General features: G+C 44.0%; 1 protein-coding gene across 4 annotated transcripts; it reads left to right on the plus strand.

Moving 5' to 3' along the window:
* The first annotated feature begins 33,029 nt into the window (after positions 1-33,029).
* On the plus strand, positions 33,030-109,934 carry MIER2 (MIER family member 2). 4 transcript variants are annotated; one of them, XM_030218671.1, is made up of 14 exons: positions 33,030-33,217; positions 33,808-34,220; positions 38,629-38,711; positions 40,204-40,361; positions 41,019-41,144; positions 42,196-42,322; positions 47,337-47,446; positions 59,441-59,537; positions 60,127-60,299; positions 60,654-60,735; positions 64,156-64,250; positions 93,064-93,191; positions 100,703-100,836; positions 109,030-109,934. In XM_030218671.1, the coding sequence occupies exons 4-14, from the start codon at positions 40,212-40,214 to the stop codon at positions 109,491-109,493; spliced, it is 1,686 nt and encodes a 561-aa protein (XP_030074531.1). In that variant the 5' UTR covers positions 33,030-33,217; positions 33,808-34,220; positions 38,629-38,711; positions 40,204-40,211; the 3' UTR covers positions 109,494-109,934. The 4 variants fall into 4 exon arrangements, with proteins under 4 accessions (XP_030074531.1, XP_030074535.1, XP_030074534.1 ...); XM_030218675.1 differs by having other exon boundaries at positions 93,064-93,125; XM_030218674.1 differs by having other exon boundaries at positions 60,148-60,299.
* The last annotated feature ends 2,342 nt before the right edge of the window (positions 109,935-112,276 follow it).

Below are 112,276 nucleotides of genomic sequence, written 5' to 3' on the forward strand. Positions count from 1 at the left end.
CACCTCCTCTGGGCCCTGGCTCCAGAAGGGTCCAGTACCCTCTTTAGTGTGCATCCTTCTTAAAGGGAATCCACTGCTATGGGCCCTTCCTGGTCCCTTTGTTCCTGCCTTTGTTGGAGCTTCCTCTATTGGCCCCTTTACAGCATTTTACAATGGTGTCCCCATTGGAGCAGATCATGGCATTTTACAGGCTTTTCACCAAGAAAGCTTCCCCTGGTGGCCTCTTCCGGTCATTACCCTGATGTCCCCCTTTTGGAGCTCCCTCTAGTGACCAGTTCCTGGCAGGACATGTCCTATACTTATCACAGAATGTATCAAGGGCCCAATTGACAGCTAAATCTTTCTTTCCAATTACTGCATATTTTTTCTCTCTCGGTAACAGTTTCCGGCTAATGTATGCCATCGGGTGGTCTTCTCCGTCCACTTCCTGTGCCAATATGGCCCTATCCAACCTCTCATGCATCAATCAGTACAAGGAATGGTCGGTTGAAGTGCAGGCTGACCAGCAACGGATCTGAGCAAATACCTCAGTGTTTGCAAGGCAACATCTAGCTCTTCAGTCCAACTTTGGCACCAGCATAATGGGAGATGACCAATTGGTGGTCAAGTTATCAATGAATCCCAATTCCAGCATCTCAGTGACCTCCTTCACCATGGTTTGCTGCCAGACTTCTGAGATTCAATACCACTCCCGGCTCGTTGATAATATCATGATTTGCAAGATGGATCCAGCCTGACACTCTGCAAAACACATCTTGATTCTGGCATACCAACTGCTCTGGGTCAGCCTTCTGTGAGACAGAAAGTTGGTTGCCAAATAGAACTTGCAAGGGCCTGTACTCTGGCCCAAAGTTGTCCTGGACTGAGGCAGCAGTCATAGGGACCCACTTCTTTTGCAAACTGATGTGGAAAATTTTCACCTTGTGCCTCTTGTCCAGTTGGGCCACCTTGTAGTTAACCGGTCCTTTCCTCTCCACAATTTCATAGGGTCTGTGCCACCTGTCCCTGGCTGAAAGGTTTGTTGTACTGCCTTCTGGTTGTAGGCCTGGGCTTGACCCGCTTGAGCCTTTTCCAAGCAGAGCTTGGCTGCTTCAGTGGCTTTTTTCAGCCTCTGCTGCATGGTGAGCACATATTCGGCCAAGTTCCTTCCCGAGTTGGGTTCCTCTTCCCAAGCTTCCCAAACCATATCCAGGATTCCCCTACGTCTCCTCCCATATAACAGTTCAAATGGAGATAATCCTGTCAAACTCTGGGGCACTTCCCAGATTGCAAACAGTACAAACAGGAGTAGAGAATTCCAGTTTTTCCTGTCTTCAGCCACAAACCTCTTCAGCATCTGTTTTAGTGTCTTATTAAAGCATTCCGCTAGATCATCTGTCTGTGGATGATAAATGGATGTCCGCAAGGTCTTCACTTTTAACAGGGCACACACTTGCTTCATGATTCTGGACATAAAGTTGGTGCCTTGGTCAATCAGTATTTCAGCAGGGATCCCTATCTGGGAGAAGACTTCCCACAGAGCAATAGCCACCTTGGTAATTTTCATAGTATGCAGGGCAATAGCCTCTGGATAGTGAGTGGCGTGGTCCAAAATATCTAAAATATACTTGTTACCACAGGTGGTTCATTCCAGTGGTCCCACTACTACTACTACTACTACTACTACTACTACTATTTAGCATTTCTATAGCGCTACAAGGCATACGCAGCGCTGCACAAACATAGAAGAAAGAAAGTCCCTGCTCAAAGAGCTTACAATCTAATAGACAAAAAAATAAATAAAGTAAGCAAATCAAATCAATGTGAACGGGAAGGAAGAGAGGAGGGTAGGTGGAGGCGAGTGGTTACAAGTGGTTACGAGTCAAAAGCAATGTTAAAGAGGTGGGCTTTCAGTCTAGATTTAAAGGTGGCCAAGGATGGGGCAAGACGTAGGGGCTCAGGAAGTTTATTCCAGGCGTAGGGTGCAGCGAGACAGAAGGCGCGAAGTCTGGAGTTGGCAGTAGTGGAGAAGGGAACAGATAAGAAGGATTTATCCATGGAGCGGAGTGCACGGGAAGGGGTGTAGGGAAGGACGAGTGTGGAGAGATACTGGGGAGCAGCAGAGTGAGTACATTTATAGGTTAGTAGAAGAAGTTTGAACAGGATGCAAAAACGGATAGGGAGCCAGTGAAGGGCCTTGAGGAGAGGAGTAGTATGAGTAAAGCGACCCTGGCGGAAGACGAGACGGGCAGCAGAGTTTTGAACTGACTGGAGAGGGGAGAGGTGACTAAGTGGGAGGCCAGCAAGAAGCAGATTGCAGTAGTCTAAACGAGAGGTGACAAGGGTGTGGATGAGGGTTTTGGTAGAGTGCTCGGAAAGAAAGGGCCGGATTTTACGGATGTTGTAAAGAAAGAAACGACAGGTCTTGGCAATCTGCTGGATATGAGCAGAGAAGGAGAGAGAAGAGTCAAAGATGACCCCAAGGTTTCGAGCTGAGGAGACAGGGAGAATAAGAGAGCCATCAACAGAAATAGAAAATGGGGGGAGCGGGGAGGTGGGTTTGGGGGGGAAAATGAGAAGCTCGGTTTTGGTCATATTTAATTTCAGGTGGCGTTGAGACATCCAGACAGCAATGTCAGACAAGCACGCTGAAACTTTGGTTTGGATGCAAGGTGAGATATCAGGGGTAGAAAGGTAGATTTGGGAGTCATCAGCATAGAGATGGTAGGAAAAGCCATGGGATGAGATTAATGAACCAAGGGAAGAAGTGTAGATAGAAAAGAGGAGGGGACCAAGAACAGAACCCTGAGGTACGCCGACAAGCAGAGGGATAGAAGTAGAAGAGGATCCACCAGAGTGAACACTGAAGGTGCGGAGGGAGAGGTAGGAAGAGAACCAGGAAAGGACAGAGCCCTGGAATCCAAGTGAGGACAGGGTATCGAGAAGTATGCTGTGATCGACAGTGTCAAAAGCAGCGGAAAGATCAAGAAGAATGAGGATAGAATATTGACCTCTGGATTTAGCCAGTAATAGGTCATTGGAGACTTTAGTAAGTGTAGTTTCGGTTGAGTGGAGAGGGCGAAAACCAGATTGTAGTGGGTCAAGAATAGCATGTGAGGAGAGAAAATCAAGGCAGCGGCGGTGAACAGCACGCTCAAGTAATTTGGAGAGAAAAGGAAGGAGGGAGATGGGTCGGTAATTAAAGGGACAAGTAGGGTCGAGTGAAGGCTTCTTAAGGAGAGGTGTGACCACAGCATGTTTAAAGGCAGCAGGGACAGTCGCAGTGGAAAGTGAGAGGTTGAGAATGTGACAGATAAAAGGAATAAGAGCAGGAGAGATGGCATTAAGAAGGTGGGTGGGAATGGGATCAGAGGAACAGGTGGTACATTTTGAGGAAGAAAGGAGAAGTGTAGTTTCCTCAATAGTAACTTCAGGAAAGTCCATTGCCACTCTTTCAAATGGGGTACTGACAATGGGCATGGGCTCAAGAAGGGCAGGTGGAACCCTCGCAGCACTAAGTTGTCAGGTTGGGCAGGACTAACAAAAGAGCTCAACTTGCTTGAATACACCTGGCCAGAAAAACCAGGCCAAGATCCATTCTCGGGTCTTCTCCTTCCCCAGGTGACTTCCTAACAGGTGACTGTGGGCTAACTGCATGGCCTGTCTATGGTAGGGTTGAGGAACTACCTCCTCTCCCTCCAGGGTTCCCTTGGCCACCTCATACAAGTCACCCTTTATTATGAAATATGGAGTGCTACCTTACAAGAGTCCTGGTTGCCTTTGGGATTCCCATCTACTGAAACTACCCTAGCAGACTGTTCTAAGGGACTCATCCTCTGACTGTGCTACGTCACTACTCCATGTGGGTAGGCTGTCTAAAGGGTCTGGGATGTCCAGACCAGTGTCTTCCCCTGGCTCCAGATCTACATTCACAGCAGCTCCTAGATTCTGAGAGCAACTCAATTTCTCTAACCACCGCTAGCAGTGGGGTTTAGGCATTTTGGGGTTTTCAGTATACAAGACAGGATCCTCCATCAGGAAGATCTCAGGGAAAGACTTCTTCTCCTTCTTTGGGCCAGCGATCAGTTGGGCCCAGATGGTGCTGAAATTTGGGAAATCCCAGTGCAAAACTACTGGGTAAGGAAGCCAAGGCAAGACTGCTACTTCCAGCTCAACTTGCCCTACAGGTGTTTTAAAGGATACTTGAGCTGTCAGGTACTGCCTGTGGTCACCATGTACACATGCCAGGGTCATAGTCCACTTGTAATTCAATTGCAGACAATTGAGTATCTCTTTACGAACAAGGGTCTTGACACTGCCGGAGTCCACTAGTGCCTGGCCTGGGTGTCCTTCCAACTCAACTTGTAATACACAATTTCTGCTTTCTGAATGGAAAGCTTCCACAAAATTACAGGCATATGTGGCTGCCATATTCACATCCATCCCCTAAAAAAATTATATCCCACAATAACCACACGATAAATAATAAATATCAAATTATTAATTTATAATTTGTGAAGGGGTACACAAAGAGTTCAGTATGCGTTGTTCATACTTCTGGCATATGCCCTTGGATCCCTTGTTGTGGGATATAATTTTTTTAGGGCTTCCATTGCTCTGACCCCTTCCTTGAAGACCCTGGGTTGGTGGTTTCTGATCCCTCTGGTCGCCTGGTCCAGCCTTTTGTCTTTTCCTCCCAGGACTTCCAGCCCACTTCTTTTCTTTGTAGATTTCTGACTTTGGTTATGCTTGGTAGAGGGCTTCGGCCACTTTTAAAGGCAAAGGGAATGGGACTTGATATACCGCCTTTCTGTAGTTTTTGCAACTACATTCAAAGTAGTTTACATCATAGGCACCGATACTGTAGTGCTCAAGCACTCCCAATAATTTGGGACAGTGACATAAAGTGCCTGTGTTTAGGCACTATTAGCGGCCTTCCCACTCCCTGCACCGCTGTCCTGCTCCCTGCCCTGCACCACTGTCCTTCAATTTTCTGGGCCACTGGCAGCGTCAGTGAGGTAAACACACTGCCTTTGGCAGCCCTGAAGCTTTCCCTCTGCTACAATTTCCTGTCCCGCATAGGTGGGACACTGCAACAGAGGGACAGCTTCCAGGGCCACCGAAGGCAGTTTGCTTACCTCACTGACGCTGCGGGCAACCCAGAAAATTGAAGAAGGGCAGCAGTACAGGGAGTCAGAACAGGTGACGTTAAAAAGCTGAAGCCAATTAGGTAAGTCTGCTTTTTCCATCTACTCCGAGCAGCTGTCGGTCATCCCTGTTCACGCAAAACAAAGCAAGCAAACCTATGAGCCACTCTATCCACGTTGTTCTTTATTGTTGGTAACATGTTTATTTGAACTCGCTCGTTTTTTCAAACATGCCGACTTTGCATCATACGGATGTACACAGGAGAAGTATTGAGTAATTAATTCTAAATTGTAAATCATTGTGTCATTTGGAGGGGCTGGTTATAGGGACTCTCTGTATTCGTGCAGAAATGTTTTCACCTAGTAAAGAGCCACCAAAACAGATATCATGTTATGAGAAGCAGGTGCTTAAAAATCAGACACTATTTATAACTACAATTTTAAAAAAATACGAATTAGATTGAGACCTGGGAGCATTTAACATCTTTTTTTCCTATGCCTACATCAAAAGAAAAATATGGCATGTGGGAACTTGCTCCTTTTTGTTTTGTGGAATGCAGTGGTTATTATAAAAATGCACTTGCCTTTTTTATTTCTGCTATTTCACAAAGAGGTATTGAATAATGAGGTAGGGGCTTCCTTCATGCAGAAGTTCTGTCCAGAGGCAGTCTAAATGTGCCAACACTGTTCAGTACACTGTTAGCCACCAAGTTCATACAAAGTTAATTATGTTCAGTGGAAAATAAATCTGTTGGCTCAGGCTGCCTGCTATGTGAATATTCCATTATTACTGCTACTAGTATTACATACATAAGTACATAAGTACATAAGTACATAAGTAGTGCCATACTGGGAAAGACCAAAGGTCCATCTAGCCCAGCATCCTGTCACCGACAGTGGCCAATCCAGGTCAAGGGCACCTGGCACGCTCCCCAAACGTAAAAACATTCCAGACAAGTTATACCTAAAAATGCGGAATTTTTCCAAGTCCATTTAATAGCGGTCTATGGACTTGTCCTTTAGGAATCTATCTAACCCCTTTTTAAACTCCGTCAAGCTAACCGCCCGTACCACGTTCTCCGGCAACGAATTCCAGAGTCTAATTACACGTTGGGTGAAGAAAAATTTTCTCCGATTCGTTTTAAATTTACCACACTGTAGCTTCAACTCATGCCCTCTAGTCCTAGTATTTTTGGATAGCGTGAACAGTCGCTTCACATCCACCCGATCCATTCCACTCATTATTTTATACACTTCTATCATATCTCCCCTCAGCCGTCTCCTCTCCAAGCTGAAAAGCCCTAGCCTTCTCAGCCTCTCTTCATAGGAAAGTCGTCCCATCCCCACTATCATTTTCGTCGCCCTTCGCTGTACCTTTTCCAATTCTACTATATCTTTTTTGAGATACGGAGACCAGTACTGAACACAATACTCCAGGTGCGGTCGCACCATGGAGCGATACAACGGCATTATAACATCCGCACACCTGGACTCCATACCCTTCCTAATAACCTAATAAGGCATTTACTTAAACTTTGTTTTAATTCATTTATCCAGTCCTTATATGCGTATGGTTTTGCTTTTTAAACCCAAAGGTGAATCCTAAGGGTGGTTGAACAATTACATATAAACTGTGCTTATTCTGAATTAATTAATTGGAATATGCCAGTTTTTGGAAATGCACATCTCTGATGCTTTCCTTTTAATTGACTTCTTGAGGTTTCTAGTTCAGTTCTGGTGCCTTTATATTGATCTCTGGTCCCTTGTGATATATTTGTTGTGTCCTGTGTTTTTCATGTATGACCACCGTGTGGTATTCCGCATAGAGATCTTGTTTGTTTTGCTTTGTTTAGGCAGTGTATTGGTGTTTTAGGACTCAATGTAATATTTGCACTGCTGCCTTTTCACACATGAGATTGTAGCTCTTCATTGTCCTGGCAGTTAGTGCTATTATGGTATGGTAATGTTCTGAGTGTGTCTTTGCCCAGGTTGGTGTATACTGTTAAAGATGCCTTAACAAGGTGTGGTTTGGATTTTAAACATGCAGAGGACAGTGCTTTGATGGTGTAGTAATGTTTCAGGAATAAGGAATGGTGTGCAAGCTAAAGTTTGGGAAATGGAGCCTTGTGTTATCTGTGAATGCAATCTAGAACTATTTCATTTTTGATGGTGGCAGGTGAAGGGAGAATCATTTTGAAAATCTGGTTCCTACAGTTTATATTCAGATACTTATTTGTACCTGGGGCAATGGAGGGTTAAGTGACTTGCCCACAAGGAGCTGCAGTGGGAATCAAACCCAGTTCACCATGATCAAAGTCTGCTGCACCAATCACTAGGCTACTTCTCCACTCTCTGGGGTCAATTTAGGGTGCCACCTGTTTCACAGGCGGAGGTAACCCTTCAAGTAACTGCTCCAGAAGGATGACTCTTGCAATCTCCTGGCCCAAGGTGCCTTCTGGTTGCAGCCATCAACAGGCCACCTCCTTGAATTGGTAGAAGAAACTCTGAGGATTTTCTTTAACTTGCAGGAACCCCTTCCAGAAATGCTGCTGGTAGCCCTCTTGGGTGCAGCCTGCCTTCTCCAAAACGGTGACTTTTACTTCCATATAGGTGGCCATCCCAACTGAATTGACCAGTGGCGTACCAAGGGAGGGCTGTGGGAGTGGTCTACCCCAGGTGTAATTAAAAAGGGGGAGGGTGCTCTGCTCCCACTTCTCCCGACCCATCCTTCTATTCAGGCCGCTGGCGCCGCTGTTGTCTCTCCTCCGCAGTCCCCAGTCTCCACCTGCCCATCCTCAGCAGCCTCGCCAGCCCCCGTCTCGTTTCTGCCGCCTAGCACCCTGCATGTTTAAAATCTAATCTTTGAATCGGCAGAGCATCTGTGAAAGAAGCAGATCACCTCAGGCCTTCGCTCACTGTGTCTCGCCCTCCTCTGATGTAACTTCCTATTTCTGCAAGGGCAGGATAGAGTGAGGGAAGGCCTGAGGTGATCTGCTTCTTTCATAGACATGAGACGCTGCATGCTGGTGCTACATTGCAGATTCAAAGATTTTAAAAATGCAGGGGGCTGGAGGCAGAAATGAGAAGGGGCGGTCGAGGGAGCTGAAGGTAGGCAGGTGGGGACTGGGGGATGGGGCTCGAACTAACAACTAAATAGGGGTTAGGTCTGGAACAGGGGCTGAAAAAGGGGGCTCAGATGGGAGAAGGGGGCTGGAGCTGGAACTGGGGTCTGAGGAGGGGGCAGGAGGGAGAATTGGGACTGGGGCTGAAAAGGGGAGAAGATGGGAGAATGGGGCTAGGGCTGAAAAGGGGGGCTGTAATGCAAGGCAGGTGGATGAAGGAGACTAGAACTGGGGGCTGAAAAGGAGGGTAGGTGGGATTGGAACTGGGGGCTGAAAAGGTACAGGGGCTGAAACTGTGGGGACTGGGGGCTGATAAGGGGGCAGGGAGAAAGGGGCTGGGGCTGAAACTAGGAGCTGAAACTGGGGACTGGTGGGATAGTGGGACTGGAACTAGGGGTAGGTGAGATAATGGGGCTGGAACTGGGGGCTGAAAAGAGGGGGCAGAGAGAGAGATCCTGGATGGAAGGGAAAGAGAGGGACGGCAGACCCTGGATGTATGGAAGAGGGACGGCAAATGGTGGATGGAAGAGGCAGACAGAGAGGGTAAACCCTGGATGGAAGGGAGAGAAAGGGCAGATAGTGGATGGAAAGGATAGAGAGGGAGGGCAGACGGGGCAGATGGTGGATGGAAGGGGCAGAGATTGAAGGCAGACACTAGATGGAAGGGAGAGAGAGGACAGATAGTGGTTGGAAGGGGCAGAAGGAGAGAAAGGGCAGATGGTGGATGGAAGGGAGGGAGAGGATAAAGTAGTATTATAGCTGTGTTAATAAATATTTATAAATAGAAAATGGAAATAAGATAGTCTTTTTATTGGACTACTTTTAATACATTTTGACTAACTTTCGGAGAACAAAACCCCTTTCCTCAGGTCAGAATACTGTAACAGCAGTATACTGAGAAAGTTGGTTTTGGCCTCTGAAAGCTAAATGATATTATATTATTTTCGAAGAAAAAAGAAGAGGTTCACACTTTCCACAAAATCACCAAGGAGAACGAATGCAGAGTGGAAGAAAATCCAATCCAAGAAACCAGTCAAAACTCACAAAATGAAAACTCCAAGCAGACTTTATTAGGACCCTACACGGTCCGTGTTTTGGCTAAAGAGCCTTTATCAGGGGTCAATATGCTGATGTTCTGTTGAGCATATGATACTACTGGAGCACTGAAAATAACACAAAGTCAAACTCAGAGACAAAAAAGGTCACTAGCGATCACTGCGAACAAATACAACTGCTCTATAGCCGAAACACGGACCGTGTAGGGTCCTAAATTAATAAAGTCTACTTGGAGTTTTCATTTTGTGAGTTTTGACTGGTTTCTTGGATTGGATTTTCGTCCACTCTGCCTTCATTCTCCATTATATTATTTTCTAAATTTGTTTTATTTCTAAGTGTTAATTTGTAAAGTGGTGATTGGTATTTGTTAGTTTTTTCAAATTTACATCTGCTATCTTTATATTTTCCACAGTACTAGGGGAAATTTTCTGATTCTGTGGTATTGCCTTGTATGCAGAATCTGGCTTCTTGGGGGTTCAGTTTAATTTTTGTCTAAATAGAAAGTTTGTAGTTACTTATTCTATAGTGTTTTAGGGTGTATCTGTGTCTGTGAAAAAGACATGGCTTTCTGTTGGCATTGACTGTGCAGCATCACAATCTGTACTATTCTGGTTAGTTTATTTTTTTTAATTTTTTTGTTACATTTGTACCCCACACTTTCCCACTCATGGCAGGCTCAATGTGGCTTACATGGGGCAATGGAGGGTTAAGTGACTTGCCCAGAGTCACAAGGAGCTGCCTGTGCCGGGAATCAAACTCAGTTCCTCAGGACCAAAGTCCACCACCCTAACCACTAGGCCACTCCTCCACTTTAGTTTTACAATAGGTGAATTGACGTTCTAGTGCTCACTGCAGTGTTTAAGATGCTTCCTTTTCCTAGGTACACCCTTGTGTGACTCGTAGAAATTACTGCTTGTGGTATGGTAGAATTCCTCTATAGGTCCTGAGTGTTTTGTATTCTCGGTATGCCTAGTACTGGATTTTAGAGGGGGTGTTAAAAAATGACCAGCCTCAGGTGTCAAATACCCTAGGTACGCCACTGGAATTGACATCTTGGAATGCTATTTGGCTGCTACCGGTCAGTAAATTCCCAAGATAAGCTATACATGACACTTCTAGCCAGCCAGCAAGGAGGGCGGTTCTTTCAAAATTGGTCAGGAAATAGTCTGGGTCATCCTCCAGTACCATCTTTGGGAGACTGCAAGGCTTGTGTCACCTGGGTCAGGGAGCTCTGTGGGGCTTCCAGAGATCTTTGGGATGCTTGCTGGTACTCCCATTGTCAATGTACTACTTGTTGCAGCTGCTGCTGGTCCTCCACTAAGGCCTGGAGCCTTTTCATAGTTTTGCTGTAATGTTAGCGGCCAGAACTGTGCAGTACACAGGTATACAAAACAAAACCGGCCTGCCCGGCACTAGCTATACTGTACTTCCCCCCTTAACTTGGGCAGGGATAACCCCTTTTGCCCAATGTTCCAGCGTAGTATTGTTAATAGGTCCAGAGCCCTGGAGGTCAAGAATCCAGCTTCCTCAGGCAGGATAAGCTCCAAATCCCACCACTACCACAACATGTGAAACTGTGAGTGAGGGTTGAGGGTGGGCCTTCAAAATAACAGACAAGGTAGTAAAATAAGGCAATTTATTCACTTAGCCTTGAAGCCTGTTACTTCACAGTCAGGTAAAGTCTCTTTAATTCTATGAAAAGTCTCAACATGGGTCTGTGGCTGACAGGGCCTAAACCACAGTCTGTGATATGTGACTGCCATGCCCCAAACATAGTCTGTAAGTTTCCAGGTCTGGCTCCAGCCAGACCTCAGAACAAGGCTTCCAAGTCTTCAAATCAAAAGGTTGGCTTACCTCAGACTGGTCACAGTAGCTAAATGTATGTCATAAAGGCATATGCTGGGGAAGTAGCTAAATGTATGTCATAAAGGTGAATGCTGGGGCTTCAGTTCTTCCTTCCTTTGGCCTCCTTAACCCCACTCCGGCCCTGCCTTTTATATTTCCTCGGTCCTGTCCTTTCAGCTCCACCCTTCCTGCTTCACTTTCTTTCTGGGCAGGACTGGTGGTTTAGGGTGGTTCAGACTACCTGAGGGATCCTTCTTAAAGATGAGTGGCAGTGTTCTGTATAACCCCTCACAAGGGTTTATGGAAGTGCTATCTCCTCTGTTTAAAGTGGTCTACAGTGCTTCCTTCTTTCCCCATGTCCCCTCCATTTCAGTCACTTTTATATTGTTTTTGGCATAAAGTGCTGTGAAGATAATTAATTGCACCCTTTTTTATGCAAATCAAGCTCTTGGCTCACAGTTAGAATCAGAGAAAACAAAGAACAGCAAGTTCTGAAGTAGCTCAGCCTCTGTGTAAGGGCCTCTTCACCTTTCCAATGTACTCCTACTCACTCAAAGATGTTTAAAAATCAATTCCAGCTGAGAAATCCTTGAAATCCTAGACCATTGAATGATGAAGGTTATCCTATTACATATGCCCACTGCAATAATTATTTCTCCCGGTATAATTCTCCATTGGAAATGAAATCCCACTCATGCTTCCTCTCATCAGACTGCTAAAACTAGATGTTTGGCACTTCATGGCAGAGTTCAGATAAGTTCTCCATCATCCTCAAAACAAACTTTGCAAAACCATTCTGTGACAGCCAAAATTTTCTTCTGACCAAGGTTATCAATAGAAATCAAACAAAATAAAACATGGAAAATAAAATAAAATGATACCTTTTTTATTGGACATAACTTAATACATTTCTTGATTAGCTTTCGAAGGTTGCCCTTCTTCCTCAGATCGGAAATAAGCAAATGTGGTAGCAGATAGTATATATGAGAGAAACATCAAAGCATTACTTTGACAGTCTGACAGAGTGGGAGGGTGGGGGTATGCATGGGGACATCAAAGCATTTCATTGATATTCTAACAGAATGGGTGTTGGTAGGTGAGAGGAGGGTAATAAACAGAGAAATAAACAGAGAAATGCAGCTTTATGTTTTATAATGAGTTAGAAAACCCAGATCCTTTTTAAGTCCTGTTTGTTGGGTGTCAAAATATTCAATCATTCTTATTTCAAAGGTCTTACGTTCCTGTATTGTTTTAAAATTACCTTTCAGTATTCTTACTGTGAAATCACTGGTGCAGTGTTCTGGTCTCGTGAAGTTTTGGCCCACAGGGGTGGGGGCCTGACTGTCACCGGGTATTTTCATGTGATGTCTGTGCAGATTGAATCTTGTCTTAAGCATCTGGCCTGTTTCTCCAATATAGCATCCTTCATTACATTTTTTACACTGAATGATATATACCACATTGGAAGCTGAGCATGTAAAATAGTCCTTTATGTTGAATATTTTTCCTTTGTGAATGACTGTGGGGTCTTGTGAAATGTTTTGGCATAGTTGCAGCTGGCTGTGTTACACGGAAACGTGCCCTTTTCTTTTTTCCATCTGTGTTGGAAGTTTACTTCTGATCAGCTTGTGTTTTAAATTTGGTGGCTGTCGGAAGGCCAGCACTGGTGGGGATGGGAATATCTCTTCTGACCAAGCAATAGAGCTTAATAGGACACAAAATTATGAAAACAATATCTGGGGAGGGGGTAATTTTATTCAGATTTTTCCTTGCGTAAATCTAGCTGTACACATGGAAAACGTCTTTTATAACATTCATGGCCTGTGTGTGTGTGTCTGTGTATGTGCTTGTGCGTCTGTGTGTGTGCTTCTACGTTTGTATGTGTATGCTTCTGCATGTGCTTGTGTGTGTGTGTGCATGTGTATGATTGTGCATTTGTGTGTGTATGTGTGTTTGCATGCGTGCCGACAAGACTGGATATACTTATATGCACATAGGCATTCCCTGGGCTTAGTTGGTGTGGTGCCGAGGTGGAGTTGTGATGTAGCATGCATGAAAATACATGAAGAGTGCACAAACATTTACATCATTAGCTGTAAATGTGTGTCGGCATTTGTGCGCTATTGGGCTTTTCCTGGAAGTCTATTTTATAAAGGCGCATAGGTGTTCTGTTATAAAATCAGGCCCATAAATATAAAGACCCTGGTGTCTATTCACTACTAGGTACTTGGAAGCACTAGAACAAGGTTTCCTGCACAGTCTGGTGATCCGATCCTAAAAGTCCCTCTTCTCTGTGCTACAGTTCACTTCAGCCATTCTCTTAGGCCAGTGAGCAGAATATACTTCCAGCAGCCAGAGAAAGCTGATCGTAGAAAAAATGTGATCTGTAAATTGAGCAGACCTCAAATGAAACAACTAAATCAAAATATGAACATGCAAACTTCACCTTTGATTAAAGAATCTGTCACTTCAGCAGCAGTGATTAATACAAATAAGTAATGGGGAGCTCTATCTGCCTTGCAAATTAAAAGCCCGCCTCTGTCTCCATCAGTTATTGGGATTAGGCAAAGTGGGAAGGCAGAATGCAGAATCCTAAACACAAGGAGAAAATTACAAGGCGTAACTGTGTCCCTCATTAGCATATGGACTCATCACTCTAGCTGGGAGAAATCCGGTCCGTTTTAATTACCTGGGTCAGCTTTGGCAGTGAGAACATCAGTGGAAGACATCAGAGGCGGGTGGAAGTGAGGACATGAGAGTAAGAGGTAAGATGTCCTTTCCTTGTTTTGAATCAGTCTCTGAATATTAAATCAATTTCATTAGCAAGCCTCAGCTCCTGGACTCAATGAGTAATTTGGAGGCAGGAAGTATGAGTAAAGTTTGGGAAGAAAGAAATTGCCTAATTAAGGATTTTCTAAGCACAGCCAAGGTCATTGTGAAGGCAAGAGAAAACATTCACTACAGTGGCCTGAAGCAAATGTGGTAGTGGAGGGAAAGGGGATTTCTAACACTAGCCTATGAATTCGCTGCCCAATTTAGTCTCTATACTAACGATCACATACCTTCTAGCTTTTACTTTCTCTGAAATGCTAGCCCATCAATTTGGAAGTTATTTTAGAAGCATTTCCATGTATAAATAGCAGCATGTACACGTGTAAATCACATACGTGTGTATATGGAGGTTTCAGAAAGCTGCATTTTACACCTGGAGATCCACATCTCATAGGAATTTCAAGGTGTTGAAGTGGAGGCACGGTTGGTGATGTTCAGGCTGGCCAAAAATCTACATGTGTATTCCCCCTTGTACAAACAGAATACACAAATATGGGGAAACATTTCACTATCAGAACATAAGAATAGCCATACTGGGTCAGACCAGTGGTCCATCTAGCCCAGTATCCTGCTTCCAACAGTGGACAATCTAGGTCACAAGTACCTGGCAGAAACCCAAATAGTAGCAACATTTTATGCTACCAATCCCAAGGCAAGCAGTGGCTTCCCCCATGTTTATCTCAATAGCAAACTATGAACTTTTCCTCCAGGAACTTGTCCAAATCTTTTTTTAAACCCAGCATATCCTCCAGCAACGAGTTCTGTGCTTAACTATTCTTTGAGTGAAAAAAAATATTTCCTCCTATTTGTTTTTTTTTTCTTTTTTACATTTTTATAACCATTTAAATTTTTACAAGCGATGAAACACCTTCCTGTAAATACAGAGAAAGTAATATATTGGAATTATTTCAGTCAGGTAATTCTATTCTCTTCCTTAGACCACTAAATGGGGAAAGTGAAACAAGATAAGAAGATCAATTAAACAGTAAACAGAAAAAAAACCAAAACGTGGTATTAACCTGATTATCCCCAGATATTACTCGTCTAATTCATTATTCCACATTGATCATCTGGTTGGCTTCTTCAAGGCCAATACGGTGTATAGTCAAATCATTTCATTGAAAATATATTTATTGTCCAATATTAGTTAGAAATAATACATCTGATTATATTCTTTCTCTTTTAAAAACCAGAAGTTATTTAACAATACATATACTTAAGTCTCTAATTCAAATCCCACTGATTAAAGTAATCCCAGTTTTCACAGGCTTCACTCCTTTTAAAGTAATGATTTGAGGAAATATTTCTGAGGAAAACTTTAGGAGTCATACCCGGAACTCTGGGAAAAACAATAATCTCGATATTAATCATCTATAATAATATTCATTTTATTATTCAAAGTTTCTGGTCTATTGTCATTTTCAAAATCATAACCACTTCTTGCTCGGGTAGAATCATTTGTTATATCAATTTTTTACTCTTAAAGGGTTCAGTTGAATTGTCCATGTAACTCTCTAATAAAATTATATCTGAAACAAAATTATTTACTGCCACCGTTAGTTCCCGAAGCGCCTTCCAGATGTTATTCAATGTAACCTCCACGGGAGCCAAATACTCCAAGTTGATTTCTCTTAGGGAAATGGGACTTGATATACCGCCTTTCTGAGGTTTTTGCAACTACATTCAAAGCGGTTTACATATATTCAGGTACTTATTTTGTACCATGGGCAATGGAGGATTAAGTGACTTGCCCAGAGTAACAAGGAGCTTAGGAGTGGTTCCACCGATTCGGGTTCTGCTGTAAACGTCCTCTGTTTCAGCATATGCTTCTGACTCACTCCTCCACTCCTTTGGACATGGTGGTTGAATAATTTGGGAGCGATGGGAGTTGTTTTTTCCAGGTCCAAGAGCGTCAATGCTCCTTCGCCAGCACTAATCAAAGGACTCGCCAACCCTTTCATCTGTGGGCAGTTCATCACGCAGCGGTCCTGCACTTGCTGCTCAGGGGACAAAGCGTTGGCTATCGGCGGCTGACCGCCGGTTGTCCCCTTCCTCTCAGTTAAGGTAACTGCAATTGCAGAGAGGAAATTTACGTAAAGAAGACGAAACTTTAGAGGGCAGCTGGGCCATTGGGCATACAAACTTCAAGTCGCCATCTTACCACTCTCCCAGTTTGGGACACTCTTTGTCTGGTTTCTCCTCAGAGGTCTGTCTGATATGGGTAACCCTTCAGCATAGCCCTCTGAGTCATTGAAACACAGAAGCCCCTCCACCACTTCAAGGTGGTGTCCCTTCGGAGGGGTCCTCCTATTTGTTTTAAAAGTACTTCCATGTAATTTCATTGAGTGTCCCCTGGTCTTTGTATTTTTTGAAAGAGTGAAAAATCGATTCACTTTTACCCGTTCTACAACACTGAAGAAGTGGATTCCAAGAATATGGTTTAATGCTCCCAAGATAAGTACTTCTTATTCAATTAGAAGTTATCATATATTTGAAAAATTTCCAAAGTGAATATTCTGTATCTCTAAAAGTTTTTTGGTCATTTTTGCTAAAAGATTGAAAATAGGTGGAGTTTTTTTAATGACTAATGATTGGGGAGAGCCATCCACAGATATGAAGGTTTGCCTTACAAGTGGGTGTGTATCTCATTGTTTCTGAAGTCTCTTTTCTCCACTTTTTGATATTTTTGATGGTATTGCCTTGTATGACCCTTCTTGAGATACAGAATAAAATAGTAGAGGTTTATTTGTGAATTGTGGTAATTGAAATCACCCAATATTATACTGTTCCCCAATTTGCCAGCTTTCCTAATTTCTGCAAACATTTCTGCATGTCTGTTTATTTCGTCTTGGCAGACAGTAATATGGCCCTACCATATATTCCCTCCCTTCACACATGGAATTTCTATCTACATGGATTCCATTCCAGGGGCGTAGCCAGACATCCAATTTTGGGTGGGCCTGGGCCCAAGATGGGTGGGCAGAAGAACTCTGCCCTATCCCACAAGTGCTTTGGTCTCTCCCTCTCTCGCCTTTATACCATATGATCTCTCAGACATCCCCCTAACCTTTTAAATAGCAGACTTTCACTGGCAGCGAGCAGCAACTAATACACACTGCTCATGTTGGCCCCTCAGCCTTCCCTCTGATGCAACTTCCTGTTTCCGCATAGGTGGGAATACATCAGAAGGAAGGCTGTGGGGCCAACATGAGCAGTGCGAAGATCTGCTATTTACAAGGTATGCAGGAGGGATAGTTGGGAGTTTTCGGCTGGTGGGGCTTAGGGATCCCTGCCAGCCATGTTGGAATGTAATTGTATTTTACATGCATTGCCTGTCACCTATTATTTCTCTGTGATTACTCTGTGACCTCTGATGTAAATTACTTAGAGAGGTCACACAGCTATGCAACTTCCTGTGGGGGGTAGACACAGCAGACGCAGCACATGCAGCACATGGAGCACATGGAGCTCATGATCTCTCCTAACCTGAGAGGATCTATGGTGGTGTGAGCATCCATTACCATCTAAGCACATGGAAGGAGCTGATAAGACAAATGTATAGTAATATGTATATATAAGCCTGTCTGATTATAATCTAACTGCAAACTGTGAGTAAACAGATGTTTTGTTACTTCAACTTTAAAGTGACTCAGCAGTGAATTATTCAGGGGTGAATGAGAGAGAGATGAAGAAAGAAATTAACATTTCTAAAGCTGAAGCTGTGTGTACTAAAATCTGCTAATTATTTACTACAAATAATCCAACAAAAGGGTTATGGGCCCAGGGCTCAGGAATTGAAAAAGAAGAGAAATATTACCAGGCAGAAAAAAAGGCCACATTTTTCTCTTAAGTTTTAAAGGAAAGATTCAGTCTGTCTCTCTCTCCCCCCACACAGCAGACAGAAGGCTAAGAAAATGGCTGAGGGAAGAAATTCACCATTGTTCTATTCTCTCAAGGTGCCTAGATTAACTGAGTTTAATTATCAGCAATGGGAACTAAGATTTATATGTCTCCTTCGAGCAAAAGGATTAAATATATGCTTAGACCAAGACAGAACAGCTGAAAATATGGCTGAATGGGACAATGCAAACTATTATGTGAAGTGCATGCTTTTGGAAGCTCTCTCAGAGAAACAAGCCATATTAGTGGAGGGAAAAGATACACCAAAGGACATTTTATATAAACTGAGAACTATGTATGCAACTACATATGCAAAGCAGCAACCAATTTGGTTGGCAGAGTTGAATGAAACCAAATTAAGGGATAAAAGTAAATGTAATGATCACATTATGCATCTTATGTCTTCATTTCAAAAGCTAGAACTTTCTGGAATTCCCATGTGTGATGCATTGAAAAGAGCATTTCTTTTTACCTCACTATCAAAGAAGTTTGATGTTTTTAGGTCTGTAAATGAGGCCATTGAAGGGCAATCTTTTGAACAGGCAACATCAAAACTAAGGCAGGAATGCATAATAAATGATTCTGAGGAGATGTGTTCTCAAAGCAAGTCAGAAAGAAATGAAACAAATTTCTTGGCAAAGAACAGAGGAAGGCGGAGCTATGGGAAAACTCCACCCAAGGGCAAGCTGATTTGCTACTCATGTGGAAAGGAGGGACATGTATCTAAATGGTGTAAGGAAACACAAAACACTCCCTCTAGCTCACCTAAGCCAATGGAACTAAAGAATTTTCAAACCAGGAAATGTATGAAGGACAAAGATAAACACAAGGGCTTTCTAATGGCAGAAAAATCTTTGACTATGGTAAATAATAATTCAAATGAAAGTACTTGGATTTTGGATTCGGGGAGCACATGCCATTTAACCAATTGTAAGAATTTCTTTCAGGAAATGTGTCCAGAGGAAGGTATTCTTAAAACTGAAAACGCAGGGACTGCTAAGATCCAAGCAAAAGGCATTGGATTCTTAAAATGCAAAGTGTCTAATGAAGTTAAAGAAATTCCTGTAAGTGATGTCTTGTATATTCCCCAAGCAGTTTGTAATATGCTTAGTGTATCTACATTAGATAAGAAGGGATTTGTGATTCATTTTGAAAACAGTAAGTGCACAATCTCTAAAAATGATGAAGTGTATGCTGAAGCTTTTATGCATAATGATGTTTATAAACTGAGCATTTCAGGTGAAGCCTCACATATGGCGCAAGTAAGGAAGAATGCTGGTAAAATGGAGAAATGCATAGACTGTGTTACTCAAAAAGGTGTGAGACCCTCATTTCCTGCATACACAGGAAATAGGAGTAATAAAGTGCTGGACTTAATACACAGTGACTTTTGTGGACCGTTTAATATCCCATCATTGGGAAATAACAGATTTGTGCTAATATTCTTGGATGATTTCTCTAGATATTGTGTGGCCTATTTGCTGAAAGAAAAAAGTCAAGTCACAGACATGCTGAAGAAATACGTAGCCATGGTGAGCAATAAATTTGAAAGAAAACCAAAGGTTCTTCAGACCGACAATGGTGGTGAGTTCACTTCACAAAGCATGCGCACATTTCTAGAACAAGAAGGCATTCAGCATATCACAACAGTAGCTTATACACCAGAGCAAAATTCTGTTGCAGAGAGAAAATTTAGGTCACTTGTGGAAATGACCAGATGTATGCTGTCAGATAGCAATCTCCCTAAAAGACTATGGGGGGAAGCCATTCTCACAGCAGTGTACCTACAAAACAGAATGCCAACTAAGGGCGCTGAGCGCACACCACATGAGACATGGCATGGTAGGAAGCCAAACCTGTCACACATAAGAACATTTGGAAGTACAGCATATGCTCATGTACCAAAACAAAGAAGGCATAAGCTGGATTCCACAACAGAAAGGGGCATTTTAGTTGGCTATGCTCCAGGACACAAAGGATATAGAATTTTGAATCTGAAAACTGGCATTGTTGGCATAAGACATGTTACATATTTTGATGAAAACAAAAGGGTTGATAAAGGCTGGATTATCCCAGATGAGCCTTATCATCCAGAATATGAAACTAGAACCATAATAGACATGCCAGTGTATATAAATGCCATACCAAGGCAGATGTCTGAAAGCAACTCACCTGTATCTAACGAGGAACAGGCAGAGGAAACAGACACAGAAAGGATCATTGAAGAAGACAGTACAGTTGGAGAAGGGGAATCAATTGGAGAAGTACTCTCAGATTTAGAGGATGCGGAAAGGTCAGACCAACCTGTTGTCAGACGCTCATCCAGGGAAAACAAAGGTGTTCCACCCCCAAGACTGTCTTACCTAACAAAGTCAGCAGAAGCTCAAGAGCCCTTAACATGGGATGAGATTGAGAAAATGCCAGCAGAAGAAGCTGCTGAATGGCGTAAAGCTGCACAAGAAGAAATTGATGCATTGGATAAAAATAATACTTGGATTCTTACAAAACTACCTCCTGGCAAGAAAGCTATAGGATGCAAATGGGTATTCAAGTTAAAAAGGAATGCACAAGGAAAAGTGGAAAGGTATAAAGCCAGATTAGTGGCAAAGGGATATCTTCAAAAATATGGAGAAGATTTTGATGAAGTGTTTGCACCTGTAGTGAAACACACGACAATCAGAACACTTCTGAGCATTGCAGTCTCAAAAGGCATGCAAGTCAAACACATTGATGTGAAAACAGCGTTTCTTCATGGAGATATAACTGAAGACTTGTACATGGAACAACCAACAGGTTTCATAAATACAAAACAAAGACAGCTAGTGTGTAAATTAAACAAAGGTCTTTATGGATTAAAGCAAAGTGCAAAATGTTGGAATGACAAATTGCATGAAATATTGACAAATTTAGGATTTAAGCAAGGTGAAGCAGATAAATGTTTGTACACTAGGTGCACAAATGGACAATATGCATACATTTTAGCTTTTGTTGATGATCTGCTCATTGCAAGCAAAAGTGAGCAAGAGTACAAGGACATTGTAAAGTGTTTAAACCTCAATGTTGAGATAAAAGAACTGGGTAATGTGTCATACTATCTTGGTATAGAAATTGAGAAACAAAATGATGGTTCTTATCTTCTAAGCCAGAAGCAGAAAATAAATGAGCTTATTGAAAGTTTAGGTATGCAAGATGCCCAAGTTGTAAGCACTCCCATGATCACTGATTTTCTGAAGGATGAAACAGTAAGAGAACCTTTACCAGATAACATCCAATATAGATCAGCCATAGGTAAGCTTTTATATCTAGCTACCACATACAGGGCTGATATAGCAAATGCAGTAGGAATTTTGAGCAGAAGGGTCAGCTCACCTACCAAATCAGATTGGACTGCAGTTAAAAGGATGGTAAGGTATTTAAAGGGTACCATTGATTGTAAATTAAAGATTTCAGCCAATAGTAATCCAAAACTAATATGTTACTGTGATTCAGATTGGGCAGGGGATCATTCTGATTATAAATCCACAAGTGGATATGTGTTTATGTATGGAAATGTACAAATTTCATGGGCCAGTCATAAACAAAGTATTGTGAGTTTGTCTTCTACAGAAGCTGAATATGTGGCCGTATCGGAAGCGTGCAGAGAACTGATGTGGATTGAAAAACTTTTGCTGGATTTCGGAATAGCTGAAAAGAGACCAATCCAGATAATGGAAGATAATCAGAGCTGCATCCGACTGTCACAGAATGACAAGGTTCAGTCACGCACCAAGCACATCGCAACGAAATACCACAACGTGCGAGAGTTGGCAAAAGAAGGGGTCATCAGTCTACACTATTGTCACACCAGTGAGATGACAGCTGACATCATGACCAAACCGTTACCCAGAGAACATTTTGTGAATCTGCGTATAAAGCTTGGACTTTGTATGAATAAATAATTGCATGACAGTTATGCATGAGAAGGGGTTTGTTGGAATGTAATTGTATTTTACATGCATTGCCTGTCACCTATTATTTCTCTGTGATTACTCTGTGACCTCTGATGTAAATTACTTAGAGAGGTCACACAGCTATGCAACTTCCTGTGGGGGGTAGACACAGCAGACGCAGCACATGCAGCACATGGAGCACATGGAGCTCATGATCTCTCCTAACCTGAGAGGATCTATGGTGGTGTGAGCATCCATTACCATCTAAGCACATGGAAGGAGCTGATAAGACAAATGTATAGTAATATGTATATATAAGCCTGTCTGATTATAATCTAACTGCAAACTGTGAGTAAACAGATGTTTTGTTACTTCAACTTTAAAGTGACTCAGCAGTGAATTATTCAGGGGTGAATGAGAGAGAGATGAAGAAAGAAATTAACATTTCTAAAGCTGAAGCTGTGTGTACTAAAATCTGCTAATTATTTACTACAAATAATCCAACAAGCCACATCATAGGTGTGCTGCTACTGGGTAGGTCTAAGCCCAAAGTCCCACCCAGGCCCACCCTTGGCTACGCCACTGTTCCATTCTGCTGTCTGTTTCATGTAGAATGTTTATTTTGTTTGACTCAATTTCCTATTTAACATATAGCACACCTCCCCTCCGATTTGATCCACCCCGCACATAGTAACATAGTAAATGATAGCAGATAAAGACCAGCATGGCTCATCCAGTCTATCCAGAAAGGTGGCGAAGGTTGAACCTGCAACTCGGTGTGGGTTACCTCCCCCATCATTCTTTGTCTTTAGGGTTGCAACTTGTAACTGAGGCCCAGTGCAATCTACCTCCTTTCACACTTTAAAGGAAAAAATAGGCTGTTATTTAAGTTTTACTGTGAATGGAAATGCTCAACACATTTATTTCATCTTCATGCCATATAGGGAACAATTGACTAGAGTAACAACGATGTTGAACAATTTGTAGTGGAAATTTTATTGCTTGAAAGTTATCATTTTGGTCTACTTTCCCATTATTTTTGAGCAATCATTTGTTATGGTGTGGGAGGTCACAAAGGCATCTCAGTCCTGCCAGAGCGGATTTAGTTTTGCCTCAGATTTTGTGTCAGATTTTTTGAAAAGACTGTCCATTTTACAGCGTGATAATGCAGCTGGTGGGAGGTTTCTGTTACGTGGGATGATTTTTTGATCACTTCTAAAAGATTGATCAGAGCAGATCTACATGCTGAACTCCGTTGCTCAGGTCAGGACAGCCAGCAAAAGATGAAAATACTAGAACATATAAGTGAATCATAAAAGCTTTCAAATGATAGTAAGAAGAGAAAGGCAGTGGGGGAGAGATAGATGGTGGAGTGATCAGAAGATGACAGGTAGTAGAATTTTAGCACCTAATATGTTTGAAACCTCAGATCCTTGTTAAGTTCTTTCTTGTTAGTTTCAAAGTATCTTATTATATAAACTGCAAAAGTTTTACATTGCTTCATTATTTTAAAGTTCCTTTTTAATATCCCTGATCTTAAGGTCACTGATGCAGTTCTCTGGTTTGGAGAAATGTTCCCCACAACAGGATCCACTTTGGTTTGTCTTGCGGGCAGAGCATCCAAATGGGTTGGTTCTGTGCATATCCTGCCAGATTCTATAAATGGCACCTAGTTAGGTGCCTCATTATAGAACAGAATTTACATGTGTAACATAATTAGTTAACTAACACTAAATTGGTACTTAATTTAGTACCAATAATTGATATTTAGCAAGCACTAATTGGCACTAATTAGCAGTTAAGCAGGTAACTGACCTACGCCCCTATTCTGTAAACCAAGCACCTTACTTCTCTCATGCGCAATTGCAAAAGGGGCATTAACATGGGAGGTGCATGGGTGGCATGGACTTTTTAGTATTCCACTCACAACTGTTTGCAGCTAATGTGATTCCTGAAGCAGGTGTTCCAGGCCGAAACATGGATCCGTGTTGAGTCCTTGACTGAACTGATGCCTAATAAAGATGATTTTCTCTGGTTTCCTCTTCTTGTGATTTTTTTGGGAAGGTCCATTGAACTACCCTGCTTTGGCTGACTTTCTTGCTTGACTTTCGTAGGGTTGGTTTTCTTCTTCCTTTTATGAGGGGCATGGGTTTGTCAGGGGTATTCTATTCCTGAGCACTCTTTATAGAATAATTGCATTTATGCACCAGCATTTACGCCTACCATAGCAATGACGTAAGTGGTAACACCTAGAGTTTGGTGTGTATCTGTGGACATGCTAATATTCTTTAACAGATTTGGTGTGCAATTCTGCATTTATAGAATATTAGCTTGATGTCTGACTTAACTTTGGTTAAAAGGGTTGAATTTTGTCTGCTTTGAAGTTAAGAAGATTGTATTTTGTTGATTGTGAAAGCAGAATACTTCTAAGACTTTTCAGTCAGTTTCTTTGTGAAATTTGCCTTTGGGACTGATTTTTTAACATTTTTGTAAAATAAATTAAAATAAATTTGGGTTTCTGCCAGGTACTTGTGACCTGGCTTTGCCACTGTTTGGAAAACAGGATACTGGGCTAGATGGACCATTGGTCTGTGTCACGTCTGTGGCCGTGACCCTTCTCAGACTCACCCTATTTCTGGTGGTCAGCTTCTGAGCTGGCTTCTGTCTGTTCTTTCTGAGTTAGTTCTGTCTCTGTCTCTGTGTGCTGGCTGCATTGGATTGTCTGTGTGCTGTTTCCCGTTCCAGACTTCAGCCCAGTCCAGTCCGGATCTTCCGACCGACTTGCTTGGCTTGTTTGAGCCAGCACAGCACCCGTAGCTGCCTCGTGATTGCTGCAGCTCTCAGCTGCTGCTGGGCTTATTAGCCATTTGGAACCTCTCTGCTTTGCCTTTGCATCGCCTAAGGCCCTGGTATGTTGGGGGTGCTGGTGCACTTCTGCATAGTCCAGTTTATAGTCTGTAATTCTTGCCTGATTCTAGTTTAGTCTTTGTGTAGCTTTGTGTTCTGTATTGCTTGTTTACTGTCTTGTTTGTTTTCCAGTCTTGTTTCTTGTTTGTATGTCTTTGTCTAGTTCTTGGTTGCCTGTGTTTTCTGTTCAGTGGCTGCCTGGCAGCTTTTAGTCCTGTCCCTTATCTGTGTTTGTTCCCTGTTTCAGTGGCTGCTTGCAGCTTTCAGTTCAGTTCTTGTCTGTCTGAGAGTCCTAGTCTAGTATTCTGCCTAGCCTCCCTGTGTGTATCCTGCTGGTATCCTGTTCCGGCCCTGTCCGGCAAGTCCTGCCGGCCACCTGCACCCAGGGGCTCAACTCCTGGGGAAGGGTGGCTAAGTGCAGGTGAAGACTAGTTCTGTCTTATCCCTGTGTGGGGTGGTTTTGCCTGCCACTGCCACTCCTCAGCAGTGGCCCAAGGGCTCACGATCCTAGTTCCTGCTTGGAAAACGTGACAGTCTGACCCAGTATGGCTACTCTTACGTTCTTGTGAAAGCAGAATACATCTAAGACTTTTCAGTCAGTTTCTTTGTGAAATTTGCCTTTGGGACTGATTTTTTAACATTTTTGTAAAATAAATTAAAATAAATTTGGGTTTCTGCCAGGTACTTGTGACCTGGCTTTGCCACTGTTTGGAAAACAGGATACTGGGCTAGATGGACCATTGGTCTGTGTCACGTCTGTGGCCGTGACCCCTCTCAGACTCACCCTATTTCTGGTGGTCAGCTTCTGAGCTGGCTTCTGTCTGTTCTTTCTGAGTTAGTTCTGTCTCTGTCTCTGTGTGCTGGCTGCATTGGATTGTCTGTGTGCTGTTTCCCGTTCCAGACTTCAGCCCAGTCCAGTCCGGATCTTCCGACCGACTTGCTTGGCTTGTTTGAGCCAGCACAGCACCCGTAGCTGCCTCGTGATTGCTGCAGCTCTCAGCTGCTGCTGGGCTTATTAGCCATTTGGAACCTCTCTGCTTTGCCTTTGCATCGCCTAAGGCCCTGGTATGTTGGGGGTGCTGGTGCACTTCTGCATAGTCCAGTTTATAGTCTGTAATTCTTGCCTGATTCTAGTTTAGTCTTTGTGTAGCTTTGTGTTCTGTATTGCTTATTTACTGTCTTGTTTGTTTTCCAGTCTTGTTTCTTGTTTGTATGTCTTTGTCTAGTTCTTGGTTGCCTGTGTTTCTTGTTCAGTGGCTGCCTGGCAGCTTTTAGTCCTGTCCCTTATCTGTGTTTGTTCCCTGTTTCAGTGGCTGCTTGCAGCTTTCAGTTCAGTTCTTGTCTGTCTGAGAGTCCTAGTCTAGTATTCTGCCTAGCCTCCCTGTGTGTTCTAGTCCCTGTGTGTATCCTGCTGGTATCCTGTTCTGGCCCTGTCCGGCAAGTCCTGCCGGCCACCTGCACCCAGGGGCTCAACTCCTGGGGAAGGGTGGCTAAGTGCAGGTGAAGACTAGCCGTCCCTGTCAGAGTTCTGTCTTATCCCTGTGTGGGGTGGTTTTGCCTGCCACTGCCGCTCCTCGGCAGTGGCCCAAGGGCTCACGATCCTAGTTCCTGCTTGGAAAACGTGACAGTCTGACCCAGTATGGCTACTCTTACGTTCTTGTGAAAGCAGAATACATCTAAGACTTTTCAGTCAGTTTCTTTGTGAAATTTGCATTTGGGACTGAGTTTTTAACATTTTTGTAAAATAAATTAAAATAAATTTGGGTTTCTGTCAGGTACTTGCGACCTGGCTTGGCCACTGTTTGGAAAACAGGATTACTGGGCTAGATGGACCATTGGTCTGACCCAGTATGGCTACTCTTATGTACTATATTCTTGAGAGATCTTTTTGTTTTTGAGAATGTCCAACTTTAGGTGCCATTTATAGAATTTTCCCCATCATGCATTGCAGTTTCTGATGTATGTGTGAACTGATTCTTATCTCTAACATTTGGTCTGTCTCCCCCTTCACAGCATCCTTCTTCACTTTTTCTCCATTGAATACTATATACTACATTAGAGGAAGAGCTTGACTTAAGACTCAGACATCCACGCGTGGCTTGTACCATGAGTGTAATACCCCAGCATACAAGAAGCAAATTGCATGCAAATTTTATGAGCAGCAAACCTGCAGCAAACGTGTTGTGGGTGTGGGGGGGGGAGGTATGCCAGATGAATGCTCACAAGGTTTTGTGGTAAGCATAGTTTCTTGTGCGCGTGTCCAAACCAAAAACAAAAGTGTCAGCATAATCCACGCCTGTTTTTCTGTGCCTAAATATAAGCCTTGCACAAATTGTTTCCACTTGAAATTTTCAAGAGGCTCATATTTAGGTGCAGAAGAACAACAGGTGCCCATGTGTGTTTTCATTTTCAGTTTTGTTCGGACAAGTGCACGTTCACTTACAATCTGCTTTTAAAACTTGTATGTGTTTCCTTCTGCTTAAATAACAAGACACAACCAGCAATTTAACGTGAAAGATAGACAAGAAATCCTATCTGCAAAACCTTCTACGCTACCTGGACCCTCACAGAAAAATTCTTGCATTGTGCACACATTAAAAAAGGGCAGCATACTCGCTGCATACCTAAATTACCTCATCAGAAAAACATTTTTAATTGTAAACAATTCTTTTTATTAAAGAATGAATACAATCACATACATCGTATTGGTAAAACAATACAGAATTATGAAACATAACATTCTCAAACCAGTTCCAAAGTCCCCCACCCCTCCTCCTCCAATGCAAGCAAGAACAAGTTATCTCTAAACAGTTGTAAGAACGTGACTATGCCAAGTGTAGAGCATCTGGACTCTCCCCACTAGAGAAGAAAAGTAGTGTTGGAGACAAAAAAAAAAGAAAAATTCTGACTGAAAAAGGGGGACCCCTCTCAATCTACCCCTCCCCACCATCCTCTCAACCTGCATTTCCCACATCCCAGCATCACCCTCATTACTGAGAGCCAAAAAATACAAGGAACAGAAACTGAGACCCATATATAGATCAGGAAATTCTGCATGCGGTTAAGATAATCCCAAGACTGCACTCTCATCAGCATACATTTTAATACCATTTGTGGCTGTTTCTTCCATGAGTGGCTCAATCTGTCCTCTTTTTTCTGGACCCATATGGTAACTTTCCCTGTAAAATTAATAAATTGTTTTGTTTTCATCAGTAAAACAGCTGCATGGCTGTGGTTTGTCAAGGCTCTGGGCCAGGGGTGTGCTGGTAAATTTTTAACACCGGACTCTCGCTCCGGGCATAGCCAGCCCTGCAATTTGGAGGGGGGGGGACAGGAGTGGACTGGCGGGGGAAACGCATGCCTCTCTCTCCCCTCCCTCCCTCCCTCGTGCGGACATGCTAGGCAAGCCTTTGCTTGCAGGGATGCTGAGCCCCACCAGCCAATAAATGGACTGCCACCACTCCCAGCTGTTTCTTTCTGGCTCTGATCAGCATGCTGGGACATCTCTCACATGCAGAAGTCCCAGCCTGCTTCTCAGAGCTGGAAACAAGAAGCGGGGAGCAGCAGAAGTCTATTTACTTGGCTGGCAGGGCTCAGCATCCCAGCCAGCAAAGTAAAAGAGAATTCAGGAAGGAGGCCCGAGCCAACATTTTGGGAGGCAGTTGTTAAAGTAGCCATGGGGGGGGGGGGGGGGGGGGGGAGGGGGGTCTACTTTAACAATAGGCTCCCAAAATTCTTAAAAACTTAACAGCTCTTGCAAGCCTGTGAGAGCCCTCTCCAGCACACCACTGTTCTGGGCCCACCCTAGCCACACTGTTATACGTACACTTCCCTGTAAAGTGCCAGCAGGGCACTGAAGTACTGTATTGTTCTGTAATGAAACACATAACCTACACAGTACATACATACAGGTGGCATTCACAGACCTGCCAAGTCTCCCGCTTTTGCGGGTCTTTTCCCACCGAGAAATCGGGATCTCCCACTGAGTGGCCTCCCATCCAGCAACAGCAGGAAGTGCCTTCCTAAAGCACCATCTCCTGCTACTGCTGATCCCATGCCAGCAGGAGATGCCGCTGGATGGGGAGACCACTCCTGAAGCCACTGTCCGTGAATCAGCTGAGCTGGGGGTGGAGAAATGAGCAGAGTTGTGGGTGGAGCAATGGGCAGACTGGGGTGGAGCTAGGGGTGGGACTGGGTCCTAAATCTGCTGAGTGGATCGGCCCCCATGTCAGTTCTGTATTCACACGTCAGTGAGACAAGGGCAGCATCCCAGTTTCAGGCATAACTTACAGAATTCTAGAAGTTACATGTGCCCCTGCCACATATACGTGTCCACAATTACACCATGCACTAATACAAGCTTACACTAGTATTCTATAACTGAACATGAGCGCCCAAGTTTGGTTATCAAATACGCTCTTATAGCGTGGCTTTGAGGTACCTAAATGGAGGAGCCGAGTTGTAGATTCATCATCCTCCCAAGTAGTCCATACTTTGTGAATCTATAACTGTGAAGAAACCTAACTTGATAAAAGAATAAGAAAGAAAACATCACATATTTATTTATTTGGATTTATTAACCTCCTTTAAGAAGAAATTCACCAAAGGCGGTGCACAGTAGGTACAGTTTAACATCAAACTTACAATTTTGTTAACAGCATAACAATAGTAAAATGTACAAGTATAAACCTAAATACAATAAATGCAGCAAACTGAAACCTAATAGGACTACATTGAAACAGGATCAAAAATATACACATTTAACATAGCCGTCTCTAGCTATGGGGGATAGTCCTTGAGACAGCACGTGTGGGCGAAACATGCATGTCAGACATAATGCCTCCCCGTCTGACAACTCTTGAGATGAGTATGCAATAAGTATTTAAATGTCTATTGATTAAGTTAGAAATTATTATAAAACTAGTAAAAAAGGCCCATTTCTGCCTGAAATGAAACGGGCGCTAGTGGGCACGGGACTCCCTTCCCCTCCCCTTACGCTACTATCCCTGGTGGTGTAGAGGTACCTGTTCGCTCGGGGCAGGAAAGAAAGAGCCCCCTGTTTCCTGCCCGTAGCGCTGCTGATAGCTGCCCTGCTGCATCCTGTCCGAGTCCGGCTCTCAGCGTTTCAAAATGGCCGCCGAGAGTTGAAGTCTTGCGAGGCTGCTTCAACTCTCGGTAGCCATTCTGAAACACCGAAAGCCAGTCTCACACAGGATGCAGCAGGGCAGCTAGCAGCAGCGCTCCGGGCAGGAAAGCGGGGGCTCTTTCTTTCCTGCCCCGAGCGAACAGGTACCTCTACACCACCAGGGATAGTAGCATAAGGGGAGGGGAGGTGACAGGGGGGAGGGAAGGTGATGGGGGGAAGAGGGGGCGACCGGGGGCGGGGCGGTAGCGTGAATGGGGCGGGGCGATGGCACGAAAGGGGCGGGGTGATGGGCACATCCTCAGCGGCTTGCTTTTGTTAGGCTGTGTGCAGCGATTCGTTGGAAGGGGAGGAGTAGGGAAACACGCTCCGCATGTTTCCCTACTCCTCCCCGTTCGTTCATTTGCGTTGTTGTGTACTTGTTCCACCCTCGACGTCATCACGTGTGACGCGAGGGCGGGGCATGGAGACATGGTGAGTGTTCTGGCTTCACCACCATGAACTTACGAACCGGTGTCTGAGTGGCTGCAGTGACGTCAGTGTCTTCAGAACGTTGAGGGTGCGTTTTATTATAGTAGACTGTTCATCGGGTGTATCATTGAGGTGTGTGCCGATTATATTTCTAGCAAATCAGATTAGCAATTGGCACTGCTGAGGTCACCAGAGATTTCATAACCTACATGCAAGACTCATCATTAGCAATATTATTCTGCTTGATTTGTCCTTACCATTTTCAGGGCACAGACCATAGAGGTCTGCCCAGCACTCTCCTTATTCTAAAATTTCTGAAGTTAACGTCTAAGCCCCTGAAAAGCTACACTCCAGCCCATCCAAATCTATTCAGCCACGATCAATATGTGAGTTCAGTATATTCTGGGCTCAGGAAGAACTGCAGGAGAGCCCCTTCGTGGCCAGGAAGCAGACAATTTGAACAGTAGTGTAGCCAGGTTGAGAGCACAGGGGAAGCAGAGAGCAGACTGCCGACAGCGCAAGTATTTTAAACATGGCAGATCATGTGAAAACTAAGCGCCGGCGCCACTGGAAGTCTGTTTGGGGGAGTGGCTGCTCCCTTGGCGAACCACCAAGCTAAGCCTCTGAATTAGAATCTTACATCCTTCTTGGAATCTTCCTTGGATATAATTACTCAGAGAACTACTATGGTAGTGACTTTTGCTCAGATGCCAGACCAGAATGCAGTTCTGAAACTTTCCTTTAGAATCTGGATACACGATTTTTGGGTTTGAAAGAGCGCATATTTCCTGATCTTTCAAGAGAGACACAGATACAACGCAAAGCTTTTCTGGCCTTTCAGCCTAGGGTACAAGCTTTGGGAGCCAACTTTATGCTTAGGTTTCCTAGTTTGTGTTTTATAATTTATGAAGGTAAAACAATGTCAAGTTTTTGACCCAAAACAGCTGAATGAATTTCTTGTTGCTAAAGAAAGTTGAATGTTATAATCCTGTATGCACACTACTTGGGGGCAGGCTTGGGATGGTCTTTGGGGGTTTGCGTCTGCCAGATTGATATTGTTTCTCTTGAATGTTAATTTCTGATTCCTTAGACCTCTATTTCTCCTAATTTTTTTGGAGGGAAATTTATTGGATTATTTCTTTTCATTTTGACTTGGAATGTTTCTATACTTCTTGATTACCACAGAATGTCAGAGATACATAATTTGAAACTGAATAATGAGAAACAGTTTTTTAAAAACCTTGCAATATTCAAATCTGATTCCCTGCAACTAAACACTTTAACACCAGATATAACCACTGTGAGCAAAAAAGCTGCCTGGGTGAAGAAGAGCTTCAACCTTAAGTTGCCAGCTTGGACTCCCTTCTCTTTGAAGTCAGCAAGAGACAAACTTAAAGGTGGCCTCTTCCTATAATACAAACATAGGATACTATCTTGGTCACTTGGAAAAACAAAAGTGACCAACAAAGTAGCCATTTGAGTCATCCTCACCACTGAAGTCTCAAGGATAGCTCAGCTGGCATATCCAAAATGTCTGCAGATATCCCAACTAGTGACTCAGCCCGAGGTTGGGATGTATCTTTCATAAAGTTAGCAAATAATAGATCTTACTAAATGGTGTAATCTCTTCCTTTGATACACCAACGACTTCTCACACACTCTGTACTTCTTTTATGTATTTGTTCTTAATTTCTTTATATACTGCCTGCGAACCTTGAAAGCTATTGAGGTACAGTGGGTACTTTCCGTCCCTGGAGGGCTCACAATCAACCCCCCCGACCCCCGTTTACTATGCCACGCTAGCGGCTGTCGAGCACTAATGCCGACACAGCCCTCTCACTTAGTAAACAGGGGGGGTAAGTTTATACCAGACAATGGAGGTTTAAGTGACTTGCCCAAGCTCTCAAGGAGATGCAATGGGATTTGAACCAGACTCCCCTGGTTTTGGAGCAAAATCCGTAACTCAAATTCACGCTACAAGCTGAATTGTCTACATTCGCCAGCATACCACGAAGAATAATTTTATCATGCATCAAACTGAATTGTATTGAGGACACCTGAGCTAGGTCACTTTGCATCTTGTCCAAGCCAGCCCGTTGCTTTTGCATTAAAAACTCCTGGCATGGCATTGCGTTTTATTTCTACAGTATAACACAAGTAATGCAAGTATTTGCTCCAACAATTGTATAGCTGTCAACACAGGGTCATGCTCACTGACTTTAACCAAGGAGGTCCAGGTCTGGAGGCCCCATATTCTTAAGGCCAAATTAGGAAAGTTCGCCAAAAGTGAAGCACGCATTCTTCATGGGCAAAAGTCCTTCCGTGTTCACATCCACTTCTTTTCAACAGGTTGCTGTACCAGATCAGGATCTAAGGGCGCCTGGTCGTGAACTAAGTCGACTTTGACCACCGAGATGTGAGGGAAGGTTCTATAGCGTTCCCCGGGTAAGATATAGTTGAGAAGCTGCTCGAGTTCCATAGCTCTGTAGTGGGACGACGATTATTTTTGAAGCCTGTTGTCTATGAATAAGTACGCCACCTTCCCTGTATACTCTATAATTGCCTTTGCCTCCCCTCCCTTTTATAGTGCATTGGCCTCGCGCATGGCTCCAGGGGAGACCAGCGAGTCGTGGAGGTATTAGCTAGTGCGTCTACCAGAATACGGGTACAGTGGCCGCTCTTTCCTCGCTAGTTTCTTCTGCTCGTCTGGTGCGGGGGAGGATAGGGACGTTCTCTCCCCCTCCCCCTAATTAATTAAAGACACAAAGCCGGCTTACCTGAGCTGAGTGGGAGAAGATAGGGTCGCTAAAGGACGGGTTTGGTGTTTTTCACCATTCGCGTCAGTAGTACAGTAGCTTCTCCCTGGCTTAACTCTCCGCGATACAGGTAAGAAGCCTCTGCTGCTTGTAGTAACTGCTATATTACGCTGCAGTGGGAAAGAGCTGTATTTGCAATGCATTTGTAATTGCAAATTGCAGTAGCAGGGCCCAGTGCGCGTATTAAAAATAAAACATCGCACTAAGCTCGGTCAAGACCCTCCTGTCTTCTTATTATGCCTTGATCTAATTTCCTTGCACAGTCCACTCTAGCTGCTAGAGTTTCTTTCTCGAGCTAGGTAGGCATGGTAAGGAGTGGTGGAAACCCTTAAAGGAACACAAGACTTTCAGTTGTAGAAGGTATTCAAAGAAATCCTCTGGCAGCCACCAAGAGCAGATTCGGTTAGTCCTCTTTCTTTCTCCTCTACCATAACTAGTCTTGCACAATGGAAGAAAACCAGGCTTCTTCTCAATCACGTCTACGTGGCTAAGGCTTTTTCCAACAAACCACTAGTCTCTAATGATGATGCTCTCTCTAGGCGTTTTATATTCTTTTCTTTGTTTCCAATCCTGGTTGAAATTCTCCAGGTATCCACCTCAGAGACTTTGGATTCCCTAATTGAGTCTCCTATTAAATCACTTTTTTTTTTTCTTTTTCAGATTGAGAGGATGAACTGCAAGGGCGAGTAAAACATCCATTTAATAAACTGGTGTGCTCATAAAATTTGCATGCTAACCATTTAACTTCCACAAGGACACTAAACAAGGGGAGCTGCTGCATCCTTTAAGAGATATGAGGAGCAGAAGTTTGCCTATTACTAATGATTAAGGCAATGAATGGAATTGTCCAAGTAAAAATGTTTACGTGCCAAACGTTTTCCCAGGAACATAAGCAGCAGTGGTCTGCCATTTCCAGGGTGGACTCTAATCTTAGGATTCTCAGGGGATATGATGTTTACAGTGGAGAGAGCATCCATAATCGGAGACAATGAATGGAAGGATAGAACTTTCACATAAATATAAATGAAATCAGTGCAGAATTTATTTACTCCATTTCCTTTCAGAATTTACAGGTAAGAGACATAAGGATTCCTTCACCACAGTTGTAAGCATAAACACAAGATCTCTTAAGCCATGGAGCCAGGTTTTGCAGTTTGGACTTCTTATCTCCAGACGTTAAAGAAGACTTTAAACAAACCATTAACAAGTTCAATTTAAGCCTTCCTTGCAGCAACAAACAGATGAATTTATAGATCCAGATGTTAGAGCAGGAGTCTAGGCAGCCTGGGGTAAAGCAGTCTTTGAGGTGCAGCAGGGATTAGGCAGTCTTTGGGTTTGGGGCTGAAGCATGGGACTAGGTCATCCTACAAAGGCTGCGTACTACTACTACTACTATTTAGCATTTCTATAGCGCTACAAAGCATACGCAGCGCTGCACAAACATAGAAGAAAGACAGTCCCTGCTCAAAGAGCTTACAATCTAATAGCGTAGGCTCTGTAATGCTGGGCAGCTGTCAAATTAGAAACAAGGAATTGTTTGCACCAAAATCTTTTAAGTGCTAGGGCCAGTCTGGTTCCTTGGGGACATGCCCCTGGGCCCGGCATCTAGATCGGTACCAGATTTCTTTATTTAAGTAAGCTTATTTACTAGTAATGGCTCCTGTCTCTGGCTGGGAAAGTGCCTGGTTCAAGGCCAAGTCCTGTCAGTCCTTTCAAGTTTTGTAAACGTATTTTTTCAAAAACTATGATATACCATATCAAATCTGGAAGAACACCATTCTCTTTAAGCATGCACAACAGTAAGAATTTAGAGGAGGAAATTGTACATCCCCCCTCTCCCCACAGTCTGCACATTCAAACAGTCCTAGAATAACTACCCTGTTTCACAGAATATTTTCAAATTATTCAAGGAACATCACCAAAAAAAAAAAAAAAGATACACAGGTTGTATTCTATATCAATAGGAGCCACAAGCAATCATCTCTTAAACATGTTCAGCAGTTTGGAAGTTGGAAGTTTAGGATTGAAGAACAAAGGGTACTCGATGTAGCTGGTAGAATTTCTGCTTAAAAATGAGATCTTCTCCTGCAACTATAGCATACTACATTTGAAAATATTTTCTTAACTGATTCAAGGATAATGAGACATCCCAGAAAACTTTCTGGCCATACCATTCCCCATTTTTGTTTCACGATTTTAACGTGAAGTTAAAATTATGCACTTTAGAAGTAAAACAGTCACAACAAGGGCAACAAAAGGAAGGGGGGACAGCAGGTGATGTAAAAACTTGTGCTTTATTGAACATCCAGGACTCGACATGAGCCCTGTTTCGGCCCACACGGGCCTTCCTCAGGAGTCACTTAAAATTGGGATGTGTATAGTTGAAACTAGAAAAATGCAGGTATATTCAGTGTCTGAATCAAAGATTTATCCTTATAATCTGTGAAAGCGCCTTGAAACTCACTTGGACTCAAGTGAGTGCAAACTGATACAAGGGTTGCTGTTCTGTTTAGAAATGTTAGTTAGTAGTAGTAGTTTTCTGGTTGTGCACTTTAGAAGTATACATTACAGTATTTTAACTAAAACTAAGGGGCATTCTGATGGCAGGTAGTTATTGTTTCATCCTGGTTCTATTCATTCCATGTTGGTTGCAAAGCTAGTAGCCCCTTGTTTTGTCTTTTTTCTTTTTTTTTCTTATTTGTAATTTTAAATTTAGCTTTTAATGTGTTCATGCAGCCTCCTGCAGCACCCACAGCATCTGTGTTTACCTCTGTCTTTATTTTTTTGCAGCTGCTACGATTTATTTTTGATAACACTTTTTTTGCACGAAAAGTAAGGCAAGTACCCACGGTAGCTCAACCTATTCTTCATTTTTTCCCCAAACTGTTTCTTTCTCAAATTAAATCCAAAATGTCAATGAAGAGTTTGTCCAAGTCCGAAGTATGAAAAAAGATAGCAACAAAGAGGTAGCTGCAGTTTTCAGATGTCAGAAGAGCACTGAAAATTTATATAAGCAAGTACCAAATATGTTCAGAAAACAGAAAGATTATTTGTAGAAATATTGGTAAATTGGATTTCCTGCCTCACAATGGGTCAGATCCAAGGTGGGTAAAATACTATATTGGGACAGGTTTTCTCAATTCCTTATACTTTTACAACAGGAATAAGAGCTCACGCTGCACTGTAGCTGTGACATGTTTCCAGAAAAAGAACACACAGCAATAAAATAAATATGCAGAGTGGCAACTTAGAGCTGACTGCATACTTTATAACACTCTACAAAAATCAATGCATGCACATCCTTTCGTAGCTTGTGGGGGATGCCAAGCCATGTGCAGATACTTACTGTGGGTCTTCCTTTGTATGAGTATTTGCGTGGGTCAATAGGAGCCAAAAACCAGGATACATGCTAGCCTGACACGTGGGTAGGTCTCCAAACTAGAGGATGACATGGGATCAGGTAAACTGCGGTAAGCTATGGTAAAATCGTAGGAAGGCTAAAAATGTCCACCTTTTTACCGTGGGTACAAACAGTGGTTATTTCCCCGCCCCACGGAAGCAGTAATAACCCCTGCACCCATGGTAAATCAAACAACTATTGTTTTACTGTCCTTCCCGAACTCTGGCTATAGTCCTCCCTGAGTGTAGGCCCCTCTCTGCCCACCACGCATGACGTCACCATTCCCATTCGTGTGACATGCAGGAAGAGGTCTTCACTTACTCATCAAGGACTCGACTGTATGAGGCAAAGCTTGCATGCTCTGTGTGTGAGCCCAGTCCTGGAACCGGAAGAACATGGTAAGGTCCCTGTCCCGTAAATTTCTTCTGTCCCTCCCCATCCATAATATTGTAGGCTGGGTGTCCTTTGTACTAAGTGCCACAGTAGCTCTGCCACTCCTATGATCACACGGGATCACAGGAAACGGCTTCCGGCCAGCAGAAACTTCAGGTTTTAATACAGGAGCCACATTTTTCTTAAATTTTTCTTAAAAGTGTCTGGTTTCATTTAGGGGAAATTGCTCTGTTTCTCTGCCCCTAGTCAGAAAACTTATTTCTACTTGCTAATTAAGGACGAGAGCTGTGTGAATTTTCAAGTCATAGAATGGGGTGATATTGGATAACAATGTGGGAAGGGAAGCACTATTTCCTCAGCTTTGGCATTGATATAGATGGTGGAGCCCTTTGTTTCCTTGAATGCATACAGTTGCTCATGAATGATGCTCGGAAGGTGTTTCATATTTCCTGATTGCAAGGGTGTTTCTTGTAAGTGGGGCAGGGAGGGGGGAGTGTACGGGAGGGGGTGTTTTTGAAAGGGGAAGATGGGAGATGTATCTTATATTTTTGCTTTATAAATGACAGTTCAGAATATTAATTTTTATACTGTAATAAAAAGATTTTAATATAAAATCTATTGAGGCTTTTGAAGAGTGGTTAGTGCAGCAGACTTTGATACTGGTGAACTGGGTTCAATTCCCACTGCAGCTCCTTATGGCTTGGCTAAGGTGCACTGAAAAATTGCCTGCAGTAGTGTAGGCGCGGGTTTTGGGCATGCACAGAATCATTTTTCAGCACACCTGTAAAAAAAGGATTTTTTAAAATTTTTGCCGAAAATGGACATGCGGCAAAATGAAAATTCCCGCGCGTCTATTTTGGGTCTGAGACCTTACCGCCAGCCATTGACCTAGCGGTAAAAGTCTCACGCAGTAACCAGGTGGTAATGACCTACGCACGCCAAATGCCACTTGGTGCGCGTCTGATGCAGCAGAAAATAAAAATTATTTTTTGGACGCGCATATCAGACGCGCGCCAAAAATGAAATTACCGCAAGAGCCACACTGTGTGGTAACTCCATTTTGACGTGCGTAAACACTTACGCAGCTTAGTAAAAAGGCCACTTAAACCTCCATTGCTCCAGGTACAAATAAATACATGTATATAATATGTAATCCGCTTTGAATGTAGTTGCAAAAACCACAGAAAGGCGGTATATCAAGTCTCATTCCCTTTCCCTGCCCTTTGTAAACGGGGACAGAGATAGTAGGGACGGTGCAGAGACAAACTTTGTCCCTGCATCATTCTCTACTCCAAACATCAAAATACCACAGTATATTAGGAGACAAAACCAGATCCTGAGAATCATAGAAACACAGTAAAAGTATGATGAAGTTCTCACTATTTGGCCACTTGGTCATTTCTTGACTCTTCTATATCATTTGGGCTTCCATTAAGCAGAACATATTTACTGTACTTCTAGTTGTTAGAGAATATTTTTTTTTCCATTTATGTGGAACTTGAACCAAGAGCACCATATCTAAATCATAACACAAAAATAGCAAATTCAGGTAAATGACATGCACTTTACATTTAAACCGCTAAGGAACTGCATTCCTAGTTGTATCAAATGAAAAGCATTTTCTTGATGTGTATTATTGTACAGTAAATATATTTGCAGTGTCAAACTGTTAATTTTCTTCTTTGAAGGCCTTGGTTGGTACATAGTCCAAAGGTGCCGTACTGAACTCCCAACACATGCTTGGTGGAAGCTGGATTTCAAACTACAGCAGGTACCTGAATACAGAGTTCAGAGGTCATGTCAGAGTATGCAAGCCAATTGCTTGGATCCTTTTAGTCAACTCTGGCAAAGTTCCTACTAATAACCTGCAACTCAAAAGTAGAAAAAGATTCACAAATCTATCTTGTTTTAGTACCTAAATCAAAATGTTATACTTAGACATAGCAGGTGGAAAAAGACCTCAGAAATTGCAAAGAGTTTTTACTCACCCTAAGGACCATGGGTTGAGAGAACTATCTTTTAGTGATGAATCAGTCATAGGTCAAAAAAAACCTCCTTCCTGCCCTTAGTCCAAACTTTACTTCAATACAGGTTTGCCACAATAACATACATATTTTTTGTCTGTTGAAATACATAAAACAGTCTTATGGAACATAACCACAATTCTGACTCTGAAATCTTCATGGGAAAATAAATGTATAAAAGAACCAACTACCATAGTGACTCTTAACGCTGGATCCCGACAGGCCTTAGTGAAACAGGCGCCTGTCAGGGTCCAGCATTTACAGGTAAGTGTCACTATAATGCTAGTTGATTCCTTTATACATTGCCGATTATTTTCCCATGAAGATTTGAGAGTCAGAATTGTGGTTATGTTCCATAAGTGTTTTATGTATTTCAAAAGACAAAAAATATATATGTTATTGTGGCAAACCTGTATTGAAGTAAAGTTTGGACTAAGGGCAGGAAGGAGGTTTTTTTGACCTATGTGATTGATTCATCATTGCTAAAAGATAGTTTTCCCAATCCATGGTCCATAGGGTGGGTAAAGACTGTTTGCAATTTCTGAGGTCTTTTTCCTCCTCCTATGTCTAAGTACAACCATGTTTAGATTTAGTCATTGAAACAAGATAAGATTTGTGAATCTTCTTTTTCCACTTTTGATTTGCAAGTTTTTGATGTATTTTATGGATTAATTTTTCACCATTTGTGATGATTAAGTTCCTACTAATGCCAGGATGCAGATTTTCTACATAGTAAGCATGAAAGGTAATGGCAAGGGGTCTTACAGGGAATTGTATAGGATATAGGAAGCCAGTGCTCACAAATTTTAAATACCTATTTTGACTTTGGAAACTGGCCAACTCGCTACTTTATCTGGTGCATACTCATCATATTCTTTGTTTCCAAACTGATAATCTTTTATCCATTCTATCTCCCTCAAGAATCTACTTCGATTGCAGTTCCACATTTTATGTTCTAGCTCCATTGCTCTGGAACGTATTGCACAAATTCTCTGCATTGAACACCATTTACCTCATTTTAAAGCAGGCCTTAAAGCCTACTGTTTTTCTCTAAGTTCTGGAGATTGACAGTGCCCTGTTATGGGGTCACAAGTCTGCCCCAGATTGTCTTTGTTTTCTCTGCTCTATTGGCTGAATGTAAACTGCTCTGATACTTTGTTTTAAGGGTGGAATGTCAGGTACTGTATTAAACTAAACCTGTGAGTTGTACTATTACAGCTGTCATCTCTTTTTCTCTAGAGGTGTCAATGGGCTCAGCTGACCACCGGTTTAACCTGGCCGATATTCTATCCCAGAACTATGGCATTCAAGAGGAGGAGGAAGAGGAAGAAACTGACATAAAAGAGGAGACATTTCTAGAACTGGGAAAGAGTTTTTACAACCCCCAAATACACAAGGCAGTAAAATTAGCTCTGTATTGATTTCATTGTTCTTGACTTATGAAGGAGTAACAGACCAATACTGATATTAGCCGCTGTTGGTTGACTTCCCGCAGCAGTCAAAAAAGGCAGATATTCAGTGGCAAGATTCAGATTGCTGCCAAGGCTGAAAATCTGGATGGAGCAGCGTGCCCATGCTATCCAGATGGTGGAGGTATTCAGACATCTACATGGATAGTTGACCAGGTAGATATCTGGTTAGTGGTCTGAATATTGCCACTAACTGGATAACTTTTGGCTCCACCCACATTTCACATCTGGCATTATCTGGGTAGTGCTGGGGTGAGCAATAATGTCCTGTGGCTTTCTGGATATCTTCTGAATGTTGACCCCCAAATTGCTAAGGGCCCTGTTTTTATAGGTTGCTACCATATTCAGAGAATGAAAAAAGCCCTTTTGAAAACAGATTTGCACCTAATATTCAACTTTGATTTTTTTTTCGGGGGGGGGGAGGGGTTGTATTTTTTTTTTCTAATTTTCTGAGCATAGATCAAAAGTGAGGCATATTCCAGAGGAAATCCGCTCACATGTTCATCTGTTTTCCTTTTCATATTCACACAATGAATCTTCTTAGGAAAAACACAATCTAATGCAACATCTATTTTTCTTATTCAGGAGAGTGAGGTGCCATTTGAAGAGCTGCTTTCACTATATGGTTATAAGGCTTCTTGCCCCACCTTGGAACAGGACCTTGAGAGTGATGGCATCCCAGCAAACCTCACAGACATGACACTGGATAAGGTATGGAGCAGGGTCCAGTTAAGATTTCGCTACCCACAGACAGAACTGGAGAATGCCCCCCCCCCCCCCCCCCCCCCCCCCCAAAAAAAAAACCCAACCCATAGATTGAAGAATAGAGTCATGAAGCAAAAGGGAGTGGGCTTTCCTTACCTGATATTTTGCACCCTTGGGCATTTTAGTTACTTCATAAATCCGTACAGCCCACCAAGCCAGGAAATTTCCTTTTCTCAGCAGTTGCCCATGTCTAAATTTGAACTTAGAGCTGAATCTTCCAAGACCGGAATGAATCAAAGAAATTTATTTCCTCCACCGTGACTCAGACTTGACACAGAGCCGTGTTTCAGTGTTACTTCCTGCCTCAGGAGTCTGCTAATATGTGACTATAGAGAAGAAACTCTCTTGAGTACAAAACATTATGGGTAGATGTACTAACAGAAAGCATTTGCTGTCAGTGGGTATTATGTTAGACCGCATCTACCACATTAGCAGTCTGGAGACAGGTGCTAATCGTGTCAAATCTTTGTTGTGGAAATACATTTTTTACAATTCATTCCTGTGTGTTGGAAGATTCATTTCTAACCCTACTGAGGTTCTGTAGTGATTTTTCATTCCACCATGTTAATGGTTTGTTTGGTCTAAATTTAAACCTACTCCGGAGGATGGCTTATCTACATAAGCAGAAACTTCATAACGCTTCTTAACACTGCTTGTGTAACTAAAGTTAGTAATGAAAACTGTACAATAAAATTTTGAAAGGATTCCTTGCTGAATAAACTATTTATGCACACACTGTAGTAATCAGCTAATTAATGCTGAGGTCTAAGGTCCCGAAGAAATGTTTGAAAACACAAGCTAAGGAACTTTGCTTTCTTAAACAAGTTTGAGCTTTTTATTTGCTTATTCCAGAGCTAGGACTGGTGCTGGTTATACTGACATTAACTTGCATGAATTCATTATTTTACACAATTAATGCAAGCTTTTTAGGGATGCTCTTTTTTTTAATTACTGTATTTATTTTTAATTTAAATAAAAATTTTCTGTCTTTCCTTAGCAAACAGCACGAATAGCCCAGGAGTTCTTTTCAAGTGAAGAAGAGGAGAGACAGTGTCCTACAGATGAGCAGAGCCCTTTACTCACATCTCATGATGCATCCGACATCTTCCTAAATAGAATTAGTTGTATGTTTAGTTTTATTCATTTGCTATTCCACCTTCTAGAGGAAGGCACAATGAGAATCACATAACTGATTTGAAATACACACTGTGAAGAATAATGGATACATAATGAGAAATAGAGGAAGGAAGCAAAAACAGCAGGCAGAATGATTGTATACAAAGATTGAAGGAATAGATGGATGCAAGAATGGTGGAAGATACATTAGCAGGGCCAGAGTTAAGCTGCTGATCTACAAAGGCAGGTCCAAGGAACAGTGGGGAAGGAAATGAGGTTTCTGTTCTTCCTTCCCCCAGGTCATAAAACATGGTGCTGAAGCAAGTACAATCAGGTTCCTGTTTAAGTTAAGTCAGAGGTTTCCAAACCTGTTCCTGGAGGCACCCCAGCCAGTCAGGTTTTCAGGATATCCCCAATGAATATTCATAATATATGAATCACAACTATGTGCAATTCAAAATCTTTATTATATCCAAACATAATCTTGCACAATGCATAAAAATTAAAACCTATAAGTTACTACATCCACACACTGCAATCTCACCACTCATCATACATTCATTAATTCCACTAACACATATTTTCATGTTTTATAGCTATATCTGAATATAGATATCTTGTTCTTTAATTTGTGCTATACAATGAATATTCATGAGATTTACATGTACTGCCTCCACTGCATACAAATCTCTTTCATGGCTATTCATTGTGGATATCCTGAGTAGCTGGGGTGCCTCTGGGACTAGGTTTGGGAACTACTGACAACTTTCAAAATGTGATGCCCTAGGCAGTTGGCTATACCTAAATTCAGGCTTAACTAAAAGGGCTGGGGAGAGACCAATATTGAACAAGGGCAAACTTCAGTGAAGGAATGCTTAAATGTATCCAACGCACCATGATTCTACAGCATATGAGAACATTATGATCTTAGTGGAGGCCCTGGATGCTGAATGTATAAAAAGGTTGCAAGAGCTTGAGCTATATCAGTGTGAAGAGGTGAGAACAAATTCTGAACTTAGGTAGGTTCTACTATGTTGTATTAGGAATGGACCTTATTTGCCATCACTTTCTAGGTTTCTGTGGTAATGCAGATGAGCGTAACTTTACAAAAGGGTGCCTAGGTGGTCAAGGCACATAGGTGCATTTGTTCTGATTGTTTTGTAAAGATTGGAATCCTCCAGAATCCCAATGGATGTGATGTCATAAACATATAAATACCCAATCTCATGCTAAATCCATCAAAATTCATCATTTCAGTTTTATCAATTTTTAGGACTATCACCTGGGAGCAGGAGCCAACCTATTAAACATGGAAGTATACAGTTCTTACACTCCTAACATCCTCATGTCAATTTTATAGCCAGTGTCCAGTATCTTACTTAACATTTTCTTCTAAATTCAAAAAATAATTATCTGAAATCAAATAGTAAGATGATTTAATAAAATATCAGGCAGGTATCGCTTGTGATCCAAAAAAAACCCAGATCAATCCACCACAGTTTGTTCTGTCTCTACGGATAGAACGTTCTTTGGAGGATGCATCTGGGATCAGGATCAAGGCTGGCGTGGCTTTGAGGGCAAGTCCAGTAGTTGGGAAGCAGGACTGGGGGCAGCCAGACTTCTACATTCTGTGCCCCAAAATTGGCAGGGAGAGAAAATATACCAGTATTTAATCATGAAGAAGTGAAACCTGTGCAGAATGCCAGATTCAACTGTGGCCACCTTGATGGGCAGACTCGGTGGACTATGCAGGTCTTTATCTGCTATGTTACTATGTAATTGATAAAAATTAAATGATATATTTGATGGATATTGGCTTGTGCTTGTTTTGTTTTATAAAGATAACAGATGTGCCTTTTCTAAAAGAGCCTATCCATAAACTTACACAGTTAAACTTAAGACAGGTGTAACTTTCCCCCCGGATTCTGTATATGGTGCCTGAAAATCTGCGTGGAAACTGAAGTGTATTCTGTAACCATGTACATAACTTAATTGGTTAACTAGCTAATCAGCACTGTTAATTGGATGTTAAGCAATTAGCACTAATTGGCTTTAATTGAGATTTATGCACACAACTCGCTAAGCATATTCTATAATGTAGTGTGCTTAAATTCTAAGTTGCAAAGTTGAAAAGGGGGTGGGATGGGGATGTTTCTGAAATATATGCATATTATTATAGAATACACCTGATCTGCGCCTACTTTAGGTGTTAGGACTTACACCAAGTAAAACGTGACCTAAATGGACATGATCAAATTTGGTTGCGTGGCGAGCCACTCGGCATATTCTATATACCACGCGGAAATTTGTCTATTCTGTAAAATTTAGGTGTACTTTAGAAAATACAACTAGGCATGATTTTTTTCCATGCAGATTTTTCAGACACCATATAAAGAATCTAGCCCTTTGAGTGCATGTGTCGTGGAAATTGGTGCATAAGATACATACATAAGTGTCAATCCTGCTCTTGCTCCATCTTTTATTTGCCCCTAGTCATGCCTATGGCTATATCATATAAAAGGTAGACACTGTCTTTTTCAAGTACTTCTATGCATGTATGTGCTGGGCAGTTTTACAGACACCTAGCTGAGCATACTCAAGAAACTCATATGGGAATAGAATTCTTTTATACAGGCTGCCTTATTTATGTGGCAGATACGCTTTGAAGTTACACCAGTTTTCAAAGGGAAAGTATGTGCATATTTCCCCTTTGAAAATTACCCAACAGCAAGGGCATGCAGTCATTTACCTTGTCTTTGGCATATACGGATTTGCCGGTTTATTTTGCATGCATACGTTATAAAATATGCAAATAAGTTCAAAGCCTGCCCCACTCCTAGGAACATGTCCGCCCAAATTGCTACACCACATATCTGCATAAGTGTAAGCCTGTATACCAGTGGTTCCCAAAATGTGCACTGTGGCACCCTGGTGCACCACAGCAAACTCTCAGGGGTGCCGTGGCGCATCGCTTCATACTTTCCCCTCCTGCAGGTCCAGCATCTGCCACTTCCTGCTTCTTCCCCCGCTGCAGTGTTTGCAGCTTACATTTTTGGGCTGTCCGCGATTCACACAGGAACTGTGGGAACTTCCCTCTGTCGCATATGGCCCTCACAACAGGAAGTTGTATCAGAGAGGGGCAGACAAAGCAGACTGGGAAGGCCCCGGAGTGCCTGTGTGGAGCACGGGTGGCCTGAAAATGTAAGCTGCAAGCACTGTAGCAGCGGCGGTGAAAAGAGAAGGAAGCTGCAGTGATTCTGGACCTACAGGAAGGAAAGTAGTGCTGGATTTGGGGAAGGCAGAGGGTTGCAGGGAAAGGGACTATGTGGTGGTGGGGGGGAGTGGGGACCTATGTGCCCGGGGTGGGGGTGGGGTGCTGCGAACCGAAAAAAGCTTGGGAACCCCTGCTATATACTCCAGTCAGTTTTGGGAAAGGAAATTTCTGTACATTAAGGAAGGAATTCAGTCAATGGTGTTGAAAAAATTCAGTGCTAAGCGCAATTCTTTAAAGAGCACTTGCTTATATAGAATAGTATTTAGCACAGATCCTGCGCCTAACTTTGGGAGCCGGACTTAGGCTGGCTGACACCTGGTGTAAAAGCCAGCACCCAAGTTAGGTGCAGTTAGGCAATATTCTGTAGTTCTGCGCACAACCTTTTGGAATGCCCCTGACACACGTATGGCCAAGCCCCTTTTAGGGTACGTACCATGGAGTTAGACACTGTGCTTTATAGGATGGTGCGCATCCAGATCCACATGCAAATTTTAATGACTGCCAATTAGCATCAATAATTGGTTAGCTAATTTTTGATGGTTCAGAGCTCATTAGCCAATTTCCCCCGAATTCTATATAGTGCGATTTAAGTTGAGGTTCGCAAATCCGGTTGTATTGTGAATTTGTTCATGCAGCTTAATTAGTTAACAAGCCAGTCAGCTCTGATAATTGCCAATTAAGCAATTATTGACACTAACTGCCATTAATTAGAATCTACGCGCACAACTGTCTAAGTGTATTCTGTAACGTGATGTGTGTAAATTCTAAATCGCATAGTTGTAAAGGGAGCGGGGCCATGAGTGTGGAATGGGTGGGTCGTGGGCATTTCACAAATCTATGTGCATTATAGAATACACCCGGTCCACGCTTAATTTAGGCGTCGGCATTTACTCCAAGTTTTACTTGGTGTAACTGCCCATAACTAAATCTAGTCACACGGATGAGCGCGTGGTGCATTCTGTAATCTATGTGGAAATTTAGACTTATTCTATAAAGTATGTCTAGGTGTATTTTTTTCTGCATGGATTTTTCAGATGCCATATATAGAATCTAGTTCTTTATGAGTTCACGCATCTTGGAAGGGTATGCAAATTAGGGCACCATATATGGAATCTTGGGGGTGGTGCTATTTTACCCTTGAAATCCCTTTGAAATTACCTCCTAAAGATCCAGATAGAGACATTGCACTCAGTAGTGTTGTAATCCTACAAGGACCTTTGTGCACAAAAGTAAGAAGCTTAAATAAAAATAAGCATGTTGTACCATAAGAGCACTCACCATCACCATTTACAGCTAGAGTTACTAACATACAATCCTGCATTAGTACATGTTAATGCCTCTAATGTATATTTTTACCACAGGTCCCGTTTTCAGGGCTGGCATTAGGGGAGTGCAAAGAGGGCATTTGCCCTGGGGCCCCAAGCTTGCCTGCAGCTAAAGGAGAGAGAACCTGCTGGTGGACTTTGGGGCCCCCTCTCCCACATTTCTGCCCTGGGCCTCAGCATGCTTATTACTGGCCTGTCTATTTTATGCAGGAGGTAGGTTTTAGCATTTTCTAACATGATAATGTATGTGAAGAACTCAAGCAGTTCTAAAGCACCATAATATGTATTTAGAATGTTTACTTCCGAAGCAGGCATGCTGTTGTCATGGTCCCCTATTTCTAAGTTTCAGCCCTTCAAAATATGAGCAGGAGTGGTGAATAAGTAAACTGGAATTTAAAACATTATCTTTATCTTCTCTAAAAGCAAACTATCTTGTGGATGAAGACAAGGAGCTCTACTCTTCCTCTTCTGATGTCTCATCTGCCTCAGAAGAATCCAAAGAGGGTTCCCTTCCATTAAATGAATGTAAACAAGTAAGGATCCCTCATCTTCCAAGTTTCTTTTCCAAGAAAGATACAATACTGGACACTCGCCTATATCCACCCCCTTCCCTACCCATAGACGACAGCGTCCCTCTCACTGAAACGCACTGAGCAGTCAATCTTATTTTGTTTGATTTATGCATCACTTCTACCATACATCTGAAGATGATTTACATTGAATGTTCAGGCTTTTCTGTAAGAGCCTCCCCATCCTGCACACTGAAGGGGAAGTTCTTGGTGAGGTACGTATGAGTGCTGGTATGCCCACTCTGCCACTTTCCACCGATGACATCCTTTGCTTAGTGCTCCAGTGAAGGAATACCCTAATGGTTAGAGTGGATTGCTGGGAACCAAGAAATCCAGAGCTCAAATCCCATTGCCACACCTTGAGATCGTGGGCAAGTACTTTACCATTCAATGCTTCAGATACAGCTTAAATTGTAAGTTCTCCAGGGGCAGGAAAATACCTGCAGGGCTTTAATATAGTTTACCTTGAGCTACTACTGAAAATGGTATGAGTGAAATCCAATTTTTGTATAATAGATTACCACAAAGTATTGAGCTCCTCCAGATGATACCTTTGTGCAGTGACAGCTCTTGCTTTCTGAGTGATATTTTTGAATGACAAACAATCGGCATTACTCATTAGAACATAAAATGACTATAAATGAAGAGTTGTCCTAGGGGTGGGTGTGAAGACTAAACTAGATCCTGCAGTGCCTGCTAGAGTCGATCTGTTAATGTTTATCCACTCCTACCCTAGCTGAGATGATATTTAAGCATCTCTCTGACCTCATGTGCAACTTTCTTCAAATCAGTCGCCTTACTTTCTTATTCTTCCTACTTTCTTACTCATCTATATGTTACAACTTTGCCTTACCCTTCACTACCAATTATAATGTTCTATTACGTATTGTGTAGTCATTGCAAGTAGTATACCATGCCATACTTTGTATTGTTACTTGAATATTTTTACTGCTGTAATTGCCTATTGCTCATGTTTGATCTATTCTTACTGTACACCGCCTTGAGTGAATTCCTTCAAAAAGGCGGTAAATAAGTCCTAATAAATAAATAAATAAATAAATAAGAATAACCTTATTGGGTCAGACCAATGGTCCATCTAGTCCAATATCCTGTTTCCAACAGTGACCAATCCAGGTCACAAGTACCTGGCAGAAACCCAAATAATAGCAACATTCCATGCTACCAATCCCATGGCATTCAGTGACTTCTCCATATCTATCACAATAGCAGACTATGGATTTTTCCACCTGAAGCTTGTCCAAACCTTTTTTAAACCTAGATATGCTAATCGCTGTCACCACATCCTCTGGTAACGGGTTCCAGAGCTTAACTATTCATTGAGTGAAAAAATATTTCCTTCTATTTTAAAAGCATTTCCATGTAACTTCATTGAGTGTCTCCTAGTCTTTGTACTTTTTGAGAGTAAAAAATTGATTCACTTTTACCTGTTCTACATCACTCAGGATTTTGTAGACCTCTATCATATCTCCCTATAGCTGTCTCTTTTCCAAGCTGAAGAGCCCAAACCTCTTTAGCCTTTCCTCATATGAGAGGAGTTCTATTCCCTTTACCATTTTGGTCACTCTTCTTTGAACCTTTTCTAATTCTGCTATATCTTTTTTGAGATACGGTGACCAGAATTGAATGCAGTACTCAAAGTGAAGTTGCACCATGGAACGATACAGAGACATTTTAATATTTGTGGTCTTATTTTGCATCCCTTTCCTAATAATTACAAGCATCCTGTTTCCTTTTTTTTTGCCACTGCCGCACACTGGGCAGAAGATTTCAGCATATTGTCTACAATTATACCCAGATCTTTCATGCTGATTTCTAAGGCAGATCCTAGCATCAGGAAACTATGATTTGGATTATTCTTCCCAATGTGCATCACTTTGTAATATCCACATTAAATTTCATCTGCCATTTGGATGCCCAGTCTTCCAGTTTCCTAAGGTCTTCTTACAATTTATAACAACTTTGAATTTTGTTTCACCTGTAAGTTGAATCACCTCACTCGTCGTTCCATTTTCCAGATCATTTATAAATATATTAAACAGCACCAGTCCCAGTACAGATCCCTGCGGCATTTCACTATTCACCCTCCTCGGTTGAAAAAAATGGCCATTTAACTGTACCTGCTATTTTCTGTCCAATAACCAATTCTTAATGCACAGAAGGACAATGCCTCCTAACCCATGACTTTTTATGTTTAAATCATTTTTATTGATGACAGAGAACAAATACAATGCAAGTAGCATTTATACCAATATCATCAAATAGATTTGCAAGAGTCCCTCTACTAACATCCTGTTCTACCTTCTCCTGACCAATCCCTTTCCTACTTCCTACCTCCCCCCCCCCCCCCCCCCCCCACCCTCCTCCCCACTCCCTCCCTTCTTCCAAGTTACAATCAGCAAGGCCTGAAGGACCTGGGCTTCCTGGTTCAGGATACGGCTCTGCACCAATTTTCTCAGGAGTCTCTTAAAGGAACTTTGTCAAAAGGTTTTTGAAAATCTGGTTCCATATCATCAAGCTGATCAATCCATAGACTGGTGGGTTGTGTCCATCTACCAGCAGGTGGAGATAGAGAGCAAACTTTTGCCTCCCTATATGTGGTCATGTGCTGCCGGAAACTCCTCAGTATGTTCTCTATCTCAGCAGGTGGTGGTCACACACAGCAGCAGCTCTGGCTAGGCCTCCAAGCCTAATCCTTAGGTTTTGTTGAGGCCTGGGGTTGAGGGCTCTTTTGAGCAAGTGCAAACCTGGTGGTGCCAGGTCCCTCCTTTTCTCCCCCCTCCCGCTGGCTCCGTTTAAAAAAAAAAAAAAAAAATTTTTGAACGTCTTTAAAGGCGTTTAATTCGACGTTTCTTTAAACGTTCATTGCAGCTACTCACTGGGACACCAGTTCGTTACAGCTCGGAGCGGCAAGCAGGTAATTTTACCTTTTTATAGCGGGCAGGGGGTTCCCCGATTCTTCTCCTCGTGGCATATGGCGTCGGAGGGCGAGGGCGCAAAGGGTCGCTCCCCGGATCGCTGGAGCGCTTCTAGAGGGGATGCGGGGGTTTTACAACCTGATTCGCCCTTGATGGGTGACAGTTTAGTGACCGATGAATGTCCCGGTCGTTCCTCCGGCGTGGCGGTTTTTTCCCGCCATAAACGCCCATCCCCCGCTCCTCGCCTCCGCCATCTTGGCCGGCCACGCGGCTCGGACGGCTTCTTCGTGGGCCGCCCTTGAGGTTGGAGACATTAATGCCATGAACGCCCTTAATTTGGGCGACGGCACAAAGCGGCTAAAGTTAAGCGCCGTTCTTCCCGCGCGGCTCCTTCGCGGAGTTTCGCGCCGGACGCCATTTTGGGATGCGCAGCATGTCTCTCCCCCGCTATTGCGAGCGCCGGTTGAGAGTGCGTCTAGGGCTGTTGCCCAGGCTGCGGAAGTGCACAGTCTGGGGGGTTTCTCCCCCGAGTTTGTTTTGCTGCTGCATCAGGCTTTCCTCATGCAAAACGCTGCCCCTGCTCCCTCTTCTGATAAAGAGGTTGAGGTTCCCAGAGGTAAACGCCCTCGGGTTGATTTCCAGGCCTTGGAGGACTTTGTCTCCTCCGATATAGATGAGGGCAGCGTGTCTGAGGTCTCCCAACGGTCCTTTGCGGATTCCTTGGAGGAGATAGATCCCCGCTCGGATGGAGCGGATGACCCCTCTGCAGCGCGGCTTTTTAGCCCAGAGGATTTGCCCAACCTGTTGTTACAGGCCATGGACACTTTGAAGATTTCCTCTCCGGAGGACGTCTCTCCCTCAGCCCCTGTTGGCTCTGCCATTATGCTGGGGACGAAGCGCCCGCCTAGATCCTTCCACGTGCATGATGCCATGCACACCTTAATTGCGGCTCAATGGGATGTCCCGGAAACGAGCCTTAAAGTGGCTAGGGCTATGTCCCGCCTCTATCCTTTGGCTGTGAGTGAACGTGAGGCCTATCTGTGGCCTACCGTGGATTCTTTAATCACTGCGGTGACTAAGAAAACGGCGTTGCCGGTGGAAGGTGGCACAGCCCTAAAGGACGCCCAAGACAGAAGATTGGAGGCGGCCTTAAGGTCGTCCTTTGAGGCAGCTGCTTTAAGTTTGCAGGCCTCAGTTTGCGGCTCCTATGTGGCCAGGGCGTGCCTGACTATGGTGCAGCGGGCTTCCCCCTCGGATCTTTCCTTGAGGGCTGATTGGCCGGCCCTGGAATCGGGCTTAGCCTATTTGGCAGACTTGCTGTATGATGTCTTGAGAGCCTCAGCTAAAGGCATGGCTCAGACAGTCTCTGCGCGGCGGTGGCTTTGGCTGAAACATTGGTCTGCTGACCACGCCTCTAAATCCCGCCTGGCTAGATTGCCTTTTAAAGGCAAGCTGCTCTTTGGGGTCGAGCTGGACAAAATCGTGACCGATCTCGGCACGTCTAAGGGCAAGAAATTACCAGAGGTCAGGGCTCGGGCTAGTACTCGTCCCGGTACCTCCAGAGGACGGTTGCTGGAAGCCCGTCGGTACCGCCCGGGCAAGTCGGGTTCCTCTGCCCCCTCTTCCTTCAAGAGGAATTTCTCCCCCAAGCAGCATTCCGTTCGCAGAGACCGCCGTCCCGGAGGTGCTCCCTCCGGTCCTCCCCCAGGGTCTCGTACCCAATGACGGGGCCTTGGTCCACGCCCCAGTGCAGATTGGAGGACGGCTGTCCTCGTTTCTGGGCGAGTGGACCACTATAACTTCAGACGCGTGGGTGCTGGAAGTCATCAGAGACGGCTACAAGCTAGAGTTCTGCCAACCCTTAAGAGACGGGTTTGTACTCTCTCCCTGCAAGTCTCCGGTCAAGCTGTGGCAGTGCAGCAGACCTTGGACAACCTGATCCGCCTGGGTGCGGTCGTTCCGGTGCCAAAAAATCAGATTGGCAAGGGACGTTACTCCATTTACTTTGTGGTTCCAAAGAAAGGAGGTTCTGTCCGGCCTATCCTCGACCTCAAAGGGGTCAATCGGGCCTGGAAAGTGAGGCACTTTCGCATGGAGACTCTCCGCTCTGTTATAGCGGCAGTGAAGGCAGGAGAGTTCTTGGCTTCCTTGGACATCAAGGAAGCGTACCTGCATATTCCCATCTGGCCTCCTCTCCAACGCTTTCTGCGTTTTACAGTCCTGAGACGACACTTCCAGTTCAGAGCCCTCCCTTTCGGGTTGGCTACTGCTCCGTGGACCTTTTCCAAAGTAATGGGGGTCATAGCGGCCTTCCTGCTAAAGGAAGGAGTACAAGTCCATCCTTATCTGGACGTCTGGTTGATCCGAGCCCCCTCTTATGCAGAGTGCGGCAAAGCTATGGACCGGGTAGTTGCTCTTGTGAGCTCCCTGGGATGGATCATCAACTGGAAGACGAGCCAGCTGCGCCCGACTCAGTCCCTGGAGTATCTGGGAGTTCGATTCGACACCCTAGTGGGCAGAGTGTTCCTGCCAGACAATCGGATTGTCAAGCTTCAGGCTCAGGTGGACTAGTTCCTAGTAGCCTCTCCTATTCGGGCTTGGGACTACGTGCAGCTGTTGGGCTCTATGACGGCCACGATGGAAGTAGTGCCCTGGGCCAGGGCTCATATGAGACCACTACAGCTATCTCTGCTGCTGCGCTGGACTCCGATGTCGGAGGATTATGCTGTGCGCCTTCCCGTGGACCCAGCAGTGCGCAAGGCGCTGAGCTGGTGGACGCAGACAGACAAGTTGTCTGCAGGATTGCCTCTGGTGACCCCGGAGTGGATTGTCGTCACGACAGACGCCTCTTTGATGGGCTGGGGAGCCCACTGCTTGGGAAGGACAGCGCAGGGGCTCTAGTCTCCTGCAGAGGCAAGTGGTCTATCAACCTCCTGGAACTCAGAGCCATTCGGTTGGTGTTATTGGAGTTCATCCCGGTACTGGTGTTGTAGCCTGTACGGGTCCTGTCGGACAATGCCACGGCTGTGGCCTATATCAACCGCCAGGGAGGTACCAAGAGCGCCCCTCTAGCCAAGGAGGCTATGAGTCTTTGCCAGTGGGCGGAAGCGAACCTGGAGCAGCTTTCAGCGGCCCACATTGCCGGAGTCATGAATGTCAAGGTGGACTTTCTCAGTCGCCATACCTTGGAGCCCGGAGAGTGGCAACTATCTGCTCAGGCGTTCTTGGACATCACGAAGCGCTGGGGCCAGCCGAGCCTAGATCTGATGGCGTCATCGGCCAATTGCCAAGTGCCGCGCTTTTTCAGCAGAGGACGGGACCCTCGATCCCTGGGAGTAGATGCTCTTCTCCAACAGTGGCCGACACAAGAGCTCCTCTATGTGTTCCCGCCCTGGCCCATGTTGGGCAGGGTGCTAGACCGGGTGGCAAAGCATCCCGGCAGGGTAATCCTGGTGGGTCCGGATTGGCCCAGACGTCCCTGGTATGCGGACTTGATCAGGCTCTCAGTCGACGATCCTCTGCGGCTGTCAGTGGAGCAGGGCCTGTTACATCAGGGTCCCGTGGTGATGGAGGATCCCTCTCCCTTTGGTCTTACGGCCTGGCTATTGAGCGGCAGCGTCTGAGGAAGAAGGGCTTCTCAGACAAGGTCATCGCCACTATGCTGAGAGCGAGGAAGCGCTCTACTTCTACTGCTTACGCCAGGGTTTGGCGTATCTTTGCAGCATGGTGTGAAGCAGGCTCACTTTCTCCCTTCACTGCTCCAATTTCTTCAGTGTTGGCGTTCCTGCAAGAAGGTCTGGAGAAAGGCCTGTCGCTCAGTTCCCTTAAAGTCCAGGTAGCGGCTCTGGCTTGCTTCAGGGGCCGCCTGAAGGGTGCTTCCCTGGCTTCGCAGCCAGATGTGGTGCGCTTTCTCAAGGGAGTTAATCACCTGCGCCCTCCTCTGCACTCAGTGGTGCCTGCGTGGAATCTCAACCTGGTGCTAAGAGCTTTGCAGAAGCCGCCTTTTGAACCCTTGTCGAGGGCATCTCTGAAAGACCTGACGTTGAAAGCAGTCTTTTTGGTGGCTATCACTTCAGCCAGAAGAGTTTCCGAGCTCCAGGCGCTCTCATGTCGAGAGCCTTTTCTGCAGTTCACTGAGGCAGGAGTGACTATTCGCACAGTGCCTTCCTTCCTGCCCAAGATTGTTTCTCGCTTCCATGTGAATCAGCAGCTCTGTCTCCCTCCCTTTCGTAGGGAGGACTACCCAGAGGAGTACTCCGCTCTTGAATATCTGGATGTGAGACGAGTCATCATCAGATACTTGGAAGTGACCAATGATTTCCGGAAATCGGATCATCTGTTTGTCCTGTTTGCAGGTCCTCGTAAGGGTCTGCAGGCTGCTAAGCCTACAGTGGCAAGATGGGTCAAGGAAGCCATTGCAGCGGCTTATGTGGCCGCGGGGAAGGTGCCGCCTATCCAGCTGAAGGCTCACTCCACGAGAGCTCAGGCGGCCTCGATGGCAGAGGCCGGATCCGTCTCCTTGGAAGAGATATGCAAGGCGGCAACGGGGGCTTCGGCTCATACATTCTCCAAGCATTACCGTTTGACTGTGGCTGCACGGGCGGAGGCCCGGTTTGGAGCTTCAGTGTTGAGGTCAGGGATTTCTATGTCCCGCCCTGGGTGAGTACTGCTTCGGTACATCCCACCAGTCTATGGATTGATCAGCTTGATGATATGGAAGGTAAAATTATGTATAATCATACCTGATAATTTTCTTTCCATTAATCATAGCTGATCAATCCATAGCCCCTCCCAGATATCTGTACTGTTTATATTCTGGTTGAATTTTAGGTTCAAGTTTAGCCTTCAGTTACTTCAGGAGGACTTCGTGTTCAAGTTCTTCTTTCACTTGGATTCTTCAAGAGTTGAGACGAGTTTGTGTTACAGTGAGCTGCTGCATTCCTCTCCCCTCCGTTTTACGGGGCTGGATTGAGACATAAATTCTGCCGGCACTCCCTCCCGCTTCGTGCGGCTGTAGGGCAGCTTTGTACCCCTCCCGCTTCGGCGGTGTTAGGGTCAGTCAGCTCCTCCCGCGGTTGCGGTTGCAGGATAAGCCAGATCCCCCCGCATCGGCGGGTGTGGTGTCCCTCCCCCGCTCCGCGGGGATGAGCTGGACGGATTCCCCTCCCCCACTTGTGTGGGGATGAGCTGGGTTAATTCCCCTCCCCCGTTTCGGCGGTGGTGAGCTGGGCAGAGTGTCCCTTCGTGGGTGTAATTCTCTAAGTGCTGAGTCCTGCGGATGGAGCTTTGATATCGACATACTGAGGAGTTTCCGGCAGCACATGACCACATATAGGGAGGCAAAAGTTTGCTCTCTATCTCCACCTGCTGGTAGATGGACACAACCCACCAGTCTATGGATTGATCAGCTATGATTAATGGAAAGAAAATTATCAGGTATGATTATACATAATTTTACCATACACTACATCAACCAGCCCACCTTTAGCGTCATGTTCATTCATGCCTTCAAAGAAATGAAGCACATTGGTGAGGCTGAATCCATGCTGACTCTGTCCCATTAAACCATGTTTGTCTTTGTGTGCTGTAATTATATTCTTTATAATAGTTTCCACTAATTTGCTTGACATTGAAGTCAGGCTTACCGGTCTGTAATTTCCTGGATCACCCTGGAACCCTTTTTAAAAATCAGCATTACATTGGCCACCCTCTAATCTTCAGATACTATGATCTATTTTAATAGCAGGTTACAGATCACTAACAGCAGATCAGCAATTTCATATTTGAGGTCTTTCAGTACCCTAGGGTGCATGCCATTCAGTCTAGCTGATTTACTATTTGTCTGTTTGGCTCAGTACATCTTCCAGGTTCACCGAGATTTCTTTCAGTTCCTCCGCATTGTCACCCTTGGTACAGCCCTCTTATATCTTATTTATTTATTTATTTATTTATTTATTTATTTATTTATTTATTTATTTATTGCATTTGTATCCCACCTTTTTGCAGGCTCAATGTGGCTTACAATCAACAAGAATGGTGGAAATAAGTTAGAATTAGACAATTAGAGTTACAGTAGGATCTTGGGTAGCAAGATAATGAAAAAAAGAACATGATCGTGGTATAGCAAGCAGATATTGTAAGACATTTCTGACTATATGTGGAGGAGTTGTGTATAATCACATTGGTTGATCTTTGTGGTATGCCTTGTTAAATAGATGGGTCTTCAATAGTTTGCGGAAGTTCGTTAATTCGTAGATCGTTTTTAAGTTCCTCGGCAATGCGTTCCATAACTGTGTGCTCAAGTAGGTAAAGTTTGACACGTGCATTAGTTTGTATTTCAGACCTTTGCCATTAGGGAAGTGCAGGTTGAGGAATTTCCAGGACGAGTTTTTGGCATTCCTGGGTGGTAGGTCTATCCAGGAATGCCATAAAGACCGAAGCAAATAATTTATTCAGTCTCTCTGCTATGGCCTTGTCCTCCATGAGTGCTCCTTCATGATCTAATGGTCTCACAGATTCCCTCACAGTCTTTCTGCTTCTGATGTACTTGAAAAGTTGTTATTGTGAGTTTTTGTCTTTGTGGCAAGTTTCTCTTCATATTCTTTTTTAGCCTTCTTTATCAGTGCTTTGCATCTAACTTGCCAGTGCTTATGTTGCTTCTTATTTCCTTCATTCGAGTCCTTTTTTTTGCCTCTATAGCCTCTTTCACTTCACCTTTTAACCATGCTGGCTGTCGTTTGATCTTCTTTCCAGCTTTGTAAATACATGGAATACATATGGTCTGGGCTTCCAAGATGTTTTTTTTAAACAGCGTTCATGCCTGATTTAAAGTCCTAACCTTTGTAGCCAATCCTTTAGCTTCTTTTTAATCATTTTCTCATTTTATCATAGTCACCCTTTTGAAAATTAAATGCTGCTACAGTAGATTTCCTTTGTGACTTCACTCCAGATGTTAGTTTAAATTTGATCATGTTAAGATCACTGTTTCCCAGTGGACCCAACACCATTACCTCTTGTACTATGCCCTACATTCCACTAAGGTCTAAATCTAAAATAGCTCCCCCTCTTGTTGGTTCCTGGACCAGTTGTTCCAAGAAGCTGTAATTTATATTGGAGAAGTTGAAATCACCCATTATTATATTGTTGCCCAAATTGCCAGCTTTCCTAATTTCCGTAAACGTTTCTCCATCTATCTGTTCATTCTGTCCTGGCAGACGATAGTACAGCCCTGCCAGTATACTTCCTTATATGGAATTTCTGTCCATACGGATTCCACACGCTGTTTCATGTAGAATGTCTATTTTGTTTGACTCATTCCCTCTTTAACATATAGCGCAACACCCTCCCCATTTGATCCACTCTGTCATTGCAATATAATTTGTACCCTGTTAACACAGTGTCCCATTGATTGTCTTCCTTCTACCAGGCCTCTGAGATGCCTATTATATCTACATTTAGTGTTATATACTCTTACTCTCCCATTTTATTTTTTAGTCTTTTAGCATTTGTATATAGACACTTCAAGACTGTGTTTTTTCCTTGTATATACAAGCTGTTAAGAAGTTGGCGGGAATAATTTGCATCCTTTACTCTGCTCTACCGTTAAACACGCCTGGCTTTCTTTCACCATTGTTGAAACTTCTCTGTTGGGGTTTCCCTAAATGAAGCACTTAGACTTACAAAATTCCATAGGTTACTATCGGGCTTATTTTCAAAAGAGAAGGACGTCCATCTTTTGACATAAAACGGAAGATGGACGTCCTTTTCACAGAGACGTCCAAATCGGTTTAATTGAAACCCGATTTTGGACATCTCCAACTGCAGTCTGTCGCAAGGACGTCCAGATTTCAAGGGGGCGTGTCAGAGGTGTAGCGAAGGTGGGGCTTGGGCGTGGCTTACACTTGGATGTCTTAGACCCATAATCGAAAAAAGCAAGGATGTCCCTGACGAACATTTGGACGTTTTCACCCGGACATGTTTTTTTTACGAATAAGGCACAAAAAGGTGCCCAAAATTACCAGATGACCACCGGAGGGAATCAGGGATGACCTTCCGTTACTCCCCCAGTGGTCACTAACCCCCTCCCACCCTCAAAAAACATCTTTAAAAATATTTCGTGCCAGCCTCAGATGTCATACACATGCAGGTCCCTGGAGCAGTTTTAGTGGGTACTGCAGTGCACTTCAGACAGGTGGGCCCAGGCCCATACCCCCCTACCTGTTACGTTTGTGGAGGAAACAGCGAGCTCTCCAAAACCCACCACAAACCCACTGTACCCATATATAGGTGCCCCCCTTCACCCGTAAGGGCTATGGTAGTGGTGTACAGCTGTGGGTAGTGGGTTTTGGGGGGGCTCAGCACACAAGGTAAGGGTGCTATGTTCCTGGGAGCAATTTATGAAGTCCATTGCAGTGCCCCCTAGGGTGCCCGGTTGGTGTCCTGGTATGTCAGGGGGGACTAGTGCACTACAAATGCTGGCTCCTCCCACGTCCAAATGGCTTGCATTTGGACGTTTTTGACATGGATGTCTTTGGTTTTGAAAATCACCGAAAGTCAGAAACGTCCATATCCAAGGACGTCCAAATCTAGGGACGTCCAAATTTAAGGATTTGGACGTCTCTGACGATATTTTCGAAACAAAAGATGGATGTCCATCTTTTTTCAAAAATACGGGTTTCCCCGCCCCTGGATTTTGACGTTTTGCAAAGACGTCCAAATCGCAACTTGGACGTTTCTTTCGAAAATGCCCCTCTATATAACTTTGTATATCTAAGTAATTTGAAAGTAGGTCTCATTGGGGCTCGCTTTCAGAGCATAAAGGCACACGAAGTTGGAGAAAACCTTTAATATTCAGCTCAAAAAATGTTCTTTGTTTTAGATGTGCTTGAAGTTTCTAGCTCAGAGTAAGGATTGTGTAGCAGGTGAAGATGCCATTCTTTTTTCAGTGGTGGTTGGTGCAGTTTGAATGGAACATGTACGTTCTGCCATTTTCCAGTCACATCCCAACTGTGTTGATTTCTAGGAGATCATGGTCGGACCTCTCTACCAGGCATCTGTTCCTCTCCTGTATTTAGAGGCATCTCTTCCACTCCTGTATTTTGACAAGCATAGTGAAAAAGGTGAGAGCTTTTTAATTGGTGTGCTTTTCACAAGGTGTTTCCCTTGCTGGTATACAACTTTCTCTTTCACATACCGTACTTCCCCTGTTTGTTTCCAGGTGCTTTCTCTCTCCACTTTTAACTTTCCTTTTTAGTTTGGTTTCATGTGGACTATAATTATGCTTGCTCAACCTCTAGGAGCTAGCTTTCTACATCTCAGGATGCCCAACTATCTACTCCTTCACTCCAAAGAGGAATATTCCAGAGTTAGCAAAAATAAAGACAACCATCAGCAATTTTACTGTACCTTCTTACATTCTTGAGATTGTTACTTTGCTAATCATTCTAGTTCAAACAGAAACAAATCCATAGTATTTAGTCATTTTTATACATATGTAATTTTAGTCTTGTCCCCTGTAAGCAAATGGAAAAAGAGGCTGGGGAGTGACTACTTGTAGGAGACTGAAGAAACTCAGGGCTTCTTAACCACTCATGCCATTCTCTTGATCTCTCCTCCTTTAGATAGACTTATAAAAGAAAATAGCCCACATTAGGAGGTCATACAGTGTTATTCCAGAAGCGGACTGACTGTTGAATAATCTATCTTCAGCCTCATTCTTTAACGCTTCAGTTTATGAGAATGAAGATCAGCTACTTTGGGATCCAAATATCCTTCCTGAGAGAGAAGTGGAAGAGTTTCTGTACAAAGCAGCTAAGCAGAGATGGGATGAAATCTCCAGAGAAAGTCTGCCCAAAGGGGATAGAGTGAAAGACAGCGAGCAGGTGAGTGTCCGTGAGCTGTCATAACGCAAGATGAAAACAAATCACTTCATTGTATGCCAAGGACTCCAGAACTTGGGGAAATGCCTTTAACAGAACCTGAGAATAAGGCTGTACTTAAATATGTAGCTTCAAAAAGTATTTCTTTTCTTCCTTTTGATTGTCCTTGGTGCTGTAGCCTTTAAAGTCTCGCATATTCTTGGTGTAGGTTTATGAAAGTTTTTCTTATTATGAAGAAGGTGTGTTATTTCACTTAAAAGTCTGTACTTAATTTTGGCTCACTGAGTTGCTTCACAGTCTATAATGTTTTCCAGGTTGCAGATCTGCTAACTGTCTGTAGTTTACTTATATCCATAGGCTCTCTATGAACTCGTTAAATGTAGTTTCAATACTGAAGAAGCACTTCGAAGGTTACGATTCAATGTCAAAGTCATCAGAGGTAAGGATGACCTCAGTATACCAGTAATTTACTGAGTAGTGAATAGCTGTTCAATCAGATATTTTTACTTCTTGATAGAAAATGAGCTATAATTAGGTTAGAGCAGTGATTTTCACCCTTTATCATCTCGTGGCACACTTACACAGTGCAAAAATTGTCAAGACATACGACTAGAATCTAACCCATACCCACCCATCCCTGCTAAGATTCATTCCATCCCCACAAGTAATCTCCTCCATCCCCACCCATACCTGTAACCTTCAGAAATAGTTATTTCATTTAATTATGCTACTGAAATACATTAGAATACCAGTATATCTGCTCCTGGGAAACTGGAACAAGATGGAATGTTACAGATTCCTATATAGATACCATATGCCAGCAGAATCCTTTACCTCAGTTGCAGATGCAGAACATGATTCTCACTTGGTACAAAATAACCATGCAAAACATGCAGGCAGAAACTGAAAGCAGAGATACCAGCCTCTGCATGTCATGCAACACCAGAAAAATAGAAAGAAATGCATGTTCTCCTGTACAGTGCAAAATAAAGCCGACAGATATAAATTCTCAACACCGACATAATTCAATTACTAAACAAAAAATATAATTTTCCTACCTTTGTAGTCTGGTGATTTTATTAGTGTTTAACCAATTCTAGCAACTAGAGACGTGTCCTTAAGTGTACTGGATTTCTATACCAGCACTTTCTACCTTATAGTGAGGAGATGGGCGTTCGCTTTGATCACAGTGGGCTCAACTGCACACCGTGTCTGTAGTTTTTATGCGGTGCATTTTTATACGTTGGATATACAGTACCAGACGTATTCTCATTTCACATCCAGTAAAGACTCCTGATGCAGGTTTACTAGACCAAAATGCGGCTCGTGTCAAGTCTCGGATGCTAATAAACATGCAATATCCTCACATCGTCTGGATATTGTTTTTAGTCACCTTTGCTGTGTTTCTGTTTGTCTTTCTGACTGCAAAGGTTTGTTCTTTCATGTCTGTGTTAATTTTATTATTCCAATCATGTCGTTTACGGTCTTTGGTTCTGCTTTCCTCTGTCTGTGCTCTTAACTCTGTTTCCAGGGCCTCTTTTCTATTTGCTATTTCTTTTCTCACCTCCTGCCTTATGTCTGTTTAGCACTGATCTTTCACATTCAGCTTTCTTCAATTTCTCTGCTTCTTTCTCAAATCTCTCGTTTTCCCTCTTCCCATCCCTACAGTGCAGCCTGTACTTCTTCCTGTCCTATCATGTGTAGCTTTTTCCCTCCCTTCATGTGCAGCATATCTCCTCTCTTCATGTTGTGATGAGCTCTTCTAGCCAAGAACCTTTTCCATCCAATCTCCTCCCACACTGGAGGTCATTTGGGAGCCAACCACCGCAGACAACCAAGGTATCCAATCTCCTCCCACACTGGAGGTCATTTGGGAGCCAACCACCTCAGACAACCAAGGCATTAGTGAGAGTTTCCCAGAATCTCAACTATAGCCTGTATGAAAGTTATCTTGTGTTGTAAGAACACCTCAATCAACCTAGTGTAAAAAAAAAACCTCAATCAACCTAGGACTTATGTTTTTCAAACAAAGTACCCCAACTGCACTTAGAATGTTCATAGAAATATTCTAAAAGCTTTGTTTCAAAGAAAAATCCAAGAAATAGCTTGTAACTATAGCTACTCATACCTTCAGACTTAGGTATAGGGGTCCTCCTTGCACTCGGGGTGACTGTTCCTCAAGTTGCTGTTCCTGACCCCCCCCCCCCCCCCTCCTTTTGACGCTTCCCTTACAAACAGTCTCGGTATGCTTGTGGCACATGCTCATAGTACCTTTTCTGGGGGACACAACATTGTACTAGCAGTCTTCACCAAAGTATGCAAATTATACTTCTTTTACTATTCCTTAATCATGCAAGCAGGGAATTCTTTCAGCAAGTTCATCAAACAGCCTTCAACTGAGCCCACTATGGGGGACCTGGGTCTCAGTTTAGAACAGCCACCACCTCTTGGATAGAACTTTTATTTTCACTCTTATTTTACAGTCCTGTCCTCTACCCCTGGCTGTTAGTTGAACTATTACTGTGGATACAGTGTTGCCTCCATAGGCAGAGTCATTATAATATTAAGGTAACTATCTTATTTGGCTTTTAGGGATCCTTTTTTTTTCAGGTACCGGGCCCTGGGATTTCCAGCCCGCTTACTTACTTAAGGTCCTCTTTCCTTCTCTCCAGCTCCACCTGGAAGGCACCTTTTATAGGGCTGCTAGTATTGCTAACTCCTTCTGTTCTGGACTCTTTCTCCTCCAAGTTCCAGAAAGGTCCAGGACCACAGCTCTCTCCACCTTTTCTATTTCTTAAAGGGACAGCTCTTCTTCCCAAGCCTTCTGGAACTGGCTTGTCAGTTCAAGGTTCCCTCTAGTGAGCTTTTCTGGTCATTATGTCAACCTTTTTACCATGAGGGCTCCCCTGGTGGCCCCTTCAGGGCAGGGCATGTCACATCCTTATCACATACTGGAGCTCCCTCCCGTGGCCCCTTTACAGCATTTTACACTGGTGTCCCCATTGGATCGCCCTCTAGTGCCCAGATCGTGGCAGGGCATGTCCTATACTTATCACAATGTTCAGCGTGTCTCCCCTCTTCCCTTCATGTGTAACCTGTCTCCCCTCTTCCCTTCCCTTTATGTGTAGCATGTCTTCCCTTCCCTTCATGTATAGTCTGTCTCCCCTCTTTGCTTCCTTATATGTGCAACATTTCATTAATTTTCCTCTGTGCTATTGTCTCTGCTCCTCCCCACCCTCGTTGCCTCCCACAGGTCCTATATCTTTTCCTACCTTTCATCTCGCACCCCTCAGGCCTCTCTCTCTGCCACTATTCTACAAACTGTGTGATTCCTAGCATCTATTAGAAAGGACTTTCTCTGGCCATTCAGAGGCTTTCCCTCAGCTGCATCTCTCCCATGTGGCAAAAGGAGTTGTGTGAGAAGGAAGGACTTGAGGGCTGGCCAGAGGAAGACCTGTTCTAATAGCTGTCAGCAACCGCAAAGTTTGTAGAGTTGCAGCGGAGAGGAGAGAGACCCAAGGTGTGGGAGGAGGAAGATAGTGAGGTAAGTCCAGACCTGAGGGGGAAGTACGATGATTTTGTTTGAGGTGACAAGACAATTTTGGGGGGTGGCACTTGCCACCCTGTAGTGACGCTTGTGGCCTGGACGGGATTCCTGGGGGATCCCTGCAGACGTTGAGTCCCCCTGGACTCCGCGGCACACCTGAGGAGCAGCCATGGCACACCAGTTGAAAAACACTGGGTTAGAGAGTGGGAGGACCCCTGAGCAAAGAGGATTCACAGTTCAGAAAATCTGATTTTTCTTTATATCCAGTCCTTTGCAACTTTGTGATTAGTAAATTTTGCTCTTTTTCTTCAGATGAACTATGTGCATGGAGTGAGGAAGAATGCAGAAACTTTGAACATGGATTTAGGGTCCATGGTAAAAACTTTCATCTTATACAAGCTAATAAGGTAACAAACCCCTCTTGCTACCAGGCCACATCACTAGGTTTGGCTCTTGGTGCAACTAAATTAACCCGATACTCTGCCTGCTTCACAACATTGTTTGTTCATTCAGTTCATTGTTTAGCTCCAAATGGAAGTGAAACAACTAGTTACCCTGTTTGTCTTGAATAGATTGTAAGCTGTCTCAAGCAGGGACTGTATCTTATGGGTGTTTTGTGTACAGCACTGTATGCATCTAGTAGTGCTATAGCCCACCCACTGCAGTATATCAAGAGCATGTAATAAATAAATTAGTAGTAGTAGGTAGAGACCTGCCATTTCTTGCACAAGAGCTAATGTATTTTCGTATGTATTTGCTTCATAAATTTGTGAGCATATAATGAATAGAAATTGTTTAATCTTTAGCTCCAGTCTTAAGCAAAATTGTTTACCTGTGTTCTTAGGCAACGGGATTAATCAAGCACACAAGTGGGTAACATCAGCTCTCCCAGAGCTTGGAACTAAGTTGTAATCATGCACAGCCCTTCCCATGTGCTGCAGTCTCCTTGATCAGTTCATAGCTTAAGAAAAAATACAACTTTTGAGGAGGTTTGGAGGGGTTGTGTGCCTAATTAATCTTGATGTTCATGAAGAACACCTGTTACAAGTAAGCATCTTTAATTTCTCATCAACAAACAGGATTGATTTAGGCAAACAAGTGGGTGACTCCCAGGTTCAGATTTGTTCTAGATTGCATTAAAAACTTTTTAATTCTTTTGGAACATCCTAGTCAAATGATGATGTAAGAGTAGAATAGATTCCAGACAAATTGGTCAGCATTGCTTGACTAGCAGTATTATTTGTGATGAAAGACTGGTCCAGGTAGTAGTATGAAACAGGAGCTTCCATTACGTAGCTTCCCATTATTCCAGAACCTGTGGGTTAGTTGTGTCCATCAACCAGCAGGTGGAGATAGAGAACTTAAAACTGAGCTGAGACATATCTGTCTAGGCATCCAGTTCAGCTCCTCAGTATTTTCTATCTCCAGAGGTGGATGGACACACTTTTCAGCCTCTGGTTCTGAGTGATTTGCTCCTGGTCCAGTTAGTCAGCTGATCCCTAGTTGAGCTTTTCTGGTGGCTTCAGTCTGCAGAGTTATATCCAGAAGTCCTCAGATCCCTGTCTCTGGTGCCCTGCAAATTTACTTCTTCCCTCCCTTCATCTCTCCCCTGTTTCCTGTGGAGCTTTTCTTTTCCAGCACAACAACCTTTAAAAAAAAAAGAAAGAAAGATGTTTACTGGAGAGCGTGGGACAGAGTACAGTCCTCATTGTGTCTCATCTGGGGTATGACTTGTGGAGACTGTGAGATTGGGGGGAGTAGCCAGCAGTGATAAGTCTGACTAAAGTTTAACTTGGAACCACTTGGAAGGCTGCAAGTTCCACTTGGTGCAGGGGAGGGATCTTAACTCACTGCTTGGGGCAACATTGTGCTGCACCAGTTGGGGTGAATGGTGACTCCCGCGGAGGCAGTTAAGTGGTTTTCCCGCTGTGGGACCCACCGGCTGGCATCAGGGCATTGCAGTGCGTTCAAGCCGGGAATCCTGCAGGAAGTAGGGGAAACGGTCAACAGCAGCACATCCTTGGATCTGGCGTAGCTGGGGACTTCGGGTGCATATACTGGGGACTTTGGGCTCTGCGTCAGGGCCGGTGCGCATTTTGATGCAGGAGAGCATGGGAATGGGTGCCATTTTGTCGGGGCTGACTGGCAGTGAGGCACAGCCTCTGTCTGGTCATGCGCAGAGCACAGTCGCAATTTTACAATCTCAGGGCCCAACAGAGCATTCAGCTGCATTGGGATCTTTGTTTTCTCTTACACCAGGCTTATTTACTGAAGCAGGGATAGTCAGAGTTGCTGCAGGGGTGCTTCAGTTTCTCACCTCGCTGCCCCTCCAGCTCCTAAGAGAACTTGTTTAGCCTTATCTGTCCATTCTCCGAGGACAAGCAGGCTGCTTGTTCTCACGACTGGGGTGATGTCCGCGGCAGCCCCCACCAACCGGAAGAGCACGCAGGGCACACCCACCGCGCATGCGCGGCCGTCTTCCCGCCCGTGTGCGACCGTTCCCGCCAGTCTTGTTTTTTCCGCGCTGGAGAGAGTCGTGCGTCGCCGCTCTCTCTTGTCAGCCCCGGAAAACCGTCGCGTTGTTCGCGAATTTCTTATTTTTTGTTTCTGGTTCCCACGCGTTCCGGACCTTTTCTTTTCTTGTTAAAAAAAAAAAAAGAGTGAACGCGCTTGTTTTTTCCCTCGTTTTCTAGCGGGGGCGTCGCGTTGCGGCCTTGTGGCCGCGCGGTCGATTTATTTTTCGAGGTGTGATTTACCGCCACCATCGACGACTTTAATTTCGCCGACGCGATTTTTCCGTCGATGTCCTCGAAGGTCCCGAGTGGATTTAAGAAGTGTGGTCGGTGCGGCCGGCCTATCTCGCAGACCGACACCCACGCTTGGTGCCTCCAGTGCCTCGGGCCGGAGCACAATATCAAGTCGTGTTCTTTGTGTCTTGGTCTCCGGAAACGGACTCAGGTTGCGAGGCAAGTTCTTCGGGACCGTCTTTTTGGAACTTGCGCCGGCCCCTCGAAGTCGACCTCGACGGCATCGGTATCGACAGCCGGTTCTTCGGTACCGGTATCAATGTCCGCGAAATCGGCACCGATGGCATCGACCCCAGGAGCACAGGTCCCGTCGGCCCGCCGGTCCTCCGGTGATGGTAAGGGTGAGAGGCCGCGTGGGCAATCGGCCCCGGTCACTCCCTCTGCCCATGACCCTCGGGACCGAACCCTGTCTGACCCGGCCCCTCGAGACCGAGGGGGATCGACCTCCTCCTCCTCCGTTCCACCGGGTGCCGATGACGGGCACCGCAAAAAGCAGAAAAAGCACCGTCATCGGTCCCCATCGGTGCGCCCGGCTCTCGGTGCCGGCGAGGAGTCGACGCCGAAGCGTCCGCGTCGAGAGGAGAGGTCCCCCTCAGTAGTGGAGGTACCGACACGTCAGGGTCCCAGCACTTCGGTGCAGTCTCCTGGACCCGAGCAGCTTCCGGCACCGACACCTCTACCGGCCCCCCCGTCTTTCCCGACAGCGGGCCTGGACGAGTGCCTCTGAGCCATCCTTCCGGGGATCCTGGAAGGGCTGATGCGCCAGGCTGTGCCGTCGCCGATGACTATGGCGCTGGCGAGCTCTAGCCCGGTACCGAGGCCTTCGACACTGCCGCCGCTTGCGGCGCCGGTCTTGACCGCCAAGCAGGTGGAGTCCCTGTCGACGTCGATGGAGGGAGCTTCGTCCCCGCCGGCGCGGGAGTCCACCGCTCGACGACACCGAGGCCTCGGTGCCTCGACGTCGAGCCGAGCCCGGTTAAGGACTCAGCTACACGAGCTTATGTCCGATACCGAGGAAGAGGCCTCGTGGGGGGAAGAGGAGGACCCCAGATATTTCTCTTCAGAGGAGTCTGTGGGCCTTCCCTCTGACCCCACGCCTTCACCAGAGAGGAAGCTCTCGCCTCCTGAGAGCCTCTCCTTTGCCTCCTTTGTAAGGGACATGTCCATTTGCATTCCCTTCCCCGTGGTCTCTGTGGATGAGCCGAGGGCTGAGATGCTCGAGGTCCTCGACTATCCATCACCACCTAGAGAGTCCTCCACAGTGCCGTTGCACAATGTCCTCAAAGAGACACTGCTTCGGAACTGGATGAGACCATTATCTAATCCCACCATTCCCAAGAAAGCAGAGTCCCAGTACAGAATCCACTCGGACCCAGAGTTAATGCGGCCCCAATTGCCCCTTGACTCGGTGGTCGTGGATTCTGCTCTCAAGAGGGCACGGAGTTCGAGGGATACCGCCTCGGCGCCCCCGGGGCGGGAGTCTCGCACTCTGGACTCGTTTGGGAGGAAGGCCTACCAATCTTCCATGCTCGTGACCCGCATCCAATCTTACCAGCTCTACATGAGCATCCACATGTGATGCAACTGGCGGACCTGGTTGATAAGCTCCCGCCGGAGCAGTCCAGGCCTTATCAGGAGGTGGTCAGGCAGCTGAAGGCGTGCAGAAAGTTCCTGTCCAGGGGTATCTATGACACCTGTGACGTGGCATCTCGTGCTGCGGCCCAAGGTATAGTGATGCGCAGGCTCTCATGGCTGCGTGCCTCTGACCTGGACAACCGCACCCAGCAGAGACTGGCCGACGTCCCTTGCCGGGGGGATAATATTTTTGGCGAGAAGGTCGAGCAGCTGGTGGACCAACTGCATCAGCGGGAAACCGCCCTCGACAAGCTCTCCCACCGGGCGCCTTCAGCATCCACCTCAGCAGGTGGACGTTTTTCCCGGGCCCGGCAGGCTGCGCCCTATGCTTTTGCCAAGCGTAGGTACACCCAGCCGGCCCGAAGGCCTCGACAGGCACAGGTACAGCCCCAGCGCGCTCGTTCTCGTCAACAGCGTGCGTCTAAGCAGCCCCCTGCGCCTCCACAGCAAAAGCCAGGGACAGGCTTTTGACTGGATCCACGGGAACATAGCCGCCCTCAAAGTGTCCGTGCCGGACGATCTGCCGGTCGGAGGGAGGTTAAAATTTTTTCACCAAAGGTGGCCTCTCATAACCTCCGACCAGTGGGTTCTCCAAATAGTGCGGTGCGGATACGCCCTAAATTTGGCCTCCCTTCCACCAAATTGTCCTCCGGGAGCTCAATCCTTCAGCTCCCATCACAAGCAGGTACTTGCAGAGGAACTCTCCGCCCTTCTCAGCGCCAATGCGGTCGAGCCCGTACCACCCGGGCAGGAAGGGCAGGGATTCTATTCCAGGTACTTCCTTGTGGAAAAGAAAACGGGGGTGTGTCAAGATGGCGCCGTGAGCGGTAACGTTTGAGGTGTTCTCTGCTCTACAGTTGCTAAAACTTGTTTTTTTCTAGTTGCCTCATTACAATATGCCGCACACAAAACGAAAGGGAACGATTCGGAAGAATCCCCTACCTTCTGGAACGTCCACGCCAGTAACTGTGGGCCTGGAACGCTTCTTCCCCGCTCTTTCCCGACGTGGTGAAGCGGAGTCCATAGCGGGAGAAACCGGTGAAGCGGTTCCCCCGCTGGAAATTGAAACATCTCTCTCCCCGCCAAGCTCTATGACGCCTCCTTGCCCTGCAGCTGCTGCGATTCGAACGGGGTTACCTGGGGAGCCCAGAAGGGGCGATCCCGAGGAGCCCAGAGGGGAGCTCGAATCTGGAGAAAATTCTGCGGTTGCCGGAGAGATGGAGGTGAGCCTGGGGAAGATTTGGCTAAAGCTGGTAGAAATGGACAAAATATTGAAACAATCTTCTGAAGAGGTAAAGATATTGAATGTTAATATACAGGAGGTGAAGAACTCCCATGAGCTGGTGAAACAAGATTTGTCTTTGAAAATTGAGGCCTTGCAGGGAGAATCAAAACAAACTGAAGAATTTAAAATTGCAGTGATAAAGGATAATATGGATTTAAGAAGGAAGATAGAGCAAGTGGAGAACTATAATAGGAGATTAAATCTTCGAATACTGAATTTTCCTAGATTGATGGGAGTGTCCCCGAATGATATGTTTTGCAGGTTTTTAAAAGAAAATTTGAAATTTCCCCAAGAAGTGTTTCCACCGTTAAATAAAATTTATTATATACCATCTACAATGAAAAAAACGGACTTAGAGAAGTCAATAGACCTGCAAAACATCACAGATATTTTGGAACAATCAATTGAAGATGTAACAGAAAGAGGGACATTAATTGTTTCATTCGTATTTCAGCAGGACTTAAATGCAATAATGCGTTTATATTTTAAATCTACTGACCGTTTGTTTGCTGGTCAAAAAATTTGGCTTTACCCGGACGTGACTAAGTCTACTCAAGAAAGACGAAAAATATTTCTTTCTATGAGACCAAAAGTTTTGGAATTGGGGGCTTCATTCCTCCTGGCTTACCCTTGTAAATGTATTATTAGACTAAATCAGATAAAATATGTCTATTATTTGCCTAACCAACTTCAGACCTTCCTAGACAGTAAGAAATCTGTAGAGTAATAAAGAAGAAAGGAATACGGAACCATAATTAAAATTATAATGATTTATGTATATATTATGTCTAAACTTCACTATATTCCTACCCCCCCTTTTCTTCCATATTGAGGTCTAAGGAAGTCATGTTATATAAAAAGAATATTTTCTTGATTTTCTGATTTAAAAGCTTATTGTTTAATGGCTGTATTATACTTTGCAGTATTGATAATACCTGTATAAGTATTAAAAACTTAATAAAATTATATATACAAAAGAAAACAGGGGGGATGCGCCCCATCCTAGACCTGAGAGGCCTGAACAAATTCCTGGTCAAAGAAAAGTTCAGGATGCTTTCCTTGGGCACCCTTCTGCCAATGATTCAGAAAAACGATTGGCTATGTTCCCTGGATTTAAAGGACGCATACACTCACATCCCGATACTGCCAGCTCACAGACAGTATCTCAGATTCCGCCTGGGCGCACGGCACTTTCAGTATTGTGTGCTGCCCTTTGGGCTCGCCTCTGCCCCACGGGTGTTTACAAAGTGCCTCGTGGTGGTGGCGGCATATCTACGCAAGCTGGGAGTGCACGTGTTCCCATATCTCGACGATTGGCTGGTCAAGAACACCTCGGAGGCAGGAGCCCTCCGGTCCATGCAGTGCACTATTCAACTCCTGGAGCTGCTGGGGTTTGTGATAAATTACCCAAAGTCCCATCTCCAGCCAACCCAGTCTCTGGAATTCTTAGGAGCTCTGCTGAATACCCAGATGGCTCAGGCCTTCCTTCCCGAAGCGAGGGCCAACAACCTCCTGTCCCTGGCTTCGCAGACCAGAGCGTCTCAGCAGGTCTCAGCTCGGCAGATGTTGAGACTTCTGGGTCATATGGCCTCCACAGTCCATGTGACTCCCATGGCTCGTCTTCACATGAGATCTGCTCAATGGACCCTAGCTTCCCAGTGGTTCCAAGCCACTGGGGATCTAGAGGATGTCATCCGCCTCTCCACCAGTTGCCGCACTTCACTGCTCTGGTGGACCATTCGGACCAATTTGACCCTGGGACGTCCATTCCAAATTCCACAGCCCACGAAATTGCTGACGACGGATGCATCTCGCCTGGGGTGGGGAGCTCATGTCGATGGGCTCCACACCCAGGGTCTGTGGTCCCTCCAGGAAAAGGATCTGCAGATCAACCTCCTGGAGCTCCGAGCGATCTGGAACGCACTGAAGGCTTTCAGAGATCGGCTGTCCTGCCAAATTATCCAACTTCGGACAGACAATCAGGTTGCAATGTATTACACCAACAAGCAGGGGGGCACCGGATCTCGCCCCTTGTGTCAGGAAGCCGTCGGGATGTGGCGTTGGGCTTGCCAGTTCGGCATGCTCCTCCAAGCCACATACCTGGCAGGTGTAAACAACAGTCTGGCCGACAGGCTGAGCAGAGTCATGCAACCGCACGAGTGGTCGCTTCATTCCAGAGTGGTACGCAAGATCTTCCGAGAGTGGGGCACCCCCTCGGTGGACCTTTTCGCTTCTCAGACCAACCACAAGCTGCCTCTGTTCTGTTCCAGACTTCAGGCACACGGCAGGCTAGCGTCGGACGCCTTTCTCCTTCATTGGGGGACCGGCCTCCTGTATGCTTATCCTCCCATACCTTTGGTGGGGAAGACCTTACTGAAGCTCAAGCAAGACCACAGCACCATGATTCTGATAGCGCCCTTTTGGCCCCATCAGATCTGGTTCCCTCTTCTTCTGGAGTTGTCCTCCGAAGAACCGTGGAGATTGGAGTGTTTTCCGACTCTCATTTCGCAGAACGACGGAGCGTTGCTGCACCCCAACCTTCAGTCCCTGGCTCTCACGGCCTGGATGTTGAGGGCGTAGACTTCACTGCGTTGGGTCTGTCTGAGGGTGTCTCCCGTGTCTTGCTTGCCTCTAGGAAGGATTCCACTAAAAAGAGTTACTTTTTCAAGTGGAGGAGGTTTGTCGTTTGGTGTGAGAGCAAGGCCCTAGAACCTCGTTCTTGCCCTGCACAGAACCTGCTTGAATACCTTCTGCACTTATCAGAGTCTGGCCTCAAGACCAACTCAGTAAGGAATCACCTTAGTGCGATTAGTGCTTACCATTATCGTGTGGAAGGTAAAGCCATCTCTGGAGAGCCTTTAGTCGTTCGATTCATGAGAGGCTTGCTTTTGTCAAAGCCCCCTATCAAGCCTCCTACAGTGTCATGGGATCTCAACGTCGTCCTCACCCAGCTGATGAAACCTCCTTTTGAGCCACTGAATACCTGCCATCTGAAGTACTTGACCTGGAAGGTCATTTTCTTGGTGGCAGTTACTTCAGCTCGTAGGGTCAGTGAGCTTCAAGCCCTGGTAGCTCATGCTCCATATACCAAATTTCATCACAACAGAGTAGTGCTCCGCACCCACCCAAAGTTCCTGCCGAAGGTGGTGTCGGAGTTCCATATTAACCAGTCAATTGTCTTGCCAACATTCTTCCCCAGGCCTCATACCCGCCCTGCTGAACGTCAGTTGCACACATTGGACTGCAAGAGAGCATTGGCCTTCTACTTGGAGCGGACACAGCCCCACAGACAGTCCGCCCAATTGTTTCTTTCGACCCTAACAGGCTAGAGGTCGCTGTCGGGAAACGCACCATCTCCAATTGGCTAGCAGATTGCATTTCCTTCACTTACGCCCAGGCTGGGCTGGCTCTTGAGGGTCATGTCACGGCTCATAGTGTTAGAGCCATGGCAGCGTCAGTGGCCCACTTGAAGTCAGCCACTATTGAAGAGATTTGCAAGGCTGCGACGTGGTCATCAGTCCACACATTCACATCACATTACTGCCTCCAGCAGGATACCCGACGCGACAGTCGGTTCGGGCAGTCGGTGCTGCAGAATCTGTTTGGGGTGTAAATCCAACTCCACCCTCCAGGACCCGCATTTATTCTGGTCAGGCTGCACTCTCAGTTAGTTGTTCTTTGTAGGTCAATTTTCTGTAGTATCCTCGCTGTTGCGAGGTTCAATTGACCTGGGTTCTTGTTTTGAGTGAGCCTGAGAGCTAGGGATACCCCAGTCGTGAGAACAAGCAGCCTGCTTGTCCTCGGAGAAAGTAAATGATACATACCTGTAGCAGGTGTTCTCCGAGGACAGCAGGCTGATTGTTCTCACCTACCCTCCCTCCTCCCCTTTGGAGTTGCGTTTTCATCATTTTTGCTTGTCATTCAACTGGTGGGAACGGTCTCGCACGGGCGGGAAGACGGCCGCGCATGCGCGGTGGGCGTGCCCTGCGTGCGGGCCCGCGAAGCTTCTTCCGGTTGGTGGGGGCTGCCACGGACGTCACCCCAGTCGTGAGAACAATCAGCCTGCTGTCCTCGGAGAACACCTGCTACAGGTATGTATCATTCACTTTCCTGGAGGTCTAGCTCTGTTTCTCCATTCTTATCTGATGTGGCCTTGGTCTGTTCAGAGAAGCTATCATTAAAGGAGACTTTATAGGAAGGAGAGCTCCCTCCTGAGGGGGGGATGACCCGAAAGTACTGAGGTTGTTTCATAAAGAGGAGCTGAGTACTCTTATTTCTGAGGCATTGGTGGTGCTTTCCATTGAGGAGTCTTCTGCTTTGGCAGCAGGAGTTCCATCTTCATCGATCATGAGGGGGCTGTCCTTCTAAGGCTTTCCCAGTGCATCCAGACATTCAAGACCTGATTACAGCAGAATGGGTCTCACTGGACATGAGGCCTAGAGCGGGAAGAGCCATGGCTCACCTCTACCTGTTGGTTCCGGAGGAGAACGAAAAATTGCTGCTTCCCAGGGTGGACTCCCTTGTTACAGGAATGACTAAGAAGACCACCTTGTCATTGGAAGGGGATATTGTCCTAAATGACCTAGATGATAGGAAGCTTGAAGGCTCACTGAAACAAGCCGTTGAAGTGGCCTCTTTGGGTATTCAAGTGACTGTGTGCAGCTCGTTTGTGGCTAGAGCATGCCTGAAGTGGCATGAGCATTCTGCAACACAGATCTCTCTCATGAATATTCATTATTGCTATCCTGAAAACCTGACTGGCTGAGGAGTCTCCATGGCCAAGTTTGGGAACCACTGTCTTAGACTAAAGACAGTGACGTTGGTGGCTGTTGCATCAGCTCTTAGAGTTTTGGAGCTTCAAACTCTTTCTTGTTGGAATCCCTTTCTCTGCTTTTTGGAGGTGGGGGTCTACTTGTGTATGGTTCCTTCCTTTCTTCCAAAAGTGGTATCAGCATTTCATCTCAACCATTCTGTGGAGCTTCCATCCTTTCACAAAGAGGACAAAGAGATTTAGTATTCTTCCTTGAATCTTCTCGATGTGCATAGAGTCATCAGATATCTGGAAGTCACAAATGAGTTTCACAAATTGGACAGACTGTGCATTTTAGTAAGCAGAGGCCTAGCCTCATGGCTTCCAAGCCCACAATTGCTAGATGACTGAAGGAGACTATTTTATCAGCTTATTTGTTTGTGGAGAAGCAGGCTCCTCAGGCCTTGCAGATTCATTCTACAAGGCGTACAGCAACATCCTGGGCAGAGACTACCTTACTGTCTCCAGTGAATATTTGCAAGGTGGCGATGTGATCAATGCTGCATACCATTGCCAAGCACTACAGGGTGGATGTTACAGCACTCTCAAAATTCCATTTTTGGGGCTACGGTCCTCAGGACGGTGGTGCCAGGATCCCACCAACTCTAGGGATTGCTTTTAAACATCGCACATGTTCTGGTATTTTGGGAAGCTACGTAATGAAAGGAGAAATTAGGTCTTACCTAATAATTTTCTTTCCATTAGCCCTTCCCACTATTCCAGAGGCCTACCCGAGGTTTCTGAGATGTTTAATCAGTGCAAAGTAATGGGTCAAATAATGACTGTCACCTTTCATGGTATTTCCTGCATATTTCTTGTTCTCTTCAAGTTGTCCAGAGATGAGAGAGGTCCACGCATGTGTGCTCATGTCAGGCTTCTTCCCTGGAAGCACTGGGTTTGTGAGCCCTTGGACCACTACCGTGGAGTGGCAGTTGCAGGCAAGGTCACCTTCAAAGCAGAGACGAGGCAAGGCTGGACTGGAACCACGGACTGGAGTTCTGCACTGGAATACACAGGACTGGAACGCACCGGACGGGTGCACACTGGACTGGAACCCACTGGAGTGGAGCCCACTGGACTGGAACACACAGGACCGGAACCCGCTGGACAGGAACACACTGGACCTAGGCTTTACCTACACTTAGCCACCGTTCCCCAAGGGTTGAGCCCTCAGGTTCGGGCAGCCGGCAGGGCTTACAGGAAAACCGGAACTGGAACTAGCAAGCAGGAACAACAGGAATCAGGATACAGAAGTGCCCCCAGGCACCTAGGCGAAAGCAAGGCAGACAGGCAGGGAATGTCCGGGTTCCGGCAATAGTCAGGTCTGGTCACAGGTAGAGAATATCCGGGTTCAGGCAGTAGTCGGGTCAGGCAGCAGGCAGTAAGTATCGGGGTTCAGGCAGTAGTCGGGTCAGGCAGCAGGCAGCAAGACTATGGCTGGAGCTCCAGTAGCAAGGAGTACTGGCAGCGGACAGGACTAGGGCTGAAGCTCCAGAAGCAAAGGAAAACACACACGGGAAAACCAGAAAGCTAAACACAAGAAAACTAGTAAAGCTGTACACAAGCTAACAAGAAAACTATGCCCAAGCTAACTAGTCACAAGCTAGAAACTCACACTAAGCAAAACACAGGAGAACTAGTAAAGCTGTACACAAGCTAATAAGCAAAGCTATGCCCAAGCTAACTAGTCACACGCTAGGAACTCACACAACACAACACACAGGAGAACTAGTAAAGCTGTACACAAGCCAACAAGAAAAGCTATGCCCAAGCTACTAGTAACAAGCTAGAAACTCACACTGAACTGGACAAGGTAGCAGTGCACAGAGCACTCTAACATACCAGGGACCTTAGACGATGCAAAGGCAAAGGCTGCAGTCTCTAAGTGATTAATAATGCCCTTCAACACCTGAGGAGCAGCTGCAGCCATCAGTAAGCAACTACGGAGGCTGTCCAGGCACAAACAAGAGAGACAAGTCTGGCAGCCTGGAAGAACCGGACCGAACTGAGCTAAAGCCTGGAAGAACCGGACCGGGCTAAAGTCTGGAACGGGTAGGAACAGCAAGACAAACTATGGCAGCCACTGGCTCTGGCCACCAGCGGGTGAGAGGAGCACAAACCAAGGAGCAGGCAGAGCACACACAGAACATAGAGAGACTTAGAATACCTAGGTGCAGCACAGAGGAGCAAACAGAGCCAGGCTGGAGACAGAGGTAGAGCTAACTCAAGCAGCACCCCCAGGTGTAGTAGAGTGGAGTAATTAGAGCCATGCTGGAAGCAGCCAGCACACAGAAGGAAAACTACTCCAGAAAGGATAGGCAGACGCCAGCTTAGAAGCTGACCCCCAGAAATAAGGTAAGTCTGAGGGTGGTCACGGCCACAGACATGACAGCTCATCTGATTAGTGTTAGGTTAGTGAGTTGTTTAAGGTTGTGTTTATTCTCAGTTTCTCCTTAATGCTTGTCTACATAAATACTGAGGAGCTGGACTACTGCCAAGAGAGACGTGTCTCAGCTCAGTTTTTAGTTCTCTATCTCCCCCTGCTGGTTGATGGACACACGTATCCCACAGGTTCTGGAATAGTGGGAAGGACTAATGAAATGAAAATTATCAGGTAAGACCTAATCAGTGGCATAGCCAGAAGGCAATTTTTGGGTGGGCCAGTGGATAGGTTGGGTGGGCATGCATTTCCTCTTCCCTCCCCCCCCCCCCCCCCCCCCCCCCCCATAAGATTTAAAAATTAAATATTTTAGTTTGCTTGGAGCTGGAGTGATAGTCAGTGGTTCCGAGTCCCCTGAGGGCTTGAGTTCTGCTTCTAGTCCAGTTGTGCAACTAGTTCATGGTTGAGCTCTTGGGGTTTAAAACTAGTGTGCTGCCGCAGTTTTTGGTAGTACATCTAGTGGTCCTCCCCCTCCCAAACTGTGAAGTGTCTCCTTAAGTTATGAAAATGGCCAGGTAAAGTTTCCACCAACAAATGTCACATTTATGGTGATAGGACTTCAGAGGTAAGTTTATCTGCTTCTATAATTTTTTTTATTGTTTGGACATTTTGTACTGGCCTTGTTCTGACTGAGTTCACTGCAGCAGCATCTCCCTCCAAATGCGATTCGGTTATAGAAGTGGGACAGCCCAAAAACAGTGCAGTAGTGAAAGTGCTCGAAAACAGTGTGGCAATGAAGGTCCTTTAGGCATACAGCCACTTCAGCCCTGTAGCCTTTCTGCCATGCAGGCTGTTCTGCACCAAAGCCAGCTTGTGTATGTACTACTTGAGGGAAGTCTTTTCGGCTTCTGACCATCTCCGATGAGAAAGTACCTTTCTCAAGAGGGTAGTATGGCCTCAAAGCCACGTCAGTTGTGACAGCCCAGTTTAGCCATGCTGCCACGAAGTTCCTGCCGCTGTGGAAACTTTGGAATATGTTAAATGCAGTTCTGGATGTGATGTTCTTTGTGCCGAGTTGGGGCTCTTCTTTGCCATGCTGCTTAGACTTTATCTGAAGTTCCCACTGAAAATTTATAAAGAATGTTTGTTTTAAATTAAAGCGCCTCAGGATAAAATTTTGTGGCAAGTGCAGGGACAGGGAGGCGGCCATTTTGTTTTCCTTTTGCCATTGTTGCTGCTGCTGCTGCTTTTGTTATTGTCTCCGCTACTTATATGGCTACAGTGGTACAGCTGCCATTGATCTAGAAGAGAATTTTCTCCTTTTCTGCTGGCTGTGTTTAAGCATAGTAGTTGCAGAAAATTAGTTATTCGGAGAAATCTTTTCCTCAGAGCCTTTTATTTAAAAAAAAAAAAAAAAGCCATAAGTACATAAGTATTGCCATACTGGGAAAGACCAAAGGTCCATCAAGCCCAGCATCCTGTTTCCAACAGTGGCCAATCCAAGTCACAAATACCTGGCAAGATCCCAAAAAAGTACAAAACATTTTATACTGCTTATACCAGAAATAGTGGATTGTCCCCAAGTTCATTTAATAATGGTCTATGGACATTTCCTTTAGGAAGCCGTCCAAACCTTTTTTTAAACTCCGCTAAGCTAATTACCACATTCTCTGGCAACGAATTCCAGAGTTTAATTACATGTTGAGTGAAGAAAAATTTTCTCCAATTCGTTTTAATTTTACTACATTGTAGCTTCATCGCATGCCCCCTAGTCCTAGTATTTTTGGAAAGCGTAAACAGATGCTTCACATCTACCTGTTCAGCTCTACTCATTATTTTATAGACCTCTATCATATCTCCCCTCAGCCGCCTTTTCTCCAAGCTGAAAAGCCCTAGCCGCTTTAGCCTTTCCTCATAGAGAAGTCGTCCCATCCCCTTTATCATTTTCGATGTCCTTCTCTGCACCTTTTCTAATTCCACTATATCTTTTATTCCTTTCCTAATAATACCTAACATTCTATTTGCTTTATTAGCCTCAGCAGCACACTGAGCAGAAGGTTTCAACGTATCAATCAATGATGACACCTAGATCCCTTTCTTGGTCCGTGACTCCTAACGTGGAACCTTGCATGACATAGCTATAATTCGGGTTCCTCTTTCCCACATGCATCACTTTACACTTGCTCACATTAAACGTCATCTGCCATTTAGACACCCAGTCTCCCAGTCTCGTAAGGTCCTCTTGTAATTTTTCACAATCCTCCCACGATTTAACGACTTTGAATAACTTTGTGTCATCGGCAAATTTAATTACCTCACTAGTTACTTCCTTCTCTGGGTCATTTATAAATATGTTAAAAAGCAGCGGTCCCAGCACAGACCCCTAGGGAACCCACTAACTACCCTTCTCCATTGAGAATACTGACCATTTAACCCTGCTGTCTGTTTTCTATCTTTTAACCAGTTTTTAATCCACAATAGAACACTACCTCCTATCCCATGACTCTCCAATTTCCTCTGGAGTCTTTCATGAGGTACTTTGTCAAACGCCTTCTTAAAAACCAGATACACAATATCAACCGGCTCACCTTTATCCACATGTTTGTTCACCCCTTCAAAGAAATGTAGTAGATTGGTGAGGCAAGATTTCCCTTCACTAAATCCATTTGACTTTGTCTCATTAATCCATGCTTTTGAATATGCTCTGTAATTTTGTTCTTAATAATAGTCTCTACCATTTTGCCCAGTACCGACGTCAGACACACCTTTTTAAAAAATCAGCATTACATTGGCCACCCTCCAATCTTCCAGTACCACGCTTGATTTTAAGGATAAATTACAAATAACTAACAATAGCTCCGCAAGCTCATTTTTCAGTTCTGTCAGTACTCTGGGATGAATACCATCCGGTCCAGGAGATTTGCTACTCTTCAGTTTGTAGAACTGCCCCATTACATCCTCCAGGTTTACAGAGAATTCATTAAGTTTCTCCGACTCGTCAGCTTCGAATACCATTTCTGGCACCGGTATCCCAAGCCTTTCATATTGCAAGCTCACATCTTTTGGTTCTCTGACCTGTTCCTTCTTTGCCCTTGAGGATTTGTCCCTGAGAGTTCCCATAGAGAAATTAGACTAAGGGAGATGTTCCCTCAGTTCCTTTTCAGGCATATACTCCCAGATTCTATATAGTGCGATTTGAGTTGTGCGTGCAATTCAGGTCATATTCTGTATTGTGCGCGCAACTTAACTATCTTAACAAGCCAGTCAACACTGATAATTACCAATTAACAGGCAATTATTGACACTAATTGGCTTTAATTAGAATTTACACGCACAAATTGCTAAGTTTATTTTATAAAGTGATGCGCATAAATTCTAATGTGCTCTGTCAGAAAGGGGGCCTGGAATTAGCAGATCGTGGGCGTTACTAAAAATTATACTCTCTGTTATAGAATATACCCGCTCCATGCCTAACTTAGGCGCTGGCATTTACACCAAGTTTTACTTGGCATAAATTCCCGTGACTAGATTTAGTCGCGTGGATTGGCCTAGGCGTATTCTATAAACCATGCCTAAAATTATTAGTTTTCACCTCTGTGGCAAGTTTCTCTTCATATTCTCTTTTAGCCTTCTTTTAGCTTTGCATCTAACTTGCCAGTGCTTATGTTGCTTCTTGTTTTCTTCATTCGGATCTTTTTCTCATTTTTTGAAGGATGTTCTTTTGGGTCTAATAGCCTCTTTTACTTCTCCCTTTAACCATGCTGGCTGTCATTTGCTCTTTTTTCCACCTTTATTAATGTGTGGAATACATCTAGTCTGGTTTTCCGATGTCCATGCCTGATCCTTTTAGCTTTTTTTTAAAGTCAGGCTAGTTGCCTATTTAGGCCTACATTTTTAGGTGTGAGATTTGTCTTCAACTTGTCTTCAAGTTGTCTTTTTTTTTTTCTTTCAAAGATTCTCTTATTGCTGTGCTCTGTACTTCCAAAGCTGCAGCTCTTGTTTCTCTTGGAAATTTTTATCTATCATGCATTGTCTAATTTGGTTATCTAGTTTTATTCAACAAGAATATATGTTTCACAAAGACATAATAATAGTGTTTCTGATACAAGTCTTTGAGTTCAGATTCAGGCTAAGTTGTTTGATATAACACCAAGGTAATAAAAATAATATCAAAGCAGTTTATATAATCAATCAATTAAAAATAAGGAGAGCCTTCAATGACAGGAACTACAAATTTTGGATAGGACAGTCAGAAGAGGAAAGATCAGATTTCATAGTTGTTTCTTAGGCTCTTTTGTCTTTCAAAACTATTGAGGATTAGTCATCTTCAGACATTCATCTCTATCTGCTCGTTTAAGCATTCTTGCTCTTCTGCTTTGTCTTGAATACATTTCCTGGCATCAACAGTCATGTATATATGACTGCTCATTCCTTTTTATGCACTGGAAGTGGCTCCTTTTATTTGCTTGAACAGAGAGCCCTTAATAGGTGAGTCTGCAGGCAGCACTTGTTGGTAGTGTACACGGACTTTCTCTCTCTCTCTCTCTCTCTCTCTCTCATCAGATATAATTTGTGCAGCATTTCTTAGAGAGCATGCTTCTTCTACAAGGACCTTTAGTAATGGATATTCTTTCCCCATGTTATCTTACTTCTTCTTTCTTAAATGTATTCTCTTGAAGGGTAAATGTCCTACCTCAGGCTTCCTCCTGGAAATCTATGGCACAGTGTTGGAACTACACTAATGCAGGGAGTTCTAAATATCTCTCTCTCTTCCTTCCTTTCTCCTGTTTACAATGTCTAAGAGACAGAATAGCTCATCCAGGAAGTTGCCTGCCTTCTCACTTGGAGTTCACAGGTTCTAGGTTGGTTTGTCCCTCATACCTATTCTCACTGGAATTGTAATGCTATTATTTTAAGGGAAATAGGCACGACTCATGCTGCAGGCCTTTTCTGACAGTTCAGACTGTTTGCTGGTGAGTAAGCAACTACATATCAACTTTATGAGTGCATTCTTTTTTCCCTACACCTTCTTCCAGTATAGTTAGATATACAGCCAGCTCCATTCACTGAGGAGAGGTTAATATGTTCACCATGTCGACTAGTGTATTGGGCCTAGACTGGGAGCAGACTGTCAATGAACATGCAGTTTCTCTCCTTCCATTATCTCTCTGAATGAGCTGTATGACAAGCTGCAGCTAAGCCATGGTATTTCAGAGGATTAGTTGATGCATTTCGTCTGGCTTAGAAGTACATGGCTAGCACCGAACCCAGAGCGAAACCACACCAATTCCCTGCTTTACTATAACCTGTACTCTCTACTTAGAATAACATTCGTGATACTCCTGTCCTTTTCAAAAAGTCACCAGCTTTTATTTCCACATACTTTGTAGGCAAGCAACTAATGCATGCTGAACCTTTCTCTCTCTTGTTTTCCCTTAGTTAGAGAAATGGAAAGTTCATAAATACTACAAATCCTGTGCAGCTCCAATTCTCTACTGAATTCTTATGTCAGCGTGTCATTGTATATACATGGGACTTTCTTTCTCCTTCCTACTCTCTTCTGGTTGAACTGGCTAGTGTGAATATCCTGCAGAGCTGTTTTGATTCCTCTTACAGGTGTGGAGGGGCATTTTCGAAAGGGACGTGCAAGTTTTGATTTGGACGTCCTCACAAAACGTCCCAATCCAGGGGCGGGGAAACTCGTATTTTCAAAACAAGATGGACGTCCATCTTTCATTTCGAAAATACTGTCAGGTACGTCCAAATCCTGAAATTTGGTTGTCCCTAGATTTGGTCGTCCCTAGACATGAATGTTTCTGATTTTCGGCGATAATGGAAACCAAGGACGCCCATCTCAGAAACGACCAAATGCAAGCCATTTAGTCGTGGAAGGAGCCAGCATTTGTAGTGCACTGGTCCGCCTGACATGCCAGGACACCAACCAGGCACCCTAGGGGGCACTGCAGTGGACTTCATAAATTGCTCCCAGGTACATAGCTCCCTTACCTTGTGTGCTGAGCCCCCCAAACCCACTACCCACAACTGTACACCACTACCATAGCCCTTACGGGTGAAGGGGGGCACCTAGGTGTAGGTACAGTGGGTTTCTGGTGGGTTTTGGAGGGCTCGCTGTTTCCTTCACAAACATAACTGGTAGGGGGTGGATATGGGGCTGGGTCTGCCTGTCTGAAGTACACTGCACCCACTAAAACTGCTCCAAGGACCTACATACTGCTGTCACAGACCTGAGTATGACATCTGAGGCTGGCATAGAAGCTGGCATAAAATATTTTTAAAGATGTATTTTGAGGGTGGGAGGGGGTTGGTGACCACTGGGGGAGTAATGGGAGGTCATCCCCGATTCTCTCCAGTGGTCATCTGGTCATTTTGGGCACCTTTTTGTACCTTAGTCGTAAGAAAAACAGGTCCAGGTGAAAACGTCCAAGTGCTCGTCAGGGACATCCTTCTTTTTTCGATTATGGGTCAAGGACGTCCAAGTGTTAGGCACGCCCAAGTCCCATCTTCACTATGCCTCTGACACGCCCCCGTGAACTTTGGCCGTCCCTGCAGTGGAGTGCAGTTGGGGACGTCCAAAATCAGCTTTCGATTATACCGATTTGGACGTTTCTGTGAGAAGGACGTCCATCTTCCGATTTATGTCGAAAGATGGGCATCCTTCTCATTCGAAAATGAGCCCAAAAGTGTGCATGAGTTTCTGGTAACATGCTTTAGGAAAACCTGATCCTCCTAAGTACACTACTACGATTAGTAATCTAACTAAAAAAAAAATAGTCCACATCTCCACTGCATGAGGTAGCCTCCTGTGGAAGTTTCTGTGCCACTTCTCCTGAACATTTTGGCCTTTGTGGATCAAATTTCACCAGAGTCTCTGGTCTCTTGATGTAGGATGACACATGGCCATTTTTTCGTTCCTTCTTTGCCCCAAATTCTCCTGCTCTGTGGGCACAAACGTGTGTTGCTTTTTTTTTTCCCAAAAAGGACTATGTAATACCAGGGAGTTTCATGCCCCACCCAATTTCAAGATTCTATATATGTTCTGGACTGGAAAGGATGCTAAGGAAGAAGAAATTGTCTTACCTGATGATTTTCTTTGGTTTCGTCCTCTCAGACCTGTTCAGAAGCCCTCCTTTAGTGAATGGATAAGTTCCTGGAGGAAAAGTCCATAGCCTGCTATTGAGATAGACATGGGGGAAGCCACTGCTTGCCCTAGGATTGGCCATGGAATGTTGCTGCTATTTGGGTTGCTGCCAGGTACTTGTAACCTGGATTGGTCACTGTTGGAAACAGGATAGTGAACTAGATGAACATAGTAAGAGCATAAGAATTGTAATACTGGATAAACCGAAGGTCCATCAAGCCCAGTATCCTGTTTCCAACAGTGGCCAATTCAGGTCACAAGTACCTGGCAAAATCCCAGAACAGTAAAATAGATTTTATGCTGTTTATCTTAGAAATAAGCAGTGGATTTTTCCCAAGACCATCTTAAATAATAGCTTATGGACTTTTCTTTTAGGAAGTTATCCAAACCTTTTTTAAACCCTGCTAAGCTAACTGCTTTTACCACATTCTCTGGCAAGGAATTCTAGATGGACCATTGGTCTGACCCAGTATGGCTATACTTATGTTCTTATGAAGAGTATTTCTTCATGTCCATTCAGCAGAGCGAAAACAAAAACAGTTTTGTTTTGATTCCATCCTCTTTTGTATTTAGGGGTATTTTATTAAGGATATAAAGACTTGAAACAGTTTGGAGGAAGATGACAAAAAATAATGTGAGAAGATCACAAAAGAAGTATGAGAAGTGACTTGAAGACCTGAATATGTATACCCTAGCTAAAGGAAAGGAGAGATAGGGGAGGTATGAAACAGGTATTTAAATACTTGAAATGTATTCTCATAGAATTTTTTTCCAAAGATAAGGAAGCAATAGAAATAGAGGACATGAATTGAGGTTGCAAGGTCATAGACTTAGTAGTAACTTAAGGAAGTACTTTTTCATGGAGAGGGTGGTGGATGTCTGGAACACCCTCCCAGTCGAGATGGTAGGAACAAAATGACCAAAGTGACAAAATTCAAAAACACATGGGATAAACACAGAGGATGGAATGAAAAAGAAAACCTAAATGGCTGACTAGAACAGCAGTCTATTTAAACAATCGACTTGAATTGATTTGAATATACATTGCTGATTGGATATCATTTGAACAGCTTTGAACTATTTGATTTTTGATATCTATAGTATTTTTCAAATTACCCAGAGTTTTGAGAGATGTGTTTTGCTGGGCAGGAGTGGTGCTTAGATGGCAATTCCAGTAATTGGGAAGTAAGGTCAATACTAAGCAGACTTCTACAGTCTGTGTTCTACAGTTGACAAAGATAAATCAGGACCAAATATTCATACTGTATCATATACCATGGATGCTAGTGCTATGTGTTTCAGTGGGGAAGGGGAAGACATCTTAAGGTTAAAATGAGCGAGTAAAATATTGTTAGCAATATTGTTGAATTGTTGGTTTAATCATGTATTCATAATGAATGTGACTATGCCAAAGCCATTTTAATGTAGCTCTGGCTGTCTTGATGCACAAACTAGATGGACCATTCAGATCTTTATCTAACATCATTATCTATGTTACTATGTAAATTCACTCTTTGGGAGGTAATATCCCCAAATGGGTTAATTTTCTGTTTATGAAAATCAATACATTCTTAACTAATACGCATGTAGTGACACTCTGAATGAAGTAATCACTTAAGTACTAAAAAAAGTGGCAAAAAAAGGCTTCAGAAACTAGGCTCAAGCTTCCACTGTAACCGCTTGAGCTAATTCTGTAGAGCCTAAGGGCCTCAACATTTGCATTGAATGTTCCGCCTTTTTTAGGGCGGGTTTTGTAGTTCAATAACTTATGAGATCTGTTTTAGAGCATATCTATTGTGTGATTGGTTATCCTGTGTTTTGGGGGCAGAGCCACATCTTTAAATTTTGAGTGGCGGAGGGTCACGTGACGCCATGTTGCAGGGCTGACGCTGGATAGCTAGGCTCCGCGCTCATTCGCCCAAAAATCAGCAAATTTAACGGCCCCGAGGAGGGAAACGGCGCTGGCTGGTGAGCTAAAGAAGTGGGAATCGTTAGCGTTCGCCGAAACTGTGCAGAGATACGATATGGCTGCGAAAACAGTTCGCCGAGAGAAAGACAAGACTAAGGCGGCTGATGCCAAGATGGCCGACCAGCGTGAGCACGGGGAGCTCGCCGTGGGCTCCGCGTGGTTAGCAGAAATTACCGCCGAGGTAACTGCAGCGGTGGAGACAGCGCTAGATAAGAAGCTCCAACAACTATATGACCGCACGGAGGAAGCTCATGAACGCATCGATAGTATGAGTTTAGAGCTGGATGAAGGCCTGCAGCGCGTCTCGGAGGTGGAGGGGAGTGTGGAGGCGCAGAGAGAGCTAAATATGAAACTGGAAAAGAGAGTGCAGGATCTGGAGACCAAATTGGATGATTTGGAGAATCGAAGTAGACGCAATAATCTGCGTTTGATAGGACTTCCAGAGTCACTATCGGATAGAGAATTGACCAACTTCTTGGAGGAATGGCTGCCAAAGACTTTGCAAATAGAGGATAAATTACAACAATTCTGCGTGGAGCGGGCCCATCGGGTGGGACCCATGCGGCAGCCAGGGAACAGAACAAGAGTGGTGATCTTTAAGACTCTTAATTTCAGACATAAACAATATATATTGGATGCGATCCGAGCGGGACAATCACTTACCTATCAAGGGAACAGAATCCTTTGTTTTCAAGATTACTCACATCAGGTACAATTGAAGAGGAAATCCTTCGCGTCATTATGCACGGAGTTATATAACAAGAAGATAAAATTTGCACTCCTCTACCCTGCTAAACTTAGACTTACTGTAAATGGTACAACTCAGTTCTTTGAAAGGGTGGAGGCAGCTAAAGAATATTTGCAACAACACGGAGGGACATCAGAGTCTGGATGAAGTGGAGAAAGTGTGAAGGATGATACAGAGGCTCAAAAGAGGACATTGAACATTATAATATAGCTCTAAAGTGGAGTGCAGATCTGGGGAGTGATAACGTGAACCTCTGGACTGAGCACATGGAGGGTGACACATGACAGATTGTGATGATATATTTTGGGAATGTGACCAAGACAGTATTCAGGGCCCACCTGGATTGTTCTGGTGTCTTGTGGCTTCAGATGCTGATGACGTGGCAAAGCCCAAATGATTAGTATGTGATTATAAGATATGGAGTGGAAGTCAGAAGTCTGCAGGAGCTGAAGTATAAGAACAATGCAAGTCTGATCACCGGAGGATTTCCACAGGAATGGAAGTGTGAGACAATTAAGAACTGACATTAGAGATAAGACATGTTAAGTTATGTATGTTGGGGAAGTGGGGAAAGAAGCCTGGGGGAAGGGGGGATGCGTGATATGTTGTAGGGGGAGTGCTGGTGTTATAGCGTGACCAGTTCTGGGAACAGGAGGGACGGGGGGGGAGGGATAAGGGAATAGGGAAGAGGCGGGACATACAGGGGGGAGAGGGGGGAGTAATCAGGGGATGGGAAGCAGAGGAACGACTACCAAAAGAGGGCAGAAGAAGTTACGTGAGTAAGGGGAATGTTGAATGGCTGCGAGATAGAATGGTGGGGGTGGTGCTGCTGGGACACCACACCTACTTACCATTAGATAAGAATTGTGTGCTGGCATATGCAAGAGATGATGGAGCCTGAAGGGCCTTAAAGTATACTCCTGGAATGTGGGGGGAATTTCCTCCCCCATAAAAAGAAAGAAAATACTGCAAAATCTTAAAAAGAAAAGGGCAGATGTAGCGCTCCTTCAGGAGACACATTTATCAAAGCAGGAACATGAGAAGTTGAGAACTTGGTGGGTGGGGACAGTGGTGGAGGCCCCGGCAGTGGGGAAAAAAGCGGGCGTTGCTATTTTATTTCATAAGTCCTTGCAGGTGGAGGTGGGTCAGGTGTGTGCGGATTCGGAAGGGAGGTATATACTGGCACAGGTAAAGGTGAATGGCAATACATGCCTCATCAGTAATATTTATGCCCCCAATGTGTATTGTAAGCAATTTTATCATACAATAATAAGTAAGATACAGCAATTTAACATCCAACAGAAGATAATAGGAGGGGATTTTAATGTGGTGGCTGACTCAATGCTGGATAAATCCCACGGGACAGCAAACTCTGTGGTGGGGGCAGGGAAGGGCATAAGACTGCTATGTGGAGCACTGGGAGTGGTTGATGTATGGAGGGTGTTACATCCAAATACTAAAGATTTTACACACTACTCAAGAGCCCATCACACCCAATCAAGGATTGATTACTTATTGATAGATGAAGAGAGCTTCACACATATAGCCGAGGCGGATATTGATCCAACGATTATATCGGATCATGCGGCGATATATATCAAATTTCGAGATCAAACTTCACCTAATGGACAGTATAGGTGGGCATTCCCTATGGATCTGTATAAGGACACAGAGTTTTGGACATACATTAGAGAAAAATGGAAAGAATATTCAGAACACAATGCATCTCACAGGCATAACCCGATATTGTTTTGGGAGGCTGGAAAGGCTGTATTAAGGGGAGAGATCATAGCATATAGCATTAGGAAGAAGAGACGCAGAGATAAGGAGATTATAAGATTAGGGGATAACCTGATAAGGTTGAGAAGAGCTTATGGGCAACAGTCCGCGGACCACATTCGCGAGCAACTATTAGCTACGCAGACAACTCTGAACGAGTTATTACATCAGCGTGCTAATAAATCGGCAGAATACTATAAATATCAATTGTATAAGTATGGTAATAAGCCAGGGAGGATGATGGCGGGTCTAGTGAGAAGGGCGAAGGGACAGCGGAGAGTGCTTGCGATTCGGACACAGACTGGGAGACTGGTACATACTGATACAGAGATACAAGAAGTTTTTCATGACTATTATGCTAAGTTGTATACTAAAAATGAGATGGATGACTTAGATCCAGATATCTATCTAGAGAATGCAAAGTTGCCGAAGATAACAGCGCAGCAGCAGGAAGAGTTAAACAAGCCGATAGAATTAGAAGAGGTCCTGAAGGAAATTAGAGGTAGTGCATTACATAAAGCAGCGGGGCCAGATGGATTTAGGGCAGAATTGTATAAAATTTTAATGCAGGATATAGGAGAGCCTTTAACAGAAGCCTTTAACAAGTCAGTCGAATTAGGGGAGTTACAGCAATCGCTGTGCATGGCAGATATTATGGTTTTCTTGAAACCAGGGAGGAACTCGACTTTGCCAGATTCATACAGGCCTATATCACTCATTAGTTATGAGGCTAAATTATTGGCTCAAATATTGGCCTCTAGGCTGGCAAAAGTGCTGACACATATAGTGGCGCCTCAGCAGGTGGGTTTTATACAGGGAAGACAGAGTGGGAAGAATATCAGGTTAATATTGGCCACGATGGAGAGGGTGCGAAGGGAGGGTGAGAGCTCCCTCTTGATCAGCTTCGACGCCGAGAAGGCGTTTGATCGGGTTGAGTGGGAGTTTCTTTTTGCATCACTAAAAGCTTATGGCCTGGAAGGATACTTTACACAAGCGATATCTATTTTGTATAAGAATCCGGCAGCGAGAGTATTAGTAAATGGCACGTACTCTCGAGGTTTCCCAATAAACCGGGGAACCAGACAGGGATGCCCTCTGTCCCCCTTATTATTTGCCATCACCTTGGATCCCCTGATTAGGGAAATCCTGGGAAATGTGGAGATAGAGGGGATAAAATTGGGCCATCGAGAATTCAAAGTATCGGCATTTGCGGATGACATTTTAGTCCATCTGGCGAGACCGGAGGAAACGCTGCCGGTGTTAATGGAAGTATTTGCAGAATATGGGGCCTTCTCGGGCTTTAAGTTAAATTTTGAAAAATCAGAAGGATTACCCACTAGCAGCAGGGTTAGAGAGAAGTGGAAGGGACCATTTCCTTTGAAATGGGCGGATCAGGAATTCAAGTACCTGGGTATAAAATTGACGGGGGACTTGAGAAGATTATATAGAAGAAATGTGGATGAGTTATTAAACCATACAAGGAATCAATTGGATCTATGGGAAGGTCTGCCGTTAACATTGAGTGGCCGAATTGGTATGTATGCTATGATACTGTTTCCGAGGTGGCTGTATGTTATAAGACAACTGCCGATTGTGTTACAGATTAAGGATTTAAAGAAACTTAGGAGAATGGTGACCAGATTTTGCTGGGGTGGAAAGAAGGCCAAAGTTAAAATGGAATATATGTTTGGGAGTAGGAAAGAGGGAGGCCTAGGGATGCCTGATATCAAACAATATAATTGGGCATGTTTGGCCAGACATTTAGCTGATTGGATACTAGACACAGAGGAACATACGGCGTGGAGTACGGAGTGTGTAATGTTTGAGCCTTATCACCCATACTATATGCTGCATGTACAGGGGAAGTGGCTACCTAAGGGATGGAGTCAGCATATCTTATTACATCCAATGCGGCGGGTTTGGCAATATATATTAAAGGGATTAAATAAGAATCCATACTGTACGGATCTGCTTCCTCTGGTGGGGAACAGCGCCTTTGATCCTGGGAATTCACAACCGAGGATCAGAAACTGGGCAAGGGAAGGGGTAGTATTGGTGGCCGATGTTTTACAGGATTCGGGAAAGATTATATCGAGAGAGGCCTTAGAGGTTATAGTGGGAGCTGAGAATGTGACATGGTTTGATTATTATCAATTACATAGTTATATTAAGCAGTTAAATTATGATGGATGCGAGAGAGGGATATATGACTTACTGGTGAATATATTTCTACCTCAGGGTAGAGAACAGACCTCGATTTCGACACTTTATAAACAACTGCGAATGATTTCCCCGCCCCGTGAATATGAGGATATTGCTCGAAGGTGGTCCGCGGATATGAGAGTGGGGATTAGAAGTGGAGATATAGCCCAGGCCCTGAAGGAGATAGTACATAAAGTGACTAGTGCACGACATAGAGAGATCCAATTCAGAATCATTATGAGAGCATACTTCTCCCCTGTGCAGGCATATTATGCTGGTAGACTACAAGCACCACATTGCAGCAAGTGTAATTTTCAGAGAGCATCACTATATCATATGCTGTGGGAGTGTCCGGACATTAAGAGATTCTGGGATAATGTTAGGAAATTCTGTGAGACACTACTGCATAAGACAATTAGTTGGAAACCTAAAAATTTAATATTGGGGCCAGGGGGGAGCGGGTCCAATCTGAAGCATACAGAAGGTATATTCATATATAAAGCAATAATTATAGGGAAGCAGTGCATTATGCAATTTTGGACTCAGGATATTGGACCCTCTTTCTGGCAATGGAGGAATTCGCTTCATGCTCTGGTGCTTTGTGAGGCGCGTGAGGTGCACCGCAGCCCTAGGAGTAAACAACGATTCTGGGAGATATGGGAGCCATATGTACAGGCCCTGTCAGGTAGAGCCCGCAGCTTACTAGTGAACTCACTCACAATATAGCTTGTGTTAAAAGAAGAGTTGGTAGGAAGGATCTAATGGGAGGGAGGAGGGTGGGTAAGGAGATGGGAGGGAGGGGGAGGAGGGAGGGATAGAGGTGGATATGAGTAGTGTTTTTCATGCATCAGATAACAACAGAGTTAAGCTAAAGAACTGTGGTTTGTATAGGAGATAAATAAAACAAAGTACGCAGAAAGACATCAAAGATTTACATTTATTTTTGAAATATTGTTACATAAGGTTTAGGTCATTGTTCGATACATTTCAAAATTACAGGAAGAGTTATTGACCACAGCTAGAGGGAACTCTAACGCATGAATATGCCATGGTTAATCCATATAGTAATATTGAGAGGGAAAGGGGGGGGAAAGGTGGGGGGGGGGGGGGAAACTGGAAAAATTGATGATAGTAGTTTTGCTGTATTAGTATAAAATGGCAATGTTGAATGTCTGAGTTATTATGTTTAACATGGAATGGTGTTGCCTTTATATTCATCAATAAAAATTATTAAACCTAAATTTTGAGTGGCGTTTTTTTGCCAGTTGCCCTGTTATTTGAAAGTGCAGTGGTTGTGACACAGGATTTTTACCCCTGGCCCTGACACAGCCTCAGCAAAACGGGGATTCCCTGCCGGGTATTGGAGACAAGTTTGGATGTTGGAGATAAGCTTCATGTGATTTATTAATTGAAGGAATGAAGACAACCTATAGATGAGTGGATTATAAAAACTGTCATTTTGAATTGATGAACTGTAATAATTTTCTTTGAAGCATTAAATGCCGGTGCCTCTGCATGTAGTTTTCACTCTGTTTGATAATTTTGAGACTTATGCTTTTTGTGCTATATTGAAGGTGGAGTTTTTTTTCTGACCTGTGATGGTATATTGTGCTCTAGTGGTTACAGTGGAAGCTTGAGCCTAGTTTCTGAGATCTTTTTTCTCCAGTTTTTCTTAGTGCTTAAGTGGTTACTTTATTGAGAGTGTCACTACATGTGTATTTTCCATGAAATGGGGGTAATTTCATAACAGGACTTATGTGAAATGCCCAGAAAAGTGCCTGTTTCATATAGGTGTGTGTGTCCTTTAAAAAAAAAAAAAGGTTCTTAGCTAACTTCCTTTCTTAAAAGTCAAATTTGTTACTATTGTACCATTTCTCGAAATATTCAAGTATCTCTACAGAGGGACTGAATTATAGTAATCTATACCTAAGCTGGACTCGTTCTGTACTATAAAACACACACCCACTCCTCTAGTATTGTAATAACATCCTGTAACTAATAACAGGCTGCTGCTCCCTTCAGGCATTTCAGCTGTACTCTTTGACCAGTCAGCAAGACCATAATATATCAACACTTGATTTAGCATTCTCCCCTGAGGCTGTGAGTGCTCCTTTACCATTACCATATTTGTAAACAGGTCTTCAAGATAGCAGCACAGAGCACTGGCTAGCACCCCCCTCCCTTCCCCAAACCTCTAATGGTCTGGAAATTGTTAATTGTGTAGACTAATATGTTGAGAGGCCCAGTCACACAAAACTATACCGGAGAGATCTTCTCTATTGTGCTGTAACAGTTCTATCAAATTACATTCTTTAAGACTTGTTTCCTCTGACTCCACATCTATTGTCTTTAAAAAAAATGTTTTACTGCTTTGTTGTACAGTTTGCTGTTGGTTGCTATTGAGATTAATAAGCCTTTTCATCTTTTTTCTGGATGTTTTCCACAGGTGCGCACACGGTCAGTTGGAGAGTGCGTGGAGTATTATTACATGTGGAAGAAATCTGAACGGTATGATTATTTCACACAACAAACTCGCTTTGGAAGGAGGAAGTACAGTCTCCACCCTGGAACAATGTGCGTAATATTTTTAGTGGGGGGTGGGATGACAGTTTTCCTCTTTCACCTTTGGGCTTGCAGCTCAGACAGAATTGGTGTTGGGGTCTAGCACTAATCAGAACTACCTGGGAAATTCACCTCCACAAGTATTTAGAGCTAGTCATCTTGAGCCTTATTCCGTTGTATAAGGGCAAATAAATGTTACAACATGCAAGTAGTAAATTATGCTATATTAATTTCTACTTGTAAACTATCTGAGTATCATAAAAAAAAACCTTTATCATATTGCAAAATAATAAGCTGATTAATGTCAGTTCTAATACATTTTGTTTTGTCTAAAGTTTCAGCATCAATAGCATTTACTAAAAGCTCCTAACAATGTATCATACTAAGCTCATTTTACTCTACAATTAAGGCAATTAAGGGTACTACAGTTTTTACACAGGTCTTCATAGGTGTAGCATTCATACAAGAAGAATATAAACATTTTCTAATGGTGTAAATGTCAACAATGTCCGCATTTTTGGGTCAACAATGCTGTATTATCTGTCTCTGACTTGTGCAAGTCATATTAAACTCATTCATGTGGCAGGACTTCTTTCCATATTTGAGTGTTGTTGACAGTTGCCACAGAACACATCTAGTTAGCCGAACTTGTGTAATTATCTTGTTGTCAGATTTCACTCTGATTCTTCCACTGCCAAATCAGCTTGCCTTGACTTTAGGTGGTAAGATGTAGTCGTCCACCGGGGTTATTGGCAATACCCAAAGACACTATAAGAAGGAGGATTATACTGACTCTTATAAGGATCTATAAATGAAACATATTAACAGATTAATTACTCTCTAAGATAACATTTATTCGCTGGGACATAAGTCCATTTTCCCCACCCAGATCGGAGGATCAGGATGCTATTATCCACCCCTTGGGCAATAATTTCAGCAGGCTGTGGGGCCCCATTTTCTTGGATAACCCACACCTTTGCACCTGCAGACAGATTAGTGGATCCAAAGCTTTTATCCCCTCGTGTGGCAAAGGTGGTGGGTGGATCCACCTTCACAATTCCAGATTGTAACACGGGTAAAATTAATAATTAAGTAATTCTATCATTAGCCTGAATTAACACATCATGTGGACCTTGGTTATTAAGTATAACCCTTACTTTTCATTGATAACCTGTATCAATCACCCCTTCCAAAACCTGTGTTTATTATTTGAAGAGCATATAAATCCAGCCCTGCCGCTCCTGGAGTGACCTTTAGGGCATCATAGCTCCTGCTGTAATTTCCCAGTATCCTAATTAGTCATGTTTGGTAGTCAAGACTTGTAGGTTAGGAGTAACCATTCGCATTAGGGGTGTTTCTGCCTCCCCAATAGGCTGATTATTAAGTATCCTTAAGGCCTCTACCAAATTTATTTTCCAATTCTTTAATGATCCCTCTATTTTACGTATTTGTTGTTTCAATAGGCCATTCATTTGTTCAATTAAACCTGCTGCCTGTGGATAATAGGAAATATGAAAAATCCAACATATATATTATGGTCTGAAGCACATTGTTGTACCAGTTAGCCTTCAAAAATGGGAACCATTATCAATTATCAATTCTAAAGTTTTAATAGTGTTGCCTGCAAGGATGTGCAATTACATATCTAAAATAATTAGCTACTGCTGTGCACACATATTTACATCCTTGCAAATTAGGTAAAGATTCTATATAATCCATCTACCAAATTTGTTCAGGTAATTTTCCCCTTTTTAATTACCCCTTAGACATGTGGGGAACAGATCCCTAGTCTGGTATTAACAGACCAGACATTCAACAATAACAATTTTAATAACATTCATAATTAAACTAATACCACGATCTGTTGCCCAGCTGTAAGTGGCCTTTCTTCCCAGATGTTCACATTTTTGGGGCACCCATTTCACCAAACCTGAGCAATTATCTGGCTCTTCCACAGTCATCAGCCACTGCGCTGTAGAGACGTTCTAGAGTATCACCCTTGCAATGAGCAGCTACATAAAAAACAATAACATTAGTATTCTGCACATAATTCCAAATGTCTTGCCACAATTCTCTGCCCCACAAATTTTTGATATTAATTTTACCAAGTAGGTAGCCACGTGGCTAATTCATTTGCCAAGGACCATGAATTGATATATATATATGTATGACATTGCCCTAAATTCTCAGTTTTCAAAGCCATATAGGCCTCATTAGTTAATTGATCATAAACTTTTCCCCACCTGACTGGACTTTCCACCCGTTCCAGAGGCTCTAGCCCAATTTATCCTGTTTCTGGAAGGGCTGACACTTTTTCACGCAGTAAGGGAATTCCCCCAATCCCTGATTTTGTTCTTTATATTTTCTTTTCTAATTCTAAAAAACCTATGGCTCTAAAACCCCAGTGTTTTTGCCAAATCCCTTTATTTTTGGCAAAAGCTCTTATTAGCATAATTTTAATTCGCTGAGAAACTTAATTCTACTTCTAGTTTAAGTGGCCACAGATCCAAAGCAATCTGTGTTGTCTGTTCAAAAGCCTGCTTAAAAAAAAACCCCGTTTCTCTTCTTCCCTTCACTCAAGGAAAGCTGAGTAATTAACGCATTCCTATTTCTGACAGTTTCAGTTTCCCTGCCTGAAACTGTCCTTGAATCTTATAAGATTTAACTCCTAACCTTTTTCTTTAAATGTGCAATTAACTCCAAATGAGTAATTTTGTTAATTTTCCCTTCATTTCTTACTGCGTCATACTCGGGTATCATTTTAACTGCTTAAATCATACAGCATTCTAACTGCGTCACACTTTACAACAGTACGCTCAGTGATCATTTTAACTAAAGTATTCTGGCAAGCATTTTAGCTGTAAATCACACACTTAAACATTCCAATTCTGTACTTTTCCTATGCTGTTTATCCCGGCTCTAACGGGTTTTAATACTGTACGGTCCATCCAGTCTGCCCAACAAGATAAACTCATTCCTTCTCCCTTTCTGTTTCAACATTTTGCCTGCAGCAAGTCATTGATTCCTTTAAACCGGAATCCTGTTCCTCCCATTAGGACCACTCAGTGGCTATAATAACATGTAGTACCTCATTCCAGCTTTGGAATTCAACTCTCCCCTGCATTCCTCTTACAAAGGTGTCATTCTTTGTACAAATCCCACCCTCGTCGCAAAGATGTAATGCTATGGATTTACAGCCTGTCTCACTAACACAGACTGCTCAATAACTACTGTGGATTCTTTTAAATTCGTAACAAGTAAATGAAACCTTTATTAGAGGAGCTAAATTCTACAATGATTAAGGTATATACAATGATTAGCTATATACACACAATAATTAGAAACGATCATAAACAATCATTACATCACTAGTCTGCATATCTAAGCAATGCAAAGAGTTCTTAGACCAGGAAAGAAACAATACATACACTATACATACAACATCACTGGTCTCCGTCATCCAGGCTCTTATCATCAACTGGGGGGGGCCCGATTGACAGCGAGAGCTAGGAGCTTCAGACCAGGAACAAACCCTCTGCACAACACGTCTGCCCACAGATGAACCCCCACTCTGCTGTGACAAGCCCTCCCTTTTTATTAGGCTCTGAGCGCATATTCAGAGCTATGGAAAGTTACAGAATGCTTCTCTATTTAGGACTGTGGGAACGTGGTCACATGCTTTCCAAAGTCCAGGCAAAGAACAAGTTCAACAGTGCTGGGGCAAGTACATAGCTTTCAAAAGTGCCCCCACTGGGGAACACTTGCCTGACATGCAGTCATAGAATAAATAGATAATTTGTATAAACCTTTTCCAATAACCTAATTTATACAGGATGATCTGTAGACCCTTACTATTGACTGTATCAAAGTCTGCGTACAAGTCCGTATTTTTCTCTAAACATTTTTTAGGCCTTGTGTCACAACAAAAATCATGTCTGTGCTGCTACAGTCTGGCCTAAAACCACATAGTACTTCTGGCAGATTGTTTGCAGTTAATGCCGCGATTAATGCATTAATTATTATTTGAGATTAACAAATTTAACCACGCTTATTAATTAACCTCCCTCCCCTGCCTGTGTACACGTATGCACGCTCGGTCAGTCCGTCATCTCTCCTTTCTCTCCCAGACAGCCGGCGGCTCTCTCTTTACCCTTCCTTCCCTCCCAACCCAACCTGGTTTACCTTTACAGAAGTCTTTGCCAGAAGTCCAGCAGCAGCTGTAAGGAAAGGCTGCCTGTGGCCTGTACCGGGCCTTTCCTTCTGACTCTTCTGGCCCCCTTCTGATGCAACTTCCTGTTTAGAAGGGGACGGGACAAGTAGGAAGGAAAGGTTCGATGCAGGCCACAGGTAGCCTTTCCATACAGCTGCTGCTGGTGCTGCAGGGCGAAGACTTTTGCAAAGGTAAACTAGGTTGGGTAGGGAGGAAGGGGAGAGAGAGTCGCAAGCAATTGGGAGTGGAGGGAGAGATGCCGGACTGACCATGTGTGCGGGTGGGAGAAGGAGAATATTGAGAGAGAACCGCAAGGGAGGGACAGTGAGAGAGCCCCGCAGGGGGAAGGGGGGGTAGAGAGAGACCCATGGGAGGAGAGGGGAGGGGAGGGAGGCAATGAGAGAGAACTGCAAGGGGAAGGGAGGGGATATTGAGAGAGAACTGCAAGGGGGAGGAGGTATTGAGAGAGAACTGTAGAGAAAGAGGGGAGGGGGGGCATTGAGAGAGAACCCTGGGGGAGGTGAGGGGTGGATAAAGAGAGAACTGCAGGGGGAGGGGGGAATTGAGAGAGAACCTTGGGTGATGAGGCAGGGAGGGAATTGAGAGAGAACCTTAGGTGAGTGAGCAAGGGAGGCAGGGAATTGAGAGAGAACTTAGGAAGGGTAGTGGGGAATTAGAGCCTCAGGCGGGCAAGCGAGTGAGCAAGGAAATTGAGAGAGAACCGGGGGTTAAGGGGAGAGAGGGCATTGAGAGAGACCTTGGGTGGGGGAGGGGGAGAGATGCTGTACTGTGCTGTACCATGGGCAGGGCCAAAAGGACGAGGGAGAGATGCTGTACTGTGCATGGAGGAGGAGGAGGAGGAAATAGGGAGAAGTTCCAACTAAGGGAGAGAAGAATGGAGGAAGAGAAGTGGAGGAAGAAGAGAGATGGAGATATTTTAGGCTCATGCTTGAACTGAGCATGCTTGGGGAGTGCTGGCATTGGTGGCTGGAGGCACCTCTCTGACTTCCTCGCTCCTGAGGCAGCACCAGGGGCCGCTTTAGCAGTGGATTTCTTTGACTGGTGGGGCTTTGGCATCTCCACCAGCAAAGATATGATATCTAATGGGGGCGAGAGAGAGGAAATGTGCCCCCCCCATCACTGCTGGCTATGCCCTGTCTCTAATCTCACAATTAATTGTAAGGTAAAAATTTTCAATCTTGCGATTAATCGCAATTACAATTTTTATTGAAATGCAACCCTGATTCTTACATTTGTTTGCAACAAGTCTGTTCATTAGAAAACAGGGCAATCATTTCCCTGCTATACAGAGCAAAGAAATGCATGTGTAGTTTTCATAATCATTGTTAATGTCTCTGTAAATAGCAGTGTCTCTGAAATCTTGAGGCATTTGAGCTTGATGTAGTTTGGTTGGAATTATATCCTTGCCCAGAGATCTGGCAAGAGTTAAATTGTTTGATGGCCTTTTTGATCTTTTCATTTAACATTCTTTTGATGGTTTGGGTAGTTGGCTGAGGGTATAGTGATCAATTGTAGATGATCTGTTGAAGCGTTCACCCACGCCTTGTTGTCCATGCCAGACTAGTCTGGACAAACTAAACTGATAAGTGTGTTGGTTTTTAAAAAGATTTCACAAATGTTGTGCTTCAGAAGTATTTACTTATGTAGAGATGAGCTCAGATTTAAATGGTGCACCATAACATCTGTCAAATCCTATATAATAAAAACCAACCTCAACGTTCTGAAGCTGACTCCCTGGCTTCAGTGAAGGGTTTGAAGCTTCTGAAGCTCAGGCTCCATCTCTGTAAGCAACGCCCTCGAATACGTCCGGGTTCGTCACAAGCAGAAGTGACCAACCACATGAGGTTTCTCGGCTTCAGAATGTTGGAGGTGCATTCTATTAAATAGGATTGGTCAGTTCCTTGAAGCACAGCCAGAGCTCAGCATCCTGCACAGTAACGCTCAGACACCAGAGAGAGAGACGGGGGGGGGGGGGGGGGGGGGGGGGGGGCTGACACCAGAGAGGGGAGGGGGGAGGTATCTCTGTCACACACACACTCTCTCTCACAGTCAATGTCTTTCTCTCTCTCACTCTCACACACTGTCTCTCACACACTCTATGTCTCACACTGTATCACATTCACTCTCTATGTGTCACACAGTTACTCAACACACTCTCTTGGTCTCATACACTCAGTCTCACAGAGAGTCTGTGTCTCACACACTCTCTCTCGCACACATTGTATCTGTGTGAAACACTCTCTCTCTCACACACTGTGTCTCACATACGAACTTGCACATACTCTCATTCTCACACACACACTCTCTCACAGACACACTTGCACCCAGGCTCACTCTCTCTCACACACACACACACACACTCTCGCACATAAACTCTCTCAAACATACACACTCCGAGGAAAACCTTGCTAGCACCCGTTTCATTTGTGTCAGAAACGGGCCTTTTTTACTAGTGACACCATAAAGCTCATTGCTGCTCATCTCTCTTGCAGTGGACAACAGTGTGCCTTAGTGTTACCACAGTCGTCTAGAACATCCACAGAGAATCATCACTCCAACTTTAATATCACTGGTTTGAAGTTATAACATGGGTTCAGGAACTTATCTGAATATCGGTTTTTGTCTGCTTTAATACTGATCAAAGGCAAACATGTTCAAAATTCTGCTCTGTTGTAAGAACAGTATTTAACTGGTTCTTAGTGTAAATCTTGTACCTCCACTCCTGATCATAGTTTCACCAACAAAGCTGCTTCAGGGAGGTTCATCAAGCCAGTAAATCAATGTATTTCATATTTCTTGGTTGACTTTAATGTTCTTAACTGTACTGTTTGGCCAGATATTTATTTTGTAAGATGTTTTGTTTGAAGATATATTATTTGCTTGCTTGGGTTTTTATTATTTGTGTTGCATTCCTCTTTGACAACATTTTGAAAAGATAGCTTTATAAAATAACCATAACATTAAAGAAAATGTGTTACCCTAATGCCATACACTTAGCACATTAAGATGTCAAAGTTTCCCATCACCCGAGACAATTTGCTATAGTAAATTTACTCCCCTGTTTAATAAGCCATATGGCAATGCCGACACAGCCCATTCAGAGTGAATGGGCTGTGTGTGCATTAGCACATGGCAGCCGCTAGCGCAATTTAGTAAACAGTGGGTTTAATAAGCAAATGTTATCACAGAAGTCCTCCTACATTTATGCTTTCCTAAACAAGTCTTGTTTCCTTTGCCCGCGTCTGGTTCTGATGATACCATCTCTCTCTCATTTCTCTTTCAAATAACATAGGGATTATGTGGACAATGATTTAGACGGTGGAAGGATGGAGAGTGCAAACTGCCCCCATAGTTCTCCACCAGTGCCTTCTTTCACCAGCTGCCTGGACTCCCAGTTCAATCAAGATCTGGTTATAGAAAGCACAGGTAATCCTTTCTCTCCATTTTTAGTACCTTGAGGAGGGTTAATTGTATAGCAGGACACCCATTTCTAAGTTCAAAATGCACTTAGAAAGTTTTATAATTATTTTTAATTAACCCTCAATAAGGGTTATACATTTTTATAAGTGCCTTTTGGAACCTGGACATAAGCACTCAGTAGTGCACAAGTTCTCTCATACAAATATGCAACTGCTCTGACGAAGGTGTAAATGTGGGCATATATTCTGTGTGCACTCACAGATGTTATACATGTCCATCTCAGCTGTAGGTTGTCACCCTCCAATATTCCCACTCCCAACCTCCCTGTCTCCCTTCTCTCCTTCCTCTTTTTTCCTCTCCCCGCCACCCTTTCCCCTTTATATCTAATTATGACACTTTCTAAGTATGCATGTCTCTGGGATGTGTGCCCTAGCCTTTTTCTTTTCTAAACTTTGGAAATTGTGTAGTAGTCTGTACACCGCCTAGATCTGCACCTTGGGAACACCTACGCACGGTGCACATATAAGTAGCTAGCATTCTGTCAGTGCATGTATTTTGTACGTGTATATTTAACTGTGTAGTTTTGTAAGAGCCCTTTTTATTGTCCCTCCAGGCCAGATTTGTGGCAATACGCACTCCTACCGTCTGCTGGAGAATACAAACTACTGACTTGTGACATCATCTGATAAGGATTCTGTGCAGCCCTGTGCCAGTAGTTTTCAGTCTCCAGCAGATGATAGAACATGCTGTCCTGTGCAGACTAGATTTGTCTGGTAGACCAAGGAGCTAAGTAGGCTGGGGCAGGGAGATTGACTCTTCAAATTCAGTTGATTAAAAAAAAATACAACTAAAGAGCAAGGAGGAGGCTAGGATCTGTTTTGGCTCTCCAGTGGGCCCAGAGGTGTTACACCCAGATGGCCTAGGTCGCTTCCACGCACACCCCACCATCCCTTATAGACCTCTGGGAAGGTGGTAGAACTAGAGGACATGAAATGAGATTGAAGGGGGGCAGACTCAAGAAAAATGTCAGGAAGTATTTTTTCACAGAGAGAGTGGTGGATACTTGGAATGCCCTCCCGCGGGAGGTGGTGGAGATGAAAACGGTAACGGAATTCAAACATGCGTTGGATAAACATAAAGGAATCCTGTTGAGAAGAATTGTAACGCAAATCCCATACCATTCTCATAGCTTTTCTTTGCACCGCTTCAATTCTTTTTACATCCTTAGCAAGATACAGCCTCCAAAAGCAGTAATTTGGTTCAGGTCCAGCACATGGAATGCTACAAACAAAGTATTTGCATATTCCTATTTGGGAAGAACATCAGTGGGTTTTTTTCTGTTCTTTAGTATGTGTCTGTCCATTGGGATAGCACTGCCAGTTTTACACTCTCCCATTTGGGTTGGTGAAAGTGCCACGAATGTTCTTCAAGGTCATGGTGGTAATAGCAGCTGCCCTACAAAAGGAGGGGGTTGTTGTTTCATTCCTATTTGGGTGATCAGTTGATCCAAGCAAAGTTGTTCAGGGAGAGTGAAGAGGCCACATGCCAGGTAGTCAAGTCTTGCAGAAGCTGGGATATGTGATTAACCCATTCAAGAGCGAGCTGTCTCCATCGCAGATACTGGAGTATCTGGGAGTGCTTTTCAACACTCAGTGAGGGAAAGTGTTCCTGACGCAATCTCAAGTTATGCATGTCACAGTTGACAGCCTGTAATTATCTGTAAGTCTTGGGTTCCATGAGTTTGGAGACCTTGAATTGAGTCATCAGGGGCGTAGCTAGACAGCAGATTTTGGGTGGGTCTAGACAAGAAGTGGGTGGGCACCAAGTGTTCTATCCCCTCCCCCACCAACTTAAAAATATATCTCAACTGGCGGAAAAACACTGCTCTCCACCTTGGCAGCCTGCAGCAGCTTCCATGTGGTCTTTGCTTTCAGGGTAGTCAGGATGTGGCTTTTGGGGCAAGTGTATGGTGGCAGATTTGTCTGATTCCTGCCCTTGGTAAGTATTGCTTTGGTGTGTCCCACACACCTGAACTGGTCTGAAGGGAATGAAAAATTAGGGCTTACCTACTAATTTTAATTCTTGAGTCCCTCCAGACCAGTCTAGAATCCACCCAACTGGCAATTAGAGAGTCAAGGTTCAGTTTTAGGAGTAGTCATAGAAGAGGGGGCTGAGCTGACAAGGTCCAGACTGCTTCTATCTACATATCTCTCGTTTTTATCTATGGTATATATATGCAAGAGCATATTGTTGTTTTTGTCTGTTGTTGATTGTTTCTTAGAGGAGGAAGTTCCCTTGTTACTGTTTTGATATGTTAATACTGACTGGCAGAGAGCAGCACAGCATATTTATAGGATGGTGTCAGAAGTCAGTGGTTCTAAGTGCATATACCAATGCATCTGGACTGGTTTGGAGGGTCTCAAGGAAAGAAAGGTTGGGGTCTCAAGGAAAGAAAATTAGCAGGTAAGATCTGATTTCTCCTTTTCTTTTCATAAGAGTTGCTTTACATGCTGAGTGATTTGTCTTACATGCCTTCATTTAGCCAACCTAGTTTCTCCTTCCCCTCGCTTCTGTCTTTTGTGGTTTTCATTGTCTTTGGAACATTTGTCTTTGTGAGTCTTTATCCTTGATTTATAACAATGATAAATTTTTGGTACCGCTTACACCACCACCATGATGGCAACTGGCGAATGGTGGTATGAAAAAATGACATAAATAAATAAAAATACTTTATAAAATGACCCCCTATAATACATTTCCTTTATTTTGCTTATATTTCCTTATTTCTTACCACCTGGGATTTTTAAACACTTGCTTTCTCATCATGGATGATAGTTTATAAACACTACTGCATAAACCAGGCACCAAAGTCTTTGGCATATCTTTGAAGTATAATATATATATATATATATATATATATATATATATATATACAGTGGGGGAAATAAGTATTTGATCCCTTGCTGATTTTGTAAGTTTGCCCACTGACAAAGACATGAGCAGCCCATAATTGAAGGGTAGGTTATTGGTAACAGTGAGAGATAGCACATCACAAATTAAATCCGGAAAATCACATTGTGGAAAGTATATGAATTTATTTGCATTCTGCAGAGGGAAATAAGTATTTAATCCCTCTGGCAAACAAGACCTAATACTTGGTGGCAAAACCCTTGTTGGCAAGCACAGCGGTCAGACGTCTTCTGTAGTTGATGATGAGGTTTGCACACATGTCAGGAGGAATTTTGGTCCACTCCTCTTTGCAGATCATCTCTAAATCATTAAGAGTTCTGGGCTGTCGCTTGGCAACTCGCATCTTCAGCTCCCTCCATAAGTTTTCAATGGGATTAAGGTCTGGTGACTGGCTAGGCCACTCCATGACCCTAATGTGCTTCTTCCTGAGCCACTCCTTTGTTGCCTTGGCTGTATGTTTTGGGTCATTGTCGTGCTGGAAGACCCAGCCACGACCCATTTTTAAGGCCCTGGCGGAGGGAAGGAGGTTGTCACTCAGAATTGTACGGTACATGGCCCCATCCATTCTCCCATTGATGCGGTGAAGTAGTCCTGTGCCCTTAGCAGAGAAACACCCCCAAAACATAACATTTCCACCTCCATGCTTGACAGTGGGGACGGTGTTCTTTGGGTCATAGGCAGCATTTCTCTTCCTCCAAACACGGCGAGTTGAGTTCATGCCAAAGAGCTCAATTTTTGTCTCATCTGACCACAGCACCTTCTCCCAATCACTCTCGGCATCATCCAGGTGTTCACTGGCAAACTTCAGACGGGCCGTCACATGTGCCTTCCGGAGCAGGGGGACCTTGCGGGCACTGCAGGATTGCAATCCGTTATGTCGTAATGTGTTACCAATGGTTTTCGTGGTGACAGTGGTCCCAGCTGCCTTGAGATCATTGACAAGTTCCCCCCTTGTAGTTGTAGGCTGATTTCTAACCTTCCTCATGATCAAGGATACCCCACGAGGTGAGATTTTGCGTGGAGCCCCAGATCTTTGTCGATTGACAGTCATTTTGTACTTCTTCCATTTTCTTACTATGGCACCAACAGTTGTCTCCTTCTCGCCCAGCGTCTTACTGATGGTTTTGTAGCCCATTCCAGCCTTGTGCAGGTGTATGATCTTGTCCCTGACATCCTTAGACAGCTCCTTGCTCTTGGCCATTTTGTAGAGGTTAGAGTCTGACTGATTCACTGAGTCTGTGGACAGGTGTCTTTCATACAGGTGACCATTGCCGACAGCTGTCTGTCATGCAGGTAACGAGTTGATTTGGAGCATCTACCTGGTCTGTAGGGGCCAGATCTCTTACTGGTTGGTGGGGGATCAAATACTTATTTCCCTCTGCAGAATGCAAATAAATTCATATACTTTCCACAATGTGATTTTCCGGATTTAATTTGTGATGTGCTATCTCTCACTGTTACCAATAACCTACCCTTCAATTATGGGCTGCTCATGTCTTTGTCAGTGGGCAAACTTACAAAATCAGCAAGGGATCAAATACTTATTTCCCCCACTGTATATATATATATGTAGCATTAAAGGAAACGGGTAGCAATTCAGTAAAATCTATGGGAGTAATAACAGGATGAAGCTGCTGGGCAGACTATGGAGCTCATTTTCAAAAGAGAAAAACATCTAAAAAGTGGCATAAAGCAGCATTTGAATGTTTTTCTCACCAAAACATCCAAATCTGTATTTTCAAAACCCATTTTACAGATGTTTTTTTATGCAGTTCATCTGCAGTGTGTCCAAATCTCAAGGGGGCGTGTTAAGGGCAGGATTTGGACATTCCTAAAACCTGGATGTTTTTCAGCCATAATGGAACAAAACAAAAACATCCAGGACAAAAACAGAGACGTTTTGAGCTAGACCTGTTTTAATAATGAGACAGCCACAAAAAAGTGCCCTAAATGACCAGATGAGCACTGGAGAAATAAAGGAATGATCCCATTACTCCCCCAGTGGTCATTAACCCCCTCCCACCCCCCAAAGATGTAAAAGAAACAGTACATACCAGCCTCTATGACAGCCTCAGATGTTATGGTCAGTCCTATTAGAGCAGCAAGCAGGTTCCTGCAGTAGCGTAGTGGGTGGTGCAATGCACTACGGAGAAGGGGACCCAGGCCCATAATCCACTCTAACTATAAACCTACTCCACGTTAGGAGTTACGGACCAAGAAAGGGATCTGGGTGTCGTCGTCGATAATACACTGAAACCTTCTGCTCAGAGTGCTGCTGCGGCTTGGAAAGCGAATAGAATGTTGAGTATTATTAGGAAAGGTATGGAAAACAGGTGTGAGGATGTTATAATGCCGTTATATCAGTCCATGGTGTGACCGCACCTTGAGTATTGTGTTCAATTCTGGTCGCCGCATCTGAAGAAAGATATAGTGGAATTGGAAAAGGTGCAGCGAAGGGCGACTAAAAGGATAGCGGGGATGGGACAACTTCCCTATGAAGAAAGACTAAGGAGGCTAGGGCTTTTCAGCTTGGAGAAGAGACGGCTGAGGGGAGACATGATAGAGGTATATAAAATAATGAGTTGAGTGGAACAGGTGGATGTGAAGCGTCTGTTCACGCTTTCCAAAAATACTAGGACTAGGGGGCATGCGATGAAACTACAGTGTAGTAAATTTAAAACAGGAGAAAATTTTTCTTCACCCAACACGTAATTAAACTCTGGAATTCGTTGCCGGAGAACGTAGTGAAGGCGGTTAGCTTGGCAGAGTTTAAAAAGGGGTTAGACGGTTTCCTAAAGGACAAGTCCATTAACCGCTACTAAATGGACTTGGGAAAAATCCACAATTCCGGGAATAACATGTATAGAATGTTTGTACGTTTGGGAAGCTTGCCAGGTGCCCTTGGCCTGGATTGGCCGCTGTCGTGGACAGGATGCTGGGCTCGATGGACCCTTGGTCTTTTCCCAGTGTGGCATTACTTATGTACTTATGTACTTACCTACTGTACCCACATATAGGTGACACCTGCAGCCATAAGGGTTGTTGTAGTAGCGTACAGGTGGGTACAGTTGGTTTTTGGTAGGTTTTGGATGGCTCACTGTACAATATAAGGGAGCAACTGTGAGATGTGTACCTGGGAGCTTTTACGTGAAGTCTACTGCAGTGCCCCCTAGGGTGCCCCACTGCTCTGCTGGGATGTCTGTGTGACCAGTCTAGTAAGAATGCTGACTCCTCCTACATCCCAATGGCTTGAATTTGTGCGTTTTTCACTTGGATTTTTTTTTCCGAAAATGGACCAAAAAGATAAGCGCACAGAACCCAAAAACATCTAGCAAGTGGCCAAGATGTTTTGCTGTTTCAAAAATAGCTGTATTTGCTATTCAGATTCTGGACATTTTGAGCAAAGTCAGACTTAGATGTCATATCGAAAACGCCCCTCTACATAAGCCATACTGGTCTTTATCTGTCATTGTATAAATTCACCCCTGTATGTTCGTATTCAGCTTCCAAATAATTAGTGACCACAATTTTTCTTTAGATGTCTCATTCCCCCAATACCCCTAATCCCTTCTTTCTACAGTGTTATTCGTGCAATATTCTTTAAATTAGCTTCAAACAGAATCCAATTAAATTAATGCTAATAAAGATATACACCTAGGCATGTTGCACCTGTTAATTAAAGGCAACATATGCACCTGCATTTCTTTTGGTTTTTTTTTAATTTTATAATTTTTATTCAATTTTCTATTTCGTTCCATAAGCATACAAACTGTAACTCAACACATACCAACTAGTACAACTATGTGGAATCCTAATCATAACAAGTTACAAACACTTTTTGCTGTGTGCCTTCTTCAGTAAACCTCCCCCCTCCCTCCCCCCTTACCCTCCCCCACCCCCTTAGCCCCCTATGTAGCTTCTGCACCCTTTTGCTCCCCTGCAGTCTCTGTTGCTAGTATACAGTTCAAAGCTATCCACTCTTGTGCTTTCTGATTGTACCGGCCATCTTTTCGGTCCTTTAACATTTACCTGCATTTCTTTTTATCCAGTTGTCCCATGGAAAGTGACATACACATTTACACCTCCAATGCAGTTGTTGAGTGTGTTATGAAATACACACAAGTGTTGATGCATCCCCTGCTTCGTCTATTTGCTGCCCCCTTCCTCCATTTAGCACCTGTACATATAGAGGGCAGTTCTATAAAGGGGCACTTATATTTAGGTGCCCACAAGGTGCCTATTTGGAGCCCATTTCTCTTTATAGAATGCTAATGTAACCAAGTATTTACATGTATGTATATTAAGGTGCAAACACTTAAACCAGCCATAAAGCCGGTGTAACTGCTTGTGCCTGTAATTTATAGTATTCTGTCCATGTGAATGCCCACATGCAAAGTGTTACTCCCGGGGCAACTCTAGGCACAGTATTTGAAAATTCTGCAAAATTCTACATTATTTATTTGTGATGTTTTTGCACAGAATTTCCCCATCCTGAAATCCTCTCCTAGCCTCCCCAGTTCCTGTGTGGGTGCTGGTAAAAATATGAATGGTATCTGTGTACAGGGAGCGGGGCTGTAATATTGGTTAAATTACGACAAATAGACTTGCAGAATTTGCTAATTTTGTGCACAGAATTTTGAAATTTTTTTGCACAGAATTTTGATATTTTTTTTTTGCACAGAATTATTTAGGAGTACTAATTCTGCGTGGCGCCTTATAGAATTATCTCTTATAAAATACTGACTGGTGTGTAAAGTATGTACTTTGATATGATGTGTGTGTACAGAGGTAGAGCCCACACATACGTGCATAGATTATCAAATATGCTAATTTGCACGTCCATAAATTTATAGGTGTGGACATCTGCACCTGCTCTAGGGCAGCTGTAAATGTCTGCTTGCAATGCATCTGTAATTTCTGCCACTTAAGCTAATATTGTTGAAAGACAATCAGGCACCTACTTGTCTGTATAAAATTTGCTTAAAATAAGCACCTGAAAATGGGTTTACACAAGGGACTTATAAAATTACCTCATATTGCGTAAATGTAGGTGCACGCTTATATCCTGGGGCAGTTTCAAGCATACTTGAGAATGTATTGTAATTATCCCTGGTAATCTATAAACAAATGAACATTGGGTGTTAATATGGTATAGTATGTGGCTGTTCTCTATATCCAAAAATCTATTTGTCTCAACTTGTGTATCTCTGCCCTATCTTAAAAATGTAGAATCTTTGAGTGCAGAAAGCACTGCCTATAGTGTGGGAAGCCTAAGTGAATGTGGACAGGGCTATGAATACAGCACTCCTTCAGAAATAAACTGTCCTTTTGACCCTGGAGAGGAGCCATCAGGAATGACAACAGACTGTACCAGAAGTCCTGTAAATCCATCAGAAACTGGGTTCTACCAGCTACCAGCAGGTCTGGTCCTAGCAGATCAGCAAGATCCATTACCAAGCTCAGATGGATACCTAAGCATGGGGTTTGCTCTTCCAGGAGGTATGAATGGTGGATTGCCTTTAATATCCAGCAGCATGGATTTTGAAAGAGACCCCACACAGATGTCTCCTGCACAACTGTCATTATCTATCACAGATTTTGGCATAGTTGGAGTCCAAGATGTAAACAGTTTTCTTGTGGCTCGTACTCCATGTCCAGCGCCTGTGATTGCATCAGAGTCTCTGTCACAATGACAGCTTTTCATCACTACAGTTTGTGTCACACATGAAGCAAGAACTTTTCCATAACTCAACGTGGGAATTTCAGCTGCTGCGGTTCACTATTCTACTGTTTGATTTGAAGTTCCTTTTTCCCTTCCTTGGCAGTGTGACCTAATAACTGGTTACCACGAGCCATGGACTGTCATTGTTGTAACCTTGATCAAAATCCATATGTCATCATATGAGAGCACAACTTTGAAGCTAAGTTCTGCTGAGCAGAGTGGCCTTGAGACAATCATCACCTCCCAATATATCAATAGAGACTTTCTTCTTAAGACTGCAGAAAAGAACATGAACAAGAGTAAAGAATGAGTTTGTGGTTGCAGTCTGGGAGAACTGATTTGTTTTGAGAGTGCGTTTTTTTTGTTTTTTTTTTAGCAAAAAAGGTGCCGGTACTCAAATGCTAGGCCACCCTTCAGGGGTGGGGTGATCACTGAGGGACCCACCCCACAATAGCCAGGCCCCCCGCAAACACAGAATCTATGACAAGGCAGAATTGGTGTGTAGAGCCTGAGCTCTTTCATTAAAACTTGGGGTCCATGGGTCAAAATTTTAGCAGACAATGGAAAAGGTGCTGGTACTCAGTACCCACCCACCCCTCAAAAAAAGCCCTGTGAGAGACCACGTATTGACTTAAATAGTGGCTGACAAAGAGCTTACAAAAGCACAGTCCATCCTTGCAGGACACCACTGCTGCTGGAGAGAGAGACTCCTAGTTAGTGAGGAGGCAAGGGCAGTGATTTTCTCACTGTTTGCTTCTGGAAGTTTTGTTGCAATAGAAATAATACATTGTTCTTCTTTTCTAACAGCAGTCATGAGATGTGTGGAATGACTTGTTATATAAATTACTTGAAGGCAGAGAATGGGAGGAAGAGGGGACTAAGTAAGAACATGGAGTGGCATTAAGCAGTAAGAAGACACTGCATACTTGACCTATCAATAAGCTGGGGCTGCCTGATCCTGAGCGGTAACTCGGAGAAAGTAAACTTTGTATAGGTTCAGTGCTTGGATTGTCCAGATCAGTGGGAACATGGAGAAGGATTGTGTTATAAGTTTAGGAAGAAATGTATTACACTGTAGCTGAATTGTGAAGGTAATGGAGATAGAAATGACAGGGAGTAATCCATGTGGAGTTTAGGGAATACGGGATAGACTTCATCCGTCTGTAGTTACTATTCCTCCTTCAAAGCAGTGTAAGCGTAGTCTTTGTGTTGGCAAAAATGATGTAGCTAAATCCAGCTGTGAGACGAGGCCTCAGCATTTGCAGGAAGTAATATTAACTCCAAATTTACATGGAAACTTTATTGTCTTGAAAAAAAATCACAGGTAAAAATAGAATTCATAGAGGGATCATGGGCTTCACCCTTGCATTCAGTAAACTTCATTGTCTAGTGATGAGACAATTTTTGTCCAGAGAGCAATATTTGTATAATTTTTTTTAAGAAAGACTTATCAATCTGTTTTACTATGCAGTGCAACTCAAGAAATAATTTTGTATCCTACCAAAATGCAATCCTGCTTTTTCAATGAAATATATTCACATATTTCTCCAAACACAACTTCTAAGTCAGTGATATCAGTAAACCTTGTGCCAAATGTGACAAATTCTAATCTGATACATGTTCCTTAAGAAACTCAGTTGTCAGATACAGGATAACTGACAGAAGAGCACCAGATAAGCAATATTGAGTTAGACCAATGTCCGTTGACCGCAGCACCTTATTTCTAACAGTGGCTTATCCAGGCCAGAGGTACCCAGCAGATCACAAGAGAGAGATCTAAATTCCAGGGAGAAGCAGAAGTTTTTCTAGGTCTACCTGGACTCTCTCTCCAGAAGCTGCCAGACTGGAGGTGAAATGGTTTTACTTTGTCCTTGACAGTCTCCTTTATATATCTTACTGCCTCAGCTCCTTCAAATCTGCCATGGTGCCTTCAGAGATACGACTCATTCTTTGAGATCTAAGAGCTCTTTGCACTCCACATGTATGATTCACTCCCAGTTAGTGAGAGATTATACCTGTGCGCCCGATGCAAAGACCATATAGCCTCTATCTTGCAGTACACCTGCCGTCTGCAACTTTGTGTTGTTAGTTGTTTAAAGTTGCTAAGACAGTAGGGATGCTTAAACTAATTGTATTCTATTCTATGGACTGGTATTCTGCCCTGTTTCCTACGGATTCTGAGAGGATTACAAATAAGGATTAAGTTCAGTTAGTTGAGATTTATAAAAATACAGAATAGAAGATTTAAAATAACTTGGGGGCTGTTTTAGTAAAGGGCATTAAGCATTTAATATGCAGTTAACGCCTGGAAACAGGCTACTGTGTGACCGCATGAAAGGGATTTGCAGTAGTTTGCCTATTTCCATATGTTAAACTGTGCATTACTGAAATTTTCAGAATTTCATTTTCAGGGAATGCGATACGGGCAGAGAGTGGGTGTAGAAGCATTAGCCAGCTGGGGAGAAATTGAATAAATGGTGCCCAGAGTTAGGCGCGGGATGATCTGCGCTAACCTGGCATTCTGTAAAGGGTGCTTCGTGGAACGACCTTCATAGAATACTGACTTAGTGTACATTTCATGACTAACTTTGGGTGCAAGCACTTATGCCTGCTAAAGGCTGGTTTAAATGCTCACACCCAACTGATGACAGTTAGGCGCAGGGCCACCGAGAGACTGGGTCGGGCAAGGCTGCTCCCGCCCCCCAAAGCTGCCTCGCTGCAGTCCCCAGTCTCCACCCGCCCATCCCCAGCTCT

This window comes from Microcaecilia unicolor, chromosome 11 (assembly GCF_901765095.1).
Source record: "Microcaecilia unicolor chromosome 11, aMicUni1.1, whole genome shotgun sequence".
Classification (NCBI taxonomy): domain Eukaryota; kingdom Metazoa; phylum Chordata; class Amphibia; order Gymnophiona; family Siphonopidae; genus Microcaecilia; species Microcaecilia unicolor.

What these genes read in the sequence shown, in the direction of transcription:
- MIER2 (XM_030218671.1), top strand. Translation starts at nt 40,212, where the DNA reads ATGGGCTCAGCTGACCACCGGTTTAACCTGGCCGATATTCTATCCCAG. An exon ending in CTTCCTAAATAGAATTAGTT is followed by an intron (nt 42,323 to 47,336) that starts GTATGTTTAGTT and finishes CTTCTCTAAAAG; the next exon opens with CAAACTATCTTGTGGATGAA. An exon ending in AGTCTCCACCCTGGAACAAT is followed by an intron (nt 93,192 to 100,702) that starts GTGCGTAATATT and finishes CAAATAACATAG; the next exon opens with GGATTATGTGGACAATGATT.